Here is a 143,261-nt window from a genome sequence, read left to right on the forward strand (position 1 = left end):
TGGCTTAGTCTGTTTGGGATCAATGACCAGAGGGTTGAGGATAGATGTCACGGTAGGAAATGGAGAGAATTCCAAGTCTGATGAGTTCAATGATTTCTGGAAGCTCTGAAAAAAAGTGGTCCCAAATTCAGGGATTCTCCTGAGGCTGCCTCGGACAGCTACCTGATAATATATCAGGAGTGGCAGAGAGTGGGCCCCTGGGACCAAGGATCAGCCTCCATCCCAGGCCCTCGGCCCCCACCTCCCATCCCACCAAAATGCCAAGTTCCAATGGAAAACTCAGCCCCAGTGAAGGCTGCATGGCCTGAGCGGGCACTTGGCATCCAGGTACACTAATGTTCACTCCTTCTCATCCCTGCCTTATTCTGCTTTCCCTGAAACTCGCCAGCTTTCTGCCAGCAGCATGCAAGGGCACCCGCTGTTCTGCTGAGACCAGTCCTCCGTACCGTCCCCTGCACAGTAAAGGGCTCTGCACCCACAGCTGAAGTAAATGAATGGAAAAACAATGAGCAAGCGTGTCACACCCTTGACTGGTCTCTGCCCATGAGACCCTTTCAAAGAACAGGAGTGGGGATTGTGAGCTTGTGAGTTGGTTTCCAGAGCTGCTGCAGATCTTAGGATATTCCAGAGGCTCAGCTGATCTTGTAGACATCATTTGCAAGTCTCCGTTCTCCAGGGGGCCATTTTCTCCCTGGTTCTTGGGTGCCCTTTGCCACCTCCCATCCATGCCACACTCTCCCCACAGCTCTCCCCAGGAGGTGTCAGTCACCCTGTGGGTTTCTGGTGGGGGTGATCTTGAGTTTCCGGGAGCTCAGGATTAGTGACATGATATGGCCCAGTAGGCTTTGTCAGGCTCCTGGTGCCAATTGCATAAGAGCCTCACAGATAATGAGGCCAGTGTGACCTTCCAGGGACAGCCACCCCAGGGACACACTGCAGGTCCTTGCAGGTCCCACAATACTGGAAGGGATTGGGGGAATTTGCAGACGGTTGCAGCTTGGTTGATATTAGCACAATTCACATGAAAACTGGGGACAAAGGGCAACTTGTTGACCACTGTAGAAACAAAGGCTGTTTCTCAGAATGTGATTGCGAACTGGGGCAGCATTTATTGATCAACGCAATCCAAGTTAAATTGCTAAACAGTCTAAAACCCCATTAGCCAGCAACGCTCCATGGTGGGGCTGTCTCCTGCCCCCACACCCACACCCACATACCTCTCTGCCCTGCCTCTGCTCCCTCAGACCCGCCTTCCAGCCCTGCCGCCAAGGTCAGATGGCAACTCCTGGGTGTGCTCAGCTGTGCCCCATGTATCTCTGTCACTCACTCGGTGGGAGTCCCACCGCCCTGCCCTGCTGACAGCACTGAGGACCAGCACTCACACATACGCCCGTACTCACACACTCACACATGCACTCACACACTCACACATATACTGACATACTCACACACACTCCCATATAAATCACACTCTCACACACACACACTTTTGCACTCACTCTCGCACGTACACTCTCACTCTACCCATTCATCACACTCACACTCACACACTCCCCAAACAGGTCCAACTTGTTTCATCCATTCTTTCCCCCTCCTTCAGGTGCCAAAAGAAGCACTGTTGTCACCCCCTGTCCCCAATGCCACCTCCTCGTGGAGTTATCAATTAGTCTTAAACCTTTCCTTGTTCAGGGCTCTCACCTCACACTTACAATCAGCACCCCCAGGCCTACAAAACCAAATACGTAGGACACGGTATTCCCACCCCCAGGCCGCCTGGCCTTCCTGCGCAGGAGGAGCTGGGCAGCCCTGGGGGTGTGGGGGCTTCAGGCTGGGGTGCAGGGTGCTTGTGTCCTGCTGCGCCCTTCTTAAGATTGAGGGAATATTGACTTTCCACATCGGAGGCCGCACTCGGCTCTGAGCCCCTGCCCAGCCCTCCCCTGTCCACAGCCAGACGCTGGCCTGCTTTCCCTTCCTCACCTCTTCATGCCATGCCTTATCCACATCCTTCAATTTAACCAACCCAGTTTTCAAGGCCTTCTGACATCCCGTGCCATTATTCACTCTCTGACCATGAGGGAGTGTCCGATTCCATCCAGGTCCTGTGCTGGGAGGACAGTCCGCTCTGTCCATCCAAGGCCCTCCACCTGGGCTGCGGAGACAAGACACAAGCTCGCTGGTGGGTACCACGTCTTGATCTCCCAAGACTTGGATCATGTCTTGACTCTTGAGTTATCAAGACACCACCTAGCACTTGGCACCAAGATGCTCAGCCACGTTGGTTAAACAAACTGGACGTTACGATTTGGGGAGGTGGGGCTTTCACTAGGGAGAATTCTTAGAAAATGCTACAGAGGTTTCTGAGTTGAGATTCGTCCTGTCTGGATGGCCAGGATGCCATGTCTGTGTGCAGGGTTATGACATTCCTAGGAATTTTAATAGCTCTAGAGGGGTCCCGGAGCTGGGAAGGGCAAGCTTCCTTCTGAGGGAGAGAGAGCAGTCTGCCCGTGAGAGCAGCTGGAAAGGAAGCAGGGAGCTGATTTTAGAGGGTTCTGGAATCCAGGAAAAGAACTCTGGTCTTCGCCCACCATGATAGCAGCAAAATGATATGACGGTGGCTTTTTCAGATGAGTAGATGGGTGGCCTGGTGGAGGTGGGGAGAGACTGCATTAATGAAACTGGCCAAAACAGTGGTGAGGGTAGTCCAGGCACAAAATGTTTAAAAACCCTAGCTCAGGGCGGCTAGGGTGGGTTTAGGCAAAGCAATACAGATTCGGATTTTTTTTTTTTTTTTTTGAGTGACATTCTGCAATCTAAGTCACCTTGCTAGGCCTGAGTAGCACACGCCAGGTTTCTCTGATAATCTAATGAGACAAAGGGTGTGGAAGGGCTTTGGAAATGCTGAGGCTCAATGTAGACATGGGATCTAAAGTTGTTCATGCAAAGGAATGGGTCAAAGAGACACTGGACAGAATCACTCTGACATGCTGGCAGGATGTGAGAGGTGTGGAAGGAGAAGAATCAGAGACGCTGTCCTGAGGGGAATGGGGCAGGGGAGCACGTGAGAGCCAGATGGCTCAGTGGCCCAGTGTCTAGAGCCTGGAACCAAATCCCAGCCTGGTCTCTTGCCAGCTGCGTGGTCTGGGAGAGCTACTGTCTGTCCCCTGCTTGCAGCCCAGACCATGCATCTGGCCACTGGACTGTGTGCCGCCTGATCTGGCGCTCACCTGTGGAGTGGGCACCTGTGGAGTGGGCCCCTAGGACACATCAAAGGCTCTAGATGCCTTCAATATGTCCTAGGGCTGTGTTCAGTGACGAGGCATGCCAGGGCCACCCCAACAGTAACCTCAGGATTAAATGGGCTGTTGCACATCCATGCAGATGCTGAACAGCATCCCAGGCCTGTGCCCTGGGTGTTCTGCCAAATAAGGGGTCACCTTGAAATGGCTGAGACAGACATGTGAGCTGAAGGGCAAATGGATTCGTGTTACAAACCCACACCAAAGGGGCATTTTTGGAGGATAGTACTTATTTGTAGGTAATGACAATGTTATATGGCAGCTATTGCACCCTCCAGGAAGAGTCAGGAACCAGTTTAAAAAAAAAAAAAAAAGACTGCTGTGTTTATGTGATGTTGAGTATAAATACCTCCTCTCTTACCAAGGCTAACATAAAATTAATTAACTAAGGTTAAATAGCCTCTGAAAAGAAAAAAAAAGTGTGTAATGAAAATACAAAAATGATAGCCATAAAAATTGTTGTGCTGCATAATAAAATGCACTATTGGCAAATAGTTGGCATAACTTACCTGATTAAAGCAAGAGCTGTAGGACAAGAATCCTCCAAGGCGAGAGCTTAAGGTAAAGCAACAGCGGAACATGGGTTCCACACTTGGCCGTACAGACAACCTCTTGGATTGTTGAAAATTCAGATTTCCAGGCCCCGGTCTGCTGAGCCTGAGTGTCCGTGGGTTTGCAGCTGGCCAGGAAGCTGCTGTTGGGGCGGGCTGTGGTCAGCATCCCTGCTGGGTCTTAATGAGGCTGGTGCATCTCAGTTTGCTACAGGAGGGACACGAGAGGATCTGGAGGAAGGCTGGGGAAGGGACACCCTAAGGGAAGCCCCATCCAAGGCACGTCTGTGGAGCAGCAAGGTGAGTCCCAGCCAGACAGCCCCCTGGGCCTGCAGGAGGACAGAATGAGGGTGGGCAGGACCTTTAGGACAGATACTTTAAAAGCCTCTGGGGAGTGATGGTTCCTGCTCAGCAGAAATAAGAACAGCCCAGTTTTATTTCTGCTTAACAAGACAGGATGCTATCAGACCTTTATCTACCTTCATGATTTTAATAGGTCAAACCTGACTTATGGGTCTCTATTTCAAGTGTTCTTATATGAGGGAGGTGTGTGGGCATCACCCCCAGGTCTTACTGAACATGAAGAATCCTGGGCCCAGCTCTGAGATGTGGGCACCCTCCAGATTCTGCCTGTTTACAAGCCTCCCCAAGATGTGCACAACAGGGGCCATGTGAGGGTCACACGTTGAAAGCACTGTCCTGTGGCCACAGGAAAGAGGAGAGACAGCAGGGACCCAACCAGGGCTCTGTATCAGCGAGCGTTGGGAATTGGTAACTGTCCCTTGATGGATCTGATCACCAGTTTCTAGAATGGAAGTTAAAAAAATTGTCAGCTCCAAAGTGTTCCCTCAGCACCAGGCACTTTACTGTACTTGCCTCACAAATCCCCTGTGAGGCAGGGGCCCTTCTTATTTACAGATGGAGGAAAGAGCTCAGGTGGCCCACAAATCACATAGCTAGTTGCTGGCTGAGCTGATAAGCAAATTTGGATGCCTGTGACCACCACGTGGGAGCCCCACCCTTGGCACCTTGCTACCCACTGGCCCAGCAGGCCTTGCCTGCCCCCAAGGTCCCTGAGGACCTCAAAGTCCTCCGAGAGGTGAAATGCAGGTCCAGGCGGCAGGTGAGGGCAGCAGTGTCTTTGGGAATAATGCACGGCGCCCTTGATGTGAGGCTGAGGACAGCAAAGCCAGAGCGAGCCCAGATCCACGCGACAGGTCCCAGGCTAAACCATCCAGGGCCCAGAGCTGGTGTTCTTGTCAGGGCAGGCGGGAGGGTCCAGCATGAAGTGCTTCTGAAAAGAGCAGAGCAAGGCCCTGTGACATCTCACCAGGCCGTGGTCTCAAGTGGTCCATGGACAATGCCACCCAAACAGGGGGACCCTATGGAGCTCTCGTGGGGTCCCTTGCTGCCCCTCACTAACAGTGAGACTCCAGGAGGCTGATGCCATGGTCACCTTGTTTCTTCCCGTGGTAAAACGGGGACAATGATGCCCACAGGCAGTTATGAAATTTAAGAAGATGTCCGTTGTCCAGGGCGTGGTCTAGCCAGAGCCAGCGGTGACGGGGAAGGTGGTGGGGAAGATGACTTCATTCACAAACACTCAGGTGGGGGCGGGGACTACCTTTCTCCCCAAGACTGGCTTGTTGTGCAGCTCGTGGAAGGTTCTGGAAGGTGCTCTGGCCGAGTGGAGGTGTACTTTGAAGGCTTGTGGGGCACGGTGTGCGATGACCTGTGGGATGAGAAGGCAGCGCAGGTGGTGTGCCAGCAGCTGGGCTGCGGGACGGCCGTCTCCGCCCCTGGAGGGGCCTACTTTGGCCAGGGCTCTGGCCCCATTCTTCTGGACGATGTGCAGTGTTCTGGGACCGAGGCCCACCTGGGCCAGTGCTCCCATGCCGGCTGGTTTACCCACAACTGTGGGCACGGGGAGGACACTGGTGTCATCTGCTCCGGTAAATCGCTTTCCATCTTTCCTGAGAGTTGATTTTTTTCTCTTTGTCCAGTATCATCCCCTGAGTCTCCTCCTTTCTCCCCAACACAAGAGAATGCCTTTGTGCCTCACCACGTCAGCTTGAGACCTCAGCTAGCTTCCCAAGAAAGCCGCTCCCAGGAAGCTTCCCTCTGTGGTGTTCAGGAAGCAGCTGGCCACCTGTGTCACCCCAGTCCTCTTCTGTCTGCTTGAGAAGCCAACTTCAGTTACTCCAGAGAAAACGCTAGATTTGAAATGAAAAGACCCAGGTCTACACGACAGGCTACATAATCTGTGGGTCCCAGTGCAAGATGAAAACGAGGGTCCCCTTGTTCAAGAATTATGAAGAATCTCAGGACAGTGACAGGGGAGCATTAATGGCAGGGCCCTTCCAATCGCAGACTCGGTGGGGCCACCCCCATGGGTATCCCTCTGCGGCCCTCCCCTAACCCCTCTTTTCCTTGCCTTAATGTGGCTCTTTGCAAATCACTCAGCCCTTTTCTAACCAAAAGGGAATGATTGTCACAACCATAATCACGTTGCCTTCCCCGGGCTGCCATGAGGCTGAGTACTGCTAATTCTGGTCCATTAACCTGTCAGTCCACAGCCTGAGAGCAGGCTGCCAGTGACCCTGTACCTGCGCCTTCTGCTTTTTGAGGTCATCAACCTCCTAGAGATGGCACAGCTGTGTCTCTGATTAGCTGACTTTGGATGAAGGCGCGGGGGCAGAGGCAGGAGGAAGAGGAGGGGGTAAAGGAGGAAGGCCCCTCTTTGCTCCCCAGCTGCTGACTCCTGTTGACAGCCTTCTTCTTGAGCCTCCCGAATTCAACATATAGGGAAGCAGGATCTGAGGCTTCAGCCAGTGGCCGAGACCTAAGCACTCAACCACTATATATTGCAAAAGGCTTTGAGATCTAACAGTGAGCAAAATGACATGACCCTGCTCTGGGCTTATAGCTCCCTCCCCATGCCAGCTCCCATTCCAAGCAGCAGACTCCCATCTTGGTGACTTCAGGGTCAGGAGCCCTGCCTGGCTGGGCCCTTTCCTACTGCAGACAGCACAGTTGTAGGAGCAGGCCCAGGGGGTGGAGGAGCGCTGCAGTCCATGAACCCTGCCTTCCCAAGGCCTCTCACCATCTTGCACCTTCAGCCCCTCCAGCCTCCTGGACCCCAGGCCCTGCCTTAGAGTTTGACTGTGCCACATACATCCCAAAACCCCTCCTGGTGTCCTCAGCCTTGCCTCACCTGGCTAAAGGTGCCCCAAGCAGCCTGGGCAGGCTCCAGAAGGAGGATCTGCCACTCTCCCAGCATCTCCTTGGGCCAGGCTCCCTGGAAGGAAACAGTCCAGTTAGCAAATTACTAATACATGTCTAACTTCAGAGGACGTGAGAGTATGTTCTGAGTATATTTTTGCAGTTAATAGATTAATCAGTTCTGGTATTTCTCAAACAGATGCCCCAAACAGCAGAGCCCAAGTTTGCTTGCCCTAAGCAGAGACTGTCTTTGAAATCCCATTATCTATAAAAGTCCCTTCGGAGTTTCTCTTTCAAATTGTAATAAAACCACATTTATTTTCATATGAAAACAATGCTTTAGGTACTCCCATCAAGTAGCATTAGCCCTTTAGGAAAGCACCTGCTTAGCCTGTGGGGCTTTCAGAATTATTTTTCCTCATCGACTCAAGTTACATTCCACTTTTTTTTTTCTTTTTCGTAGAATATGAACATGAAACTTTGGAAGATTTTGGTAAGAGTCACACTTTAGTATGTCTTCAGCAGAGCACCCACACATGCCCCAGCGCTCTCTGTTAACCAACATAACCCACTGCAGGAGGCAGGGGAGGGGCAGGAGACAAACAATTGGATGTGATCAAAGGGACACGAGTCCTTTCGACCAATGAAAGGAAGAGCAGGGGATCCCCTGCCTTTAACCATGCAGTAGATATTTTCTCTCCCAACTGGTTTGTTCCTGTCCAACTGTATTTTAGAAAATTGCGAAGTGAGGATATGAATGTGGTTTAGTAAATTAACATTCAGAGATGTCATCGAACTCGGATTAGACTAAAGAAAATCCTGACTTCAGATAATGTGTTGGAAAGGCGGTGAGTGTGGCCTCGGGACACAACATTCCTCTCTGTCCCTTTGGCAGATTCAGAGATTAATGGAGCAAAGTGTGTTCTTTTGTTTCCAGAGTCCCAGGCCAGAGGCTTGATTCTGAGAGTCCCAACAGATTAGGTCTGGTCATTGGCCCCCAAAACCAAAAGGAAGAAGTCCGGTGAAGAGCAGGAAGGGAACTTTAATCAGTATGGCTGTCCTGGAAGGCAAATTCAGATCAAGCATCTCAGCCCTGTCTTCGTGGCACTGATATGAACTTCAGGTTTACATAGAGGAAGAATTGGGGTGGGGTAAGAGATCTGAAAACTGAGAAGTCTTAGTCTGTGTCAATATCCCAGTTCAGGTTCTGCAAGGTGGCTCCAGAGAAGTCCTCCTCTGCACCCCTGAGGATGTAATCTCCCTTTGCTGCTCAGTGTGTTGAGCTATGAGACCTATGATCCCGAAGGGGACAGTTTAGTTCCCATGAGATGACTGCTTCTGTTTTGGAGGACAGTCTTATCCTGAGATGAGCTGCCTGAAAGCCTGCGCTGTTCCTGGAAGGTGTAGGGCACTGACCAGGCACCACCCAGGAGTCTAGAAGAGAAGGCTAAAGAGCTGGCAGTTGAAGGTCCCTACAAATCTTGAAAATACCTCAGTTACTCTTATCTTGGTGTCCTCAGTCTTGAAGGGGCATGAGACAGGCTGGGTAAATTTAGGGCAATGGACCTTGTAACACCAGTGTTTACACGAACGCTCCTTAAACGAATAGCATGCCTGCGAGCAAAGTCAACAAGAATCCGGCTCCAGCACACAGCCAAGGGCCAGATACAGAACGCAGGCAGAGTTGCCAGGCCACCACCCTTCCTTGAGTTACCTACTGGCATCTGCAGGCCCCAACGAAGAGTCAGTACTTTAGCAGAAACAGCTTCCAATCCTCTCTTATGCTTTCTTACTAACCTGAGTCCTCCAGTATACTCCAAAATTCTCCTTTCTTGAAGGCCCTCTGTGAGCGCCACAGGAGTACAATTCCATTAGCACTGGACCCTTTTGCCTTTCTGGCAGAAGGGACATTTGCACAAACAACCCAGTTCTAAAAAGCAAGCTGTAAATGACTCCACACTGCTTAAGCATAATAAATTTCTCACCTGATCAAAACCTACTGAATATACTTCCCAAAGCACGTTGTTAGCCCAACATTGATTCCACCACACACATGCTGATACTCGCCCAGCAAACTTGTGTGCACTATTCTGCCGGGCAACGATACCTTATTTATTTCTCTTTGCTCTTAGATGCTGAAATCTTAACGCCGTTCCCTGGTGGTGAGTCAAGGTTTTCTCCCCCCATCCTTGTGTGATGTGGCTTGGTGGGTCACGTGCTTCTAAGTGGCGGTAGACTCCAACTGCGCAAATACTGCCAAACAGGATGATTTCACTGAGGGTCCCTGTGAATTCAGCTCCTCGTAAAACTCTGTGGGCTTTGATTTGTTTTGTGTAATGAACTGAGGAAGACTGTCCTCCCCTGTGTTTCTCTTTGTCCCCTTAACTCTTTCCTATCCCTCTCAAGGCCCTGGGCCCACAGTCACCTCTTAGAAAGGTATCCCCCACACCCCATTATGGACATCCTTAAAACACAATAGACATCCTCCCTCCTTCGCCTCCCAGACTTGGTGTAGTTGCAAATCTCCACTTAATTTTAGATTAACGTGACAACCACTGCAGACTGTCAAACTAGATTCCCATCTCTTTGACAGCGAGGATCAGGCTTGTTCTCTTAAACACAGGGTCCACAGTGCTAGGCACTGTGACTCAGCATAGGCACACTAAATGCACATGGGTTCATGCAGAATATGTTCCTTCTCCTAAAATGCAATATTTTTGCATCTTCAAAAGACTGGCCACAGTTGCGACTCATGAATGGATCAGGCAGATGCTCTGGGAGAGTGGAAGTTTTCTACCGTGGCCAGTGGGGCAGGGTCTGCGATGACCGGTGGGACCTCAATGAAGCCCAAGTGGTGTGCCAGCAGCTGAGCTGCGGACCCGCCCTTGCAGCCCCCATTGAGGCACAATTTGGTGAAGGCAAAGGCGAGTTTCTGCTGGATGATGTGGACTGTACTGGAAAAGAGAGTTTTCTGGGACAGTGTCCACATGCCGGCTGGCATCTGCATAACTGTGGCCCTGGAGAAGACGCCAGTGTCATCTGCACAGGTAATGGCACCGCTGCCTCCAAAGTGCACATCTCATTATCTGGCTGCACCTTCACTACCCCAGTGGTAATCGTGCACCCATGTGGCCATGGGCCAGCCAGGGACCAGCCTACCGTGTTGTGGGCCACCAGGAGATGGTGGTTATTTTGCACTTTGATGTGAGCTCAGAAAAATATTAGCCACAAGATGTTGAAATTGATTTTATGCAGAGAAAAATAATGAAAGCAATTGAGGATTCCATTATAAGGACTAGATGTGAAAACTTCTGGTGAAAAGACAGTCTACATCAACAGGGAGGTAAATCACTAGCCGAGTGTGTTCTCCCTTTTGCCAGGACACCACAGTGAGCAAGAGATAAGGGTTTTTGTTTGTTTGTTTGTTTGTTTGTTTGTTTTCTGGTTCTGGAGGTTGGATCCAGGACCCCACACATGCTGCCTGGGAGCTCCACCACTGAGCCACATCCCCAGCCCTGAGATAAAGGCTTTTCCTCCTAAAAGTTTTCAGTCTAATAAAGGTGATAAAGGTGAAGCCTATGTAAATTAGAATAGTTCTTAGTGTGTCCTGTTGATTGTGAGCTTACACCAGTTATTGTCAGTCATGAGTCTTTGACCAAAGAATAATCATCAAGTCTGTCTTGACCAGTCTCAGCCTCAGCACTATGCACACAGGGGCCAGGGCCTCCTCTGTGGTGGGTGGGCTTTCCTGTGCATTCCTCACCTCTACCCACCAAATGACATAGTGCTCTCGTTCCAGTGGGATACCCCAAAGTGTCTTCCTACATTTCCAAATGTTCCTTTGGGGAGCAATTGCCCCCAACCCAGAACTGCTGATCTAGAGGTAACAAACACATCTCCAACAGCATGTGGCTGATTTTCAGTACAATACCATTGCTCAAGACACGCATCTGTGTGCCAACGCAGGAGAGGAAGGCGATTATTGTGTCTAGAGCAGTGAATGCGGTCACTTGCCACCATTTCCAATTTCCAATTGCATTCAACCAGAAAGACTGCTCCTACATTGATACTCAAGTAATAAATTAGCTTCTGAGTCAATGCAAACACTGGTGTGTGTGTGTGTGTGTGTGTGTGTGTGTGTGTGTGTGTGTGTGTTCGTGCTGGTTTGTTTTTCATTTAGTTTTTGTCCCCTGCTTTGATTTTTAAAATTTTAGTTGGAGTGTTGTTTAGAATTCCATCAAGGGAGCATATTCTTCAAGGTCACCTGGTTCCACTGAACTGTTTTATAGGTGAATAGGGCATTTGCCTCTTTTGGGGGGCAATTGAGTTAGCCCAGCAGATATCGTGCAGCCACAATTGGTCCAACACACACCATTAGACACACTGTGCTAATAACCATTTTTGCATTCAATGTTTAATTAAAGTCACCTGAATTAAGGCAGAGAGAGTCAACAATTTTATTTTGGAGAGTTATATTTTTCATTTCAAAATCAATTTTTAATTGAAATATTTCTAAAAATAACTACCCTTTTCTAAAGTAGATCTGTTTTTTTTTTTTCCTACCTATCAACAGAGACTGACTATATAGAGCCTACCTCAGGTGAGTTCATGCGATTGCTTTATGGGCCCACAGTTTCCATTACGTTAGCCACCCCGGCAGGCAGGGAGAAGATAATAAAGGCGTATGTGGTGAGAAGGAGCAGATGGCCACACCAGGATGGTCATTGTTCACCATTTCTGATTTCCTGGGCCATTAAGATGATTCTACCATTAAGTCAAGAATGCTGTTGGTCATTTCCTCCCAAGTAATTAGCTTCACTTTTATTTCAGTCAGGAGAGTTCCAGCCATTCCCTAGTATTGCTATGACGCTGCTAAAAGCATAATTCCCACCACCATGTTAGGGGGAAATCGTGGTAAATTGTTCACATTTAGCCACGTTCTTTCTCGCTCTGTGGAACTCGGGTGGCAGGGGGAGGGATGTCACCTGACTCCGGGTAGCTCCTTGCTGTCCTAACCATGACGGAATTCTCAATGCCTCTTTCTTCAGAGCATGCCGAGGAACCACTGCCAATGCCCCAAGGTAGGAAGTGTTTTATGATGGATGGCCTTTTTACATCCTTTTTCTGTACAAATTTTCCCTTTGGTTTAAAACCAAAAGGGATGATGATGATGATGATGATGATGATGATGATGATTGAACCAAAATTGGAAGGGAGAATGTATTACATATTTTGTACATAATGACTTCGGTTTCCTGGTGTATTAGAAAGCCAGTGAGTCCTGCAGTTAGTAGCCCACTGGGGACATGTTCAAGACAGGCCTGAGTACCAGCCAAGGCCAAGCTTTGGGGTGAGGGAAAAATGAAAGACTTGGCAGTAAAAGGCCAGAATTTGAGTTTCATTTCTGCCACTTATTGAGTGTGACCACAGGCAAGTCATTATGCTCTTTTTTAAAGATGGAGGTAAAAACACCACTTCACAGAGGCCCATCTGGGTTGAATGAGATCACAGATGTGGAAGGATGACAAGAGTCAAACTTATTGATGTTTTTATCTTCCAGGTATTGACCTGAGAACTTTACTGCATAGATACTAGTTGTTTAATTCTCTAATTCAGGGTACAGGAAACCTCTTCCTTTAAAAGCCACATAATAAATAATATTTGGGCGCAGGGGTCAGCTGGTGCATGGCTTTGGGCAGACCCTTTGGGCATGATAGCAGCCGTAGCAATTCATAAACTCATGGGCTTGTCTGTGTCCCGTAAGATTTCCCTACAAAGATGGGCACTGAGTTACCCTTGAACCACAGGCCGTAATGTCCTGACCTCAACCCTTGTGAATTAATTCTAAACACTTGGCCTGCATGGCTTTTAAAATTTTCACAAGACCCTGGTGGAGTAGGCACTTTTATAATCCCCCTTTCACGGATGACAAAATGGAATCTCACACACACACAAAAATCCACCTGCTTGCCCCAAACCGTGCAGAGAGCCTGGATGCAGCTGGTCTGCTACATGCTGGGTACCCTCATGCTTACAGACCTGATGCTAAAGAAGAGCAGATTCCTCCTGTTCAGTCAGTGTCTCAAGCCAGAAGAAACGAGAGCCAGCCTGGTTCCTCCTCCTCCCTCACTCCACACCACCAATGCGTCAGGAAATTCTCTGTCCCTACTTTCTCAATAGACGCTAACCCCTTAGCATCTCCCCACCCCACGTCACTGCCATCACCCAAAGCCCGCTCATCCTTCATCTGGATGATGGCAACGATTTTCTAAATGGTCATTCTGTTCTAGACCTGGCTGGTGAACTGTAAATCAGATCATCCGCCCTCACTCAAACCCTGTCCATTGTGTTTAGAGCGGTGTCCAACCAGTGACACCGTCCTCCTGTGACCTGATCCTGTGCATGTACATCTCTGACCTCTGGGTCAGAGGTGTGACCTCGTCTTGCACAGGGCCTTCCTCTGATCTTCTTTCCAGCCTTTGAAAAAAAGCACTTTGCCTTGGGCCCGTGTAGGGGCTCTTCCCTCTGTTCAAAATGTGTATCTTCCCTCCCAGATTTTTTTCTTGCAGCGGGGGAGTGGGGTGGGGGGTGCTTCTCTTCATCAAGTCTCAGCTAAAATGCCCCTCCCTCAGAGAGGGTTCCCTGAGGGTGCAGCCAGCCCTTTCCCTGTCCGGTCACCGGCGGACTGGTCACCCTGCAGGTTTTCTCTTCCGCCTGCCCCTGGCTTTGTATTTTCCTTGGCTCCCTGGCTCATCCCGGATGCCCTTGGCCTTCTCTCCAGGGTGTGGGTTGAGTGAGAGCAGGAACCATGCAGAGCTTTTCAGCTCAGAGCCCAGGGCAGTGCTTGGTATTTAATGTGTTTGAAGTACATATTTACTGAATTTAAAAGTAGACATTTGTACAGTGTGGCTGTTGGAAACAATGTACTAGTCATCAAAGACTCAGTGGTCCTCCTTCACAAAGGCTGACGCTTCCTTCGGGAAGATGGTGCTCACCAGCAAGGAGGGTTCATTATACTGTAGGGTGTGTGTGTCGGGGGGTTCCCTCCCTTCAAATTCTAGTAGTTAGCAAAGGGTTTTGTTGGTCAGTTGGTCATTTTTCTGCTTATTTCCCTTTCATTTATGCACTCACTACTCTTATATAACTATCATATGTGATAACACATTATATGCAACATAATTATAATAATATACATACTTATGATGGTTCGACATGATCTTTTTACTTTGCTATTGTACAAAAGTAATATGCATTGGATAGAGACTGCTTTGAATTTTGAATTTGATCTTTCCCTGGTGAGCTGCAGCTCCCAGTCCCACTGGGATCACAAGGGGGAAGCACCGGGCACTTTCAATAAATCTTTAATATGACACGGTAGAGTGTACTGAGTGGCTAACTACGAAGCTCAATAGATTAGGTGTATTAAGGGCATTATATTTTGAACTTGATGTTTTCCATACTTCTTGCCCTTGTGATTGCACACAATGGTGGGATCTGTCTTTACATATCCACACCTGCACACCACAGAACCATATGATTTGGCCCCTACTGTTCCCCGGTATTTCCCCTTGCCTCCTCTTTCCCCTCCCTCTGGTTCCTTTTCTCTACTGTACCATCATCCTTTGATTTTCATGAGATACCCTCCCCAGACACATCTTTCTTTGCCATTTTCCTCTCTAGCCTCCACATGACCCTTGACCTGAGTTTGGCATATTTTGCTGAACATGATGGTCTCTAGTTCCATCCATTTTCCTGCAAATGACATGATTTCATTTTTCTCTATGGTTGACTAAAACTCCATGGGAATGTATACCTCATTTTCTTCAGCCGTTCTTTTGTTGGTGGACGTCTAGGCCGGTTCCACAGTCTGGTCATTGTGTTCCTATGGAGGGTAGCTTGTTCTCAGCTGCCTGCATTCCAGCTGCCTGCTGGTATCGTGTGTTCAGGTTTTATCCCTACAGTGTCTTCAAATCAATCAACTCAGCAAATATTTCTGAGAGCTTGTTAAGTTCAGAGCCGTGTTTCAGCAGGAATTGACTGTATTTTACATTTTGTATTTTAAACCTGTCATATTAAAGATTTATTGAAAGCCATTATGTAGATAAAGGAAAAGTTATTCAACTCCATTAAATAACTTATGTTTCAATTAATTTGCACCAATAGGTGATGGAAATTCAGCAACTGTATTATCAGGTAAGAGAAATATTTTTTTGTGCTGTTTTCCCTGTGGATGTGTCTGTTTCACCATCGAAATACAGAAAGGAGAAGAAAGAGTGGCTGTAGAACACTTTCACTGAATGACTCATCAGAACCTCCCTCTTATAATTAGGAATTATGTCCAGGGCATCATTCTGGTAGAGTCACTAATGTCCTTCAAAAACATAAAGATGATAGCTTTTAGGCAGGTGGATAGGTAAATCAGTAAAGCAATATGGGTTGAGTCCTTTCTTTCAATATAATTGCAGGAAAGATTTCCCACGACTCCTGGTTTAGGTTATTCTTAAAATGTTTCCATTCCATTAATTATATCCATCAGGAAGACTGCAGGATTAGAAAGATGAAGGGAATATTGGATTTATCACTTATTTACCATTCTTAGTATCTTTTCAAAGACATGATTTAAATTGTTGAACAGAATTAACTATCAACTGTAAAAAATAGAGATAACAATACTTGTTTAAAAAATACTGGAAATTATTCAGAACATAAGTTTTATGATTATCTTTAAGCATGCATGTAACCAACTGCTCTGAGAAACTCTCTCATTTTTTATAAATGACACATTTTAATTTGTCTCCAAAGGAACAATTATTTGATTGCATTTATGTTTGATTATTGGATGAGCTTTCCGTCACTGCTAGAACAAATTGCCAAAACTCCATAGTTAAACAACACATGCTTTATTGTCTTGTTCTAGATATCAGAAATCCAAAATGGGTCTTGCAATGAGCAAGTTGTCGCTGACTGTGCTCATTATGGAATCTCTGGAAAAGGAGGAGTCATTCCCTGACTTTTCCAGTTTTTACCAGCCCTTACATTCCTTGGCAAAATCTTTCATCATCAAAGCCAGAATCTTAGTGCCTTCTAATCTCTCTCTCCTGCCTCCCCCTTCTGAAGGGCCTTGTTACATTAAGCCCCCTGGGTAATCAGGATCATCTTCCCAATTTAAGGCACTGATGAGCAGCCTTATTTCATCTGTAACAGAAATGCCCTTTGTCCTGTAACCTGGTGTATTCACAGAATCTGGGATTAGGATGTGGACATGCTTGGGGGAGGGGTGACATTTTGCTTACCACATTTTTATATGGAAAATAGTCTCGTAGTTGGTATGGCTCAGAAATGGACACATCACTAAAGTCACACATTGAAATATGATGGCCCAAACAGCAAGCAGAGAGAAGAAAGGTGTGGGACAATACCGCCAGCTAACCGAGCTGGCGACCGGAGCTGGGTTCACAAGAGCTGGCTGCACCAATAACTTAAGAAAACAGTGAAGGAAGCACTCAACACACAGAAATACCTTTTGCTTATAGGAATCAGGGACGGCTCTCGACCTTGAGGGTCTGCTGGAAAGAAAGAGGAGCCACCTGAAAATCCTCTATTTATTGGGGAGAACGTTCAACCCAAATAAGGCAAGGGATTGGGTTTTGGGAGTGTAAGTAACTCCCATGGCCAGATATGACATGGGGACAGTCTGGAGCACAGGAGAGAAGGCGAGCGCCTGCCAACAGTGCACCACCTACAAACCCCGGGTTGCCTTCACACAGTGCCCTACCTACCAACTGTACTCCTCCCACAACTGTGCACCATGTACAAAATAGTGCAATAACCATAATCAGTTCGACACTTACAGACGGTGCCACATCCGTAAAAGAGTGAAACACCTACAACAATTCAACACTTAGAAACTGCAACACCTACAAACTGGAACAGCAATTGCAAATAGTACTACACCTACAAACAGAGCAACACCTACTAATCAGAAACGTCAGTGATGCAACAGGCGCAGAAGTCAAATAAGCAGAACAAGCAGATAGAAAGGTCAGGGGACCCTGAAGGCCAGGCCATCGGGCTGACAGTCAGGGAGAATACTAATACCCAAAGCACATGATCCTTACCACAAAGCACTGAACACCTGCCCTTGGATTCCATGTCTGGCAGAGAAGGGATGGAGAATACTGAGTCCAGTGGCTAAGAGGTGGCTTGGCATTTCCATTGCTTATGTGTGGTCACTTTGGAGTGGAGACAAACTACATCTAGTGAAGTCACCGGGAGCCCTGGGAGCCACACCTCCCTCCAGTGGCTGTAAGCAGTAACTTACTGTTAACAGGTGTTTCTTTCTTCCAGTTCTACCTGTTGCCCTCTCAACGCAGCTTCCTCCTCTAACTGCTGCAAGTCCAACATCACCAGGTAGGACCCTCCCACCCTGCCATTTCCATTTCTACCATAGCTCCTCAGTTGCAGGTAGTGGTTTTGCCACCGTCACTAGGTACCAGTAGTGCTTCATTCAAGATTGGGTGACTTGAGAAAAAAGGGATGAGATGATCTGCATTTCACTGTCCAGATTCACCTTATATTTGATTATCTATAATTTTACAGTCAAAGAACATGGTAACTCAAGGTTTCTCCTTTCACATGCTTTCTCAAATGCAAAGGGTAAGAAGAAAAGAGGTTGGTGTATATGTAGAAAAAGGGAATTGACTTAGTTATTTTGAACTTAAGAAATAAAGTAGAGCCTCCACCTAATGTCTAGGAAACGTCCAACAGGGTAAGATTTAGTTATTTTCCCAAACAGGTGAGTCACGTGGAGAAGGCACAGTCCTCCCTGGTCAGGGTGAGCAGTGGTCACCATTACAGTCCATGTTCACTTTATCCTTGTGCTAGTTAATGCTATCTCCACTCCTCCCCCATCTGTAACAGCTGACATTTCAATTAAACCATTGTATAATCCACGGTCTGACCACGCCAATGACAATCTTCAGTAAGCCTGCTGCCTGCAGCATTCATGTGGCTTCTGAGCACAAGTGGGAAAGGAGATGTGCTGCGTGGGTCAGATACACACGGTATCTTTCGAATTCTGAGGGCAATGGGCAGCTGCTACTCAATGGCGTGAAGCTTCAGCCATGCAAGATGCATAAGTGCTAGAAAACTGCGGTCAATAGTGCCCATAGCCTATCTATCTCCTGCACTTAGAGATTTGCTAAGGGGGTCTATCCCAGTAAGTGTTCTTACTACATAGACAGAAGAAATACATGGAAACCTGGAGAAGGGTATGTGTATTTCCTTGATTATGGTGACGGCACCACATTTATATACCTGTGTCCAGATCCAACAAATTGTGTACATTAAACATCTGTAGGGTTTTGGTATATCAATTACACCTCAGTATGGTTGTTTAAAAAAAAACTTAGAACTATAAAAAGAATGTGAAATTGTTCATTGACATTTTTATATCTATTACATATTGAAATGATAATTTTTTGGTATATTGAATTAAGATGTATTATCAAAACTAATTTCATTTGTTTTTTTCCCTTTTTAAAAGGTAGTTACCAAAAAAATTTAAGCTACATACAAAACTCTGGCTTAATTTCCATTAAAAACCTTCGTGTTATGCCACTATAATCACTGTGTTAAATGCAGTGTGTTGATTTCTTATCTAATTCTTCCAACAGCAGATGAGGGTAATCTCCATTTCCAAATAGACAGAATCCTGCTCAACTAGGTTGGGTATTGTCCCTAAGGTTGATGGACAATAACACAAACCATGGGACATGAGAGTCCTAGAGCCCAGTCGCTAAAGTTTCCTAAACTCCCTGAGCCACGTTAAAATCCTGTGACCCACTGAGCAGGTGACGAGGCGCGTTCCCTATTCAGAAACCAAGAGGACCCACGTGTGACCAGGAGAGCTGAGTGGGCGGTTGTGTGGCCGGAGCCTGCGTTTCCCTTTCTCACTCTTGCACTTCCTTCTCCCAGACGCTTGTGTGGTTGCATAGAAGGTGGCACAGCTCTGAGTTGCCCTCACTTTTAACTCTTGTTCCTGTCTCAGACAGTCACATAGGATCCGTCGTTTCCCCAAAGACCGTTGTCAGCTTCTTGCGGCAGAATCCAGATGTTTCTCACCTTTGACTTTGTCCTCAGCCCTAGACACACACACACACACACACACACACACACACACACACACACCAGGCACACGGCATCTCAAGAACAGTGTCTGTGTGTCTGCTCCCTGCGGGGCATTCAATGCTTATTAAATGAATAATCGCACAGATGCGAATCCACCTAGCACACATGGCGGAGAGCCTGCAGCGCCGTCTGCGCTAAGCAAGGGGTCTTCGGCCCCCTGGTGTGTCCTGTGCACTGGGCTTCTGCTCCCGGGCTGCAGAGTGCGTGAAGAGACGTGGCGCTGCTGCTCCTCCCACTGGTCCCCCAGACGAGCAGTCACCAGCCTGCTTTCTCCCTCTGTGTTTTTACCTATTCTGGATGTTTCATAAATCTGGAATCAATATGTGACGGTGCTTTGACACCTGGCACGTTTTCACAGCTGCTGGTTCCTTTTAAAGTTCTCCATTTTGCTTGTAAAGAGGGAATCGAACTCTCCTGGGGACGTGAGGCCCATGAAGAGGGCCCTCGTCTTTCTCTTCGATCCTGAATTCCAGGAGCCACTTTCCTCGTGTTCTTTCTCAACAGCTGTGTCAACCGCCACCGTCCCAGAAGATGTGGACCACCCAGCCACGTCATCAGGTAGGTCAGTGAGTTCCCCAAAGCTGGTGTGATGCATTGTCAATGCCACATGCAGCAGGTCAACCCCCTAAAAGGAAGAGCTGATTCTCACTGCCAAGGGATCAGGGAGAACGTGTGACACCCAGTGTCACCTGCAGCTCCAGACTTTGACCCAGGAGGCGAGCGTGCCACCTGTCCTGCTCATCACTGTATCCTTGGCACCTGCCACAGCACTGGGCACATTCTAGGCACTGAACAAATGACATGTGTGCACTGGGCATGTGACTCCTCTCAGAGCAGCTTTGCTCTTGGCCAAAGGTGTCGCAGATGCCTGCACTTGAGAGCCACAGGCTTCGCTCTGAGCAATGCCAATAGCCCCATCTGTACAACTCTGTCTCCTCAGAGGAAAGTGTGGGTATTTCACACATGAGCAAACTAACAAAGCCAGAAAGCCAGATGCCTCTGACAAATATATACTTTTTATGTTTCCCTCTGAGCAGACAATGGAAAGCTGCCAACTGTCTTATCAGGTGAGAGCAGCGACCCCATGGTGGGTCTTGTTGTGGCTCAGCCTCATCATCCAGGTGGATATGCAGGCAAATGGATCACTGGGCTGTACAACATCCTCTGGGGGCTCATCAAGGACAATCAGCTTCCTTGTGAATGTTATGAATTTTACAACTTCTGCCCAATTCCTTTTTTTTTTTTTTTTTTTTGGTACTGGAGATTGGACTCAGAGGCATTCAATCACTGAGCTGCATCCCCACCCTATTTTGTATTTTATTTTGAGACAGGGTCTCTCTGAGTTGCTTTGTGCCTCACCATTGCTGAGGCTGGCTTTGAACTCATGATAGTCCTGCCTCACCCTCCCGAGCTGTTGGGATTACAGAAGTGTGCCACCATGCCCGGCTACTTCTGCCAAATTCTTCAGTGACTTATCTTGCTACTGCCAAGCACCCTCTTGCAGAACCTATTGCTAATGCAGGGCTAACGGGGTGAAGGCATCGAGCAGCAGGTTCTGGCTTGGGAGCTCTCTGTCAGCTCCCTGACCTTAGCTCCAGCTCATCAGAAATCTGGCCAGTGCAGATATTTGGGTTAAGGTGTGGCCCAGGGGGCTCTTCCCCAGCTGCTAGTTGAGTCCTTTTCTGATGTGTCCTGTGTCTGTCTCAGGAAAGGGACTTTGGTCCTTACTAACCGCCATTTCCACATCATTCCAGTTCTACCTGTGGCCGACCCAGCCCCTGCCGATCGCAGAGCCTATATACCAGCGCTAGGTCCCCCAGGTAAGCAGCCTTCCCCAGGGACCAGCCACTGCTCTTGTGAACTACAGAGAGGGGTCATAACCAGGAAGGAGGCCACTGAGGGTGCAGGGAGAGCTCCGTAGGGAGGGGAGGAGGGCCACCAACCTCCAGACCTGGGCTGATGAGTTGGTCCTACCCACAGCTTTGGCATCTGCTCATCTCTGCATTCCTGCTACACCAGGGAAACATCAAAAAACACAAAAATAAGAGCAGGTAACCATAGCGCCCTTACCTAACAGGACCAAAGCTTACATTTTGTCCTGCTGGTTTTCCATTCGTATCAAGAAAGGAAACGATACAAACTCCCCCAGGGCTGGGGATGCATGTCATGGTAGGTGCTTGTCCAGCATGTTCAAGGCCCAGGTTCTATTCCAGCCCTGAAAACGTAACAATTTTTAAAGATTAAAAAAGGTACTTTGGATTAGGCAGAGGGGAGTGAAGGGAGGGGAGAGGGTATGGGGGTAGACGGGTTAGAGAATGAATCAGAGATTATTACCCTATGTGCATATATGATTACACAACCAGTGTGATTCACATCATGTACAACCAGATGAATGAGAAGTTCTACTCCATTTATGTATGATGTGTCAAAATGCATTCTGTTGTCATGTATAACTGATTGGAACAAATAAAACAATTTAAAAAAATATGGAACTCTCAATACCTCCAATCTGCCTCTCCTCTCTCCTTCCTCATAGACAAATGCTGTCTTGCATTTTGCATATATCCTTCTTTTTAAAATCTCACAAATATGAATTAATGCTTTCCATACACGTTATTTTGTGTTTTTTCTTTCACACAAATTATATTAGTCTCTCTATATCATGCATTATATTTTTTAGGTCAATCCTTTTTGTTGTGTGGTGTGTGTGTGTGTGTGTGTGTGTGTGTATGTGAGAGAGAGAGAGAGAGAGAGAGAGAGACTGCTTTTGACTGCTCCAGAATATTTCATTTTTTTGGAATATACCATTTAATTTAATTCATTGAATAGAAAAAACATTTTCCTAAATGTTCCTGTCCCCCCGGCTGACATCAAGTTGCGAAGCCCCATGCAGGAGAAAATGCTGTCTGCCACTTGATCTGCTTTGTTTAGTGACTGACAGCACCTTGTGTTGTGGCGAGATTGTCAAATCTTCTGTCTGGCCGTGGCCTGCTCACCTAGGATGACTGAAGGGCTCACCTTGATTTGTAAGCCAAGCAAACAGGGCGAGTTCAAAAGGTAAGTTTCCAACACTTCCTCTTATTTTCGTCTCCACAGAAGACTGGCCTAAGCTGAGGCTGGTTAACGGCACAGGAAGATGCTCTGGACGGGTAGAGGTTTCCTACCAGGGCACCTGGGGGACGGTCTGTGACGAAGGCTGGGGCTTGCCGGAAGCGCAGGTGGTGTGCAGACAGCTTGGGTGTGGCCAGGCCGTATCTGCCCCTCTCGGCTCCCATTTTGGCCCAGGCTTTGGAAAGATCCTGCTGGACAATGTGCGCTGCGTTGGCACGGAGAGCCGCCTGGCCCAGTGCGCCCACAACAGCTGGTTCACGCACGACTGTGGCCATGAGAAGGACGCCGGGGCCATCTGCTCTGGTGAGGACTTTTTCCTTCTAGATAGTTCGTGGGCAGAACGGGTTCGTGACTTTTTCTGGGAGGACCCCTCCCCTCTCCCCACACTAGCAGGTCTAGATCAAAGGGCAGGCCCCTCCCTCCAGGGCAGACTTTCCCCTGGGTCCTGTCCCACGTCTGTCTAGCACTGAGTATCTGTGTGGTGGAAAGTGGGGGGGGATGAGCCCGTGGGGTGGAGCTTGAAGCGGCTGCAGAGAAGATGGGTGGTCCACGCCCACCTGAAGCCTAGAGGTGAGTCCCCAACAGGTAGACTCAGAACCCAGCTCAGCACGGAGCTTGCTGTCTGCGGGGGCCTCCTTCTCAAGACACCTGTTAATCCTGGCCTGAATGCCCCTCCTGGGCAGCTGCCCCGGGTAGATCCTGGGCACAACTGGGGTGAGGCTCCTCAGAAAGCTCCACACTGAAGGTGACATCAGTGAAGAGGACGTGGGGGACTCTAGCTCTCAGTCCCCTGTCCCCAGGCACAGAACCTTCCCCAAGCAGAATGCGGTCACCAGGCAGCTGCCAGCAAGACTGGCCTGTGGTCATTCAGGGACTGTGACGGAGAGTCCTCGCTCAGGGTACACTCTGTGGTGACTAAGCCCATCACCCGTCACTAAGCACCTATTTGAGGGAAGGTGGCCATCTATTTTCCAGAGTGGTTAGGTCAGAAAGCCAGCCCTCTGGTGCCTGTAGAAGTGGACCCTTCCTAACTGACAAAGGAATGGCAGCAGGTGAAGAGTTCAGACGGGTGGCTGCAGAGGAGCTCTGCCCCTCGGGAATACCGTGGGTCATTTCAGCCCTTCTTTCGTATCCTGCAGCGGGTTTTGAACCTGTGTTTTGCACCAAAGTCACCTACAGGTTTATTGAAACAGACTGCCGGGCCCACCCCTCAGGGGTTGCAGTCAGTCCTTCTGGGATGGGGTACGGGAATTTGCACTTCTGACAAGTCTAAGATGCTTATGGGCTGGTCCAGGGACCACTCTGAGAATCGCTGTCATGAAGCATGATTTAAGAGGAACATTTTGATCCTAATAAATAGACGCAGAATTAGCACGGTCATCGTCTTCATCACCGCCCTCCTCCTCAGCTTCACCATCGCTGTCCTCACCGCCACGGTCATTGTCCTCAGCTTCACCATCGCTGTCCTCACCGCCACGGTCATTGTCCTCAGCTTCACCATCGCTGTCCTCACCGCCACGGTCATTGTCCTCAGCTTCACCATCGCTGTCCTCACCGCCACGGTCATTGTCCTCAGCTTCCCCTTCATCACCACCCTCCTCCTCAGCTTCACCATCATGGTCCTCACCACCACAGTCATCGACCTCAGCTTCACCATCGCTGTCCTCACCTCCATGGTCATCGTCCTCAGCTTCACCATCACTATCCTCACTGCCTCGGTCATCATCCTGGTCTTCACCTTCATCCTCGTCCTTCTCCTCATCTTCACCATCGCTGTCCTCTCCACCACAGTCACTGTCCTCAGCTTCCCCTTCATCCTCGTCCTCCTCCTCAGCTTCACCATCGCTGTCCTCACCGCCACGGTCATCATCCTCCTCTTCACCTTCATCCTCGCCCTCCTCATCTTCACTACTGGTGTCCTCACCTCCACGGTCATCGTCCTGGTCTTCACCTTCATCGTTGCCCTCCTTGTCTTCATTATCATTGTTCTCTCCTCCACGGTCATCGTCCTCAACTTCACGATTGTTGTCCTCACCACCATGGTCACCGTCCTCGTCTTCCCCTTCATCACCGCCCTCCTCCTCATCTTCACCATCATGGTCCTCACCTCCACAGTCATCATCCTCAGCTTCACCATCGCTGTCCTCACCTCCATGGTCATTGTCCTCAGCTTCACCATGGCTGTCCTCTCCACCACGGTCATCGTCCTCGTCTTCCCCTTCATCCTCGCCCTCCTCCTCAGCTTCACCATCGTTGTCCTCACCTCCACGGTCATCGTCCTCAGCTTCACCATCGCTGTCCTCACTGCCACAGTCCTGGTCCTTGTCTTCACCTTCATCATCACCTTCCTCCTCATCTTCACCATCATCGTCCTCAGCTTCACCATCGCTGTCCTCACCTCCACGGTCATCGTCCTCAGCTTCACCATGGCTGTCCTCTCCACCACGGTCATCGTCCTCGTCTTCCCCTTCATCCTCGCCCTCCTCCTCAGCTTCACCATCGTTGTCCTCACCTCCACGGTCATCGTCCTCAGCTTCACCATCGCTGTCCTCACTGCCACGGTCCTGGTCCTTGTCTTCACCTTCATCATCACCTTCCTCCTCATCTTCACCATCATCGTCCTCAGCTTCACCATCGCTGTCCTCACCGCCGCGGTCACCAGCCTCGTCTTCGCCTCCATCTTCGATGCCCTCGCTGTCCTCGTCACCATCACTGGCACCTTCACCAGCCCCGTTATCATCAAACTCCAGTCTCCATAGTAAGTCACACTTTGTGGGTCGCTTCCCTAGTGGTCTTCAGTTTATGTGTCTTACACACATGAACTTATTACGTTTTAGTTGTTTACATGTTTATTATTTATATACAGAGCTTCACGTCCAAACAGGGATATTTAAGTAAATTATTAAAATACCTTCAGGGGCTGGGGTTGTGGCTCGGTGGCAGAACGCTTGCCTCACATGTGTGAAGCACTGGGTTCAGTTCTCAGCACCTCACATAAATAAATGAATAAAATACAGATCCATCAACACTAAAGAATATTTTTAAAAAATAAAATACCTTCAACCCTCTGGATATCTAGTCCTATTCAAATAGGTCTCTGTGGAGGAATTTATTTTCCATTTACAGCTGGGGACCCGGGGTGCATTCCTGGCCTCCTCTTCCGCTGACAGTCACCCACCTGACCCAGGCTTTCATCTCCCCTTTCTTTCTGAATGACCACAGATGTCTACCTGGTTTCTGTGCCTGTGTGTCCCCAATGTTCTAAGCCTTTGTTTAGGTGCAGAGTTGACTTTTAATTGAAAGTCAGGCTTATTGAAGTACAATTTACCTACAGTAAAAACTACCATGTAGCTCAAAGCATCGTAGCGGTTACAACTGTGAAGCTGTTGCCCCATCAGGACACAGAGCCCTTCCACGGCCTTATAGAGTTCCCTTTGCTCCTTTGTAGTTAAACGTCGCCTGAGCCCCAACCCTGACAACACCAGTGTGACTTCTGGCTCTCTAGGTTTGCCTTTCCTGGAATCGTGCCTAGCACCCCCAGAACATTCTGCGCTGAAACTTTTTTTTCTTTCTTTTTTTTTAGTGGTCAATGGACCTTTAGTTTATTTATTTGTATGTGGTGCTGAGAATCCAACCCGGTGCCTCACACATGCTATGCAAATGCTCTCCCACTGAGCCACAGCCCCAGCCCTGCACTGGGATATTTTTATTTGGCCTAATGCTTATGAGAGTCATCCATGTAATTCCACCTATCAGACATTTGTTCTTTTTTTTTTTTTATTGCTAACTATGGATATATCAAAATTTGTTTCTCCATGCATCACCTGGTGGACATTGAAATTATTTCTAATTTTTACTATTAGGAATACAGCTATCGTAAATATTCACATACAGCCTGCAAGCTGTTTTCCAAAGTAGCTGTGCCATGTTGTACTTCCAATAGCAACATAAGAAAGTCACATTTTCTCTACATTTTTGTCAACATTTAGGATTATCTGTTTTTTAAGATGGGCTATTATGGTATCTCTACTATAATGAGCTAATAGTGATACACTTTTGTGATTTTTGGTTGTATTTCTCTAAAGATTAATGATATGGAGGATTTTTCCTTTGCCTATTCTTATCTCTTTGCTGAAGTGACCAGATCTTTCATCCTTAAAAAAAAATGCCAGGCATGATGGCACCCACCTGTAATCCCAGCTGTTGGGAGGCTGAGGCAGGAGGATCACAAGTTGGAGGGCAGCCTCAGCAATTTAGGGAGGCACTAAGCAACTCAGCAAGACCCTGTCTCAAAATAAAACATAAAAAGGGCTGGGGATGTGGCTCCGTGGTTAAGCTCCCCTGGGTTCAATCCCTGAAACCAAAAAAAAAGGGGGGGGGAGGGATACTTTTTCCAAAAATATTTTTTCCAAAAGTATTGCTTGAATTAGGGATATTAATTTTTGATTTATGAACCTCTTTCCTGTCCATTAGCTCATCTGATCCCCAGTTTTACAGATCAGGAAACTGAAGTCTGTCTATAGTATGGTGGAATAGGACTCAGACCTCAGGTTGAAAGTCATATCTTTGGACTTGAAGCTCCGTAGGCTCCTTAGAACCAGTTTCTCATGTTAGATTTCCACAAGGAAACCATGATGCTGGCCTGGGGCATCCATCCTTCCCTTTGCTCAGCCTCGGCCTGGTCTTGGGTGCGCTTCATTACTGATTGGTGTTCTCTGCTCTCTGTAGCTGTGGACATAGCAATCGAATCCATCACTTCTGCGGAAGAGCAAAGACCAACAGGTACATTAAAAATGTGTCTTTGGGGTTTACATTGAATCCTATATCCTGTGTATTTATTAAAAATCATAAGAGACTGTGTTTTTCTAGAAATATTCTTTGCCAAGTTCCTGAGATAGTGAAATAAAGGTGTTTCTGAGAAATGTGCTTCTAGTAACTCCAGCTCAGCAGGGAGTTCAGGCCAGTGGTGCACACACCCACACACACTCACCCTCACTCACACACATGGGTTCTCGGGTCCTTGTGAGTGTAGGGAACACTGCATTCACACAGGAAATTGGCTTCTTCCCTCCCAGATGTCAAGGAGTCTCTAACATACAATTAGCCCTTAGAAGTCCCCAGGAACATTCAGTCACAGGACGCCATGCTTGTGAAGACAGGTGACCCCAAACTCCATTGTCTTCCTGCGTCATCCCTCTGGAAGTCTTCTGCATGATGTAAGAAAAAAAAATGCTGGAATCCAGGTGTTTGGAGTTAATGCCTAGGCCACCGAGGTGTTCTCGTCATATTAAGTGCATACACCCTTAGCTTCTTAGTATCCAAAATCGGTGGCCGACCTGTGACTCCCAGCTGCCCGCAGGGAGGCCTTTCTTTCCCTTCCACCTGCTGAAGTCCTTCCATGGCCTCCGTGCCCATTTCTGCGTGTGGCTTCTTGCTCTGGTCTCCGTAAGGACACTCATCCTCTGCGTTTGGACCCTTCTCACTGACCCGCCTCGAAATCCACCTGACATTACAGGCCTTTGACGCCTGTTCTAGCTTCTGAGAGGCGTTCTAGCCTCCTCAGTGCAGGCTCTCTGTCTTGCCTTCAGTCAATGATGGCCTGCGGCTTACTGAGACAGCTTTGATTCTCTTGGGTTTTGTAAGTGTGAGAGCTTTAGATTCATCTTGTATTTTTCAAAGCTGACCATGAACACGTAATGGGTGAACAAAAAGTTAATCTTGTTCAGTGGGGACGATAGTGACTGACTTAGATGAGTCAAAAGAAGACAAAGCCACAAGTTGGAGACGGGATTGGGTCTTAGGTTGAGCCCGTTCTGCAGAGTGTTCACTTCATTCTCTGCATGCAACTGACAGTGGTTTACGCGAGCTGTGGCTTTTCCTTGACCTCCTCTCAGGGCCCTCAGTGACCACAGCCCCCGAGGCTTCAACTCCTCCACCTGTCGGGCTGGGAAGTAGGTCCTGAGAAATGAAGGGCTGAGGATGGTGTCGAGAGAGGGGGACCCACAAGTGGAAAACAACCCGCTCATAAGCTGTGGGATTGAGGGCAAATTTCTTAGCCCTGTCAAGTCTCAGTTTCTTTGTCTGCAAAATGGGAAGCCCATGCCTGTTGTAAAAATTAAGAGAGAAACATGTAAGTTAGTGGTTCTTGGGGACTCCTGCTTTTCACTCACAAACAACAAATGCCACAATATAGCCACACAAAAAGATTTCTATGAGACAAAGGGGCCTCTTTGCTCCAGGACAATGTAGTTGTGGCTGAGAAGGTGTCTATGTGACCTGCTGGTGGACGGGCTAGGTGATATTCCACTGGATATGTTGACATCTCTCATGAATATCCCCGTCCACAGCTGGGGAATCATATAGGAATGACATGTTTCTGTTAGGAATTCTAGAAGTTCCTTAAAGAGGCGTTCATCTTTTGGAAGAGAGGAAGTAGCAAAGCCCAATTTTCACATGAAGTTGGAGATGATTCTGGCTATTGCTCGTGTGTGGGTGCATGAGAACGATGGGATCTTACATGTATGTGAAAGGAGGACATGGCCACCTGGGAATTTAAAGGAAAAAACCTTCCAGAGACTGGAGGCATGACACCCAGTGTCCCTCCTCTTTGTGCTCCCCAGGAGGGGCTCAGGCTGCATGGAAGCCTCATTCAGGGCACATGGGGACAGTGTGTGGTGACCTCTAGGACCTGGTTGAGGCCACTGTCATGTGCCGCCAGCTGCAGTGTGGCCAGGTGGGGGCAGCTCCCACGGGGGCCCACTTTGGGGCAGGCTCTGGGAAGATCCAGCAGGATGGCATGCAGGATGTGGGCAGCAAGAGCCACCTGGGGCAGCATGGCACAGGGGCCAGGGTGGGCACAACTGTGGGCACCTGGAGGGTGCAGGTGAGGGGCTGGCTGTCAGCATTGGAGGGGACTCCTAGCTCCCCCTCCAGTCCTCCCCTCCTGCACCCCCCTCCACACACATGCACACACACACACTCACCTCCCCCCCCACACACACAGACACACACACGCCACAGGTCAGTCCAGGAACACAGCAGATCTAGGTAGGTCACCAAAGCTGCCTATGTTTCGTCCATGTTTGGCATCAGTCTAACCAGCCCCTTGACTGCCCAGAGGGCCAAGTCCAGCTCGCAGACTGATCCAGGCCCAGAAGTGGGCTGTCTAGTTTGAAAATTCAGGCTAAACTTGAATCTAAAAATCACAATATTCATCACAACAACAATAAAAATTCTTAATCTAGTGAAAGAAATGAAAGTAGCGAAGGCACAAAATAGCAAGTTCTTTATTATACCAACTGGCCAGATCCCAGACGGCTGCCCCTCTGGACCCAGAACCACTCTGCATTCACCTGGTCCCTTTACTCGGACCTCATACTTATCTGTATGGGCCCACAGACTTCACAGTTTGTGACCTCTGGGTGACAGGCCAAATTTGTCAGCTGATGCCCAAGGCCCTCCCCATTCTGAGCCTACTGACCTTCCCAAGGCCATCTGTCCCTCTAGCTGGCTCTCTACCTCACTGTGCTTCCCAGTCTTTCCTGGTTCTCTCCCACTTGCTCCTGCAGTAGCTTCTCTGCAAACTATCGGCTCCACAGGTTGCCCCCAATCAGTCCCAAGCGGCCTCTCTCCCTGGGACACAGGGCTTCCTCACGGTGAATTGTGATGGTGTGTGACCTCCATGGTAAAGACACTCAGTAAGATTTCCAGGGGCCATTTCAGAGCTGACCCCCTTCCCTGACAGATCTGCTGTGTGACTGACCATCCTTGCCTCCTTCAGGGAGGTCAGAGGGCAGCAGACGTGGGCAGAAGGCAGCAAAGGGAGACGTGGACAGCTGATGGCCTCTCCTACCGCAGGTCACGTGGAAACAGTTCCCATGAGTTTGCTCTCTCAGCAGCCGTGTGGCCAACAAGCAGCAGTGCCCTGGCCTACCCTCAGGAGAGACCTTGGGGCTATGGGGTCCCTGGCCTTGGAACCCTGTGGCATCTTTTTTCCTACTGAGTCCCGGCAGGAGGCAGGCACCCCCTTGGAGAAACCGTCTCTTCTCCCGTGATGCAACCCTGCTCTCACGACTGTCCTTCCTTCCCCATCCCTAGCCCATGAGAACCTGCTGCCCACCTCTTCAGGGATGCCAGCAACTCAGCAGCCACCTTCCTCTGCACTGGCAGGTAGGGCTGTGTGGTTCTGTGTCTCGGCTTTTGGACAACTCTGCTCCTTTGACAATGAAGGGATGAGTGGACGCATGTCACTGGGGACCTGGAGAGCTTTGAACGAAGGGGACCCTGGTGTGGGCTGAGGGGGTGGGGTGGTACCTTGGAGTCGTGGACGCTGTGATGGGGTGTTGGGGTGCCTGGAGAGGCTCACCATCCAGACCTGAGGGTCAGGCAGGACACGGTACCTCATGCGGGGCCTGGAGGGTGAGAGGGCAGTGGGACTGTGCCAAACAGGAAAGGCCCAGACGGAGTCCCCATGGGCCATGGAGCAGGAGACGGCTACTTTCCAGAGCAGGACTTAGAGCAGCCGATAACCACACAGTCACTGACAAGGGAGAGGGCTCAGGCCCTCTGAGATGTTTTTGTTTGTTTTTAATGTGGTCAGGGATAAGTAATATTTAGGGGAATTCAGATTGCATTGGACCTTGGATTTTTATAAGCTAGGTTCAGCCTGAGGCTAGATAAGACAGGAGTGAAATATTCAACCTGACTACTCCCTTGATCTGTTGGTACTGCCAAAAGATTTGGGAGGACTGAGAAGAGCCACCACCACCGTCCTGGACTGAAAGTATTCTGGGTGAGATAGTGCCCAGCAGGCCTACTGACCATGGCCTTGAGAAGATGGCAACGGCGCCATGGATGGTTTTGTGACTTTCAAGTCTTTGAATTCACATTCCATCTTTTCCCCCCTCATTCGTTTATTGACTTTCCACCCTGCGTGCCCACCATGCACTGAACCAGGTCCTGCTTTGGATAATGTGTGAGTGACTCCCACGGTCTCTGTTCTCCGGGAGCATGTCATTTAGTAAGGAGACAAGTCTTGTACACAGAAAACTATAGCTCAACTAACATGTGGAGGGAGGTGGTCTGTGAGAGACCCTGCCATGCTCCTCCTGCATCCTCAGACCATGGCTGGTGCTGTTCTGTGACCCCTGGGGAGTGCTTTCTGCACACACTTCTACAACACTCACGACCACACCCACTGTTTTCATACCCATCTCACCCCAGACATGTGAGATCTGGACACCTCTCGGCATCCCCAGCCACCTACCAAGCAAGAACAAGCCTTGACAAGCCCTCTTCCAAGTGCGCTTCCTCTCTTCTGCCTCATGACAGCTTGTAATCCCCCTTCTCCTCCAGGCCACAGAGCTAGTCAGGGATGCTGGGCTGACCCAACATCCACGTCCACTCAACCTCCCAGTTATCACCTGCTCAGGGAGAGAACACGTGTGCATTGTTGGCTCTACACATGACAGTGTGGCCAGTCCCAGGAGAACCACAGCAAGTGGCTGAGAATCAAAAATGTCAGTCCTGGTCTGGGTGATCACAGACCTCATCAAATGGAGCCACTGGGGATGGAATCCGAAGGACGGGGGGATTTCAGTGGGCAGGAATGGGTACTTTAAGCCAAGTAAATGGAAATGGGGGGCATTTGCTAATGGATGAGCATTTGGTTTCATGGTACAAATCCCCATTCAAGAAAGATTAATTGAAGGGAGTATATGGTGGGATATAGATGGGTCTTGGGAGCCGAGCCCAGGGGGTACAAACCGTAGAGTCATCCCCCCACTCTCTGGACCTCCCTTCTTCCTCTGTCCCCTCGTGAGTCATTTTGAGCAGTTTCTCTGTTCACTTATCTGCTCATGTATGACTATCATGGTTGCCCCCAACGGAAGTGTCATCCCCTGAGTCCTCCAGCTCTCTTCCCAATTCCAGATACCCAGCACAGAGACCCTGCACAGTCCAGCACCTGGACTGGTTTCCCTGGGGTCAGATGTGCACTCCACATTAGATCAGGCAGACTTCCCCTGGGGATTACGGCTTTGGCCCTGTCTCATCCTGACTATGGAAGGTGCAGGTTATCCAAAAAGAGAATATGGACAAAGATGTGTGTAAGTTATCTATTGCCACGTGAAACCATCCCAGAGCACTGTGGCTTAAAACCACCTCCATTGATAATTGCTCACAAGTAGTGAGCTGGGCAGTCTGTGGATTCAGGATAGGTTCAGGTGAACTTGGCTGGATTTGCTCATGCATCTGTGGTCAAAGACTATCTGTCCCAGGATGGCCTCCTTCACATGTCTGGGAATTCTATAGTTGTCACCTGAAGTGACAGAGGTGACAAACTTGCATGTCCTTCATCACTCAGCTCAAGCTTATTCATATGATGCTCCCGAGTGCCCAGAGGGTGAGCTGCAGCCTGGGAGGCCTCTCATGCCCTCAAAGAACAAGGGCACTTGTCCACACTCCCTTGGCCAAGGTGAGCCAAAGGCCCCCAGCCCAGTGTCAAGGAGTGAAGAAAGAGCCCAAATTCCAAATGGGAGAGGTCACGCGGCACATTGTAAAGAGTGAGGATACAGGGAAGAGAAGAACTGGACCCACTTCTAGAAATAATCCCCACAGGCAAGCGGTCCTAAAGTAGGGTGCAGATAAGGGATGTCACAGGCTGGAGCCCACGTGTCTGGTGAGTGGCATGGAGTCACTCAGAGCAGCCCAAGGAAGATTAGGACCGAGAGTCTGTCATGTAGACAATAGTCCTGTCACCAGTGAGCTGGGGGCAGCTCTCACGACTTGAGCCTTTGTCCTTCCCCAGGAGGCTGGGCACCTGTGCGGCTGGTAGGCACCCCTGAGAGGTGTGCCGGCCGTGTGGAGGTTTTCTACCAAGGAGTCTGGGGGACAGTGTGCGATGACCTCTGGGACCTTTCAGAAGCCAACATCGTCTGCAGGCAGCTCGAGTGTGGCCGGGCCATCGCAGCCCCGGGCGAGGCCCACTTTGGGGAAGGTTCTGGGAAGATCCTCCTTGACGATGTGCACTGCGGAGGAGCCGAGCGGCACCTGGGGGCATGTTCCCATGCCGGCTGGTCCTCCCACAACTGTGGTCACCAGGAAGACGCCAGCGTGATCTGTTCAGGTAACCCCGTGCCCCTCCAGGTGGGGCCCAGCCTGGCTCTTTCCCAGAGCGTGCTTTATACAGTTGGACTCGGTTCCGTGTCATTCGCTCACGGCAGATGTCGTCCTCTCCCCTGCCTGCAGATGCTGAACACTCAACTGTCTCACCACCAGGTAAGGGGGGTGCTGTTCAAGTGGGCAGCTCATCAGCACCTTGGAGAACAGGTTCCGCTGGAAACTGGAGGTCTTGTCCTCTAAGCCTGGGGAGGGGGTTGAGAGATGTGGAAGGACCTGACTGTCCAGGGGAGAGGTGGACATACCTCGCAGTCACCTAGCTGCGCCTCCCTGGCTACCTCTCTATTTACTCACCATGAATTTCACATTCAGGAGATGGATTTCTCAATATCTCCGACTTCTGTAGAGCACCGTGGGTGCTTCTGTTCTGAGGTTTTACATAGGTGCAATGAACTATGATTGGGTGGGAGGTGGTGAGGATACGGGTGATGGCTAAGGGAGCTTCCTGCCCAGGGGTGAATGGCCACCGGGACCCATCTGGGGAAAGCCAAGCTGAGCCAATCTCAGTTCCACCCCTCTTACCTCTGCCTTGTTCCTGGTGCATCTCTGTCCCCACCCCAGAGCCCCTGCTGTTGGCTCCCCACACACTCTCGGCCTCGACACCTAGTTTCCCATGCCCATTCTCTGTTCCTCACCCAGGGTTCTTCTACTGGCAGTCACCTCTCAGTCAGAGTTAAGTGAACATGGTTTGATAAGGTCTGGTAAGCACTCACACCCCTCCTGTGTAGTCAACGCTACCAGGTGGAAATAAAGTGATCCAGGAAGAGAATCCAGGGAGGTGTTGAGCTGAGTCTTTCTGGTGGGGAGATATTGGGGACCTGGAGGAGAGCCCACACTTTCTTTGGGCCTGACTCAGCACCTCTGAGAAGCACTGGGTCAAGGCATCCGCCTCTGTGCTCCTTCCTCTTCCCACAGCATAAGCTCATAACTCCCAGCCTTTGGATCACCAGAATAGGCCTAGGGGCCAGTATTTTAAGTCTTTAGTTTTCCTAAATCCTTCTACTATAAAACATCTCGTTTTCACGTTTGAGGAAAGAATTATGCATCAAAGTCTGGGAAGAATTCAGATCAGTGCCTCTTGCCTCTTGTACATTAAAGGTGCACACTCAGGCCTCCCCCAGAGACTCGTTCAGTGGTTCTGGGAGGTGCAGAGACAGTTGGTGTGTTACAGCTCCTCAGGATTGTCGTGTGCAGACAGTGTGTGGCTATCAGTTCCAGATGCTGGTTCACGTGTCCTTTTTGTGTTTCACAGGTCACCAGTTGGCTACGCTGGCAGAGACAGTGGCTACAGGTGAGAACGTGGGTCCCTGGAGCCCTGTTCAATGTCTTATAGCTCCATCTTTGAAATGATTCTTCAAGGAAAATGTGCCCAGATACTATCCAGGTGCCACTTCTGAACCTGTGTTCTAAGAGAACCTAATAATGATGGCCAGTGGAATGAGGGTTCACTCCATTTCAGTCAAAGAAGGAAATCCAAACAACCAAGTGATGCCAGCCCTGATGGCCGGCCTTCCAGCAAGCCTGCCATGAATGGAGGGAAAACCTGCAGCTGTTACCATAGTGATGCCACCAGGGTGCTGCCCAGGGCCATGCTTTTAGAGAGTGTCCACCAGGACGGGCAGTTTTCTTCTCCACCCCTTCCCTTTCTCTGAAGAACCTCTGTCCTCCTTTTCTATACTTTCTTTCTCATCTGTGTTTTGGGTTCCAGAAGCTTCACTGTACTTAGCACTACTTGGGGATAAAGAGTTAAAATACTCATGTTGGAGAAGTGGGTGTCCTTCTAGAGAAGAGCCACAGTTAGATGACCAGGGCACAATTAGGTGAGTGTCAGTCCAGAGAATCTGAAGGAGAAAAGCCAGCTGTTTCCATCCTCAGGGTGTCACCTTTAACTCTGAACTGAATGTTGGATGGCCAGATAAATAAGACAAGCAGACGAAGAACCCAACAGACGGGTGGACAGGGGGACAGAAAATGATATCGGCATTAGGGCTATTGCAGGGGTGGATAACTCAGGGCAACTTCTTTTATTAAATAATAGATTTTTAAGAATATAATTTTAAGAAATTACGGCTGACAGTAATGGGGTCCTGCCATCATCGGATCCACCGGGAGTCTACATTGCCTTGGCCTTAATTGACCAAACTGAAGGAGAACTTTACTCATAACCACAAGTGGGCTGACAAAATTCAAAGTTATAGCCCAGGACTAGGGAGTAACCAAGGGGAAGGGTTGGGCCGATGTAGGACACCAGCTCTTTCCAGCAAGCCCATGGCCATGGTAGGATTCCCAAAAGAGACAAAAGATGTTTCTAGCTTCAGACACATTCATGCTCTAGTTTCCCAAGTTTGCAAGCCTTTTTAGACTGGTTTACACCTCTACTCTATCCTAAGACACCACAAAATGATAACCCATGACAGCTTTTTTGGGAAAGTGTGTGGGAGAGTGTGAATTAGAAAATTTCTTGACTGAACAATGAAATAAACTGAAATTCTAAAATCTCTCTCTTTATTTAGAAAATTCTCAGTGTGGTGGCATTGTTAGTCACTCATCTGGAAGCATTAGAAATCCTCCAAAGTATGAAATGCATGACAACATAACCTGCACGTGGGAGATCACGGCAAACACGTCTCACCGTATACAGCTGGCATTTCCGTGTCTCGAGTGAGTGCCGAGTGCATTACCTCCGTTCACTGTGCAGTTTAAAAATCCCAATTACCTTTTTCCTTAATGGATATTTTAAGCAAAAGTGTCCTTTGTGCATTTTTTTTTCTTTTGAAATAGCCACAGATGCATAGGGAAGTAATGCTGAGTCCTGCAGACCCCTCACCAAACTTCCCCCATGGTGGCGTCACGTGCCCAACTGTAGAACAATGTCGAAGCCAGGAAGTTGGCATTGGTTGTGATACTGTGTGCTGGACTATAGATCTCATTCGATTCCCACTAATCTTACATGTACTTGTGAGTGTGTGTGTGTGTGTGTGTGTGTGTGTGTGGTTGCATGCATTTTTATCCCATGTCACATAACTAGCACCATATTCCAGATATAAAACTGCTCTGTTACCACAAGGGAACCATCTTTTCACCCTTTGCATTCACAAACTGCCCCTCTTTCTGCCCCCTAAAAACAATCTGTCACCTCTACAGTAGGTCACGTTGAGGATGTTATATGATGGAAGCCTACAGTAGCACTGGGGTTGGCTTTTTCATTCAGCACAGTTCCCTGAAGAGTTCCTGAAGATGCATCCAGGTTTCTTTAATCCTCTCTTCCCTGAAGGACATCTTCGTTGTTTCCATCTTTAGGTATTACACAGAAAGCTTCCATGGACATTCACATGCAGGTTTTTGTGAAAACATTAGTTATTTTTAGAGGAAATAACTAATGCCCAAGAGTGTGATTGCTGGACTGTGTAGTGTTACATGTTTAAATTCTTAGAACACATTAAACTGTTTTCTAGAGTAACTTCCGTGTCACATGTCACCAGCAACACCTGAGATCTTGTTTCTCCACATCCTAGGGAGCATCTGGTATTTTTTTTAATGTTAGCTGGGGTTGTTTGTTTGTTTGTTTGCTTAGGCAGATCTTTTATGAGTCTTGTTAGATCATATTTAGGCATTTCTATCTTTCTTTCTTGTTGTTGTTGGAGCAATTGTAAACAACACCGCTTTCAGTTTGGGTTTCCAGGCATTTGCTCATATGTAGAAATATGACTGATTTTTGTATATTTCCATGAATCTTTAATTAAAATAAAAATCATCTATGAGCTTTGGATAGATTGTGTGTGTGTGTGTGTGTGTGTGTGTGTGAAAGGGATGTAGGGATAAACAGAAAGACAGAAGAAAGATAGAGTATGTGTCTAACCAACTGGCTAAAGAGGCAGTCTAGGAAAACCTTACATCTATTAAGTCAGGAAATTCTGGGTTTTAAAATCATAAATATGCAAGATTGATGTCCTTCATAGATGAATGCCCCATGGAAATGAAGCCTAGGAACAATGTAAATTACTTATTACTCCTGGATTTTGCCTAATGGAAGGATGGCTTGGAATGATGGCTCTCAGGTGGTGACCTGGAAATGGTCTCTGGTGGTAGTTGGACTGAAGTTCACAGAGAACAGCTTTGGACAAGATCAGATAATTTCCAGACAGCAAGCTGGGTAGAACTGTGGCCTGCTCCTCTCTAAGCAGGTTGGCTGCCACAAGTTTGTAAATGGGTTGTTGGGAACTGGAGCTGCTCCCACTGCGGGCCCACATGGAGCCGAGCAGCCTGTGCACCTTGGGCTCTCCCTCCCCAGGTGGCTGTGTGGTGGGATGACCTTGGATAGCCTTGGCCTGCCCTTCCCGGCTGGGAGGTCCCGCAGCCTCAGCTGTCCCAGCCCTGAGCAGGGTAATCTAGAGCCAGCTCCTCCTTCTCTCCCAGCTACAATCCCCTTCCCTACAGGTAGTGGCACCAGGGAGAAGAAGCAGCCTAAAAAGACCCATTCCGTCTCTACACGACTTTGAACTTGTCCCCGGCCTCTGTAGCCACACACAAGGCTTGTCTCATATCCCACCTTCCAGACTTTCTGAGGAGGAGCCTGAGACACCCCGTGGCTGTTTCTCTCCCCAGCCTCGACTGCACCAATGAATATGTGGAGATCCTGGACGGTCCCCCGGCTTCAGCAAAGTCCCTGGGGAGGAGCTGCTCTGGCTCCCACCTCACCTACACGTCCTCCTCCAGCTCGGTGACCCTTGTGTACTTCCGAAGCTCCAACAACATAGGCAAACACTTCACTGCTTATTATTATTCTGCAAACAAAGGTAAGAATGGTGGCCTGGAGCCACAGCTCTGGACTGACTGCCTGGGGACCGTCACTTGCTCTGTGACTTTGGGCAGATGGCTCGGCACTCCTGCTCTGTTGTGGGGAAAGCAGGAGGATCTTACTCCTGAGTGAGGGCTGTTGTGAGCTACACATGTCTGACCTGGGTGCGTTCCCACCGTCAGGTCCTTGGGAAGTCATTTCCGACGTTACTCTGAATCTGGTTTGAGGTGGACACTTTAGGGCCTGTAGAAGATGTGATCTCAGCCTAAGGAAGGCTGAACACGACCTCAAGGAAGTAAGACAAATACACATGATGTAGCTGGACAGATAGAATACCCTGGACCAAGGCAAACCCATAGAACAGGGAGAACGTACTAGAACATACTAAAATCGACACATGCATGCATCTTGGAGAAAGATATTGGGAACAAGAACAGCACAGGCAGAGGCTATGCATAGTGATGAAAACCAGGGAACCAGCCTCCTTTGGATTCGGCTTTGAAACTGGCAAGGCTGCGAACAGGGAAGTGGGGAGAGGCACGCGAGGAGAGAGAACAGCGTGCACCCAGGGACGGGGCGTTCGAGGTGTGCGGGAAGGCGGGCAGAAGCCAAGCCAAGGGTTTCTCCTAAAGCACAGCCCAGTCCAGTCAGCAAAACAAATCAGTAACAACAACAAAGATCCAAATAGTCAAAGTAATAGCTAGTGCTTTTTGTCTATTATATTTATGCAGCACATTTTAAATTCCCTGCCACGTGTTACCCTTACATAAAACCATGGTTCATCCCCTTCTACATTTGGGGGAACCAAGGTTTCCAGGGTTCCGTAATTATCTGAGGTCCTGCACTACTTACTGCCAAGAGGAAACAGGCAAAGCCAATAGAACTGCAAGTGCCTCACGTCTACCTTGTCCAAGATGGGGCTCAGAACAGTCTCCAGTGGCACTCGCAAGTGCCGGGGTGACTCAGGAACCTCCTGGGGAAACACGCTGTAGAGCAGAGGAGATGTTCTGCAGCACAAAGTAGACCAGGGGAAATCACCATGATCGGCATCAAGCAGCCCTGATGATGTCTCTTGTATTTGCAGAGGCTGTGTTACAGACCCCACATCTAATCAGTGAGTGCTTCTTTGTTTTGTTACTAATCTACAGGCCTAGTTTGTGTTTCTTGCTTGTCCCCCCTCCCAAGGCTTTACAAACATGTTTTCCGGTTCCATGTATAAACCTACGGTGGTGGAGAGATTCTGTCTGCATGGTGTCTGCCTATTCACAAGTTATGCCTATCAGTAATCAGGTCCCTATATAAAGATAATTGTCTATTTGATTTCCTAGTCTCTTGTTTCTATCAAAGACGTTGAAACACGCCTAATTAGATACTCCATGTCGAGGGAAAGTTGACCAAGCAGAAGCAAGCAAGAAGGACAGCAGTTTTCCCAAGAAGGACATTGGGTGTGAATATTGGTATTTCAGCACAGAATGGCCCACTTGAAGTATTGTACATTTTCGGCGACTGGGTGGAAGGGAATATTGTTTCAATTGGCCCAAATGCAGATGAGAAATAAGACCCATGAGAAAAGAGTGATTCGGAAGGTCATTACCATACAGAAGGCAGAGAAAGAATCAGCCAGAAGCTGGGCACATAACTGCTCTCAGAATGTCACCTCTTGACTTGCCCCAGCCCTCCCTTTTGATTCAAGGGCGTCTCCTTGTATCCACAGCCATCCCCACATCAATACCCAAGTCAGGAACGGCAAGACCAGGTAAGCCCCGCACACCCCCTCCCCTGACCGTGTCCCCTCCTCTCGGAGTCTGCGTTGGTCTGTGCTTCTGTGTCTGCCCCATGTAGGGAAACGAAGCCAACTGCACACAGTTCATCCACCTGCAAATGAGCCAGCTGGCTCTGCACAGGCTGTAGGGCCATTCCAGACTTAAGATCTGGCTCTGGCACCCCACCATGAGCAGATTCCTTTTCTTCCCTCCTTCCTTCCCTCCTTCCCTCCCTCCCTCCCTCCTTCCCTCCCTCCTTCCCTCCCTCCTTCCCTCCTTCCTTTCTTCCTCCTTCCTTCCTTCCTCCTTCCTTCCTTCCTCCTTCTTTCCTTCCTCCTTCCTTCTTTCCTTCCTTTCTTTCTTGCCGCAGTCTGGCTGCAGCAAAATAACCGGGGGGTGATGAGCAATTTGTGAAGACTGATACAGCAGGAGTGGGAGCCCTTTATTGTAGGACAACAGAGGTATTTATACATTTTGCACAGCTTATCTTAATTAGCATAAACTAGATACATCAGTCAACCAATAAGGAATCTCCACACTTAATGGCTTGCTTTTGTTATTTCTCAAACCACTCCCTCTGGCATTTTGCCAGGCACCATCCAGACTTGTTTACAGACTCTAACACTTTCTTTCTTTCTTTCTTTCTTTCTTTCTTTCTTTCTTTCTTTCTTTCTTTCTTTCTTTCTTTCTTGTTTTGGGGGGCGGGGGCTCGTTGTCCTCAAAGCCTGATCAGTTTGCAAATACCTCCCAGCAGGATTGTCTTTTTGTCCTGGTGCCAGTCCTGATCAAGGTCAGCCTCGTGTTGGCACCACAAATGGGCTTTTCTGGAGTGAGTGGAGTGCCAGAGCCAATCCAGAGGCAGCAGATAGAGGGGCAGAGAAACCAAGGTGAACCCTGGAGGCGGGACCTCAGTATAGGTCTGCTCTTATGGATTCTCCAACGTCCAGCTTCCTCATGGTATCCCTGAGGTGCATCAGTACCCTTGTAGTGTCACCTGGAGTTATTATAAAGGTGAACACGCACATGAAAGTGCTTCACAAAATCACAAATCCTCATGCAAACTATTTGTGATGTTTTTCTGCATTTACCCAAAACCGATTGGCACATACCTCTGGCAAAATAGTTAGTTAACGGATTTTTTTAAAGCTAAAAGTTATTGGCAGTCCCATGACTAATCAAACTCCAGTTGTCGGCTCCCAGGTTCTCTGTCTCTAATGCGGGTGTGAGGGGCGGAGCACTCCCAGAGGACACCAGTCAGTGGGTCTTCATCTGCAGGGAACTGGCCAGAGCTGCGGCTGGTGGGCGGCTCCGGACGCTGCTCAGGACGCGTGGAGGTCTTCCACCAGGGGGCCTGGGGCACCGTGTGCGATGACCTGTGGGACCTGAACGAAGCCGAGGTCGTGTGCCGCCAGTTGGAGTGTGGGCAGGCCATGTCTGCCCTCGGGAAGGCCCACTTTGGCCCAGGCTCAGGAGACATCTTCCTGGACAACCTCCAATGTGCCGGGGTGGAGCGTCACCTGGGCCAGTGTGCCCACTCGGGCTGGCTGGAGCACAACTGCGGCCACCATGAAGACGCCAGTGTCATCTGCTCAGGTAACCTCTCTCTCTCAGGTGGGCACTGCCAGCACCAGACTGCTCCCAGACCTCGCCACCGGCCAGCACTCAGAGTCGGTCAGGGAGAAAGACAGGATCCTCAAAACTCACCGCATTTGACTTTTGCTCTTCCTCTTCCAACTTGGCTAATTATACAATGTTTTAACTACCAGGCTCCAGAATCACACATTTTGGTCTTCTCACTTGGTGGTGAGCATTAGCAAAGGAAAGTGTGCTTCGCTGGAAGGCACAGCATGTGTGCTGTGGAGATCCTTCCAGGGCTTCTGAAAAGGAGCTCAATCAGAGAGGCCACAGGAGGCAGTGGAGCTGGGGAGGCCGAGCTGGCTCTCAGAGCCGGAGTGAACACCCAGACTGTCTTTGGGTGGCCCTGAAACCCTCTGAGCCTCTGTTTCTTCATCTATAAAATTAGTTGCTTTTGAGGGGGCTGAGGTTGTGGCTCAGCGGTAGAGCGCTTGCCTCACACGTGTGAGACCCTGGGTTCGATCCTCAGCACCACATACAAAAATAAACAAGTGAAATAAAGGTGTTGTTGTGTCCAACTACAACTAAAAAATATGAATATTAAAAAAAAATAGTTGCTTTCTTGCAGGACTGCCAACAGGCACAGAGATGTCTTTGACAAAGCCCTGGCATAGCGGCTGGCAAAGAGGCTGCACATTTGACCCCTCTTCCTGCCATGTCCCCACTCAATTGTAACAGAGGAAATCTGTGTACTGAAGCAACCGATTTTAGTTTCTTTGTGACAGTTTTTTTTTTTTTTTTTTTGAAAACCCTGTATTTACTCATGTGCGAACCTTTAGTAGGAAGCAAATTAGTCACCTCTGGAGTGACTATTAATAGCCCTCTCTGCAATGGGACAAAATACAGCCATAATCCCTGATGTGACTTGAAAGAATCAGAATCACAACTTGAATCAGTGCTGGATCCATGGAGCGGCCCGTGTGAGCAGAAGCTCCACTGTGTGCCCAGCCCACGCCCCATGACTTTTAACCTAAGGCACACATTTAAAAGCATTGTCCTATGTGTTGTTTATTCACCTGTTTGTGGCATCTAACTGTGTGGAGCACCCTCTAACTTAGTTATAGACTTGTGGGCTGGCTCCTGTTATCCCCAAATTTCAATGTTCTAGAAGATGAGTGTCTAATCTGAGGTGCCCCCAGAGACCCCAAAAGCGAAACTCATCTGCTACAAAAGCAACAGCTTGTCAGTTTATCCTAAATGTACCTTTCACACTTGGTCATCTTCCCATAGCACTAGCAAAGCCACACAGAAACTTACATTTGTCTATAGATGAATCTGTTTCTTCTAATACTATGTTTTTTTACTGGGTCTAACTTTCTCATGTTGCATTAAGAAACAGGTAGAAGGATATGATTAAAGCTTCATCCTCAGTGATTGAAGTCAGGATTCCCCCCAAATGCTGATGTATTTATCTTTCCTCTCTACAGATGCTGCAGAGTCTCTGTTGAACAGTCCAGGTGAGTTGTCTTCGGAGCTGCAGAAGTGAAGCCACCTCTTGGTCTTTCTACACGTGCTCGTCCCACTGGCTCCGAGGACCTTCCCCAGCTCTTCCCCTGACTGGCTCCTTCTCACTTTTTAGGAGGTGCCTCCTAGCCACCACCTCTCTGTCACTCTTCCTAGCACCCCATTCTTTCCCCTGATGCCTGTCACAGGGTGGAACAGTGCATGGTGCTGGGGTCTGTGCTTCACTGGTAAACAGACTGTGGGATCCTTGAGGGCAGAAACCCTACCTCAGGTTTATGGCTGCACCACACCACCTCGCAGGGAAGACAGTCAGGAAATACTGTTGAAATGAAAGGAAATTTAATAGAGACCTCACGGCCTGCAGCTCAGGAACCCATGAGACGTGTGGGGAACAAAGCCCCAGGCTCGAGACTAGGGTGCCCCTCCCAGCCCATCTCTGGGCCTAGTGCTGCTGGACCCCAGGCAGAGCTTTGAGGGGACTTGCACACCACATTTCTGTCTGCAGGGGAATGGCCAGGGCTGCGGCTGGTGGGCGGCTCCGGACGGTGCTCAGGACGCGTGGAGGTCCTCCACCAGGGGACCTGGGGCACTGTGTGTGACGACCTGTGGGACCTGAATGAAGCCAAGGTCGTGTGCCGCCAGCTGGAGTGTGGACAGGCCATTTCTGGCCCTGGCGGGGCCTACTTTGGCCCAGGCTCAGGAGACATCTTCTTGGACAACCTGCAGTGCTCTGGAGTGGAGCGTCACCTGGGCCAGTGCGCCCACTTGGGCTGGTCCGAGCACAACTGTGACCACCACGAGGACGCCAGTGTCATCTGCTCAGGTACAAACTCTCCCTCTAAGAAAATGCTTCTGGTAGTGGATTGAAGACGTTCTAAAGCTATCTTCCTGGATGGAAGTTTCCGTCCCTCCATCTGCCCATTCCTTGAGCACCACTTGAGGCCAGCACTGGGCTCGGACAATGCCCCTGTGTGGGTGGCTCCAGGGTCGCACAGAGGAGGTCTTAGGTGACAGTGGGCAGCAGCCCCACCTGGGCAGTGCAGTACAGGTTCCAGTGCCCTGCCCCCAAGACAGTGACCAAGTTAATCCCAGCCTGGCCGCCATGGGGCAGAGTTGACCCAGCTGCTGAGCCCCAGTCCTCCGGCCAAAGACCTTGCCACATGAGGGCTGAAGGTGCCCGGGGACAGCTCTAGTATTCTGGGCTCATATTCCTTGAAAGGCCGTGGTCCTTCCTCCTCCATCCACTAAGGACACCCTTGTCACCCCACCTCCTCCACACTGTGGACTCATTCAAGAAGGTGACCTATTACCTTTCTTTGTGCAGCAGATTCAGCAGACCTGCCTCCGCCCACACCTCCAGGTATGTCCATATGTTTTCCTGATTCAGGCAACTTTCCAATAATAATAAAAACAGCAATAATAATAATAAGAGCAGCAAATACTTAAGGGCCAGGCGTTGTTCTGAGCCCTTCACATACAGACAGACGCTCCTCCACTTAGGATGCGGTTAAGTCCCGATAAACTCGTTGCAAGTTGGAAAACATCCTAAGTCGAAGGAGGCACTTCCTAGCCTAACCCGCCAAGCTCAGAGCTTAGCTACAGGGCTGAGCACTCCCCTGACTGCCTGGTGGACTAGGAGTGCAGCTTGCTGCAGAGGGCAAGTCACCCCCTGGTGACTGCTAGCCTGGGGAAAGATCGAAATTCACAATCTGAAGCACAGTCTCTACTGAGTGAGTACTGTTTTCACACTGCTGGAAAGTCTAAACACTGTAAGTTGAAACCTCATAATTCAGGGATTATCTGTAACTCATATCATGCTCCAAATAACCCCTTGAGGTAGGTACTTCAATTATTTACATTTTCAATATAAACTGAGACATGGTAAATTTTTTTTAAAGAGAGAGAGAGAGAATTTTTTTAATATTTATTTTTTAGTTTCCGGCAGACACAACATCTTTGTTTGTATGTGGTGCTGAGGATCGAACCAGGGCCGCACGCATGCCAGGCAAGCGCGCTACCGCTTGAGCCACATCCCCAGCCCAAGACATAGTAAATTAGCAAGGTTCACAGGGAAGGCCTGTGGGTAATCAGTGCCCTTGACCACCCATCTTAGTCTCCATACCATGCATTGGCCCTGGATACACAAAGACCAGGCAAAACTAGAGCCAAGATAGGGGATGTTTTGATCAGATTATTGCTAATCAGCAAAGCACTCCTGCAAAAAGGAACTATATGTTATTTTACAGATGAGAAATGTGAGACACAGAAAGGTTGAGTAACTTTCTCAAGATCACTCAGCAAGTAGAACCACATTTTGACACTGACCAATCTGACCCTAAAGTTGAAGCTCTTGGGGATCATGTGACTTTTTCCTGCTTTCACAGCTCTTATGACTTAATGATTGAATGATATCCATCTGTGATAAAACCAGAAATCAGAAAACAGCAGACCCACACACACACAGTGAATTCCGACATGACACTGGTGTTTCCTTTCATTGTGACAAGACTTCCCGGCACCTGTTCAACACAGGTGTGGTGCAAGGGTTTCCAGATAAATTACTTTATTTATTCTTAGGGTTGAGGATTAGGGAGAGCCCAAAGCCTGCCCAAGATAACTTGATTGAAAAGAGGCAGCACTGGGTGTTGGTAGGCCGTCCCTTGCCCTTCGAGGCACCTGGATGCACCTGGATGCACCCGCCCAGCTGCAGAGAAGCCACAGCCCTGGGAGAAGCTTCTCTCCTGCGTCTGCCTGGAGGGGCCCTGGATGTGCTCTGGGTGTGCTCCGTGGGGGGCTGTGAGTGAGAAGGAGGGCTGTCTAAAGCTCGAGGGCCAAGGCTAGGGGCGAGAGCCCTGGTATTCAAATGAGGCTCGTCTGTAGTTTTCTCATTCAGGTAAATTGCAGGGACAGCAGGGAAAGGAGAACAAGGCCAGTGAGAGGAGCCGTCTGGTTGCCAGTTGCTGCCCCAAAGCTTAGAGGCTGAAGCAGCCACCATTTAGATACGGGTCATGGGTTGTGGGTGGGGAATGTGGGCTGGGGTCAGCGGGGGGTCCTGCTCCACTGGGCCTCAAGCAGGGTCACTCCACGGTGTTCTCTGGTGGCTGACTCCCAGGCTGGGTGTACCTGGATGTGGGCTGCTGAAAGGATGGGCTCCTGTCCACATGGCTCAGGGGCTCCTCACAGGGTCCCTCCTGCAGGGCAGTCAGAGGTCTTAAAAGTTGGTGTCATGCTGGGTCCCATAGCACAGTGCTTGTCATCCCAGCAGCTCAGGAGGCTGAGGCAGGAGGATCTCGAGTTCAAAGCCAGCCTCAGCAACTTAGTGAGGCCCTGAGCAATCAGAGACCCCATCTCTAAAAAAAAAAAAAAAAGTATACACACACACACACACACAGAGACACACACACGGGCTGGAAATGTGGCTCAGTAGTTAAGCACCCCTAGATTCAATCCCCAGTGCCAAAAACAAAAAGATGGTGTGGGGCCACAGGAGCAAGCCAGTGTTCTGAGACAGGAAATAGAAGCCGCCAGTCCCTTAAAGGCACATCGCCACCCCTTCTGCCATGTTCTGTTGGTCAAAGCAGTCCCAGAGCCCAGGCAGTTCGAGGGAGGGAAACTAGACCCCATCTCTTGACAGGAGGCATGTGACCTGACCAAGAAAGTGTGGCCTGCTCTCACCGGCCACAGGCCCTGGAGGACATTCACTTGCGCCACCAACTCTTCTTGATTTACACTAAAGTCCTTGACATTTCCAGGAAAAGCTTTCTGCTTCTCCAACTTGTAGATGAGAATGAACATTTCCCCCAGATGTCATTATTTTCTCCTCTTTTTCTCTTCCAGGTCCTTCTGTACCTTCTCAGGATCACATAGCAGGTAATCACTTCTTTTAAGTGGAAATGATTCCCTGTCAAGAGACCCTCAGAGCAGACTGGAGGCTGTTGCTCAGGATGTAGCTCAAAGAGACACTGGCAAGGGGGCCAGCTTCTCTGCTGCAACTCTAAAAGCTGAACTTTTAAAAATTCCATTTGTTCTTTTTAGATATATACGACAATAGAACGTATTTTGACATGTTCATGCATATATGACACAGTATATCTTATTCTAATTAGGCTCCCATTCTTTTGGTTGAACATGACGTGGAGTTACACCAGTCTTGTATTCATATATGAACATAGGAAAGTTATATCCGACTCATTCTACTCTTTCCTATTCCCATCACCCCCTTCCCTTCATTCCCCTTTGTCTAATCCAAAGAACTTGTATTCCTCCCTCCATCTCTTATTGTGTGTTAGCATAAGCATATCAGAGACAACATTCACCCTTTGGTTTGGGGGATTGAATTATTTCACTTAGCATGATAGTCTCAAGTTCCATCCATTTACCAGCAAACGTCATACTTTCATTCTTTTTTATGGCTGCGGAAATATTTCATTGTGTATATACACCACATTTTCTTTATCAATTCATCTGTTGAAGGGCACCTAGGTTGGTTCCATAGCTTAGCTATTATGAATTGAGCTGCTACAAACATTGATGTGGCTGTGTCCCTGTGGTATGCTGATTTTAAGTTCTTTGGGTATAGACTGAGGAGTGGGATAGCTGGGTCAAATGGTGGTTCCCTTCCAAGTTTTCTGAGGAATCTCCATAATACTTTCCAGAGTGATTGCACCAATTTGCAGTCCCACCAGCAATGTATGAGTATTCTTGATAATTGCCATTCTGACTGGAGGGAAATAGAATTGTAGTGTAGTTTTAATTTGCATTTCTCCACTTGCTAGAGATGTTGAACATTTTCTTATATATTTGCTGACCATTTGTATTTCTTCTTCTATGAAGTGATTGTTCAGTTCCTTTGCCCATTTATCAATCAGGTTATTTCAGGGTTAAGTTTTTTGAGTTCTTTATATATCCTGGAGATTAATATTCTATCTGGGGTGCAGATGGTAAAGATTTTCTCCCATTCTGTGGGCTCTCTCTTTACATTCTTGATTGTCTCCTTTGCTGTGAAAAAGCTTTTTAGTTTGATATCATCCCATTTGATTCTTGATTTTACTTCTTGCACTTTAGGAATCTTATTGAGGAAGTTGGTTCCTAAGCCAACATGATGAAGATTGGGGCCTACATTTTCTTCTAGTAGGGGCAAACCCCTCTGGTCTAAACCTAGGTCCTTGATCCACTTTGAGTTGGACTTTGTGCAGGATGAGAGATAGAGGATCAAGTTCATTCTGCTACATATATATTTCCAGTATTCCCAGCATTATTTGATGAAAAGGCTGTTTTTCTAAAATGTATGTTTATGATGCCTTTGTCTAGTAGGAGACAAATGTACTTATGTGTGTTTGTCTCTGTGTCTTCTATCTTTTTCATTGGTCTTCATGTCTGTCTTGGTGTCAATACCATGTGGTTCTGTTATGATAGCTCTGTAGTATATTTAAGGTCAGGTATTGTGATGTCTGCTGCTTCACTTTTCTCACTAAGGATTGCTTTGGCTATTCTGGACCTCTTATTTTTCCAAATGAATTTTGTGACTGCTTTTTCTATTTATATGAAGAACATCACTGGAATTTTAATAGGAGTTGCATTACATCTGTATATAAATGCTGAACTTTTGATGAGAGGAGCAGGTCAGAGTAGGCAGGAGGCTGAGGAGAGATGTGAGAATATGGCTCCTGAGCCCGTCAGGCCTGGGCTCAGCCTGCCTTCTTTGGGAACAGTCCTGTAGAGAGGAGGCAGCAGCCCACCATCCCCTGCCACATGTGTGGAGAGAGTACAGAGAGTTCCGCTCTCAGGGGCTTCAGTGTCAGGCTGACCTGGCTCTGTCATTGTGACCTACAGATGTGATTAGTGATAAAACTCTAGGACAACCAGGAGCGCTACCACTTCCCAACATCCATCTCAGGAAGGACCAGCAATCTGCAGGACTGTGATAGGACTGCAAATTGGCCAGAGGAGCAGAAAGAAGAAAACTGAAGCAACTTTACAATATGTAGGGACAAGGTCAATAAAGCTGGTTCCAAGATCATTTGATATTCTAAGTCTCTGCTCCCTTACGTGTCATGCTGCTTTAAATGTACACGTGTGTGCATGTATCTAGTTGTACAAATTTGAAAACAAATATGAAAGAATCATATTTCACTGTTATCTCGTTTACCCTTATAAGTCCAAAAAACTACAAGTTCCAGTGTGAGTACAACTGAGTTACAGGAAACACAATCTACCAGGGAAAAGTTATGAAAAAGTACTCCGAGGGGGTCCCAGTCACAGCCTCCCCAAGCAGTGCTCCAAGTCCCTTTCCCTTCGTCTCGGACTCATCAGACCCCAAAGTTGTTCTAGTGGCTCTTGCTCCCCAGACCCCCCCCAATCTCTCCCCTACATGGGTGCACAACCTCTTTGTCTCTCCTTCCCAACCTCTCTGCTCCCAGCATGCATAAACCCCAGGGGAGGAGGCAGTAGGCAGAGAGGACAAAGGTCACACTTCTCTATCAGGTGGTAATGAGGAGGGAAAGACAAGGAACTTTCATGAATGGTTAACACTTTTGACCCATCAGAATCAGATTGAATGCTCTCTCCTTCCTAAGAGAAATGAAGGCTAACGACAGCTCAGATTGCTCTGTCCAGCCAGGCAAGGCCACTGGACCCCGCTGGACCACTGGGTGACACCATCCTGACATCTTTTTTTCCCTGTTGTTTCAGGAGGAAGTAACTCTTGTGGAGGGGTCATTTCTAGTCTCTCTGGCTCATTTTCTAGTCCACGATATCCAGAAAACTACCCAACAGACATCCAATGTGTTTGGGAAATTCATGTGGATAAAAAATTCCGCATAGAGCTCACGATTCCAAGTTTGAAGTAAGAAAACTTTTAAATATTCACATAACAATATCAGTTGTAAAATTATGATGAAGATATCTCTTTTAGTGGGAAACATTTAAGGATGAACCCAGAAGAACACAAAACTCTACCATCTTTCCAAGTCAAATTTGGCTTACATTCATAATGTTATGCACTGAGTCACTTCTAGCTTAAAAAACTCAGTAAGTAGCTTATTAACCCACTTTGCCCATTTGCCAGGTGTGAAACACCTGTAAAAATGTAAAATGAGCACCTTATGGTAACTTTGAAATAATTATCATGTTTTACAGGTCTAATCCTTTGAGAAAAATAATTGGTGAATGATTAGAGGTACATATCTACCTCCCATATGCATATAAAAATAGTTATGAGGGATACAAAGTCTATATTATGATTTTTAACCTATTTTAATGTGTCTTTATCAATCTCATTGAAATATTTACAGAATTGTAAGCTTGAGACTTCGTTGGTGAACATATTCACTTGACCTTCTCTGGATAGTTTCCCTTTTGATTTTTTTTCCCCTAAAATCATTACAAAATACTCAACACATTTTCCCTTGTAATACACTGAGTGCCAATAGTTTTCTTCTTAAACTTTATTTTTTAAATCTAAATTTTAAACAAACAGTAGGACACTTTCCGTATGCACACATTGGCCCACGACTCCAGCCCCGGGACGTGCATCTTCTGAGTGTTCCACAAAGTGAAAGGAGACGGAAAAGACATTGTCTCATCCTGACATGAAGAGAACAGGTGTCGTCCTTAGTCACTGCCATATTTTTGTCTCAGTGACATAATGGCTGACTTTTTAAAGGCTGACCGTGTGCCCACACTGTCCTGTACACCTTTATGCTTTGGGGGTTAATACAGCTCCCAAATAGATGTCGTTGTCATTCCCGTTAGAGGTGAGGAAACCGACTCCCAGGGGACAATACATTTCCAAGGCCAACCCACGTCGGTCTGTCAGACACGGAACCCAGCTCTTCACTGATCCGAGATCCCTCCAGCAGAGTCTGCCCAGGACCTTTCTTGTACACGACACCTGCGAGGCCACGCTGGTGAGGCTGTGGATCCCTGATAACCCAGCCTCAGCCAGGCTCTGAACTGTTGATCAGTCATGACTGCACCAAGCCATGGATGCAGACGGTCCAACAAAACAAACAAAATAAACTAATAAAGCCCTAAGCCACGTTATCTTTGTTGGCTGAAGCCACAGGCTCGTAATGATCCCACAGTAAGGAGGAGCCTGAACGTACACCACCCCGGCCTATCATGATGTGGGCTGTGTATTTCCTCAGCATCACTCTTCATCATATCCCCCATAAATAAATGGCCAAAGTGCAAATACCCTTCTATATGCTGCTATTGCTTTCATTTTAAAATCAAGTTTTTTCCTCCTAAGCATTTGGATGTTATGGAAGATACTGTGAATCGTAGAGGTAGGGAGATCTGGTTGTGACAGCCATTACATGCTGATCATCAGGTGATCTGACTGTTGATTTAGCTGCAGTATTATTACAGTCATAACAAATATTGTTTTTATTTGTTAATGTCTCATGCAGGTTGGGACTGGCCAAAACAATTAAGATTTTAAAACTTCTGTCATAAATAAGTTGCACACATTCCTCAGGGAAAGAAAAGGAGTTCTGAGAAAGCATCTGAAAAAATTGATCAATATTTCTATGTTAGTGTGAAATTTAAGCTCTGATCCACATATTCAAGCTCTATATTGTCACACTTGGAGCATTAACATCTAGGGAGCTTCTAACCTTCCACTACCTTCCACTTCTCTTCCCACAGGCTGGAAGATATCCTCGGCTGTCCCTATGACTCGGTGGAGATCTTCGATGGCCCCAGGATCGCCTCGCTCTCCATGGGGAAGTTCTGTGCCCCAGCAGCTGTGCTATTTTTCTCCTCGTCAGAAATCATGACGGTGGTGTTCCGCAGCGATTCCATGATAACCAACACCGGCTTTCATGCTCTGTTCAATGCGATTGCACAGGGCGAAAGGGAGTCAGGTGGGAAGCCTGACTGAGCAGTTTCTCACTTGAGAGGCTCCCCTATGACAGAGGTTTGGGGTTCTGTTTTCAAAGATCCTCACTCTCAGCTCCATCCGCCCTGATCAGGACCTGCTAGATTTTCCCACAGAGGGCCACGTGGCAAGCTACAGTAAAGTAGTGATGTGTACCCAGAGTGTAAAGGGCCAGGCAGCAACCATCCTGGGGACAGCTGTAAGTTATGCAGTGTCTTCCAGCTGAATCGGCTATTGTCAGCACCTCGGGAACTGTCCAGAGTGCTGAATCGTGGGACCCTTAGAGGTGGCGCTTTTCTCTACCAGCTGTCCATTTCATACTTCCACACACGGTGCCTGGTCTCAGCCAAGGAGAGGCTGAGGACCACTGTTCTCCATGGCCCTATAGGCAGCCATTCCAGCATTCGCCCAATTTTCAATCTGAAAGCACGCTGCCTTCCAGTTAGGGACTTTGGTGCTCAGGGTCCAGCAGGAGTCTTAGTAATTCTTTCAGGACTTCAGAAAGCCAAGTAGTAAGTCCCCAGCTGCAGTTTGAGTTTGTGTGATTTTTGTGAAGGGAATGTCTCTTATCTGACCTTCAAAGGCGTGTTGGAGACCCTGCCCTGGGGTAAGGAACCCCCAGCATTTGCAATCAAGACCACTCTGACTCATGACCCCAATTCACTCATTAAATAATAGCCAGGCAGGTTCTTCATGCTCCAGGCTTGTTGGAAGGGTGTGGCACAGAACAGAACCGGCTCCCTGCCCTGTGTTCCAGGGTGGGTGCCAGAAGGAGGAGAGGCTCAAGACAAGAGAAGCAAGTAAATAGACAGGAGGAGTTGGGGAGAGGGATGACAAAAGGTGCAGATAAGGGCTGGGAAGACAGGGCAGGTGGCCTAGTAGAGAGTACCTGAGGGAAGGGGTACCCCTGAGGAGGTGACATGTGAGGAATGACAGGCAGAGAGAGCAGCAGATGCAAAGGCCTCCAGGGGAGAGCTGGACATACTGGAGCAGACTGGAGGAGCCTTACTGTGGGCACAGTAAGAAGAGGCTGTCCTTAGGGTAGCTCCAGGAGGCAGCAGGTAATTCCAACTGGCCACCGCCCTTTGGCCCAGAAATTGCCATTGTCATTTGATTCAATGAGGCCGCAGCCATCTTGGTGGAACAATGCCTGTCAGGGGCTAAACCTATACTTATCCAAGACACACCAAAGAAGAGCAGCTGGGAATCTGCTTCCCCAGTAGCTAGGCATTTTGATACAGACAACCACATGGAAAGATCTGCTGCAACCGACCATGTTGCTGGGGCTGAGCTGTGTCCTTCATGTGGACACCCTGGTTGATTTATCCCTGCAGCCCTCTGAGGTAGGTGCTGCTGGAACTCCCATGTTACAGATGAGGAAACCGAAGCTCAGAGAGACAAAACAATCTGTCAAATTTTACACAACTAGAGAGCAGTAGAACTGGGATTCAAACCCGATTTCTGTCTCACTCTAAGCCCTTCTGCCTGTCATGGAACCAAGACAGCTTTAAGGTTTGGCTCTTGTGTTGTTTGGCCTTGGCCATGGCACGAGAGTTAGAAGCCACTTCCTACATTTAAACTTTCAAAATTCAAAAATAAAATCCTCCTCTGTTTAGAAGATGGACCAGTGCTGCGGCTGGTGGGTGGCTCCGGAAGGTGCTCAGGACGCGTGGAGGTCCTCCACCAGGGGTCCTGGGGCACTGTGTGTGACGACCTGTGGGACCTGAAGGAAGCTGAGGTTGTGTGCAGACAGCTGGAGTGCGGACAGGCCATTGCTGCTCCTGGAAAGGCCCACTTTGGCCCAGGCTCTGGAGACATCCTCCTGGACAACATCCAGTGTTCGGGAAGCGAGAGCCACCTTGGCCAATGCCCCAGCTCTGGCTGGTCAGACCACAACTGTGGCCATCATGAGGATGCTGGTGTTGTCTGCTCAGGTACCCTCCCCTCGCACAGTGGGCTCTTTTTATGAGGGGTCTTAGTGATAGATGGGGACCATGCATAGATAGAGTAGGGCCAGGGAATCTAAGGACAGTGGCCATCAGATGACCATCCCGTCAGCCAGGTAGCCAGAGATGACTGAGGGGCTCACTGTTCTGAGGATAAGCACACTAGACCACTCAACTGGCTGGTCCTCTTCTCTGTACATTTCCTAGGTGTCTTGCCTAAGAAAGCCGCATCCTTGTGCTTACTTAGGTAACGTGAGGCGTGCCTGCTTCAGACCTGCCCACCCTAGAAAGCCATTTCTTTGTCTTCATAGAATTTAAGTTAGATCTCTAAATTTGCTTATTTTCCATACATGCAGGTGCTGGGAACTGGGCTACAGCTGTGACTCCTACACCCAGAGGTAAGTCCAACACTGGGAATTTCCATCTCTGCAAAATTAAAGAGGAATCTGACCCGTGTCCTGAACAAGACCCTGGTGAACAGAGACCAGATCACTGAATTCCAATTATAGTTGCACACTGCCGCCATCCAAGGAGCTTCTGAAATTCCCTGTGTCCTGACTGAACCCAGGACCAGTCACATCCAGAACCTCTGGGGTGACTCCCACTCATCACTAATACTTAAATCTCCCCGTGTGATGCAATGTGCGGCTCAGGTTGAGAGCCAGTAGCTCAGACGAGGGACTAAGAGTCACGTTTCCCAAATGGAATTACTTTCAAAACTCGCCCTGTCTAGTGGCAGAGCAAGGAGGCACAGGAGAAGAGAGAAGAAGAATGGTTCAATCACTGTGACTGAGGAGAGGGTCAACCTGGAGAGGAGAAAAGGTAGAAAGGTTTGCATCTCAGGGACGAGGGTTAGAAAATGAAAGCATGCAGAGAAACAAACAGAAACAAAGATGCATTCAATGGCAAACTCTGTTCCTGATGCTCAATAACAGACCTCTGGTAAATAAACCATTTGGGCAGGTGCAGTGGTTCATACCTGTGATCCTAATTTGGGAGGTTGAGGCAAGAGGATCACAAGTTCAAAGTCAGGCTCAGCAACTTACTAAGACCCCGTCTCAAAATAAAAAATAAAAAGGACTGGGAATATAGCTCAGTGGTAGGGCATCCCTGAATTCAATATCCAGCACCAAAGAGAGAGAGGGGGCGGGGGGAGAGAGAGAGAAGGAAACAAACCATCTGGGGGCTCTGCCTTGGATTCCTTCGCTTATCCAACACAACAGAGTAGAACTTCTGGTAACCTGCTCAAAGTCACGAGCTGCAATGACCTTCTCCCAAACTCACAATTCCATCTAGACCAGCTCACGTGTGGCCCTGCCTCTTCCCTCTGCTTCTAAGACAGGTTCTCAGCTGCCTTCTTCCCTGACCCCAGCTCCCAGGGCCTGGCCTAGGTCCTCTCTGTCTCTGCCATTGACTGTTGCCACTGGGGGCTGGGCACTGGATGGTGCCAGGATTCCCGAAGGATGGCTGGAAGCTGTCCCTACCCGGCTGACAGCACCATGGCACATCTGTGGAACCTCAGTGGAGGTCTCTTACCCACTTCCATCCAGGGCCTGTGTGCACCCCAGGACAGACAGCACCATCCATTGAGGGCTTCACATTCACTGTGGCTGGAGCAGTGGTCCTGTGGAAAGAGGAGAGTGATTTCTCCATCCCTGACTGAGGCCCCACGTTTTCATTTCACAATGGGACCCACAATTTTATAGCAGCCCCGGAGGGAAGACAGAGCATACAGGATCCCTTCTTAGGGTCTAACGAATAGCTGGGCCCCTCTGATTCCTACTGGCTTTCCTCTTCTTCCCTGGCGAGGAATCTGTTGTAGCCTGGGTCAGGGAGGAAGAGGCCTGGACGGGAGAAGGGAGGGTGGGGCTTTCAGTGCTTCAGCTGATTCTGCACCTAAGTCCTCCTGGAGCCCAGGGTTTCAAACCTCAGGGGCCTTTCTTTCTTCCCTGTACTCCAAGATCCCTTTTTATGAAGCATAGAGGCCTCGCTGACTGGAGAAGAGAATGGGCCATGGGAAAAAAGAAACTGGGGGTGGGGGTGGGAATGGGACCATTTCTGTGTAAATAGTATCCATCTGTGAGCATTAATCCAGCAAACCACTTACTGATCGACCATGAGACCTCTATCTAGGCACAAAAATACAATACTTTGGCCATTTAATTTTCTGAGAGAAATACTGTGTATCAGGCATTTAACAAAAGAAAATTGCTTCTGAGATGCTGAAGGTTGGAAAAAAATCATTGTGTTGGTCCCCAACCCTGTCCTGGGCAAAGGACAGGAAAGTGGACAGCATCCCTCACTTCACTGCTCTGCCCCTTGCAGCAGAGCTGGCTGCAGAGCAAGATGACAGGGTAAAGGAATTCTCAACCCTCTGCCTGGGTGTTCAGACTCCCTCCCACCAAGCCTCCCTGTAAACTCAGGCAGGTGGCACATCCCAAAGAACATGCTTTCAAAAATTCCTTGCCCTCAGCCAGCCTTGTGGGGAGAGGACTGAGAATACGGAATATTGAATGTTGAGATATGTGCTACATAGAAATCAGAGCCAACAGGATGCATGAAAGGAGAAGGAAGGGACCTTAAACAAGCCCTGAAGCTCACCTTCCTTCACAGGACCCTCCGGCCTACCCCTCCCGCACCCGGCTCTAGGATTCTGGTTTTTCTCCTCTTGGATTCTGGCACTTGATCAATTTTTACAGACACAGTGGCATGGTCAACAAGCCCAGTGATGTTACTGTGGGTCATTCACAGTGACCAATCAGTCTCAGGACAGCCCTTGGGTTTGGTGGACCAAGCACAGAAGAGAAAAGATGTCTCGCCGCTGGACACTGTCTGTGATTATCTGGTGAATCCATTGAAAGAAATGGACCAGCTCCACCCTAGATCAGGGAGAAAAGAGAGAGAGTCCACACTACTTAGTAAAACCCAAGAGGAGTAACATGTTCATTCATTTGCCCTTAATTAAGTGTGATTTTTAAAATTTTTTTTTATTTTTTAAGTTTTTAGTTGCACATGACAGTAGAATGTATTTTGGCAGGATATACATACACACAGTATAACTTATTCTATTAGGTTCCCACTCTGTGGTCAAACACAATGAGGAGTTACCCTGGTCATGTGGACAAATACAAGGCTAGGAATGTTATTTCTCTGTCTTTCCTAGTCCCCTCCCTACTAGTCCAATCTATTTCCATCCTTCCCTCCCCAGCCTCCCTGGTTTTGCAAGTGTGATTTTATGATGCTCAGCTCTCTCCTGGTTTTCTCTGTATTTTGCAGCTGCTGTTGGTCAAGTGCCTACACCAAAAGGTAACCCTCTTCATTGAAATCATGGCCTATAAAGCATCAAGTGAGATCATTTGGATAATTCATAAAAGCAGAATGGACTTCTATCTGTCCAGGCTGCCATGAGGGGGAGCAATGGGTGGGATCGAGCCCTCACAGAGGGGTGGGCTGTCCACACCTGAGTTGAGCTGGTTTGTGTGACAGGACCCCGGGGAGAGCATTAAAGAAGTACAGCCTGGACACGCCCACGTGTCACCTGCACGTGTCCAGTCCTTTCCCAGTCTCACCCACAGTTGATTGTAAGGTCCCACTCTCATCCTCCCACATGGCCCCTGAGCAGTGTACCACCCGCCCCAGCCAAGCCACAGCCATGCCCAGACCAGCAGAGTCCCTCCTCTTTTTTCGATTCTGCTGTTGAGCTTGATGGAATTCTGGTTCCTGCATCTGGGAAAATGCAGGGTGCGTGCCCCTAGAGGCCAACCACGGTCTCTCTTCTGCTCTCACAGAGGGAAGTGACTCTTGCGGGGGAGTCCTTTCGAGCCTCTCGGGCTCCTTCTCCAGTCCTTGGTATCCTACGAACTACCCCACCGACGTGGAGTGCCTCTGGGTGATACATGTGGCTGAGAAGTTCCACATACAGCTGACCATCCCGAGCCTCAGGTGAGTGGCCTCGCCCCTCTCTACTTCTCAAGCCAGGTGGAATATGACCCGGGGTCTCCTCAAAGAGGCAGCCTTTCCGTGGCTCAAATCCTTTCACATTTGGGTGAGAACTGGTCTGATCACCTGGGCTGTGAGGGTCTTTCAGTCGTTTAGCTCAGCTTCCTTTGCAATGAGAGAATAACCCATGAACAGCGGGCCCTGGTGCCCCTGCGGGTGGCCACACCCACACACCTCACCCCTCCACCTCAGCCAGCTCACCAGAGACCCAGGCTGCTTCCCCTACTGAATCCAGATCTGCTTTGCTCTTCCCCACCGCCCCATCTTTGTTCCCTTTGATGCACCCAAGGCAAATCTGGTTTCTCTTCCCTCCATGAATTTCTACCATGTCTCTGCTGAGATTTTCTTCTACAAATTGAGCAGCTCATTTATTCCTCCATTGATGAACCTCACACTTCCTACTTCTTTCTCCAATCACTACCCATTTTAAAGGAATTTATCCTATTTTAATGTATATTTATATGTCCCTGTATACATTTGACCATCAGTATCCACAGGGGATTGGTTTCGGGTCCCCCACCTACCCTTAGCTACCAGGCCCACAGATGCTCAAATCCTCTAATAAATCAGAACCCACACATCCTCCTGTGTACCCCAAGTCACCTTGGATGACTGACCAACCTGATTCAAAGTCAATGCTATGCAAGCAGCTGGAACACTGTAATGTTAGGGAATCAAGATAAGAAAAAAGTCTGCAGTTTTAGGACTGATTTAGTACAGATGCAGTTTTTTTTCAAGTATTTGTGATCCACGGTTGATTGCATCCTCAGGTGCAGAACCCACAGGTGTGCAGGGCCAGTTGGAGATATATATTTATATATTCACTCATACACCATACACATGAGTAACTTTCTAAAAAAAATTACCTTCCCACCTGTCTACACTGGTTGTATCTGGGTTATTCTCTCTTCTTGACTTTGTCCTGCAGTATGTCTCAGATCTCTGCTGCTTCTTCCTGCCCGCGATCATCAGCCACAGCAGCACAGGGTCCGAATGGCTAACTGCTGTCTTCAGAAGCATAAAAAGTTCAGGCAGTAGAACAAAGGGTGGAGTCCACTGGTGTCTCCTGGCTGACAAATTCATTTTGGTTAGAGAGGACATAAATGAACATCAGGGGTCACACATTATGAGCAATCTGTGTTTATCATCCATTCATTCAATATGCATTTATCTGTAGAAAACAATGTGAGGAGATTTGGTATCACATATTTCTAATATATGAAATTTAAAGTTCTAATGGTTTATTAAGACACAGTATCTCATTTTTTCACTTCTGGAAAATAGTTATTCCAAAGAACCGTAATGGCTCCCATCCCCTCTAATGAAAAGGTCGCTATTACAACGTAGAGTTCCTACTACAGTTCTGAAGCACATAATCAAGAAAGCATTTAATGTGTTGCCTAGAACCAGGGCACAGTTGCTAATTTGGGAGGGTTCTCTGTTTTTAAGTCTAGATTTACCAACATTTGTTTTTTGTTTCTCAAGACATAAAATCAGTCATGATTTACAACGAGGTTCTGAACTTGAAGAGATTTTACCGCTTATAGGACTTGTGTGTATTGAGCCCCACTCTGTGGGGGCCCTGGTCTAGGAGTGGGCTTATCACACCAAACAAGACAGACAAGCCCTCTTCCATCCTGTTTGCATCCTAGAGGGAAAGACAGTGCTCAAATAAACCAAAAACTAAGTGGACAATCTCAGACAGCAATAAGTGGACAAGTGCTGTGAAGAAAAATGCACACGTCTACGGCTGTGGGCTAGAGGGTGAGGAGAAGAAGCAGTGGAGGGACGGTCAAGAAGCCTCTGGTCACCCAGGTGGGATGGAACCTGTGTGAAGGCATTTGGTTTGGACCAGGCAGTTTGGGGCACTGATGGGAAGAGTCCACCCCACGAGGCCTGGAGCTTTCCACAGCTCTCATTATTTCTCCACGCTCAGGAGTCTTCTTGACTATGACTCAATGAGCCCCTGTTGAACACTGACCACCACCCAGGGAGTGGCAGGATTTGAATTAAAGAGTCAGGGGACATTAAGGAGACACTCAAGGTAGAGAGAAAAGGGGTGGGGGAAGCTGAGAGCCAGGATTCCTGGTGGGAGGTCACTAAAATGGACCAGGTGAGAGATGGAGTCGGATAACTGGGTGGTCCCAGGAGGGAAGGATGGAGGCAGATTCAAGGTGCTCCTTCAGAGGTCACGTGGTTAGCAGGGGCCGGTTAGGAGAAGATGGCAGGATGCCTGCCCAGATCTCCTGGGAGTCTAACGCTGCCTTCCTGTCCTAGACTAGAGGACATCTATGGGTGTCCCTATGACTTTGTGGAGGTGTTTGATGGACGGCAAGCTGCCTCGCTCTCCATGGGCAGATTTTGTGCTGGGGAAGAGCTCACATTCCTCTCGTCTTCGAATATCATGACCGTGGAGTTCAGAAGTGACGCCATGATCACCAGCACGGGGTTTTATGCTCTGTACAGCACCATTCCGCAGGATGAAAGGGAGAGTGGTGGGTATCTTGACGTGAGCCTCATAGGAAGTTATGTCTAACTCGCATCCGGTCCCTTTAAGAGAGGAGGCACTTTCTGAATCTAATCTGAGGAATCACCCCCACTGCTGACAACCTTAGTGACATCCACACAAGCCCCAGACACAGTCCTCACCCCTGCTCTGCCACCCAGTGTCACCCCCACTGAAGAAACAGGTGGCCGAGGTCTCCTATCTTGCACTGGCTGTGTGTGTTGGCAAAGGTCCCAAATGAGAGCCTCCTTCTCCAAGGGAAGGACAATCAATCTGGACCAAAACTGTGGGAAACTGCAACTAGCAGCCCACCTGCTCCCAGCTGAATCCAGTACAAATCCATCCAGATCATTTCCGGTTCTTTGAGGTCCTCCCACTGCACTCGGGTGGCTCACGCCTGGGGTCTGTGTAAGCTGTTGTCCAGCTGAGATACTTTTATGAGTTTAAAAGAGGTTCTAAAATAATCAGCAGGCATTGATGGATCTTCCCCATCACAGCCAGGACGATTCCAGGTAAATCAGGACACAGGGACACACTTCCTAGGGGCTCAGAGTCCAGCAGGGGAACCCGTGCCCACGTGCCAGAAAACGCTTTCTACCTGCAGAAGGTCCTAGGGTTGTGGACAGCACCACAGCTCAGAAGCCCCCGTTTTCCTGTCCCCAGAGATGTCCCTGCGACTGGTGAACGGCAGCCACAGGTGTGAGGGCCGGGTGGAGGTCTTCTACAACGGCACCTGGGGCACGGTGTGCGATGACAGCTGGGACCTGAGCGACGCCAGGGTGGTGTGCCAGCAGCTCGGCTGTGGCCAGGCCCTGTCAGCCCCAGCTCAGAGCTACTTTGACGGGGGCACTGGTCACATCATGCTGGATGACGTGCGGTGCACAGGGACCGAGGCCAAGGTGTGGCAGTGCACACACAACGGGTGGCTCTCCCACAACTGTGGGCACCACGAGGACGCCAGCGCCGTCTGCTCCGGTGAGCACCCGTGAGCACACCGCACACCTCAGGGGGGACGTCACCCACCGGTAGCCTCTGGGAAGGGACATGTCAACGGCAGCAGGCAATGAGTCCCGGCAAGCGCTGGGCGTCAGGCCAGCTTCTTAAGTCAATTTGCTGAAGAGTTAGTTCCCTCTTCGACCGCGGCACCTGTAAAATGTTGACGGCTCCCCGAAGCAAGTTGAGGTGACTCAATAGAGGGTTAGTCTCCGCAGATGTCCTATTCCTGGAGGGACCTCCAGGGCATGGGTGACTACTGCTCTCCTGAGTAGGAAGAGGAGTTGGTGCCCATCGAGTGCTTAGCCATGCCAACCTCTTGTGGCAACCTGTGCCCTCCCACTCCCATTTAATCTTCCCAGCCTCTAATGGAGACGACAGGCACCTGCCCTTGACAAGGCAGCACAGGCCTGTCCAGGATCACACGCGGGTCTTATGGTCTCGCCAAGGACAGATCACCCCGTCAGGAAAGCCCAGTCAACCCAGAAACTTGCCAAAAGCAAACATGTAGCATCTGAGTCCCCAAGAGCAAAGTGTGCTCCCTCAGCAGGAGACACTGATCTTTTAACCAACTCTGATGAGTTTCGATACCATGTCACCAACTGCCCAGAATAGAATACGCTTGATCCTGAACAAAGTGCTCAATTTTTTTTTTCATGAATTGTGTGAACACCTTACTCAATCCTCTCTCATTCTCTCACCTACTTCTGAATAGGTATTGGTGGCAATCCAAAGGGAGGACCAACAGGTACTGTTTTTCCATATGGTTCGACCAGTTACCAGGTCCCTGGTGTATGTGAATCCTGGTTACTGTTTAATCCTGAGGTTGGGGCACAGTCCAGTGGAGTTCTCCGTGGCTAATTAACAAGAGCCATGCAGTCCATTAGGACTGACAAAATGGTGGGGCCGAGGGGCTGCAGAGGGTGGGAAGAAAGGCAAGAGGGAGGGAAGGAGCAGATTCACCAGAGATACGACCTGTCAGCCACGGGGACTCTGCGCCAGTACCTGCTGCGAAGACAAGGCTGACTGCTTGCAGCCATGGCCGTGTGTGAGATGCTGGAGGGAGCGAGACAATGAGAAACCCAGGCCAGCCCTGGACAAGCTGTATGGGTGACACCCATCTGCACACTTGGTGTTTGACGGTCCAGGCTCTTGACCACTGGGGGACAGAGAAATCCTAGTATTGGAGGCCAGTGCTCTGAGTATTTTAAAGGAGTGTTCTGGACAGAGACCCTCACTCATGGTGTTACTCTTGCTCTCTATTTTCACAGGTGTCACTGATGACAGTCCCTTTACAGGTACTTCAGCTCATGCAAGCTCCCCATGTGGTCCCGTGTGTGTTTCACTTCAATGTCAACTCTTCCTGTAACTGGACAGATGTCCTTTCTTCCTTTTGTATTTGAGAAGTAGCTGGACAGAGCCCTTTAACCACTTCCATACCAAGGCCGATATTGCAGCCATACACGGGATGCTTTATGTAACCTTGATCTTAATGTCAGCTAGGATTTGTGTATAATTATCAAAAGATAATTTGGGTATCTTAAAATTTTATAAGAATTTATTTGAACAGAGAGCCATTTTGAATTGAACATCTCCTCACCGAAGTGGTTCGGGGGCTCCACTGAGGGGAAGACTTTGATAGGGTGAACCCAGAAGCAGAGCAAAGAAAATATCGGATTGGGAATTGGGCAGTGGCCTTCTTTAGATCATTTCAGCAGGAAGTGCCCAGTTAGAGTTCAGTGAATAGTCATAATGAGCTAAGTTTTGGTGTGCCAGTAGGAATCCAGGGCACTTGATCAGTTTCGTGTCCTCCCAATTCAGTACTTTAACAAGTACCACTAGGGATCGTCTCATACAAGCTGTTGTATAACATGCTATACTGAGAAAGGCTACTCTGGCTTGCCCTGTCTGTGCACAAGGTCCGTAAAGCCCGTTCAACCCTGTGTACAATCATCCTCTCCTCACAAGAACACCGGAATGGTCTTCATCGGCCCAGGGGGACCGTGTTGGGAGCTTAGGGAGGGTCTGCAGAGCTGACTTTTCTGCAGAAGCAGCCCTAGACCATGTTTTCCTGCTTCTGTTCTCATGATGTCCCCCTTGAGTGGCTGAAAACTCCAGCAGAAGTCAGTGCCCCCCTCATGGGGCTTCTTCACTGTTTCTTACAGAGGGGAACTTCCACTGTGGTGGCGTGCTCACAAATAACTCAGGCTCCTTCTCCAGTCCTTGGTATCCTAAAAAATACCCCACGAATGTGGTATGTGCCTGGGAGATACAAGTGGACTCCAGGGCGCACATCAAACTTACATTTCAAGTGGTCAAGTAAGTAAATGTTCTCTATGCTCACTAGTGTTGTCGCACAGTTCTCCTCCGTCCATCCCTCTCAAAAATACACAAACAAAAACTCCCATATTTAATCCTCAAAGGGGAACTCCACCTGAATTTTTAACGTCAAAATTTTAAATGTACAGATCTTGTAACCCAGCAAGTCCAGCCCCAGGAATTAGATCTACAGAGAGTCTCGTGGGCACTGAAAATAATCATGGCAACTTGCACCTAGTAGCAATAGATTGGAAACAGTCTACTGTCCATCAGTAGGGGATCATTTAAATAGATGTCCATGTATCCCCATGTTGCTGTCATGCACATAGTGGATCTTGATATAAAATGGGCTGCAAGAAACCACAGACCATTAAATAGTCTGTGCATAGGCAGTCTCTGGGAGGAAATAAAAAGAAGCCATTCACTGGAACTGCTTCTGGGAAGGAGAAAGAAGTGAGGGGAGCCTAGTCAGGGGTGGGAGGAGATTCTCACTTTTCACCATAAGTCATCAACACCACTTAGATTCTGTTCCCTGTGCTTGTGATATATAAGGAACAAACACTATTGAATTATAACTTTAAAAATGTAAAGGTATTGGAAGCAGGAAGGTCCCTCTTGCCCTTGTCAGCAGGGTCAGTAAGGAAGGCTCCAACCTAGGTGAAGAGCTGTGGGTTTCAGGTAGCTTTCCCAACCCCTGAGCCGACCTGGGTCACTGCCAACTGGGTGAAAAGCCCCCGTGGGTGGAGTTTGAATGTCACTTTTCACTTCACAGAATGGAAAATTTCTACGGCTGTCCTTACGACTTCATCGAAGTCTTCGATGGCCCACAAAGTGAATCTTTTTCCCTGGGGAGGTTCTGCTCAGGGACAACCCCAGTATTTACCTCCTCCTCCAATCGCTTGACCGTGGTGTTCCACAGCGACGCAATCGTCACCAACATGGGCTTCTACGCATCTTACGAGTCCCTAGTTTACAACGAGAACGACACGGGTAAGTCCTTCTGTCATTTCAGCACCCGACCCTGCTTGACAATGACAGTGAAGTTGGATGCCCTCCTCGGGGGACTGGGCACCAGGGATTTAAAAGGGTTTCCCAAGGCCTCTGGGAGTCACATCTCCCAAGGGTGGCTTGAGAAACTGGCCAAGCACCCACAGTCCCCTGCACAAAGGCACTGCGTGTGTCTTCTGATGTCAGGGACAGCTGCTCAGCCCTGCTTGGAGTCTCCTTAGTCAAAACTGTGTCTGAGAACACGACTCTCCCTGGGAGCAGCCACAGTGCTGGTGGACCTGGTGATTTTCACTTTACAGAAGGACTTCCGGGGCCCTCTGTGACCTCTGTGAAGTAGGCAATCCAATCTGAGAAATAAAGCCTTTAAAAATACACACCCCACCCCTTGGGCTGGGGCTGTAGCTCAGTGGTAGAGCACTTGCCTCACATGTGGGAGGCACTGGGTTGTATCCTCAGCCCCACATAAAAATAAACTAATTAACAAAGATATTGTATCCATCTACAACTAAAAAAAAATATTCCCCCTGGAAAAAAGTCGACAGGAGAGATCAAACCTAAAGTGCTTTTGCAGCCAGCTTTAACCCACAAGTGTCCCCTCTCCATGCACGAGGACTAGAGGAACTGTCCTCATTACCCTCTGGCCCAGCATCCAAGGGCAGGCAGCCCCAGGTGGTGACTGAGCACATCTCCCTTTCCCAGATGTGGTGCTGAGGCTGACCGACGGCGGCCACCCGTGCGAGGGCCGGGTGGAGCTGCACTACAACGGCAGCTGGGGCACCGTGTGTGACGACAGCTGGGACCTGCTTGACGTCCAGGTGGTGTGCAAGCAGCTGGGCTGTGGCGAGGCCCTTGCAGCCCCTGGGCGGGCACATTTCAAGCGAGGTGTGGGCCCCATCGCCCTGGATGATGTGGAGTGCGTGGGGACAGAAGCCAGGCTGTGGCAGTGCCTGCACAGTGGCTGGTTCACCCACAACTGTGGCCACCATGAGGACGCTGGTGCCATCTGCTCAGGTGGGTTTTGGACTTGTGTGCATGGGTGGAGAGAGTGGCATTCCTGCTCCAGCCTTGTGCCCACCACTTACAGAGCAGCCAGGAATCCTGGACTGTCCCCGGGCCACTGTTCCCTGTGGCAGCCACTTGGATCTCCAGTGTACCCACTTGCCACCCACACTGTAGTTTTTAAAACCCTTTCCGTCTTGTATACAGAAACTTCATATCACCACCGTAAATTGAAGAGCTAAGATCTTTCCTGGCAGCCAGCAACCCAGGTCCTAATCCAGGGCTCTGATTCCTTTTCCAACCATTCAAATTTCTGCAGATTAATCCAGCAGCTGGAGTCAAAAGTCCCCACCCATCTCTTCATCCTTCTGGGTTTGGCTGGGGAAAGGCAAACTGGCCAATCAGCTACAGAGGGTAGGAGGAAGGGGGTGGTGTGCTGGACGGTGCTGTGGGGAGAGGAGAGAAGCCAAGGGATAGAGCAGAAGCTGAAGCCACACGCTGAGTGGGACATCAGAGGACAGGGCTGGGGGCTTGAGGAGCCGGGAGGTTTGGAGCCAGGCTTTTAGCTGCCTGGGGTGAGTCAGAGGTGCCTGAAGGAGCATCTTTCTCCTCCGCCCATACCCTGGAGCTCCTGGCCAGCTCCATGGTCCACACAGCCTTTCCTGTCCCTCCCTGCACTGAGGGTGCCCGTGTGCGTCCTGGAGACAAATGTGACGCCACTCTTTACAGCTGACATTCACTCTGGGAGGCAAGACAGCCCCCCTGCTCACACACACAGGAAGAATTACAACACCAAAGCAGCTGAAGAGGTGCTCCACACATGGTGACCGTGGCTGTGGCCAGCTTGCCAAAAGAAAGAAAAGAAAATGACAGTGCAGGGTCCAGCCGCGGGGCAGAAGTGAACCCAGAGATCCAGGACACCTGGGGTTTCAGGAGGGTGACGGAGGATGACCAACCTGCACTTCCTATGCCTTTCGTAGCCTCTCGGCCTAGCCCAACACCAGCAGCTGCTGTGCGCTACACAACTTCGGGTAATTTCAGTTGTTTTTAATGAATTGGCTGCCACTTGCCTTAGTATAGTCACCCTGGGTAGAATGGTAGTGGTTTAGGGGTCAAACGCCCTATCTTCATCATCAGCCAGCTGTGAGCCTCTAGCCAATCTCCAAACTGCTTCCTGCCTCCATTTCCTCCCCTGGATGAGGTTGAGAAGGACGGTAGCATTTGTCTGTGGGCTCTGCTGGAATTCACTGGCTTTCTCAGCACAGTGGTGAGGATAGTGCTGGCCAAGAGGCAGGGCCAACATAAGTCATCAGCCATGGTCTGCTCAGCTCTTCCAAGGCCAGGGCACTGCAAGGATTCGTCTTTGTACACTTCCTTCTGCTTGAGAGAAGTGTTAATAATGAAGAAGCTGAAAGCGTCACTTTTTAGTTTGCTCCTGGCTGTTTACATTTCAACTTTATTCAGCTGTTCTTCCCAGGCTGATCTTTAAGTGCAAAGTCCAATATAGGGAAGAGCTGGGGAAAAGAAATGACCCCAAACCTTCAGAGGAAGCTCTGGGGAGGTTATTTCTGGACACACACACCTGCTGGAGTACTGTCTGCAGAGAAAGGCCCAGCTGGGGAGTCTCTTTTAGAATCAGAAACTGCCCACAGATAATGCAGAAGGTGGAGAGCCCACTGGCAGCAGACTAAGTTAAATGTTTGACATTGGACTTTTGCTTTCTATCTGTCTTTTAGCATCTTTTCCAAAGCCAACAGAGGTGCCCATATCAACAGGTAACCAATCCTTTCTCCTCTCTTCAGTTGCTTTCCCTTCATAGAGTTTCAGCTCAGAAAGACTCCAGCAGTACTGTGGGAAGAAGGATCCCAGGTGGACACACTGTCCACTTCCAACTTCCTCCCTGGCCTCAGGCTGGGCCTATAAATGGCAGCTGCTGGAGGGTGGGCTGATCATGTCTGGGTTCACCTAGAAAATCTGTGATTAGAAGGGAGAGGGAGGAAACAGATGTGAGATGCAACACCGGCTTGTGAGATGGTCTGGAAGTTGCCAACTAGAAAGGCTCAGAGCATCTTGCTGACCCCAAATCTCCTCCCAGCCCCCACCCATGAACTCACCTTGGCTGTGTTCTGAACACACCCAGTTTTTTAATCCCTTTCGTAACACTGCCTTTTGAAAATGAGTGGCATCTGCAGTGGCTGCCCTTCACATTCCCTGGACTGACTTTACATATTGGTCACACTTGATCCTGGGGACAACATAGATGACAGCTATTGTCATTGTCACTTGGTCAACGTGTGCAAGGGTGCACATGCATACGTGCACACACACACACACACACACACACACACACACATACAACTTAGTGTGTGCCTGGTTACTTCTTGTGAAAAATCCAACAAACTCTTTGTCGGGAACCACAGCTCCACAACCCACAGTGAAAGGAGGGCTACAGAGGGGGGCAGCTCACGGTCCAGTTGGCCAGGGAGCAGCATGGAAGGCCCACGGTGTGGTCCCCAAGACAAAAGTAAAGGAGATGAAGGGGAGAAGGGATTCGTTATCCTTTGCTGTCAGCGTACACCCCAGGAAATGGCCCTTCTGGATGGGCCCCTATGAAGGGTGTTCTTTGGATTGTCCACCTAGGTCTGGGCCTACGGCTGGCAGATGGGTCAAGCAGGTGCGAGGGCCGCGTCGAGGTCTTCCACGGCAACACCTGGGGCACTGTGTGTGATGACAGCTGGTCCATCGAGGATGCCCATGTGGTCTGCAGACAACTTGGCTGTGGCCTGGCTTTATCTGCCCTCCCAGGGGCCAGCTTCAGCCCTGGGTCAGGCGGCATCCTCCTTGATGATGTCCACTGCACAGGAAGTGAGGCCTCCCTGGAACAGTGCCCCCACGGCAGCTGGTTCACCCACAACTGTGGGCACCATGAAGATGCTGGCGTCATCTGCTCAGGTGAGTGGTGGCTCAGAGTACCTTGCTGACCCCAAGTCTCCTCCCAGTGACGCCTCTTGGCCAGTGTCACAGATGCCCAGGCCAGGTAGAATATGCAAACGGCTTCATGCCTTCAGCCTACCCCATGTCCTTGACAGGGAATTTCTGTTCCAACTCTGAAAAATATATCAGCTGTTTAGCATATGGGGTGGCCTGGTCCACTTGAGCGTCTATGAAGGTGACTCAGTTGTAAAATAAAGACAACAATAGTACTCACGTCAGAGATTTGCTGGAAGGATTAAATGAGACAATCCACATAGAACATTTACTTGAGCATCTGACAAACCACTGATACACAAAAGTATTGCTACGTTGCAGATGCGTCATTTTAGTTACTGAGGGAAATTCTATCAGAATCACTGCTGCAGAGATTTTAGCCAGGTGAGAACCCACACCAGAGGGGACAGCCCTGATGCTCAAGGATTGGTTACACTCCGCTTCCTCCAGTCATGTTTAAACAGGGAAAATGACCTTCAAACCTCCGCACCATCTGGTTTCTAATGTCACACCGCCCGGTGTCTCCTTTATCTCTGCAGGTTCTGCAGCTGCTGAGCATCCAGGTATCTGTGAGTTGGTGTCTGTTATTTACTGACTGGTGACTCTTGTCTAATGCAGGGTCCTACAATGGGTTTCCCTTTGAAGCTTTAAGGGGCCTTGACAGTGCCCTGAGCACAGACTCTTCTGTAAGGACCGAGGGTTGTTTCCCATTCTCCTGGGACCCTGCTCTGTACCTAGAGGAAAAGGTGTTCTGGATCTTAACAGTCCAGTGTGTTGTCTGTTCTGCATTTGAGAGCTGCTTTTAACCCAAAAGCTCTTGACCTAAAATGGTAGTTCATGCAAAGGCCTTGGCAGACCAGGGAAGTCTGGAGGGCCTGGGGATGGGGGTGGGGGGCCTGGGAATAGGGAGGTTTGGGGAAGGAGAGCCTAAGGACAGGAGCTCTTTCTCCACCTGCAGCGCTACCTGGGACCTGAGATGCAGCGGCTGAACTCTGGTTCTGCTGAGGCAGCTCTGGATATGGGGTCATAGCTTCAAAATCCCAACATGAGTTTTAGTTTTTCTTTTTTTTTAATATTTACTTTTTAGTTTTAGTGGACACAATATCTTTATTTTACATTTATGTAGTGCTGAGGATGGAACCCATCCTCATGCATGCCAGGAGAGCACTCTACCACTGAGTCACAACCCCAGCCCCATAGTTTTTATTTTCTTAATAAAAATAATGTGCATATTCATTCATGAGCTGCCATTACATTTTAAATAGTAACTATGTGATCAGAGACTCAATGGGGTTCTTTAAAGGTAAAATGCCTATGACTTAGACGGTATTTGAAATGAATATGAAATTTCATTGTTTTTTTCTTAAATGTGCTTACGGAGGCTACTTTTCTTTTGTACCTGTTCAGTTTCTTCAGCTCCTCAGGATCATCCACACATTTTCCATCAAATAGGTACTGTTTCTATTCTTGCATTCCCCAAATAAGTACTTTACAGCTCTCTAAATTCAAGTAAAGTAAAACTAAATTTGCTCTAATAATCTCATCATGTTTGGGGAAACCTGGCTTAGAAATGCAAAACCTGAGCTCCAAGCATGCAGCTGCCTTGTTTGGAATTTTTAGAAACATAACACGATAAACAAGGGTGAAAGCAGAATGTCTTCCACAAAGCCGGGGCAGAGCCACTGTGGAGTCTGCTAAATTGTAGGTAGACAGCAGGCATCTCTGCTCCTCTGTTTTCTAAGGCTCCACATTAGCACATTCCCCACCTGCATGATAGATGCTCTTCCCCAGCAGGCTGCACCCCAGGGCCGGAGTCTCCAGCCAGATGTGCTGTCCTGTGGAGCACTGCAGGAGGCTCCTCATGCCCACTTGCTCTTGCTCCTGCAGATCTGCCAGGGGTGAGGCTGGCCAACGGGAAGCACCCATGCGAGGGCCGCGTGGAGATCTACCACAACGGCACCTGGGGGACCGTGTGCGATGACCTCTGGAGCCTGCCCGCTGCCCAGGTGGTGTGCCAGCAGTTGGGCTGTGGGGCAGCCCTGGCAGCTCCCAGGAGCAGTCTGTTTGGCGACGGTGCCGGCCCCATCTTCCTAGACGACGTGAGGTGTACAGGCAACGAGACCAACCTGGGACAGTGCCACCACCTCGGACTGTCTGTGCATAACTGTGGGCACCATGAGGACGCCGGGGCTGTCTGCTCAGGTACCTGAACTCTGCTGAGCCCGGCTTCCCTCCCAAGCAGGACAGCCATCTCTGACAGGCAGATACCTGAGTGGCCTGGGGTCCCAGGTGGGTCAAGAACTTGCCCTGCTTTGCTGGAATTGTCCTGGCTTTAGCACTGAGAAGTCACATGGCCTCTTTGAACTCCAACAAGCCAGGACCTTGGTCACTCTAATGTCAGGAGAGTAGTATCCCCTGCCACGCACCACAGCCAGTCCCCCTGGCCCTGAGAAGAAATCCCATGAGCCAAAACATACACAGAAACAGAAGTCGAGCCTCACCCTGGAGTGATTCTTAACTTCTGGGAATGGTTCTCCCAGGTGTGTCCAACTTGTGGGTTTCTCTGGAAGATATTTCTCAGAGAGAGAGCTGTGCTCTCTGAATACGCTCCTGATTGATTGCTGATTGCCTAAGTTGGGACTTACTTGCCATGAGGGGTCATTTTAGGCAACTTTTCAAAACAGCTGAATGAACATGCTAAATCCCTGTTTTGTTACTTTTTATTACTAATTAATTGCATGCAACAAATATCTGTGACTCCCTACTCCATTGTGGGGTCTCACCATAGCCCAGCACCACCCCAGTCTCCTCAGGACCGGGCAGAGATGAGGTCCCCAGATGGGCTGAAGATGAAGCAGAAGAGAGGGCATTTCTACTCCCCTCTGTTGGCTGGGTATTTTAATCTGAAGACTTAGTGTTTCATGGGGTCTAGGGATAAGTGCTCTGAGTTAAAACGGCATCAGATGTCCACCATCCTGTTCTCTAGCCTCACATCTCCAGAGCCACTGTACGTGACCTCCCTGGTTCAGAGAGATGCTTCCAGTGAAACAGGTTCCCGCCCAGGCCAGCCGAGATGGTTCACAGCCGCTGTCCCGATGAGCCAGACCTCTGGACACTGGCCTCCCCTCAGCACTGCTGCATTTGCTGGGAAGCTCTGACCGCACCCCACACACACACACACACTGGCACCCATGGGACTCACGTGCCCGCTTGGCTGGTGGCGTTTTGTCAGTCTTCACCTCCCTGATGTGAATGCCTCTTCTCTTTCAGCTGCTGAAGTGGCCCCAGCTCTGGCAAGCCCGACTCCTGCAGTTGGTAATCCTCTCATTGTTTCTCCCGCAACTTCCTGGTTATTGGGGTCCTTGGGGTCTAGGGGTCCCTGGGGTCACAGCCAGTGATGTCAGTGCCCTCCTGGATCCATGCCTCCCTGGGACTGGGAAAATACAGACCTGAAACAGAGGCACAGGCTACAAGCAGAGCCTCAGTGCATCTGCTCTCTGGTTCTACTGAGATGTTTTTAGCTTTGAACCTGAGCCAATGGGAAAGTTTGACTTAAAGAAAACCAGAAGTTGGGTGTGAGATCTATCCATGTCAATGTCAATGATAATGAGTTTGTCTATCAATCTGATGGCTTGATTCCAAAAATGATTTTTTTTTCTTGCAGTGGAGGGATACCTGGGATTGAACTCAGGGGCACTCAACCTCTGAGCCACATCCCTAACCCTATTTCATATTTTATTTAGAGACAGGGTCTCATTAGGTTGCTTAACACATACTTCTGCTGAGGCTGACTTTGAACTTGCCATCCTCCTGTCTCAGCCTCCCCAGCCACTGGGATTACAGACATGTACCACTGTCTCCAGCTCCAAAATAGATATTTATTTTTATCCTTTTGTACCTTTTTACCCAACCCAAAGGTGAGAATGATAGAGTAAAATAGTGGAAATCAGAAATAGCCCAGGAAAGCAGGCACTGCATTTGTAAGCACTACTCTTAGTCCTATGAGACCTAGAAGCAAGAAGCCAGGGCTTCGAAGGCTCTAGAATCCAGGGTATATGGTTTAGAACTAAGGAAAAGTCCTAGTAGAAGTCCCAGTAATAACCTCTGAGTCTTCCCCAGACCTGTCCATCATCAGGTTGGTGGGTGGGAGGAGCCGGTGTGAAGGCCGTGTTGAAGTCCACCACAATGGCACCTGGGGCACCGTGTGTGACGACCTGTGGAGCATCGACGCCGCCCACGTGGTGTGCCGGCAGCTGGGCTGCGGGGAGGGCATCAGCGCCCTGGGGAGCGGCTACTTCGGGAAGGGTGTGGGGAGCATCCTCTTGGACGACGTGCAGTGCCGGGGCACGGAGACCTCGCTAGGCCGATGCCAGCACCTGGGCTTGTCGGTCCACAACTGTGGCCATCACGAGGACGCCGGCGTCATCTGCTCAGGTACTCACCCTCCACTGTCTCCTGAAACCGGCAGAGCTGTGACTCTTGGCCAGGGATCTGGGAACTGACATGGGAATGTTTGGGTCCCCTTGGGAAGCTCCAAACACAATCGGAGGTCCATTCTCAGCACTGGGCAGCCAATAAATAATGGGGCATCGTTTAACCTGGATCATCCCAAGTCCCTCAGTCCCACAGCCCACCTGGCCTTGGTTCCGGGTGGCCTCTCTGTCGTTTATAACCTTCCTTCTAAGCTGCTTCAGCGTAGAGCCCTCCGTCTCTGCAGTCTTCAGGGACCCCTAGACTCCCTGTCATCCACCATGGGGTCAGGCACTTCCTAGTCTTTGTCCTCAAATTGTCTGTTTTGAGCTTTGAAGATGACACTGTGGCACTGCTGATGAGAATTCCATGACCCCAACCCGAGTTCTCGACAGTATTTCAACACTTCAACACTATTTCCTTCTCCCTCTGTGGTTGGAGTGGTCCCCTCTTGTTTGTTTGTTCTGCTTTGTTTAATTCAGCAGTTTGTGCATTATTTTTTTTCTTCTTTCTCTTGCCAAAAACCGTATAATAGAAAAGGAAATCAGATTAAATGAAAATACCTACTGCCCAGCTTATCTTAATTCTATAGCCCACAGGTTAGAATAATAATTTGAGTATCAACTAAGAAACTTTTCTTGGTTTCACACTTCAGAAGTTGTTTTGTACCTAACTTAATGTATCTGAGGTATCAAATTTTTAAACAAAAATGTATCTTCTAAGTTCCTGATTGTTTTGCCATTTCAGCATCAGCCACAGAATTGACCGCTTCACCGGGTAATTTTATTTTCTCTCTTGCTTTCTATACATCAGAGTGGTAGATTGTCTTACATATGATGAGGGTTGCAGTTTTTATCTCCTATGAAACTAAATATCAAGCTCTTATCAAGCTAATGTAAGCTGCTTACATATTCATTAACCAGAACAATAAAAGGAACAGATTGGGTGCCTTTTGTACCTAAGGTACAGGATTCCTGTTTCTTCCCTCTTTGGTGCCGCAGCTGGCCTCTGAGATCTAGTGACCCTGCTTCACTCCTATGTTGATTAGTGTCAGCACATGGGGTATTCAGTGATTTTTTTGTGTATTCTTTTAACTCACAGGACTTCAGACATCTCAGGCAAAACCTGAATCCATATTTTCAGAAAATAATGGAGCAACTCGTCTCCTGAGCATGTTTCAGAGTACAGTCCCTTCATCTGGTGTTATGCAAATTTCTGAGAATGATTTGCATAGCTACATAATTTGGGGAAATACCATATCTTCTCTTGATGATTCAGTCTATTAGCACTTTCAAGTCTCTGATGAGTCCTGCAGGGAGAGATCTCTTCTTAACTTGGTGTAACCTAGTGTTTCCCAAACTTCTCATCACTTTCAGGTGGTGATGCAGCGTGGCCCTATTTGGCACCAGAGCATCACCTTGGGTTCTCTGGCTCCAGTGTTAACCAGTTGGGTAATGGTGGGCAAGTCCCCAGACCTCTTAGGCTTCTGTTTCTTTACCTGTAGAACAGAAGGATGGACACAATCCTGAAAGCCTTATCCTGGGGACTCAGTGGTCTTCACAGGTGTAGGGCACCATGGTGGGAGCTTCCAGTCACCCTCCTAGGGAGGTGCATGCTGCTGCAGGCCAAGACTTGGCTTGGCTCTCCAAAGCAAGCGACCTAAGTGTCCTTTTGTAGAAGTCCTTCTTCTACACACCAGGGATTGTCCTAGGGCTTGAGATGGTCATTGTGCAGCTCTATAAGTTGGAGAAACACCACCTCAACACAAAGCAGCTCAACTCACATTTTCTTTGAACTGTAAACAGTTATGAGAGTGGCCCATAGTCTGCATTTCCAAAATCTCAAAAGCCTTCTGCCAGGCTTGGTATACTAATCTCTAAGGGAAATTATGATGAAACACAATTCCCTTTTGTGGCTACAGCTATGAGAATTGCCCACAAAGTCTTTTAGGCAAGGACAAGTTAGATATGGGACCATCACAATGTAACAATTCCTGAGAGTTGGAAGAACCCTTAGAGATCACTCAGATCAGAAGTCACAAATGGGCAGCCCTGGACAAGTTTTGACCCACAAATGAATTTAGATTCAGACAACCCAGCATTGCCAATGCATGTTTAAATTATTTTTAATCCCACATTTTGAAAACAAAAGTTGTTGTTGGTGGTAATGGTGTTGTGTTGTTGTTTTGTTGTTGTTTTAAGAATCTATATTTCAGGCTTTATTCCTTTTCTTTTTTCTTTTTGTGATGTTAGGGATTGAACCCAGGATCTCATGCATGCCGGGCAAGTGCCCTATCACTGAGCTGCATTTCCAGCCCAAGATTTCCAGCTTTAATTGGAAAATCTGAGAGTGAGAACTAGTATTACACACCTCATGAGCAATAATTGCCTGGGGCTAAGTAGGGCAGGGTGGCCCCTTCACATGGCACCTGACCTCTCATATTCTCCTGGCCTGCAGCATCTCCATTTGCAAGCTCAGTGCTTCTTAGAGTTGAATATGCACATAACTCACTTGGGAATTTTCTCAAAATGCAGATTTGGATTCAATGCATCCCAAGAGTCTGCATTTCTAACAACAGGATACTGATGCTATTAGTCCTTGGATTGGTCCTTCAGATGCTGCAGGACCTGAAGTTTAGAGATGCAAAAGGACTTGTACAAGGTCAATTGCTCCATTACACAACACTAGAGACCACAACCAGTCACTCAGGTCCTAGACTCATACACCACCACCCTGGTTGTTTGTTTCCTTTATCTTGATTACACAGGCTAGGAGAATCAAATAGGAACAAAGCATAATCAACTGTGCTGAGACACATTTATAAATAGGGGTAATTTTTGTGAAAATTTTTTACCAATGAACTTGATCAACAAAGATGTTATTTAAATACAATTTATCTTTTGCTTGTTTTGACAGTTCCTACTTCAACTTCAGCCACAGATTTCATCCTCACGACCGGTAACAAGTTTCCTGTGGCTAGTCCCCCTTCTGCCTATCTCAGGGATAGTTATTTGTTGAAATTCTACCAAGATAGTACAATTATCCCTCTATTTGCTGGGGAGTCACTTGGCTAAATTAATCCCTTAGAAAATAGTCTAGAATCCAGAAGCAGACAAAGAGGGCCTCTAGGCAGCCACATTGAGATCCCGACATTCAATCCTAAATAAAGTACTTGGGTGCTCATGGAGGGATGTGTATGTGCATGAGCTGCTCTCTCAGAGCCAGCCATCCTCCTTTCTACACAATCCAGTAGCTGGCTACCAGGCCTCCCTATTGGCTGCATGTTAGGAAAGAAAAATGTTTGGAGGTAGAGTACACAGAGTGGGAGGGGTAACCCTCATAGAAGAGCCACATTGACAATCCAGGAAATGCTAGCAGGTGCTCCCACAGCTACAGAAATGCTCAGAAAAGCCATTTAATGTCACCAGACTTTCTAACTACAACAATATGGAACCAAAACATCATTTACTTACCTTGATGTCCCTTTGAGATGCTTCTGTGTTCCATCCCTAAACAACAATGGCATTCTTCCCAAGGACTCTGAATCAGGCAGATGGGAACACCATCAGTGTCTTTTGTTCAAAAGGACTAAGATCTTATAAAGGGAATCAAAAAATCTGTATGTTCTTGTGCCTGACACAAATATACACTTGCCATATCAGAATTTATTTATACCATTATCGTGCATGTGTTTTAACTTGGATACTTCAATTCTTATTTGGGAAGACAGGAAATAATTAGTCCCCGTTTTTCCAAGAATGAAGATTAGTACCTGAGACCCCAGTAAAGGCAGACTTGGGCCTTTCTGCAAAACTTCCTGATGGAATGACGCCCATCTCCATGTTTCCCATCTAGGCACGACTGTCACTCCAGAGGAAGAGACTCCTTCGCCTGGTAATGCCTCTACCCCTGCACTGCACACGTCGGCAGCACGAGGGTCTGCCACTCCAGGCCTGGGAGTGGGCTAGTGTCAGGTTGTCACTGTCTTTGAGCACCTCATCTAAGACAGACCTGTGCCAGGCAGAAGGGCATGGGAGGGGAGCTCCCTGGCCAGGTCAGCTCACCTGTTAGAGGGTCTCGGGCCATCTGTGTTTCTCATTTCATGGCAAAAGTCATCCATTGGCTTGTGTGTCTTTTCCTCCTCTCTGTCTATCCATGAGTTGGTCCCCTTTTTGAGGGCAGCAACTATATGTAGTTTTATTGACTCTTTTGCTCCAGAACCAGCCCAGTGCCTGGCACCGGGGAATGGGCAATCAAGAAGTGTGAATCAATTAAATGAAAGTTAGGTGTTTTAGTCAGCTTTTTTGCTGCTGTGACTAAAGGATCTGACCAGCACAATTATAGAGCAGGAAACGTTTATTTGAGGGCTCAGAGTCCACAGAAGGCCAGCTCCATTCCTTGGGCCTCGAGGTGATGCTGAACATCATGGAGGCAGAGGGCGGCAGAGGGAAGCAGCTCACATCACGGTGATCAGAAAGCAGAGAGACGACTCTACAGATACAAAATATATACCCCAAAGCCACGCCCCAATTCCCACCTCCAGCCACACCCCACACTTCAGTTACCTCTCAATTCATCCCACCAGGGATTAATTCACTGATTGGGTTAAGACTCTCACAGCCCTATCAATTCTCCTCTGAACCTTCTTGCATTGTCTCACATGTGAGCTTTGGGGGACACCTCACATCCAAGCCATAATATCAGCTTTCTGTGCTCTAGGGACAAAGAGAAGAAAACAAGTTAACTATAAAGCAGTGTTTTCTTGCCCTTTGGTAGATTTTAACCAATTATTATTTCTTATTTCCAGGATCTTTGGATATTGCTATAACCACTCCAACAGGTAATTTAAATGTTATTTTGGATTTCATCTTATTTGCTGCAATTTTTTTTAATTTCCAGCGAATTCATTAAATAACCATTTATGTCTTGACCAAATTCTTGGATTCTTTAGTAATCTTTTGAGTTTTTAACATGCTTATATTGACCTGGCTCAATGTTCCTGTATCTTCTGGAACCACGGCCCCTGGCATGACTAATCACCTCCTTGCCATTTCTCTTTGTCTGCAGCTTCCATCCCAACTGCTGTGACCTCTTCACCAGGTACAATCTGCCTGTCGTCCCTTCAAGTGCCTCTTCTTAGAGCTCTGTTTATCACACTAGTTGGCTTCATGAAAACTTTGCCCCAATGCAACCTCGGTAAGAACAGAAGGCTGGTGTGCCCCCAAGGGTACTTAAGTCCCCCCTCCCCTTTATCTACAGATGTTTCTTCAGCCCTAGAAGATGCAACCTCTCTAACTGGTAAAGTCTTCCACTAGGCTTTTCAAATCCATGAGATTTGCTTCTTATTTGTTGCACTCTGTTTAGAAAATGAAGCAACCACAGGTGCACTAAGCTTAGGTGGAAATGGCTGTAACCACACAAATGAAGAGTTCATAGGGTCAGGGGATCCCAAGCAGGTCATGAAAACCCACAACACAGAAGTCACAGCACTGGCTGGGGCTGGGGCTGGGGCTGGGGCTGGGGCTCAGTGGTAGAGCACTTGCCTAGCATGTGTGAGGCACTGGGTTTGATCCTCAGCACCACATATAAACAAATAAATAAAATAAAGACATTGTGGGGAAAAAATCTAAAACAGAAGTCATGAGGCCACCTCCTGCTTGGGACAGCCCACTCCACATTCTCTGGAGTACCTGCATTTCTCTAAATAAACCCTCATGTGTATTCGAAAAAAGGAAAGAGAGAGAGGGAGATTAGGTGGGAGGGAGGAAAAGAGCGAGGGGCAGGGAGGGAGGGATGGAGAAAAAAGAAAAGGAAAGGAGCCTACTTATGACCACGTGGACCACAACGTGAAGCTCAAGGAAATGACACCCAGCATTGCCACACTCGGTTCCCAGTGTCCTGTTCTCTTGGTTTATACACAGAAGCAACTTCAGCCTCAACAGAAGTGGACGCTTTCTCTGGTAATGTTCCTCCCTGTCACATTTCCCGAGTTAAACGCGATCAACTTTTTCTCTGGCAATGAACACCTGCATCGATGCTCACTCCGTGGCCCAAGACCCGTGTGCATAGAGCCCAGTATCCTCCTCAGAGCGGGAGCGCCACGCCCCTTGGCTCAGCGGTAGACACAGAAGAGGCACCTCCAGCAGGAACACTCTGCCTGCTGCCCTGGTCTTGATCAGACATGCCCAAGGGAGGACAGGGCTGGGGTCCACACCTCGCCTGCTCGGCCGGGTGTGCTATGGTTGAGGCCATGCTGCCAGCCGGCCAGCACACCCCAGCACCTGCACAGAGAGCTGGGTTGTGAGGGTGTTGATTCTGCTCATTTGCTCTTCAATTTTCTGACTCTGAAGGTCAAACCAAAACATTCTTCTCCTCCATTCGCAGATACAATTCCCACTCCCCCGCCTTCAGGAGAAGCTCCTTCTTCACCAGGTACGCTCTCTGCTCTTTGCAGTCCCTGTGAGTGACTTTCTGAGCATCCTCAGCCCAGCAAGAATTAACACACCCAGAATAGACGCTTCCTGTTTCCTTAGGCAAGGTCAGGAGAGGCCAGGCATGTCCAGAGGGTTCCAGACCACTCCCCATCACTGGTTATGAAACTGAACATTGAAGGCAGGTGCTGGGCAGATTGAACAGGACAAAAGAACCTCAAATGCCGAGCCCAGAGGAGCCCTTAGAGCTGACCTAGACCAGCGATTCTCCAACGAGATGCTCATGTGCCTGTGAGCTCCTGCAGAACTTGTCCAAGCGCAGATCCAGTGGCTCCCGATAGACCTGGACTCTGCATTTCTAACAGGTTCCCCTGTGAAGCCAGTGCTGCTGGTTATGGACCCAGTTGGAGGAGTAAAGAACTGAACCACCACCTTCATTCTGAAGGAAAATGAGGCCCAGAGATGAAAGACATTTGCCTGAGGTCTCAGAGTTGGTCAGGCAAAGCCAGGTCCCAGCTCCCATCCAAAGTCCTTTCAGCTCCCAGGCTTTGCTGATGAATCCATTTGTGGGACCCCCCTCTGTCCCCGCACAGCGCCATCTTCAGTGATGAGGCTCTGCTGAGCTTGTTTCCTTTCTCTCTTCCCTCGTCAAGCCCTGGTTTCTCTGGCCATATGGGGGTAAAGCTCAGGGAAGCCCAGGGTTAGTCCTTCCTTTTCCCTAGCGTGTGACATGGCTTCCTTCACTCCTCCCCTCCCGCCCTCCATTTCGCATTCCCTCACCACCTTCCTTTCTGGCCTTCACCATTTACGTCTCCATTTACGTCAGAAGATCCCCTCCCTGGTGGTCCCCACTGGCTCTCAACCCCACAAGAGGCAGGTTTTCTTTGTGGCTGTCAACTGGGTGCAGATCAGGTGGCACTTCCACGCCATTAGGAAAGCGTGGCAGCCCAAATCACTTCCTGTTGCTACAGGAGACCTTCCTCAGGGTAAGGACAGGAGTGGTGGCTGCAAACCCTCCTCCTCCCTGAGTCACCACCCTGAGCCCAGGGTGAACAACTCCCAGATCCCAAGCTCAGGAAAAGCAGAGTGCTTAGAATCTGCCTGTGGCCCTACAGGTTTGAACTGTGCATGACCTTGTCATGTTGTACAGTCCCTCGGAGCCTCCTTTTCTAAAATCAGAAAAACACTCCTGGGTTGGTCATCATAAGCTTTAGAGACATAGATTACCTGACAGGTTGTGGATGCTGCAAATGAGAATCATTCTTGCTCCATCTTACAAAATGCCAACTTCTCATACACAATCATTTCATCCTGAAGGGGTAAATCCACAAAATAAGTGCATACCCCTCAGGAGAACAGGCTGGTTTTCATAAACTTGTAGTCTACAGTGTAAAAATCACAATGAGGCTAAATTTTAATACTTCATTTTCAACTAGAATTTTTTTTTTGGCAGCTACAGATTCAATTTCAACAAAAGTGACTCCATCATCTGGTAATGATCACATACCTGTTGCAAGATTATTCTTCTTTTCAAAAATTCAGTATATTTATATATCTTTTATGACCATTGAATAAATTATTTTTTTCTGAAGACTAAACAGTATGTAAGACCACTTATTATATTTTGACCCAAGAAAATAAAACTTACTGGACAGTATTTCTGCATTTAAACAAAAGTAGAAGCTTAAACAAAAGTATGGCTGTCCAGAATTAGAGAAAACATTTGATTCCTCTTCCACTTTGACTATAAATATGTGACTTTGAGGGGACTCATTTTAAGGATTTCATTTTTTTTTACAGTTACAATTTCATTTGAAGAAGAAATGGTCCCTTTACCCGGTAAGTTTTGTTTGTTTCAGAGCGCTAATAATACTGTTCGGATCATATTTCTTTTGCACTTAAATTTTGTTGATGAGCTAGTTCTTTGTATATGTACAGACACACGCACTGTGGTTCATGGGTCCACCCAAAACTCACCTCCCAAGACCTCACTCAAGATGTGTACTCACACTCATACCTCTGACCCCATGCTGGGAATCAAACCCAGGTCCCTAGCATGCCCAGCAAGTGCTCTACCGCTGAGCTACACCCCGCCTCCACAGTCCCAGTTCAAACAAGCCTGGGTATCATGCTTCCAGTATTGCAGCAGCCAGGTAGGCCAGGAGAGTGCAGTCATCCTGGATTGGTATACTGCCACCAGAAAAAGTGATGAGTGGGATTTATTAACACTCCCTAGGGGCTGGGCTGTAGCTCAGTGGTAATGTGCTTGCCTCATATGTGTGAGGCACTGGGTTCGATCCTCAGCACCACATAAAAATAAATAAAGATACTGTATGTTTATCTACAACACTCCCTAAGCTTCTTCCATATGGCAAACGGTGCAGAAAATTAAAAATACAGCCACTACACGCCAATTTGTGCCAAAAAAATTTAGACATCTGTGGGTATAGCACATGAACATAATACAGTCATGTGCCCCATAACAATATCTCAGTCAATGGTGATCCTATATGTGTCTGTGGTCCCATATGATTATATGGCCTTGAGATACCATAGCTATCTTCTTCTGTAAGTACATTCTATGATGTTATACGACAAAGTCACCTAACAACATGTTTCTCAGAAGGTATCCTCATTGTTAAGCAATACACAACTACAAGTTTTACTTTTGATTGTTTTTACTCTTTAAATCACTCTTTTAGAGTATCATATATACAATTACACACATCTACAAGTTTTGACTAATGTAACTGCCACCACGAGCAAAACAGAATATAAAAAAAAGACTAATAGAATATTTCCATCATCCCAGGAAATTCCCTCCTTCACTAGGTAACATCTGATCGGCTTTCTAGCTTTGTAGTTTGGGGTTTTTCCCTAGAACCTTATGGAATGAAACCAAATAATATGAGACCCTGTTGTGTCTTAATTTATTTAAATTGTTTCTGAGATTCATCCCATGTGTTGTAATGGATCCTTTTCTTTATTTGGTAATATTCCATAATGTGCATACACAATCTATTCATTCTCCTATGCCTGGGTACTTGGGTTGTTTCCAGTTTGAGGCTAATGTGCATGGAAAATTCTACTATGTATAAATCTTTTTGTGGGCACATGTTTTCATGCATCTCAAGGAAATATAGAGGAGTGGAATAGCTAGGTCATATGATATAGTTTTTATAGTTAAAATATAAGCTCTTACTCATCAACAGTAAAAGTAATTTCATAGGACATATTTTGTTGGATGAGTTAGGGCAGAGCTTTAATTTAGAACAATCATTTTGTAACGATTGGGAGGAGAGTTGTTTGACTTTTACCTGATAATACTTTTATTTTTGTTTTTGAGTTTTGTGTTTTTGTTACAAGATTAAATTATAAGTGTCTAGGAAACTAGGCTTGCCCATAAAGGACACTCCTTGAGGGCTTCGGGTAATTTAACTTGACTTTGAAGGAGAGAGAGAACTAGGAACAGCGAAACCATAAATAGAACTCGTTTCAGCCTCATATCTCCTGCTGCAAGTGACACCTGAGGGGTGTGCAGGGTGGACGCCCAGGTGCAGCTTCTGACTGTGTCTCTTGCCCGCAGACCGTGCGCTGCGCCTGGCGGGCGGACGGGGCCGCTGCGAGGGCCGCCTGGAGGTGCGGCACGAGGGCGTGTGGGGCACGGTGTGCGACGACCACTGGAACATCAGGAACGCCCGCGTCGTGTGCCGCCTTCTGGGCTGCGGCCGAGCGCTGGGCGCCCCGGGCCGCGGCCGATTCGGCCCTGGCATCGGGCCCATTCTGATGGACGATGTGCGCTGCACGGGCCACGAGGACGCCCTGGAGCGCTGCGCCCACGCGGGCTGGGCGCGACACAACTGCAGGCACAGCGAGGACGCGGGCGTGCTCTGCGCAGGTACGGCTCCTCGCGCGTCCTGGGCCTGGAAGTGTCCCACGGCTCTGCCCAGCACCACCCCTGAGCACGCCCAGGTCCAAACTCAGCGTCCCAGGAACGGCAGGATACCTAGGTGGTCAGTGTTTTCACCATCAGGCTCAGAAGTTGACTTATCAGTTTTATTTAATTCCAACTCAGTGCCATATTTGTTCTGAAATATAGCTAAAAGGTTGAGTTAAAGTCATAAAATGATGAAGGGCATAGATCCTGCTTCTGTCCGACTGCAGTTGGTCCCCTTCCTTTTTCAATCTCTGAGGAGGCCTCCAAGGGCGCAATTTTGGGGCCACACGGCATCCTGACCTAACCCTCAGAAGTCAAAAAGACACCCACAGTGTCCCAGATTCCCTTGTGTCCTTTTTATCTGAGATTTGGCTGATACCTTTGCTGGAATATATATTTATGTTGTGGTTGGACACAACACCTTTATTTTATTTATTTGTTTTTATGTGGTGCTGACGATTGAACCCAGCACCTCGAATGTGCTGAGCAAGCGCTCTACTGCTGAGCCACAACGCCTGCTCCTGGAATATATTTTATTGTCACTCCGCATCGTCCTTGGCATCCGACTTCCACAGGATGACTTCCTTCTGCATAGAGTAGGGGTCACTTGCATTTGTCCTCAGTTAGCCCTAAGTGGACCTGTAAGTCTCTCGCAGTTACGGAACTCTAAGATTTGCATGAGTCTGATCTCATGTTGTCTGTTCCATTCTTAGTTTTTTACACATGATCAAAGGAATTGCTGCCATTGCCTTTACCCTTATGTAGGTGCTACCTGGTTTTGCATACAGGTGGAGCCCAAGTAGGTAGGAAAGCTATCAGAGCCCCCTGGTGACAACACTAATTCTGCAGAGAACCAAGCAATTTGAGTCTGCACTCAGGTCATGGGGTCCTCATCTTTTAGATCATTTTCATTGTGCCTGTTTGCAGTTCCAGCCATTCCTAGTGCTGTCAGGAGGACCCACTCTCAACAACAATCCCTTTTTCCTTCTTGTGTTATATACCCAGTGGGTTTCCTTTCATGGACTACAATGTCCAAAGGACTAGTGGTCTGGGGCCCAGAGTGTCTGAAGGGGTTGAGTGAATCAGGCCAGCCATGCTTCCTGGGCTGATGGGGGCCCAGGGTACTGTCCTGTTTTGCTTCTCAGCCTGAAGTCCTAAGTGTGCCATGTTCATGAAATGGGACACCAGCCAGAGTTCCTGCCTATGGTGGTATTTATCAGCTTGGAAGTCCTGTGCTTATTGTCTCTTGCTCCAACAAGTCCTGCTGTTGATGAGACCCATAGTCTCAACTCTAGTCCACATGTGCCAAGATCCAGCTCCATCAGGAATGCCTGGGCCTTCCTCTCCCTTGCAGGCCCTGGACTATTCTCATGCCATTGTACTCCAGCTTTAGTAGCCAAATCAGATGAGACCACTTAGTACACTTCTTGTCTACGGCATCCTCTGCCCGTGTTTCAGCTCTGTTGACATTCGCCCTCATCATCTCTCCTTGCCAGGTCCAGCGGACTCTGCTGTGCCCAAGGACAATGGTAAAGTCATCTTCCTTCAAAGATCTGAGGCTACTAAAAGGGGGAGCTCAGAGGGAGATGAATGGAGAGGAAAATGCTGCTGTGAGGGGGACCCGCCTGTGTTTCCACTGAGACCTCTGAGGTCTCTGTCCGCTGTGGGCTGGAGGAGGTTGGCAGAGAGGCCCCTGAGCACCCAGGCTCTCACTGGTTGCCTCCAGCTTATCTCCACGCCAACACCCAGATAGACAGGTCCAGGCTCAGCTTTTCTCTTATACAAAACAAGCTGTCCTTTAAATTCTTAGATAAAGCTTCATCTCATGGCCCATGGGAAATGTGCTGTGGGCAGGATGCCCTGTGGATGTGATTTGACCTTAAAGCCTTTTTGGACAAGGGGGAATGTATTGGTCAGTTTTCATTGTTATGACAAATAGCCTGAGAAAAACAACTTAAAGAAGGAAACATTTATTTTTGGCTCATGGTTTCAGAAGTTTCAGTCTGTGGTCAGCAGGCTCCATTGCTCTGGGCCTGAGGTAAGGCAGAACATCATGGCAGAAAGGTGTGGTAGAGGAAGGCTGCTCAGCTCATAGCAGCCAGGAGGCAGAGAAGGAGAGAGATGGGGGTCAGGGGACTGAGGATGAGAAATAACTCTTCCAGAGCACTCCCAGTGACTTACTTCCTCCAACCACGCCCTGCTGCCTGGCGTGCCCACCACCTCTCAGTAGTTCATCCAGCTCTCAATGGGCCAATCCACTGATAAGGATCCCATCAGTTCCCCAAAGCCCCGAACAACTTTAAGCCTCTGAGGGGCATTCCAGATGCAAGCCATCACAGGGGATATAAATAAAGTCAATGAAAGTCAAGTCCTGGCTGGTGATGAAGAGAACTGAGCCAGCCCCTGCCCAGAGCACCACCCATGGTACTTTTAGAAATAAACAACCCACACCTCTGACCTACAAGTCCATTGCACCAGGTTCTCTTTGTCAAGATCTCCCCATTCTGCAGCCCAGCTCTTCTGCTTGCCCCACCTCTTCCAAGCTGTCATAGACCGAGGCTATCTCCGGAGACTGGGCTACTCCTCCTGGGACATCCACTTAAATGATAATCTGTGTCGCCCACGAGTCAGTGGGCGCTTCCTGATCTTCAACATTCCATACGGCCACTGCGGCACTGTCCGGCAGGTAAGAAATCGGTAAGGAGGTGGTACCCTTCTAAGGATGGAGACCAAGGAGAGGACCTTGGAAACCTGAACTACCTGTTGAACACTTGTGTCAGGACAGAGGAAAAACTCAGCCACGACTTCATTTCTCAGTTTTGGGAGACCTAGGGAAGCACGATAATTTGTCTGAAACTTTCCGTCCTCTGGGGAATTTAGGACACTGAACTTGGGATACGCTGCAACAGGTGTTGAGTGCTGATGTGTGACAGATATGTGAGTGGATGGACAAGTGGATCAATGTATTCTCTCAGCTCTGAAGCCAAAGCATTTTCCACAGCAGACTTCTAGACTGGGCATCAGGTCACACCTGCCATGTGCAGCTATTGTGCAGATGAGGGAGGACAGATTGTTTGTCTGACTGTTATGTTTCAAACCAAGTACCTGGCTATGTTCTGCAAACTGGAAAGCAGACATCTAGAATATTTGTGAATGGCAAGTTTATATGCCTATTTAATTTTCCTAAACTACCTGTTTATTTCACAAAACCATGACATTGAAATTAAGGAAACTAGCATACTAAAGGTGTAGGAAAAATGTACAACTGTGTCATCCTTTTTCTCAGTATAATTAACAATATAATATGTTCCAAAGCAAGATCCTTATGCTGTTCTTCTATTCTTCTGCATCCCCATTTAGACACCTACAAAAAGCCCACCTGACATTGTTGGAGGTCAGATTCAGTCAAGCGATTTACATGACCCAAAAGAGCCATGAATTCCATACTTCACATTTGATCTGTTATGACAGATCAATGGTGATTCAGTGACAGACCATGGTCATTCTTATCCTTTCATTTCTGTGGTCCACTTCAGAGGTTCCTGCCCCCAGGGCCATGCTGGAAGCCCCCACCTGTCTGGAAGATGGGCAGCCCCAGGCATTGCTGGTCTATGGGGAGGATCCGACGGATGTCCTGTCTGGCCCTGGCTGGTCCAGCTGGCCTAGAAAAGCCCATGTTCTGACCTCAGAGCACAGCAGTCAGCAACCACATAGGATGGAGGCCAGTCCAAGGGCACCCTGAGGAAAACATTGTCACAGGAAGGTTCTGGGTCTGATTTCAAAGTCAGTGGCTGAGCAGTCACCTAGGTGCTAAGGACATGGCAGCTGCAGAACTGACGGTTCCTGCCCTATGGCTTTTCTGTTCAAGGAAACAGAGCTGAGCCCTGAACGAGTCTTTTGAGTAGTGAAGAGGGGAAAGAGGGTCATCAAACAAGGACTGCCATTGGGGCATGGCATGGGGCGGAAGGGATACCACTTTAAACAGTGGTGGCTGAGGAGCCACGGCTGAGTGGCGAGGTGGAGCGGCCAGGTAGGTGCAGGAGAGGTGCGCCAGGCTCGGCTAGAGCAGGGTGGGGCAGCCGCAAGCTGGTTGTGGGTGGGTGAGGAAGAGACTCAGGGCCAGAGTCCAGGGGCAGATTAGAAGGGCACAGGGCCATGTGGCCAAGGAGTTTGGCTTTTGTTTTAAGCTGTACGTTCTCAAGGAGGGCAGTCCTACCCCTTGTGGGGGAGGAGAGCTAGATGTTGGTTCTTAGGAGCAAAAGCAATGAAATCTTCCTTTATGGATAAAACACGAGCATTACACAAATGACATATTTGTCATATTATGGGGGCCGGAAAGAGGGCAGGATGAGTAGAAAAGAAGGGGTCTAGAAAACTCCTTCCGAAGACCATAATGGAGAAAAGGTTGAGAAACACTGGCCTCAGCTGGCAGAGAGCGCAGAGAGGGAAGGGCCCCAAAGCAGTGAGTCCAGGATCTGAGTCCTGATGCTATAGCTCCCTAAGCCAGAGGCCCTGCACAAGCTGAGCCTCTAGACCTCCATGCAGGGAACAGGAAGGAGGCAGCAAGAGGCAGGGACCGCTGTCAGCATCCCCTCGTCCTCCGCAGGTCACAGTGGAGTTGAAGGAGCAAGGCTGGGGCCAACGGCCGCAGGGTCAGGCCTGAAGCTCACCTGAAGCCAGACTGGTCTGGGGCTCAAGGGTAGGCAGGAAACAGGAGCCACAGCATGGGGTGGCCTGGGGGTGGCTGAGAGAGTGGAGCATGTTCAGGGACTCAAGAGAGAGCAAGCTGTAGGCTGCCATCATGGGCTTGACAGCCAGCTCCTAGGGGCACAGCTTGGCCCTCAGAGAGAAGGGGTTCCCGCCCACCAGGAGCTCCCACAGCACCCACACACTGTGTTATCCCTTCCTGGCATTAAGCTCCCCAGAGGTCCAGGAGTGCCCTCCAGCACATCAATGAGCTGGTACCCATCAGGAGAGGGAGGAGAGGTCTCGGGGCAGGTGCTTGTCAGGGAGCCAGGAGCACTGGCCACCAGCTCCCCTCTTGTCCTCACAGGAACACCTCGGCTCCCTCAGCTACTCCAACTCCATCAGAGGCCGGATACGGGGCCACTCGGGCCGAGTGGTTGTGCGGCACAAGGTGCCCCAGGTGAAATTCACCTGCAAGGTGAACAGTCCATCCGCAGTTGAAATCGTTCATGGAGCTGATGACCAGACCGAGGGTGCCGGCTACGATGTGTCCATTTCATTTATCCAGTCTCCCGGGTCCCAGCCTATGGGGGGCATGGTGCCATACTCCGCCAGCCAGAGGAAAGAGGTCTTCCTCCAGGCCACCCTGCGTAGCTCCGATCCCAGCCTGAGGGTCTTGGTGGATACTTGTGTGGCTTCTCCAGATCCCCAAGATTTCACAACCATCAAGTATGAGTTGATCCAGAAGGGGTAAGGAAAATGGAAGCCCTTCCTGGTTGACTGTAATATCCACACGGCCTTCCTTTAGGAACCTGTGGCCTCTGATCTGGAGGTCCTAACCTGGAGCCTTGTGCCAGGGTCCTCACCAGAGGCTGAGTGGGGGGTCCTCCTAGCCCCGGATCCCAGTGGGGGATATAGTAATAGGCAGCCTGAACAACCTCCCTTGACACGCCAAGCACTCCTGGACAGACCCCTGCTGCTCTGCTCCACCCTTTCAGGCCTAAGCCTCCCTTCCTTTCTAGTTTTATGGTTAAGACTCCCACCCATGATCCCCTTTGAGGCATTTGACCAATACTGATGGGCTGATGGGTTTTCCAAACTAAGCTTAGTTATTCTGGTGAGATTGCTCTGGCTCCTTTGGCTAACCAAGTGACTTTCCAAATTAGAACTTAGGCAAATGGTCTGCCTTTCTAGCTCCCCTGTCCCCTAACAGGGACAAAATGTTAATGGATGGGCAGTTGCCACCCAAACCTTATCGCTGACTCAACAGCACCGTTAGCATGGTGAAAGCTGCAGCGGTCTAAAGCCCATGAGAAGCACTGCAGCTCCTCCAAAGGCCAAGGGAGGAGCAAGACAGCACCTGCCAAGGTGGTGTGAGCACAGGCCCAGGAGGTGCACGCAGTGGCACTAACCTGCCGAGTCCCAGAGTGAAGAATCCCTCCCCGTCAATCCTCCCTATGAATGTATTAGGGCAAGAGGTTCCATTTGGTGCCAGAATCTAACAACCAACACATTTTCTTTCTTCTTTATGTCTAATTTGCTCTTCTTTCTCTAGTGTTTTGAAACTGAGATGATTGATTTCTTCTTTTCTAATCTATGTATTTTGAATGTTGCGAACCGCCCTCTCAAGCACCATCTTAGCGATCTCCCACAAATTTTGATGTGGGGTATTCATTTTCACTTAGTTCAAAATATTTTTAAATATCGCTTGAGACCGCCCCATGGGTTGCTTAAAAGTGTGTGGTCTACTTTCTCTATATGGGGGAATTTTTTTCCAGCAATATTTCTGTCATTGATTTCTAGTGTAATTTTATTGTCATCTGAGAATGTATCTTGTGTGATCTCTATTCTTTTCAATTTGTTAAGATGCTTCTTATGGCCCAGAATGTGGTCTTTCTGGATGAAATTCCACGTGGGCTTGAGGAGAATGTGTGTTCTGCTTTTGTTGGACAGAGTGTTCTAGAAACGCCAGTTCGCTCTGGTGCATTAATAAGGTGCCCTAGGCCATCTACGTCCTTTCTGGTTTTGTGCCGGCTGGGCCTGCCAATTACTGATAGAAGGATATTGAAGTGTCCAGCTGTGGTGGCAAGTCTGTCAGTTTCTCTTTGCGGTTCTGTCAGTTTGCCTGTGTATTTTGATGTTCCACTGTAGGGAGGGTGTACGTTGAGGTTTGTGAATTGGATTAAGGACTAATCCTTATCTTGGTTATCTTCATTAAAGATTATCTTCTTGGAGGGTTGATTATGTTATATAATGTCCCTCTTTGTCCCTGATAATTATCCTGTCTCAGAAGTTTGTTCTATTGAAAATTGACCCAGCTGCCCCAGCTTTTGTTTGATTAGTGTTCACATGAAGTATCGTTCTCCATCCCTGTACTTTTGTCTGTGTCTTTGTATTTAAAGTGGGTTTCTTGGAGACAATGTGTAACTCTAGCTCAATCTTTGTTGTTGTTTTTTTTTTTAAATCTACTCTTTTTTATATACTCTGTCTTTAAATTGGCATATCTGGACCATTCCTGTTGCTGAGAGAGTTAAATTAAAATCAAACATCTATGCATTGTATTTGTTCTTTGTTTCTCTCCCCACCCTCCCTTTCGGTGCTTTCTCTGGTTTTAATTGAACATTTTCTGTGATTCCATTTTAGCTCCTTTTGATGTGTTGTCTATACTTCTTTCCTTCACTTTTCCAGTGGCTGCCCTAAGATTTGAATTTAAAATATAAAATTATTTAATTTTATATTAAATAATCTTCAAATAATTCAACCCACTTATAATCTTCCTTTTGGACAAAATAGACTAATCCTTCTGAAGGCAAGAGTTGTAGCTGGTATGTAATTACCTTGTTTTCACTGCGTTTATTTTGTGGCTAGGTACAGTGACTTTCCATTCATAGTAGTGTTAAAACACAGTGTAGTCATTTCTTTGGAGTGGGTAGTAGAAAGACTCCATCTGGATTTCAGAGGTCTGTGGTTTAGAGCAATTTCACACTATACTTGAGATTAATCTCTTGGCTTGGGGTTTTTCTTCCCACCAGGTGCATCAAAGACAAAAGCTTTGCCAACCTCCCATCCCACCAGAAGAACGTGGCCCAGTTCAAATTCAACGCCTTCAGCTTTCTTGACAGCTACGATGTGATCTATCTGAAGTGTGAGATTGCTGTGTGCAGAGACGGGGACTCTTCCTCTCGCTGCTCCCAGAGCTGTGCAGGGCGGAGTAGGAGGGGCACAGGCCTCGCTGAGGCCAAGGAAAAGCAGACTGAGCACTTCCCAGTGGTCGGGCCACTGGAGATCCACAGAGCAGCTGCTCAGGGCAAGACCCTGGTGTGATGTCTGCAGCTTTCATGTAAATCTGTTAGAAAGTAGGAAGGAAGGTCCATTCCCTTCAGCGAAGCAGTGTTTGACAAATCAGACATTATCTACGTAGAGACAGGTGAACGAAACAGAAGAAATTGCTTCTCTGAGGTGTGTCACTAAATAAACCTTCTCTGGTTACCGAACTTCTAAGGCAGTTACTCTTTGTAGGCCCAAAATGCTGATTTTCTAATTCTTCACTATCAAGAACTGTTGTCTTAAAGTGTACAAATTATTATCAAAAGCAGGGTTGTCTCCTACCCCATGGCCAATTTAAAGATTATGTCTTCAGTTTGGTTCCTTATTATTCAGATGCTAATAGGTGGATGGATCCCTGCTTCTATCCCACTTGGGGTGTGAGAATTATTTTCACAGCTCACCAAGAGTCTTATGAAAAAGAAACCCAGCACCTGTCAGGAAGCCACGGCTCATTTTTCTCATTTTCCTGTCTAATACAGGACAGTTGAATCACACATGCCATTGATTCACCAAACAAGCTTTAATTGTCCGGTTTCAAAGGGAACAAGGTGGAGCTTTGTGGGGTTTAGGTTGCAGCTTACAAAGATAGGCCAATGCATAAATCAAGAACTACAGCGTCCGCTCTCTGAGCTGCCAAGAGCCCACATGCTCGTGTTCTCAGTCTGGTTCTCAGATTGCAAAAGCATCTGGAAAATTTGAAAAGTACACAAGAAATTTAAAAGCAAACAAGGAAAGACAAGCATATCCCAGCATCCCCTGTTAAAGGAGACAGCACCCACTTTAATCTATTTCTCTTGACTGGAAGAGACCTGCCTAGACTCACTACCTTCAAAGTTGTATTGAAAGACACAGTCAGATGATTTTTTTTTCTTTCACTTCTCAAGAAATATTCAATTGTAATATTTAAAGTATGAGCCAGGTGCAGTGGTGCATGCCTATAATCCCAGCAGCTCAGGAGGCTGAGATAGGAGAATCACAAGTTCAAAGCCAGCCTCAGCAATAGCAAGGTGCTAAGCAACTCAGTGAGACCCTGTCTCTAAATAAAATATAAAATAGGGCTGGGGATGTGGCTCAGTGATTGAGTAACCCTGAGTTCACTCCCCAGTACCAAACAAAAAAGAAAAAAAGAGAAAATAAAGTCCCCACCTCCAAGAAATTATTTTGGTCTTTATGGCTAAACAGCTTGCCTGAGCTGAGACTGCAGTCGTCCGGTCCCTCAGGGAGACGGGCAGTTCCCAGTGGGACCTGGGAGCTAACCCCGAGGTCCTGAGAAATGAGAATCTGATAACTGACCCAAAGAGGTGTTGCCTCTAAAGGGAGCATCTCAGTTTTATTACAGACGTGTCCTCAGTCAGGAACTGCCTCAGAAAAATACGAGGCCAATATACATTTTGATGATGTTCTCACACATAGAAATTGATGGAATATAACTAGTGGCCAATTTGGTGAAAATGACATTTTTAAATTAAATTCATTATTTATCCCTGAGGAACTTCATCTTCAGTCATATAAAACAGTAATTTTCATACCTGTTTCATTCATGAACTTTAAAGGAATTGAGGGGTTTTCCTGGGTAAGTGGGGGCTGCTAGAGTTTCTACTCTCCACAGTTCATCTGCCCATTGACTGCCTATCCACAGTGTGCGGAGGAAGTAAAGACTAATAGCTAGGAATACCCAGCATCTTATGACTTTTAAAAAATTCCTAGTGTGGAAAGTACTGACAATGAAAGAACTAACATTTTTTAAAGTAACTAAGTAAAAGTCCAAACAAAGCTGAATATGAATTCCTCTGGGAAGCGGCTCTATCTAAAATACTTGAAGTGGTTTTTAGGAATAAAATAATAATAATAATAATAATAACAACACTTGAAGTGGTTCTTAGGTTCTTAATAATAATAATAATAATAATAATAACAATAATAATAAAGGTTTGAAAGCCAGCTATGCAACATTCCTGCCCCATGGATCAAAAGGCACAAAACAGGGGTGGCCTGTGATGGGGAGCACCAAGGGTGCAGACCAAGAGAAGCTCAAGGGAAGGCTGTCTTTTTCTATCCAAAGAACCAGCAAAGGGGCCAGCTAGCAAGACAGCAAACTGTTAGGCAGAAAGTGTCTTCCAGCCAAACATCATGGGAACACAGGGCCCAACTCCTCCCTAGCCTGCAAAGGTGGAGTGAGGATCCTTTGTCCCACCCTCCGCCAGCACTCCTGCCCTCCTTCCTCCCCTCACCAGGAGCATGTCAGAGAGGACAGGTGGGCACTGGGATGCTCATCAGCTCTGGACCACAGTGAGGCCTTCACCTGCACACCCATGTCAGGTGCAGACCAGGTAGAGAGCCTGGACCTCCATTTCTACCGCTATGTGGAAAAGACAAGCAGAAACTTTCATTCTGTGCTGGTCAGAGCAGGGCCCAGTGGCAAGCCAAGGCTCTCACCCCTGCCTAGCAGTGACAAGGTGACTCCACCCCCTTGGACAGCAGAGGCCATGCAGATGGCCTGGATTCTACTCCCTGGCCTTGCTGTTTGTCCGTGCCTGGTATTCCACTGCCGGTCCCTTTGTTTTTAGTCTTTCTGGAACACTTTAAGCAAGTCTCGTGGATTCAGCATAGAGGAGGCTTTGCCTAGCGAGACATTCTGAAAATCCTGCTCTTTGAGGAAGTAGGTGTAGTAGCTGCTCAGAGGTGACACCTAGATGCTCCTCAACCAGCCACTCCTTCTCCAGGCTGCTGGGAGTGTTGGTGGCTGATTTCCCTCAGCTCAAGACAACTGTCTTGTCTAAGTTCACAGCCCTGACTAGAGCAGCCCTCATCCAGACTGGCCAGGGTGGCACGCAAAGCTCTGAGCACCAGGCCTTGATGGGACCTCTGAGGGGCCAGGCCAGCTCCTGGGCTGCAGCTGTGTCACACCCTGTCGTCTCCTCGGTCCTGCTTCCCCCTCCCCTGCTGGTTCTGAGTACACATTCCAGGAAGCCCCCCCCCGCCCCCCCCGCCCCCCCCCCCCCCCCCCCCCCCGTCAGAGACTCTTTTCCTCTCTGACCCTCACCTATGACAGTGCTCCTGTGGCCCGAGGAAGCAGATTCCAAGTAGGACTCCCGGGTGGGGGACTGAGGACTCTGCTGGTGATGAGCGGGGCATGGAGGCCCCCAAGTGCTGGCACGTTCTCTCCGTTAATCCTCATCACACCCCAAAGTGGGGACGGGCAGCTGCTACCAACCCTGATTTTAAGTTGTGGTGACCAAGGCTGAAGGTGACCTGAACAGCATCCCTGACCAGAACTCAGGTCACCAACTTCACACCCAGGGCCTTGTATCACTCCCTATAGTGCTTACTAAAGAAAGAAATTCTAAACAGTAGCGTACATACTGAAAACGCACGAGTACAGCTCAAGGACCTTTCAGACTTGTGGTGACGTGATCTCACCCTCTAGTGAGACACAGTACTTGATAATTCTGATAAACCTGACCATTTTCTTAGAATTACACATTTGGGCCTGATATGCCTCTGCCTACCTGCCATGTTGGCCAGCAGAGAACCTCTGGTCAGTCCCTGATGAAGAGGTGGCTGAAGGGCAGCAGCTGCCAGACAGGTGTGCTTAATGTTTTAAGTACTGAATGTGATTTTCCCTCTCGAATTAAATATCTAAGTATTTAAAAGTTTGCAGTAGTTGGATTTAGGTTCTATGATGAACATAAGAGAGTCACTACACGGCTGCTTAAAATAACTACATGAAGATATTAAAAAGAAAAGGAGGAAGATCTGGAATGGAGCTGGAAAATTATCAGGCTGATAAAGACTGGCCCTGTGAGAGCAGACTGTCCCTCATATCCATTGTGTATTCCCTCCAGCATCCTGTGGGTACAACGCATGTGTCGGGCACTCGGGAAAATGGCTGGATTTACATTAGAAGCCAGAACTGTGTGTGTTGTGTTCCAGCAACCACCTAGAGACTATGATTATATAGAATCTAGAGTTAGGCTCCCTTCCTGAGACTTCTAGCCCACTGTGTTTTATATATAGTCAAAGTCATAAGCACCCTGATTCAGCATGTGGGCTCAAGGTCATGAATATCTGCTTGTGAGAATGTGCTCATATATGTAACCTATTGGCACTGTGCCTTCTTTGTTTGCCTGCACATTAAAAAAAAAAAAAAAAAAAAAAAGGCCTATGGAGAAGATTGGGGGCTGCTGCCATCTTCGAATAAAAAATGTCTACCATCCCAGCTGCACCTTGGTACATCTTCTTTCAACTGCCAGAATCCCAAACCTTTTTTCCAAATCTGAGCCCCTGCAGGACAGTAGCATATTGGCTGCTCCTTGTTTGCATTTTATATTTACATTTTTTTAGCATCTAAAAAATGAAAGTACCTAACTTTGAAGACTCCTTTTCTTGAATAAAAGTAACCTTTTTCTCTTCATTTAGTATTTGTTTAAATGTTTTATGTTGCTGTGTGCAGTGGCGCATGCCTGTAATCCCAGCAGCTCCGGAGGCTGAGACAGGAGCCTCGTGAGTTCAAAGGCAGCCTCAGCAAAACGCAAGGTGCTAAGCAACTCAGTAAGACTCTGTCTCTAAATTAAGTTCAAAATAGGGCTGGGGATGTGGCTCAGGGGCCAAGAGCCCCTGAGTTGAATCTCATGAACTTAAAAAAAATGTTTTATATTCATGAGAAGAGATGATTTTTCATTCATTAATGCCTTTCATTCCTAAGATGAGAGCTTACAGATGTGATATTTGGTGATTTCAGTCATCCTGCAACAAGACACACTGGCACAATGACATGAAGCCCTGTGCATCACTTTTAAGGGACCCTCCTGATTTATTCATAACCTATGTAGCCATGAGGTACCATTTCTTTCAGCATCAGGGAGAAAAATGTGTTTCATTTAGGGCTGAACCAGTTAGTCAGTGGTGCTGCAACCTCTGGTATTTGTATTCCGTCCGTTGATTTACAAAACGCTTTGCTGCAATTGTAGCCACAATCACTGCGTTCAGAGCAAGAACCACAAATGAAAACAGATGCAGACGGTCAAAAGGCTGGCTCTGAGTTTTGTCTGCATGTGTTTGATGCAGAAGTTCTGTAATTGGAAACAAATTTGTTTAAAAACTATTAGCATTACAAAAATTTGGTAACATTTATATCTCTACATAATGACTCTTATGCATGAATGGGTAACATTAATGTGTAACACATAATTCCAACACAATCTAGAGGGACCATTATCAAATATTTAAATTAATTATGTTGATGTTTAAATACATTCATTTCAAATGATTGACATAGTTTGATTCCTTGATGTAACATGAACACCATGTGGAATTCAAGCATAAATAGTCCAATGAAAATTCAGATTTGTTTATTAATAGTCACTCTGTCCCATGGTTGTCAAATATCTATTTGATTGACAGAAAACAGTCTTGTTTATTCCTTCATAACAGAATACTTTTCTAATATGCAGGGTATTTCTATAATGGCTTCCATTCATTAATGTATTTATAAAAGTTATTAAATTTAACTTGATTGTTCTCTTTTGTTTCTGCCACAGAAATATTTTACTACAAACCAGAATTGCTCCTATATTATCCAAACTAATAATAACAAATAAATATGCAAGTCACAGGATTTGTTGCCAGCATCACTTTCACGGGAGATAAAATCACAGAGAGTTTTTATTTCTTGTGGTTTCTCTTGTGCCATTTAATTTTGGACCATCCTCAAGTATTTTCCACTGTCTCTTTCCCATGCAATCTGGCAGATCTCAGTCTCAGTCCTTTCGAAGGAAGCTGGTTTGTTGTATATTAATATAATAGATTTTGTTTTTAAAAAATAACTACTGGGACTGGGGATGTGGCTCGAACAGTAACGCGCTTGCCTGGCATGCGCGGGGCACTGGGTTCGATCCTCAGAACCACATAAAATAAAATAAAGATGTTGTGTCCACCAAAAACTGAAAAATAAATATTAAAAAAATTCTCTCTCTCTCTCTCTCTCTCTCTCTCTCTCTCTCTCTCTCTGTCCTCTCTCTCTTCCCTCTCTCTCTCTCTTTAAATAAATAAATAAATAAAAATAACTACTTTTTTCAATAGGCTATTATGTGGGATGCTGGTTGATTTGTTTTACTCATTCAGGAGTTCACATACATTCTTTCTGATTCTTTATCTGCTGTGGCATCTATAATATGGAGTTGGTAAGCTAACTTATTTTTAGAATTGAGTCCAAAAGGCATATAAATGATGGTGAATCATCAGTATCAGGAGCTTATCCCGTTGTGGCATCCATATTACCAACAGATAGAAATAAGTACTAATTCCATGTGCTTAAGACTCATCACTTATTTGCTAAAATCTCTATTATAAATCTGTAATCTACATATTTTAAGAACAACTAGATTTGAGAAGCATTTGATGAGCCATGAGTTGTTCTTAGATCATGAACCAGCTTTGTTCTTACCTGAATTTCCACTCGCACTGCGATCCCTTTTCAGACGAATGGGTCCCAAGATGGAGTCGGCCTTCCACTTGTAGGAAGAAGTATCTCGCTTCCTTCTAGAGACACAGCCTTGACTGCAGCGAGACTGATGATCACTACGATCACATATCAAAACCGTACACTGCAGATACACAGAGCTCAGACTTCGCAAGAATTTAAAGGCACTAAACTGGAATCTTCCATAGTGTCTCAGTAAGGGATACACCTTGCAAGTCTCGTCTCGACTACATCTGGAACAGAGTTCATGAACACAGTCAGAGGACACCCAGCAGCTCAGTCTGTCCCATACTAAAAAGAGATGACACAAAGTTTTCTCTCGACCGTCTGATTTGTAAATCTAGAAATCACTATGAAAGATAGCATCTGTGGCTCAAACCCCAGATCTGATTTCTGGGTAAGATAAAAAGATTCCTCCGGACACTACGATTCCTGTCCATGTGAATTAACCAGAAAATCAATCCCTATGTACTGGGACTCAAGCACCCTTCCTAATAGGCTTGTTGTTAATGTAGATAAATGGCTGGTATAGTTAAAATCCACCCACTTTTAGGGAAAACCTTTCTTTTCAAAGAACTTTATACTTTTTCTCTTAAGAATGCTACATATATTTTCCTGATGACATTATGTTCTAGGCAGCACACGTTATCTTCTGGGTTTTTGAGGAAAAGAATCAAAATGTACAAAAAAGCAAAAATGTAAATGCAGTCTTCTTAATGAAAAACAAATTTGTTCTCCACCAGCAAATATTTCATAAATACATCTAAAATTCTAGAGGATACCAGTGCCTACATAAATATTTTAATTAAATTATTTGAGATTAGTAAACAGTTACTATGTTTTATAAATTGATTAAGATAAATGTAATAAAATTCCATGGGAGTAGCACCAGGAAAAATTTATATGTATCCACGTACAAAAATATTACTTCATTAAAATGATTATTACTCCTGGGAAGGAATATCATGCATCAATTACATTAATACCTACCCACTCTTGATTAAGTCATAGATTGGAGATGCAAAGTCGTATGTGGGAGATGCTCTACAGGTATCCAGAAACACCACCAAGTTTGGGTCTGAGGTGTGCAGACTGACTTGAACGAAAAGTGTTTGGTTCAGATCCACATAATACGGTGACTCAAGTATGGGATTTTCAAATAAATCAGACTCAAAAAGAGCCATGCTTGTGTTGTATTTGCCCAGTGCAATTTGATTTTGTATAACATCATCTTCTGTTATGTACATCATCTCCACGGTAGAATTATGTTCCATTTCACACTTTACAACAATCTGGAGGTGTTTCTGGCGGGTGATCACTGCCGAAGTCGGGGATGCAGTGAAAGTGATTATATTGGTGTAAGTAATTGAATGGTCTTCTACCTGCCGAAGAAGATGGAATTCAAATTTTATATTTTAAGCCCAGTAATAATTTACAGCATAGATGTGAATAACACTTGCAGGTAGAAACATAATGGGTTTTTGTTGTTGTTGTTGTTGTTTTTGGGGTGCTGGGGATTGTGCATTTGAGGCAAGCACTCTACCAACTGAGCTATATCCCCAGCCCTAACATAATGTTCTTAAACCATGAGATAATCATGACAAATATACTATAGCCCTTAAATGCAAATTTTATTGAAGAAATGTCCTGGGAAATGACGACACTGTGGAATGAGGGACATAGCTTATCTTAGAATGACTTGAAGATAGAATTGGATGGAGCTGCTTTCAGCTACATTAAAATTTATTTTGAATGCAAATTTGCAGCCCTATGATGCTTCAACCCCTACAACATACTGTCCTTAACTTAGTGCATAAAGAGCACTTAGTTAGTGTGGTTACCTGGGCAGTTTTCCAAATGTACACAGACAGAAGCTCTGAATAGGGGCTCCCTAGTCTGCCTTCCTCAGTTGAATAAAGCCTGTGTGTTCAGTTTTGGAAAAAAGAAAAATAAATATGTACACACACACACACACACACACACACACATATAGACACATATGTATGTGTATGCATGTGTATATATATGATATATAAATATATGTACTATATATATAAATCTCTCTATATATATGTATATATGTATGTGTGTATGTGTGTATAATTTTTAACATCCCAAGTGAAAAGCTCATAGTATGTATTTAAAAGGAATTACTGGTTGAAAAATCTTTGAGATCTTGAATGGGAGGTCTAGAATATGTAAAAAAAATCACAGATGTACAGTAAATTTCTTTTTTTTTTTTTAAGATGTCTCTACCGTCTGTCTTTACAAGGGAAGGGAAAAGACCTTAAAAATCCAGCCCAATTTTTGTTAAAGTGTAAGATGTAAGCATTTTTTAAAATACTTTTTTAGTTGTCAATGGACCTTTACTTTTTATTTATTTTTATGTGGTGCCTAGAATTGAACCCATGGCCTCACACATGCTCGGCAAGTGCTCTACCACTGAGCCACAACCCCAGCCCAGATGTAAGCATTTTATGCACAAGTGTTGCCGGTAGACTGTTAAAGCCACAGCACATAGATGTTCAAACTCTCCCTAGTGAGTTTTCAGTTCTTCACCTTCTGAGCAAGACAACCACCCTGCAATCCCCTTGAAGATGAAGGCAGCGATCTGACATCTGTGTGTGAATGAGTGTGCGCCTTGTGTATCCACACATGCCCATCATGGCTGTGCTCCGTGACAAAAGCTCCCAGGCATCACACAAGCCCACCAGCAGCATTTGACAGAACCCAGGTGTCAGAGTTTCACTTTACCCTTTTGATTGTACCACATTCATCCAGAGGAATAGCAAATTCCACAACGTTTGATACTTTGGGTCTGCAAGTTGGGTCATTTAGTTGTAAGTTATTCTCACTATAGCCAAATGACTCCAGGTAGGATTTGTTTATGATGACTCTCATCTTGTCAGAGGCACAAGTTAAAGATGCTATCGGGAAGAAAAGGAAGGAGGAGAGAGGATGATCACATTGGGGCCAGGTAGGAATTTTAGAAATTGAGACTTTCATGTGCAGTTGAACCCATAAAAAGCCAAAACCCATATTGCCCTAATGGGTAGTTCAAAGCCCGAGATACTGGAGCAGTTATATGTACACTTTTTACAATGTTCATTGTCACCTAGTTTGGGGCTAGAATTCATAAATCTAATATTTTTAGTTGTCTTTGCAGAAAGCATTGAGGAAACCAGTCCGTGTTTCTAAGGAAGCCTTCCTTCTAAGGAAGTTAATAAAGTTATGTATTTCCCCTTGGATCAAGTAATGCACAGAACTGTCTCAGGTTACAGCTACCCCCCAGTAGGTATGACAGCCCCACATAGGAGCAGCCAGAGGAAGGCTGAGAATTTAGGAACAGTTTCTACGTATGCAAAATATCCAAGAAACATAAAACATGACTTACTAGTGTTGACATTTTCTGCATAAATTGAAGTGTAGGAAGCAGAAAAGCCCCGGTAGGAGTTGGCATAATCCGTAGAGAGCACAACCGTCAAAGAGTCTGAGGAAGACTCAAAAGTGGGTGTCCCGCGACCACAGACTTGTCCCATTAGGCCAGAGTTGGTGGAGGAGCCATCATAGACAGCGATAAAATCAAACCTGCAGTGCTGATCCACTTCCAGGCTAGGAATAAGGCCTCCCATGAAAAGGCTTTTCAAACAACAATCCCGTGCTATTTTCTATCATCCCATTCTTAAGCGATTAGAGATTCGTCCTTACAGTGGCCTCATGGGCTTACGATGATAACCCTGGGTCTATGTCAGTCCCTAGCCTCGAAAAATACTTCACTTAGTTCAACACAAGAGTATTGCTAAGTATTTTCCTTTCTAGGTCAATTCTTTGAAAAGTGCCCACAGCGGGGAGGATGCCTGTGATTATTTCCCGTCCCCAGGTTCCCCCAGTAGCCAGGTGGGTTGACTGCTTTGCTCCGGTGGAAGTCGACAGAAGTACTTACAAAATCTCTTTGAAGCTGAGTTTTATCTTATAACCTTTCTCTACGTGTATGTGCCACACACAGTAAGCCAGCTCTGGGTGCGGCTTTGGGTAATTGGGGCTGGTGAAGGATCCTTCCATAGCCTCCAGGTAACCACCACAGTTGGGAATAGCTGTAAGGAAGAGGGAGGTTATCAAGAATGTTAATCAGATGCAGACTTCTTTTAATTTCTGTTTGGGGCATGAAGTTAACCTGCCTCCCCTGGGTGTCATTCCATTTTTGTCTTTCCTGTGGAAGGCATACTGAGGTTTTCATTCTTCTTTATCACTGGACTTTCTGCCCCTGAGTACAGTGGACAGAGGGAATTTTTATACTGTTGCCAAATGGATCATTCTAAAGCGATCTATTGTCCCTCCTGGAGAAACCTTCCATTACCTGGCCTGAGCCATAGACAATACAGAAACACTCCCAGGGCCAGCATCAGAGGTTCTTCCTCACTGGGCTCCAGCCCAGCTGACCAGTCTCACTGGCCACTTGCACACGACCTGCTATTCCAGCCTGCCCTGTCCTCCCAGATCTGCTCAACGCTAGTCAGCCACAGCCCTCTGCCTCTGCCCTTCCCTATTCCTGCTTTATTAAGCTCAGCTCAGACATAGCCTTCATGAAAACTCCCTTGTCTCTCCCCGTCCTACTAAGTACACAGGCAAGAACAGGGATGAACCAAACAAAGAGGCAACATGGAAGACTCCTTTGGGGGAGATATAAAATGGCTTTGATGGTCTGAATCAGATAGGGGCTGGACATCTCAGTTACCTGGGCCTGGGTCCAGCTTGGAAAAGCCTGACTGCTCCATTCCAGATATTTGATGACACTGAGAAATCAGTGGAGTAAGCAGAAGAGTGTCACATTTAGTTCTGGGCTTTTCAAAGAAAACCAGAGTGGAGCCTTCCCCTGTGAATCCACTTGCTCAAGTCCCCAGCATTCCACTCTGGGTAAAATGGAATTAAGGTGCTATGACTGTGGAACCACCTAACATCTGACATCTGAAACTTCGGCCAGCTTTTCTCAACACCTGCTTCCCAGTCTCTGTGGGCAGACTTACCTGAGGGACTTGATAAACATCGAAGCCATATCTAACAAATCAGACCAAGGGAGGCACCCTCCCACCACAGGCTCGGCCGATGGCCTCAGGGTCCTGATTAAACAGGCTGAACGTGGAATCTCTGCTTTGAGCTTTAACACAGCACCTCTCAGGCTGGAGTCATCTGGTCAGCCACAGCCCTCTGCCTCCCAGGGGAGCTAGTTAGAAGGAAGAGTTCACAGGCTCCCCTAGAACCAAGGATTAAGAATCTCAGAGGTAGAGCCCGAGTCTGTGGCTCAACAAGCTCTCCACTTAACACCCCACACACTTGAGAAAGAACAGCTGCTCTCCCAAGTGGAGAGATCTCCAGGGAACACACTCAGATTCAGCATTACAACTCAGGCAGGCAGGGGTGAAACCTGTTTGTGGGAGGGCTGGGGAAAGGATGTGGAGGTCGACTTACAGGAGCCAGAAGAAAAGAAGTAGTAGAAAATAAAGACAGATCTTTGGATTCTTGTGGAGTCTGTGAGTATTTGAAATGTCAGTGTATTGTATAATGATTCAAAGACAGGAACAAAGTCGTTTTTACTGCAGATTTTCCCTAGCAGAGGCCCATTGGTAGAGTTTCCATCAAAGACTTGAATGTTTTCACTTTCGCACATTCCATCTGGATCCAGCCTGTGGGCAGAATGTACTTGTGGCTAGTGAAGAGACACTTCAAAAGGGGTTTCACAGAGCAGTCAACTGCTCAGACTGGCACGATGATTTATAAAGCAGGGACACATCTACTTTCATTCAAACCTCCCCACCATCTTCAAAATCAAACCACACACCATCAGCCTTGATGGGCTCAGAAGATGAGCTGATTTATCTATACCTTACATCAACTAACATTAAATATGGGCCTAGAAGCCAGGACTTTTCTCCCTCTCCCATCTCCATCACTCCTGTCACCCATGTGACTATTTTGGGGTAGAACCTTCTTAGTTAGAACTGGTCCCATGGATAGCCAAGGCTGTTGAGAAGCAAATATTCTTCCATAGCCAGCTCTCAAGGTAAAGGGAACCTTAGCATCTCCCAACTGCCCCTTCCTCCCCTCATATCACCACTTCCCCCTTCACACAGAGTCCCATGTTCCCACTGGACAGGGCAGTCCAGATTTCAGTTTTCCATCCATTCTGATAGGGTCTCCTCAAATGTCCACAAGGGCATATGTCCAAGACAGCTTAGAGCAAACAATCCTAGGGTAGAGAAACCAAGTTCCCTTTGCACTTTAATCACCCATGGGTGACTTTGGACAAATGATGTAAACTTTTGTGTGTGTGTGTGTGTGTGTGTGTGTGTGTGTGTTGTGCTGGGGATTGAACCCAGGGGCTTGTGCATGTGAGGGAAGCACTCTACCAACTGAGCTATATCTCCAGCTCAATTTAAACTTTCTTGACCTCAGTTTTATCTTCTGTAAAATAGGAATATCACAACACTGTTTATTCTTGCAGGAGATTTAGTCTATTGTGAACATGAAGCATCTTCCATAGGCTTGGCACACAAGAAGTGATCAATAAATGCTAAATATTTATTTCTGCCTTCCCTTTCTTCTCATGCTTTTGTTCTCTTTCTCTCCCTTTACAAATCAGGAATAACATCTATGTTTCTTAATAATTTTATCATCCCAGGAAGTAAAGTTTCTTCTTTCCCCTTTCCTCCGGGGCAGTCAACTGACTTCAGTGGTACATGGCCACAGTTCTCAGTGTGGTACCTGGACAAGGAGCATCGGCATCTCTTGGGAAATTGGTTCCTATGCAAATTCTCAGGCCCCACAAACCCCACAGTAGAGGCTCTGGGGGAGGGGTTAGCAAATGTGCCTCAATGAGCCCTTCAGGTGCTTCTTATGTATATCAACGTTTGGAATCACAGGTTTAGTGCTTTAAGGCCTAAAATCTGGAATTGGTCTAGCAAAGTCATTTCATTCACTATTTGTGTGATCTTGACAAGTTTTTAACCTCCCTATGTTTGTAATCCTAGTATTGACTTTGAAGGACCTCTGTAAGCCAGTGCCAGCATGTGGTCTCCATGGGTAACTATCAGCCATCATCACCATCATCATTAGAATTACTACCACCTCCAGTGATGGCTGAATTCTTTCCACAGAGAGACTTCCCCCATACTCCATTGAGCCAAAGGTCAAGCACACTTGATAGGAAACTGAAGGCTCTACTTACTGGACGTGGGAGAAGATGATTCTGATGCTCTTGTTTTCTGGTCTCTCTATGGTCCAAGTGCAGTTCTCATCAGCATTGAGTTTCAGGATCAGGGCTTTGTGGGTCTCTGCCAGATTGGCTCCTCCCAGACTGGCAGTGCAGGTTGATCTGCCTGGTAGAGACCACACCTCGTGTTGAGGAATGTCCTCAGGCCCTGACCCTCTAGTAGCGACTAGTACCTACCTCCTACATTAAATATTCATACAAGCATGCTGCTGACTGTAAAGGGCTTTTTGCTCCCTCCAGACTAAGCTGTAAGCAATTGATTTTTCCACCTTGGAGGACTAGGGAGAAATTGTAATTTCCCTTCAAATGGTCCATAAAAGCAACTATAGTAACATTTGAAGAAAGACAGTTTTAAATGGAATCTTTATATCCAGAATGTGTAAAGGATTCTTACAATTCAATAAGAATCTAATTAAAAAGACAAAGGACCAGAATAGACATTTTCCCAAAGATCAAAACCTCCACTTATAAAACAACAAACTTCTTGTTTTCTTTTCCATCTCAGATGAGTTGAAACGTCCTCACAACAATAGTCTTTATTTTGTTTTACCTAACAGTAATTATTAATAGTATGTTCATTAGGAAAAATCAAAAAGAAAAGACAATCAAGAAAAAAAAGTCTGATCCCACAATCCCATCCACCAGAACCAATCATCATTAAATCCTTTCTGGGAACACATCTAGACTCTTTCCTCTTCTCTTTCCAAATTTCTGAAGTGCTTGAATGCATGTGTAACATAACATCATATTGTACAAATTTAAAATAATTCCTTTCCCTCTTATAATAAATGCTTTCTTGTAGATCCTTTCCTCATAGATTTTTAAAAATTTGCCAGTGTTATTTGTTGGATTCACCATAACAAAATTAATGTTGGAAATTTATATTGTTTTTTAGTTATATAAATACACATACACACCGTATATATATCATGTACTCTGATTCTTTTCTGAAGATAAACTCTCTTACTAGCAAACTTGCCCAGTGTAATTCTATGTGTTTTATATCTTTCCATGTACACTGTCATATAAGCCTGAGTAAAATTAGTACTAACTCTGAATCCCACCTACAATATTAAATTAGATTTTTTTTCTGCATTGGAGCCAATGGCAGATAGGAAAACGTGACATTCTGGAAGAAGCCTGGTAATAGAAGTTCTTCCTGCTTGCACTGAGAAATCTGGTTCAATTTTCTTACCTTGAGCCTCAGTTGAATTCAACTCTGCCAAACTGGAGGCAATTAAAAGAGCCGAAACGACGAGCCTTCCTGCAACCTCCATGTTTATAAGGGGCCAGGCAGCCCCTGAGGCTAGCAGGCTTTTATATCTCTCTGTTTCGCAACCATCTGGTTTCATAAGCTATCAGGCCACCTCTAGGGAAACGTGTCAGTTTGGCAGCACAAGGGGCAATGTAGGTGAGAACACAGCAGCTGTGTGATTGTATTATTGCCAGCGGTCCCCAGCAGTGAGTGTCTGCTCCCAGGCTCATTCCTGGAAGGGCTGCAGGCAGCGCCCAGCCTGAGCTCTTTATAGGCCTCAGCATCTGGCAGGGTTGGCACTGGAGTAATTCCTCAGGGAAATGACCTGGTCTTGAGCCTTGGCCTGTTTGTAAGGATCACCAGTGGGGTGGCACAGGTGACAGTTTAGGCCTCCGCTGCTCTTCCCCAGTAATGAAAGTCTTAGGGGGTCCAAAACTCAGTGGGACCAAGGGGTTATATGGCACCTGAGAGGACTCTGGGCCACTCAATACCTACTAGGGTAGGTGAGAGGAGAGGACAGAAGACAGGGAGGAAAAGAAAGTGCAGGAGCTTCTAAATGGTTTTGTCTGCAGAAGCTGAAGCAGGTGGGTCAGAGCCCCTCTGGCACTGGTCCTTTGCTGCTCAAAGAAAGGAATCCTGGTGGCTAGATTGAGTCTAGGAAGAGCAAGTGTCTGTGTGAAGAGGGCTGTCCTCTTTCTACCCATTCATTCTGCAAATGTCCATTGCCTGCTGTTCTAGGGCTTGGGAACACACAATTGAACACAAGAGATACAGCGCCTTCCTTCCTGAAACTTGCACTCTAAATGGGGAGACAGACAACACACACACACAAATATAAATTAAAATTCAGAGAGGGAGAGGTGTTTTGGATACAGCTTTAGAAGGAATGGATTCTTACAATTCAATAACTTAAAGATAAAGGATCCAATTAAAAATGCAAAGGACCAGAATAGACATCTTTCCAAAGATCAAAACCTTCCACTTATATAGCAACAAATTTTCATTTTCTTTTCCATCTTTTCCACAAGGTGATTGGATAGAGTGGCTGCCGTAAGTGGGGAGGGCACAATGTCTGGTGGGCAGAAGGCATCGTGAGAAGATGGGATCTGAGCACAGAGACAGGAGGGAGGCCTTCCCGTTCCATCTGGCTTGAAGGTTGCATTGTAGGCAAGGAGCAGGAGCAAAGGCCCTGCACAGGAACAAGCTGGGCAATTCCGTAGCACTCGGGAAGGAAGGAGACAGTGTGGCTGGACCTGAGTGATGGGGAAGGAACTCAGAGGGGAGGGAGGGAAAGCAGGGGATGGTCCACGGGAAAGACCTGTGTGGCAGGGGAGCTGTTTGGATTTTGTTCTAAACTGCATGGAACTTTTTGGTGGAGTGAGACTAATTCTTAAGGAATCTCCTGAGGCTAAATCTTAAGGAATCTCTGTGGAGCTTTGAGATGGGTAGAGCCTGGGTTTCCTAGGTGGGAACCTTCCTAGCCACCCTGCACCCTTCTGTGTTGCTCTTATGGCTCTGCAGCCCAGGAACCCTCACTAGGACCCAGGACAGGGGCTTTCTGGGGGAAGGCAGGTCCTAGACAGTGCCCCAGGGCATCTACTCCTTGTTGGGTCCCTAGGTCAGAGGTCGGGGGCCATACCTGGTGCTGAAGCACCAAGGCAGTCCCCTGTAAGGCTAGATAGTGATGCCCACAAGGAGCTGGGCATCCCTCATGATCTTTGCACAGATTTGCTGGGTTCCTCTCTTCTCAGGGTGGGTGGCCACAGAAGAGACAGGGATTGTGTGTCCTAATGTGAGAGTGAGTAGGGGACAGGCCTCTAGGGAGGGGACTATTCAAATTACTAATAAGGGCTCCCCCTCTCCTATGGTCAGGATCTCCTCACTCCCTGCTCACCACTGAGTGAGTGGCCTGTGATCTTTCACAGATCCTCCTGGTCCCCACTTCACATCAAGGAAAGTGAGAGATCAAGGGACTGGGGGACATCAAAGGAATGCCCCAAGCGAAGGCAGAGGTGGGACAGAAACTATCGATGGGCCTCTAAAGACCTTGTATGCATGCTCTGTCCTCCTGCCCACATGGTGGGACTCTAAAGACCACTTGTTTCACTGCCTCGTGGTGCCTGGAATGCCTGGAACAGGCCTAGTACCTCCATAGGGACATACCACCACCAGCTTCCAGGTCCAGAGACGTGGCTGTCACAGGGTAGTTCAGAGGAGACTCAGATATCTGTGTTCCATCTGCTAAGAAGTTATTGGGGACAAAATTGAAGCGAGGTGAGGGATGAGCTGTGGTGCTCTTGAAATTTAAGAAGGACAGGTCATTTCAGATGGAGGATCTCAGGGTACCATCCAGGAGAGACGCAGCCTGGACTCAGCCTCTTCAAAGAACCCAGAGGCTGGGGAGCACAGGGAGCTGCTTGACTACCTAAGGGCAGCTTCTGCAGAGTGGAGAAATGCCCACCCACCTCTCACCTGTTTCTCCAACACAAATGTCCTGAGTGTTCCTGAGACAGCCAGACCCCCGCCAAGGACTAAAGCCCAGGCAGCAGGTGGCCCTCGTCTGGCACCTTGTTCCAGTTCTAGCCCCTCATGACCTAGAGGAAGCACCAGCTCCTCCCTTCAGCCCATTCCAGGAGGCAGTCCCTGCCACTAGTGAATGGTTCTTTATCTTACGTACAGCTGCAACACCCACAGAGTTTTCTTAACGAGGGAGTACAACATGGTTACAGATGGACGTGGACGTCCATGCTCAGGAAGAGATTCCAGAGGCTCAGTAGAAGCAGCAAAAGCAGTGAGAGGGTGTATCCTGCTGCCCGTGCTGTGGTCAAGGAAATCTGGACTTTGGCCTTGGCTGGAGGCTCCAGTTAGAGTTGAAGATGCTAATGGCTGAATGGGCACTGATGGGTCTGAAAAGTGGTCTGAAAAGGAGGACCCTGCTTCTGAAAGTATCAGGAGGTCAGAAGGATGAACCCCGGGCTTTCTACATGCCCTTTTGAGGCCATTGGGTCACCCCATCATTACAGTTCAGACAACTTAAACCCAGATCTGTCCAGTATGACTGTTCTCACTCTTTCTCAATGAATGGCATCCCCTTCAGGACTTGTGACATAACTATCCCTGGTGGAAGAGCTGGGAACAAGCAAGCCCTTGGAAGGAGAATTGAAAACATTGCTCTCGCTTGGCATGTTTAGTTGTGGCTCAAACTGGAAATACCCTGAGGTTGGTGTGCACTTTCCTTTTGGGGTCGTAAAAGTATGGGCCACTTTTATTTTCTACTCTGTCTCTCTCTCTCTCCTTTCACCATATAATATTACATGCTTGTTTACCCAAGTCTCACAGTAAGTAATGAATATATTTAAATAAGAGACAGGTGTAACTAAGAAAAAATGCTGAAAGAGAGGAATATTTTCAACATTGTACATTTATTTAAAATAACATAAAATAACATTTTATAGTATGTAGTATAATGTAAACACTATAGAACTTGACTTGAATAATAAAACATTCCACTAAGAAAGAAATATTGCTCAAGATTTTTATGTCCACCATTCCCATGTCAGAGTCCCTCATTTTTGCCACAAAGGCAAGGTGGCAGGGAATCATAATCTGTATACATGCTACATTCATCACAGCACTGGAGGGCAGGAGAAGTCTCGGTGATGCCTTTAGGTGGGTTTCCCTTACTCTGGAACTTGTTTGAACAGCATTCCTTTGCAGCTCTTAAGAAAAAACACACACAAAACATGGCCTTAGAATTTTCCTTTACAGTGTATTTCTTACAATTATCAGGAGTATCTGGGAGGTTCAGAGTTGGAGCCAGTCACATACATGACACCAGCCCTAGATGAACACTCTCTGGGCCCTGTGCCGAGTGCCTATCTCATCCTTTCCTCTCCTACAACTACTATACATGTAAAATGTAGCTCTTAACCTCACACAGGAAGAGACCAGGGCAGCAAGGAATGATCAGTCAAGCAGAGCCCCGGGTGTCCCATCTGAGGGGCGCTTACTCAACCCATGGGACTCACTTCAGTGCCTTGGAGAGTTTGACGTGAAGACAGAGGACCAGTCCTATCAGCATGAGCATGGCCGCCAGGATCCCGCTACCAATGGCGAACATAATTATCGTGCGGAGGTCAAAAGACTTAAACATACCTGGGCAGAGAAGTGTAGGCAAGCAGTGAGGGTGGCTTCCCTCCCACATGCCCTCAGCAACCTCCACACCTTCGCCCAGGGGAGGAGGAATGGACCCAAACACAGATCCTCTGTGTGTAAACCTTGAGGCTGAGCCTGGCCAGGGGTGGGTAAGAGGGTTTACTTCTGTATGAAAAGAGCTGAGATGCAAAACCCAGACAGAAGGAGTGAGTAGAAGGACAGCCAGCCAGTGGACAGACTCTTTGCCTCTCATAGGTTATGGTGGCCCTTAATTAACAATCAGGCCTGCAGTGGAGCTAATGGCTTTGTGCCCCGGCCTCTGAACTGTTCTCCTTCACAGCCAGAACTAACCTCTCATTGAACATTGGATCTAGAGGTCTCCCATGGGAATGACTGTTTCACAATATTATTGTTCTGACAGTACTGAGAATCTGCAAATCCATTTTGTAAATAATGCATGTTTGAGGGGAAAAGTTTTTCCATTCTTCTACTGAAAACTGCCTTTATTCCTTCTAAATTCTAAATTGTAAATCCTCCCAAAAAAATCTAATTTGTAATAATCAATGTGTTTAATCTGTCTTTCTGAAACTGTGAAAAAGTAATCCCTAAGATAGAAAAACAATCTGACTACCAAAGCATACTCACTACCTTCTGAGTCTTCTTGGCTGGATAAAGTCTGGCAGTAAAAACAAAATTACAATTAAAATACATTTTATGAAACAGGACATCTTTATCAGGAACTTCAGAAACCTTTAATTTAATAAAGCAGACTCTAATTATTAAGATCCAGGATTGAAGAACTCACTTTGAGAAGTGTAATCTTCCACCAGAGTTGGCAGAATGGATAGCCACTGTCAGTGAGGACACAGGCTATGTGACATCAACCCTCTAGACAGCAGTTCTTCTTTCATGAAGTTCTGAATTCCATTCTATGCTCAGATATAGCTTAGTACCAATGGAAACGGAATCACCCAAACACTGTCTTACATCATGGGACTCGCAATCTTCTCTTTTCAGATTTTGTTTCCATCAGATAAACTTAAGTTCTGATTGCTAATCCAAAGCAAATCTGGATAAAATAAAAGGGAAGTAATGTGGAGAGAATAATATCTAAAAATTCTCATGAATCTAAAAGGTCAATTACAGAAAACTGTTTAGACTTTATATTTTAGCCACCCTGTGAAATAGTATGTAGCCATTTAACAGGATTCAGATATAGGTTCATTGGTATCATACCGAGCTTTATAGACAAGATAAAAAGGCTCAAAGTAATTTGAGTAGGCTACCCACTTTATTCAGGATTCTATAATTTCAAGGTACTTTGATCCAGCAAAGGCACGGAATTATTCTAACTACAACTTCCTTACTGTTCTATCTACAAACTGGATGAGATCAAGAACAGCACAGTAGATGTCAACAAAAATGGTGGCATAAGAATTTCCACAACGTCATTCCATAAAACAAATACAAGTCGAGCAATATTTTTTAAGAACAATTTTTTTCTTAACTCTTGAAATCAACTAAAGCCTTGCAGCATTCCAAAAAGCATTAATTTAAGAGAAACGACCAAAGATCAGTATAAATAGCAAACTCTGTGGCATTGTCCCATCACTTGCTCTTTAGCTCCATAGTAACCTTGAAATAACAGCCTGTTCCAGAGCAGCTATCAGAGAAACAGAACAAAGGTGGAGCTCTTTCAAGTCCTCATTAACAAATAACTCTCTCATTGTTTGAACTTTTTGCTGGTTACCTTTAAGACCACATTTGCAAAGCTGACCTGACCTGAAGATCACCCAGTGTAATAATCCTTCTCCCAACAGAACCCCAGCAAAAACTATTCCAGGCAATTTTCTTTTAACTTCCTGCCTAAGGTAGTGGATAACATTTGGGGCAAATGATAGATTGGCCAAAAAAGCTTACAGGAAAACCTGGGGAAACATTATGTTCCCAAATCCCAAAACTGCAGGAATTTTGAAAAGCTCTAACATGTTCCCAGAAGTCTAGGAGATCATGCACATGTGTAAGGCTTTATGCATGTCTAGGACTGTGAGAGGCTCAAGGTTAAGTCCAAAGCTATATCCTTGAGCTGACCTTGAGGCTCTTCCCAAGCAGGAAGAAAAGGCCAAGGAAGAGTTTTCAACTGTTTGGCTGAGCTTTGAAGGCATGCCTCACATGCAAACAAAGCCACTCACAATGACCAGGGTATTCCATTTTTCCAGACATTTAAAGAAATATTTGCCCATTTTGTTAGGAGACCACTAAGCTAATCAGTAGATTTTTCAGTGTCCACATATGACAAAGAATACAGACTTTACAGAAATAGATGAAAGGAAAAAAAACAGTAAACAACAACTACACAACTATACTAAGCAACAGAAACAGCAAACCCTAGAGAGAGGAAAGAATCTGATTTCCAAAGATGCCATGAAATATAAATATAAATATATATTTTTTGGCAGGGGGGTACCAGGGATTTTGCATTTTATTTAGATAGGGTCTCACTGAGTTGCTTAGCACCTCACTTTTGCTGAAGCTAGCTTTGAACTCACAATTCTACTGCCTCAGCCTCCCGAGTCGCTGGGATTATAGGCATGAGATACTGCACCCGGCTCCATGATATATTATTTTAAATGTCCAAATTTTAGAAAGACGTAAGATATATAAAGAAACAAGAAAGTGTGGCCCACAAGAAAGGGATAAACAATGAAAACTTCAGTGAATTGAAAGATATATTGAGATTACCCAAACTGAAGAACAAATCTAAATAAATAAAATAATGGATAAAAATTAACACAGGACTTTCAGTTTCTGTTCCCACATGTAAAGAGCTTGGGAATTGTTACTGTCATCCTCACAACAAGAGAAATGCTGAACAAACTGAAAAATCAGCAACTCTGCAGAAGTCAACCAGAGAATTCAAGCAGGGCAAAAGGCATCACAAATAATAATAATAATAATGATAATAATGATAATAATAATAATAATAATAAATAAAAAGAAATAAAATGGGTAGGCAGATGAATAAAAAGCACTACAGCTTACCAGGAACAGAATCCACCATCAGAGCCAGCAACTGGTAGGAATATTTAAATGATAATTAATGTCTTACCGGAGGCTGAATGAGAACTATTTTGAGAGATTAAAACTCTCTGAGGCCCAATTTTTGTTTTGGTTGGGACGGGGGTACATTTTCATGAGATTTGCCTCTAGGACTTCAACCAGGTTCTTATAGAGAAGATTACAGAAAAATCTCCTTGTGGCTTTGGTTTCCAGACAGTGCAGTTTCTAATAGGCCTCCTTCTGATGCTACCCCAGCAGTTGGGTAGGAGGGTATCTCATTACCAATAGGGTAAGGATGGAAATCTCAATTCCCCAAGGGTCTCTACTGATACCACATGGATGGAGAATTATTACCACCCAGGGTTGAGTCTCAGCTCTACTGAGACTTCTCTGACACCATCCAGGCATGGAAGAATAGTTTGAGACACCATTTTACAGTCTGGTGAGAATACAGTCTGGTGAAGTCTACACCCTACATTCATTCATAAAAGTTTTCTGTCTTGCTAGGCTGCCCATTTCCTGGTCCTTTGGTTAAACAGAGTATGGTTTGTTGGAGACTTTTGCCTGAACTCACTGGTGTTTCCAAGTTCACCACCATGACATTCCTTGGATTCTCAAAGTCTCTATTAGTCAGAATTCTTCTACTTGTCTGAAACATATGCTCTTTTATATATAATGTCCAAGGTTTTAGTTTCACATAGAATAAGGAAAAGTACATCTTCTCAAAATGGAAATCACCCATATAAGAGATTTTGAAGTCAATTCTTTGCTTATTGGCCACAACCACTATACTAACCCTACTCTTGCCTAAGCCTGAGAGTGAGTGCCTCCTTAAAATTTGCCCCCTGGATCCTTCACATATCATCCTGTCTACAACTCAACACAACTTACCTTTCAGCCTCATGGCCTGCATTTCCCCACACCCCATCCTTGGCTAAAAGGCCCTCCAGGTGTCCTCTCCTTTATCTGTTTCAACAAACACCAACTTTGTGAGACTTCTTTCAAATGCCACCTCCCCTGTGAAGCTTCACTGATTCCTACCTCTCCCCCTCTGGCATTAATTGCTCCTTCCTTCCTTCCTTCCTCCCTTTCTTTTCATTTAGAGACACTGTCTGGGTTGCTTAGCTCCTTGTTTTTGCTGAGACTGGCTTTGAACTCACAATCCTCCTGCCTCAGCCTCCCAAGCCACTGGGATTACAGGTGTGCACCACTATGCCCAGCTGAAAAAACTTAATTTCTTTTGTCTTAAGGATTTCCAGTTCCTGCTTTATCTAGCTGACTAGACATTTGTCCTGAGTACAAGAATCTACTGAACCTGAGTTGAAATAGATGTGACTTTTGTTATTCTTTTTTCCCATTCAAAAATGTTTCATTTTTCTAAGTTTCTCTAAATTCCTTCCCACTGAGGCAGGGAGATAGCCTTGAATGGGCCTGGATATCACTAAGGAGCCAGGCTTGCTACTATGCAATTGACCATTTCATCTCCCAAAGTCCCTCTATTCCTGAGGTTACTTGGTTGCTCTGTGAGTTACCTGTAAGTTTCCAGTGGTTACTTGGCTGCATTGGAAGTTTGCTTACTCAAAGTGTTTGTGAGTGCCATTAGGGCAGGAACTCTGGATCCCTATGTATCAAACATAGGTCATTAGATGCTGGCACATATGAGCAATTACTCAAACCTCAATTTTTTAAATCTGGAACGACTTTCTCCACCTGAACCTCTAAATTCAGACAGAGCAATAAACTCAGACATGGCAGTAAACCTTGACTAATATTATTTCATTTATACCCTGCTTATAAGTAACCAGCATTAAACTATCCATCTTTCTGAGTTGAAATTGAGACAAACAGAAGGCAATAGCTCACAACCAATTCTAATAGAACACAATGTTTTGAAATTGTGAGTTTTGTGGTTTACAGTCTATCTCTTGAACCAGACTAACTGAAACCAATTCCTGACCCTTTTTCTTACTGTGTGGCTTTGGACAGGTTTTTAACCTCCCTATGCTGGTGTTTCCTGCTTACAATTGCTTTCACTAATAAAATGGGGATGCTAACAGAATTAGCTACCCCACAGGGTCTCTCTGTAACGGTTAAATATCTGTAAGATCCAGTGCTGTACACAAAAATCATCACTCAACAAATACTAGCCATTATCACCATCATTGTGATGTGGTAGTTCCTACCACCTACAGAACAGCTGAATTATTTTCCTAAATGTTTCCTCACACTGGGAAATTTTTTCTTCCCCTGTAGATGGAAACCTCTATTCACTCAAAGTGAGAGGTGATCTGATGCTTTAATTTCTTATCCAGGCATAGTTCTCGTTGGGACTGAATTGCAGGGTTAGGGTTTTGTGGTTCTCTCCCAGCTCATGCCTCCTAGGCTGGCCTTATAGCTTGATTTGCCAGTTTTGGACCACAATTAGCACTGAGTTGACCTTTCCAATGAGTGGGGCCCCACCTCCCAGGTGGAACCCCATACAGTCATTTGGCTACACAAACTGTATTTAACTCAACAAAAAATAGTCCACCACCGATTAAGTTCTCCTTGGAATCTTTGGGAAGAAAAGCACTTATGATTTCTCTAAATAGAATCCATAGAAGAGAAGAGAATATATCAGGGGCTGAGGAAAGATGAGTTTAGTAAAAGAATTTTTAACTGCATTTTTAAAAACACTTGGTAATAACACATGTAATTTGTAATAACATTATTGTTCCTATAAAGGAACAATAATTTTTGTTTTTATGTCTTGTTTTTGGCCAAAAAGAATACAGTGACTAAAGAAAAGGATCTTTTATTATTATTTTGTTTGTTTGTTTTTGAGCTGCAGATTGAACCCAGGGCCTTATGCATACAAGGCAAGTACTCTGTCAACTGAGCTATATATCCCAGCCCCCTTTTATTATTTTTTTACTCAAAAATAATTTTTTGTTTTTTTAGGTACTGAGTATTTAACCCAGGGGCACTCAGTCACTCAGCCACAACCCTACCACATCCCCAGTTCCCCCTACACACACACACACACACACACACACACACACACACACACATTTTTTGAGGAAGGGTCTTGCTAAGCTTCTAGGGTTTTGCGAAATTGCTGAGGCTGGCTTTGAACTTGCAAACCTCCTGCCTCAGCCTCCCAAGTTTCTGGGACTACAGAATGCACCACCATGCCCAGCTACTTAAAAATAATAGTTATCATAAGAACAATACATGTGATAGAATAAATAGGAAGCAAAGACAATTTTTTTAAAATTCTATAAAGCTATCCACTCATAGACAATGTTATTTTCCTTTCTCCTTCCAGATTTTAAAAATACTTCCATATTTTTTTAATGTAAGTCAGATTATACTTCACATTCTTCAAATAGATTTTCTTCATATATACATCACAGGTATCTTTCCTATAGCTATCTATGCCTCAGTTGAAAAAGTAACTGCAGAGCAATTCTTTGCAAATGTTTACCATAATTTGCATAATCTGCAAAAATGTCTCTAATACTTTTATAAGCATGCCATAATTAACATTCTTATATAGATGTTTATGCATATATTTTATTATTTTATAAAGATAAATTCCTAGACTAGAGTAGCCAGATAAAATGCCATATTTGCATATACTGCCTTACTATCCTAAAGAGATATGATATTTGCATTACATCATCTTCCACTAAGAGTCTATGAGAGGGGCTGCGGTGGTGGCTCAGTGGTAAAGCGTTTGCCTAGTAAGGCTGGATTCAATCCTCAGTACCACATAAAAATAAATAAATGAAACAAAAGGTATTGTGTCCATCTATAACTAAAACAAAATAATTTTTAAAAAAAGAGTGTATAAGAGCAAATATTTCTCCAGTGTCCAGCACTGATTTTTTATTTTTGTTTTGTGGTGCTGGGGATCAAACCTAGGGCTTCACACATGCTAGGGAAGTGCTTCTACCACTGAACTATATCCCAACCCTAAAATGTTAGCTTTTTTATGTGGTGGTAGTAGGGATCAAACCCAGGGCCTCACACATGCTAAGCTAGACACCCCAGCCAGGTTATTAAAAAAAAAAACTTTGAAATAAGGACTTAATTGATCTCATTGAAAACTCTGGTTATTTTTCTTCCTATCAAATTTATTTGCAGAACATGGCAAAATTAAAAGGGGCTCTGGGTGAGATGGTGCATTCCTGTAATCCCAATGGCTTGTGAGGCTGAGACAGGAGGATGATGAGTTCAAAGCCAGCCTCAGCAAAAACAAAGTGCTAAGCAGATCAGTGAGACCCTGTCTCTAAATAAAATACAAAATAGGGCTGTGGATGTGGCTCAGTGGTCAAGTGCCCCTGAGTTCAATCGCCAGAATAAAAAAAAAAATGAAAAGGGGCAACTCATTGACAAGGCTTCGTTTGACCTCTATCTTGACAAATGGATAGGCAGCTTTGGGTGTGGTTGTTTTTATAATGCTGGTCTCTCACAATAATTTGGTTAGGTTCCAGCTGACTTCCAGGGAAACTTGTCAATTCCAGCTACAAATAGATCTATGTGGGAACACAGCAGCTGCATGACTGATCTACATCAGTAGTTCCAGGAGAGCAAGCATTCCTTTTTTTATGCACTCACTCACATGTTAATCAGCATTAGATTTAGAGCTAGAGCATTTTTTTTTCTGCACTTACTCACATGTTAATCAGCACTGATCTAGAGCTCGTTGCTAGGGCATCTCAGCACTAGTACATGGTAGGCACTGTGTACCTGTGGAATTTATAATAGCAGGGTTTGCCCTGCTGTTTATTCAGATTATAAATACATTTAAAATCTTCTCTGCTCCTCTCCAAGATTGCATATACAAGAAGATATGTGTATATAAGAGGTTGCAGGTCAAAAGGCTGATGTGAGTGAAGGTAGGGTAGCGTAGCACTGTTAAGCACACATAATTAATTCAAGGCCCAGTTATTCTACCAGCTAAGGCACAACAATCCACTACTAGGTGCATATGTTACTTACATAGACAGTGAAAGGGAGATTAGGCAAAGGTGCCAAAATCCTTATTTCACACTCAAAAACAAAATGGGTGACAGATGGCAACATGAGTTGTGGGACATTTCGTTGCTAAGCAGCCAAAAGACTGAAGCTGAGTAGTTTAATATTCTGAAGTTCTATTCTGAGGGTGGGGGCAGGGCAGGGAGCTCATACCTCCTCAGAACCACAGAGGCCATGGGGACGTATGATATGGTAACTCAAGGGGAGAAAGGTACTGGATAAGAAATGGCCTTGTAGCAGCTCCTTACAAGCTTCTCCTCCTGCCTTGATCCTGGAGGATCATCAAGCCTCCGGTTAGTTATAATTCAGCCTTTACTTAGCATGGCTTATGTGGAAAGATGCAAGCTTAGTGGGATTCAGTGGTGGGCCCATTCCCAACACACTCTTGGTTCTGGCCGTCATGGGTGGGGATTCTGGTAGACATATTCTGACCTCAGGGGCTTGTACACAAGAATTTTCCTGGGGCGTGCTTTCACCCTTGTGAAGGGTGAAGGAAGGAGGACTGGTGAACCCATGAACTACAAAGCAGCTGCAGTAAAGGACCCATCAATTACCTGAGAGTCCTGGAGCAAGGTAGAGCCTTCGGAGATACCCCACTGAAACGCTTCTTTTGCTGTATCAGAGGTATTGGCTTTGCTACGTAGCACCGGCTGTAGACCCAACTGGGAATGCATTCTCCAGTTCAACCCAGCAGGGTTACTGGGCATTAGAAAGGGCTTTCACCTAGAGATCCCATCTACACCTGCTTCTAAGATCCAAAGAGCCAATGAGAGATTCTTCGGTCTTTTTCTTCTGCTCTAAAAGTACTTACTGACTTGAGAGTAAAATCCAGACTCATTATCTGATCTACAGAGATCCTCAGAATCTGACCCTTTGCCACCCCTTTTCCACCATCACCTCCCACGTCGCTTCCTCTCACCAACATCCATCTTCCCTATTGTGCAGACACACTCAGCTGCTTCTTGCCTCAGGCCTTAGCCCCTTGCCCATTTCTTTGCCTAAAATGCACCCCCCCATACAAGTGCCTTACTCTTATGTTTTTGCTAAAATTTGTCAAGATGCACTCTTTGCCCACATGGAGCATTCACCTACAAGGCAGTCCCTATCTATCCTATCACCTTTTTAAAATTATATTTTAAAAAGCTATTGTGAGCTTCTTCCAACATGGCGGTGGGCGCGGAGAGATGAAGTCTCTGACCTCTTCAGCTGTGCGGGCATAGGGTGTCGTAAACAGTCTAAATGCTGTTTGCTCAGGATCACTAGGCAATGCTGAGCTGACGTGGATCTGGGGCGAACAGTCTGGACCTCTCAGAACACACACTGAGCCCGGATTGGCTGAATTCAAGCTCCCGTTCGCCTGCTTCCCGCAGACAAACAGCTGTGACTCAGCACTAATCCATCCGGCTGAAACAACTGGTCAGCCCTTCTGATCCTACGGAGGTAAATGCCTACCGAGCCTTCATAGGTAGTGGCCACAGGTTTGAAACGGGGCTTGGGAGAGACAGTAAGGACCCACCCATTGCATTGGTCACCCGGCAAAGGGAAAAGAACTGTCGCCATTTGCAAGAGATACCACCATGGCAGAGGACTGACGTCATCAGACTGCGGCGGAGGAGATAACTTCATTGAAACCTGCGGCTACAGGTGTGTAATTCCCTAGCCTTCCCTCTCCACACATCGGGGAAACCTTAAGGGCCCCTCCCAGCTCTCCCGTGAGCGCGATAGCCAGACAGAGGGAATCAGAAGTGGTGCGGGACCCGCGGCACGGAACTCCCGGCTACCGCTCCCACCAGTGCTGACAACTGAGGTCTCTTGCACCAGCTACCAGGGGCGTGGCTACCGGAGGGTAAGTAAAATTCGTGCAGCCAGTATTGTGGTGAGCGTCACCGGTGAGAGGGGCCTGGCTAGAGGAAAAGTGGGGAAGTGACTAGACAAAAGAGGAGGCCCTAGGCACTCAGGATTGGAGACTCGCCCAGTCTGGGAGGAGGAGCTGCTGCACAGTGATTGGTTCCTGCGTATTAACAGGAGAAGCTTGGCTTGGTGGGCACAGCGCCACCTACTGGAAGAGAAGTTAATCAAACTCTAAGACTGCATTTATTAGTTTTTGGTTTGGGTTTTTCTTTTTTTTTTGATTTGGGTTTTTTTTTTCATTTTCATTTTTCGTTCTTGTTGTTTTTTAAATTTTTTTTCAAATTTTGAAAAATTTTTTTCTTCTAATTTTAATTTTTATTTTTTTTATTATTTTTTTAATTTTTTTATTTCCTATTTTTTTTCTTCTTTTGTCTTCTCATTTCTTTTCAATTTTATTATTCCCCCTTCCTTGAATTCTACCTGCTTAATCTCATTCTCTTTAGTGACTTCTTCCCTTCCCTTCTAATACCTTTCCTCCCAAGCATCAAATAAAATTATAGGAGTAAACAGTAACTCAGCAGTCAAACAGAACAAGAAGTAACATGAGCAGCATGAAAAAGCAAGGAATAAAAGGAGTACAAACAATGCAGGACAGCCTAAATATTCAGGAGGACCTAGAGTCATCAGGAAAATGGTCATATAAAGAACTCAAGGAACACCTTAGACAGGATGGAATGGAACCTTAAAGAGGATATGAGACAGCAAATTCAAACAGTGAAAGAACACATTGAAAACGAATTACATAAACAGATAAAAGAAGAAGTTAAGCATCTTTATCAGGAGATAGAGATTATTAAAAAAATTAATAATTCTAGAAATGAAGGAAACTATAAATCAAATTAAAAACTCAAATGAGAGTATCACTAACAGAGTGGAGCAAGTAGAAGCCAGAACATCAGATAATGAAGACAAAATATATCATCTTGAAAAGAGTCTAGCCAACTCAGAAAGGCAGGTAAAAAATCAGGAGAAAACATCCAAGAGATATGGGATAACATAAAAAAAAACAAACTTAAGAGTCATCGGGATAGAGAAGGTATAGAGATTCAAACCAAGGGAATGAGTAACCTGCTGAATGAAATAATTACAGAAAACTTTCCAGAAATAAAAAAGGAAACGGATACACAAATTGTAGATGCATACAGGACACCGAGGATACAAAATCACAGTAGACCAACGCCAAGACACATTGTTATGAAGATATCCAATATACAGAACAAAGAGAAAATATTAAAAGCTACAAGAGAAAGGAAGCAGATGACATTCAGGGGTAAACCAATAAGGTTAACAACGGATTTTTCATCACAGACGTTGAGAGCAAGAAGGTCATGGAACAATGCATTTCAAACACTGAAAGAAAATGGATGCCAACCAAGAATTCTGTATCCAGCAAAATTAAGCTTCAGGTATGACAACGAAATAAAAATCTTTGATGATAAACAAAAGTTAAAAGAATTTGCAGTCAGAAAACCAACATTGCAAAGCATCTTGAGCAAAACACTACATGAGGAAGAAATGAAAAACAATAACCAAAACCATCAGTGGGAAGTGCCTCGGTAAAGACAGGGGGCGGGGGGAAAGATAATCATGGAGAAACAAACTAAATTTAAAAAAAGGATAAATAATCAAACATGGATGGAAGTACAAACCATATATCAATAGTAACTCGAAATGTTAATGGCTTAGACTCTACAATAAAGCGACATAGGCTGGTATCATGGATTAAAAAAACAAATCCAACAATATGCTGCCTCCAGGAGACACATCTGATTGGAAAAGACATACACAGGCTGAAGGTGAAAGGTAGGGAAAAAATATACCACGCACACGGTCCTCGTAAGCAAGCAGGGGTGGCGATCCTCATACCGAATAAAATCGACTTCAAGACTAAGTTAATCAAAAGGGATAAGGAAGGACATTATATACTGTTAAAAGGAACCATTCACCAACAAGACATAACAATTATCAATATTTATGCACCAAATAATGGTGCTGCGACATTCATACAACAAATTCTCCTCAAGTTCAAGAATCAAATAGACCACAACACAATAATTATGGGTGACTTCAACACACCTCTCTCACCATTGGACAGATCCTCCAAACAAAAGTTGAATAAATAAACTATAGAACTCAATACCACAATCAATAACCTAGACTTAACTGACATATATAGAATGTATCAACCATCATCAAATGGATATACTTTTTTCCTCAGCAGCACATGGATCCTTCTCAAAAATAGACCATATATTATGCCATAGGGCAACCCTCAGTAAATATAAAGGGGTGGAGATAATACCATGCATTTTATCTGATCATAATGGAATGAAACTGGAAATCAATGATAAAAGAAGGAAGGAAAAATCCTACATCAATGGAAAATGAACAATATGTTACTGAATGATCAATGGGTTACAGAAGACATAAAGGAGGAAATCAAAAAATTCTTAGAGATAAATGAAAATACAGACACAACATATCGGAATCTATGGGACACAATGAAAGCAGTTTTAAGAGGAAAATTCATCGCCTGGTGGTCATTCCTCAAAAAAAGAAAAAACCAACAAATAAATGAGCTCACACTTCATCTCAAAGCCCTAGAAAAGGAAGAGCAAAACAACAGCAAATATAGCAGAAGGCAAGAAATAATTAAAATTAGAGCAGAAATCAATGAAATTGAAACAAAAGAAACTATTGGAAAAATTAACAAAACTAAAAGTTGGTTCTTCGAAAAAATAAATAAGATCAACAGACCTTTAGCCATGCTAACGAAGAGAAGAAGAGAGAGAACTCAAATTACTAACATACGAGATGAAAAAGGCAATATCACAACAGATGCTACAAAAATACAGAAGACAATTAGAAATTATTTTGAAAACCTATATTCCAATAAAATAGAAGATAGTGAAGACATCGATAAATTTCTTAAGTCATATGATTTGCCCAGACTGAGTCAGGAGGATACACACAATTTGAACAGACCAATATCAATGGATGAAATTGAAGAAGCAATCAAAAGACTACCAACCAAGAAAAGCCCAGGACCGGATGGGTATACAGCTGAGTTTTACAAAACCTTTAAAGAAGAATTAATACCAATACTTTTCAAGTTATTTCAGGAAATAGAAAAAGAGGGAGCTCTTCCGAATTCATTCTATGAGGCCAACATCACCCTGATTCCGAAACCAGACAAAGACACCTCAAAGAAAGAAAACTACAGACCAATATCTCTAATGAACCTAGATGCAAAAATCCTCAATAAAATTCCGGCGAATCGAATACAAAAACACATCAAAAGAATTGTGCACCATGATCAAGTAGGATTCATCCCTGGGATGCAAGGATGGTTCAATATATGGAAATCAATAAATGTTATTCACCACATCAATAGACTTAAAGATAAGAACCATATGATCATCTCAATAGACGCAGAAAAAGCATTCGACAAAGTACAGCATCCCTTTATGTTCAAAACATTAGAAAAACTAGGGAAAACAGGAACTTACCTTGACATTGTAAAAGCTATCTATGCTAAGCCTCAGGCTAGCATCATTCTGAATGGAGAAAAATTGAAGGCATTCCTTCTAAAATCTGGAACAAGACAGGGATGCCCTCTATCACCACTTCTATTCAATATAGTTCTCGAAACAATGGCCAGAGCAATTAGATGAAAGAAATTAAAGGCATAAAAATAGGAAAAGAAGAACTTAAATTATCATTATTTGCAGATGATATGATTCTATACCTAGAAGACCCAAAAGGGTCTACAAAGAAACTACTAGAACTAATAAATGAATTCAGCAAAGTGGCAAGATATAAAATCAACACGCATAAATCAAAGGCATTTTTGTATATCAGCGACAAAACTTCTGAAACGGAAATGAGGAAAAACACTCCATTCACAATATCCTCAAAAAAAAAAAAATTTGGGAATCAACCTAACAAAAGAGGTGAAAGATTTATACAATGAAAACTACAGAACCCTAAGGAGAGAAATAGAAGAAGATCTTAGAAGATGGAAAAATATACCCTGTTCATGGATAGGCAGAACTAACATTATCAAAATGGCAATATTACCAAAAGTTCTCTATAGGTTTAATGCAATGCCAATCAAAATCCCAACGGCATTTCTTATAGAAATAGATAAAGAAATCATGAAATTCATATGGAAAAATAAAAGACCCAGAATAGCAAAAGCAATTCTAAGCAGGAAGTGTGAATCAGGCGGTATAGTGATACCAGATTTCAAACTATATTACAGAGCAATAGTGACAAAAACAGCATGGTACTGGTACCAAAACAGGCGGGGGGACCAATGGTATAGAATAGAGGACACAGAGACTAATCCACAAAGTTACAGCTATCTTATATTTGATAAAGGGGATAAAAGCATGCAATGGAGGAAGGATAGCATCTTCAATAAATGGTGTTGGGAAAACTGGAAATCCATATGCAACAAAATGAAACTGAATCCCTTTCTCTTGCCATGCACAAAAGTTAACTCAAAATGGATCAAGGAGCTTGATATCAAATCAGAGACTCTGCGTCTGATAGAAGAAAAAGTTGGCTCCGATCTACATATTGTGGGATCGGGCTACAAATTCCTTAATAGGACACCCATAGCCCAAGAGTTAATAACAAGAATCAACAAATGGGACTTACTTAAGCTAAAAAGTTTTTTTTTCTCAGCAAGAGAAACAATAAGAGAAGTAAATAGGGAGCCTACATCATGGGAACAAATTTTTACTCCTCACACTTCAGATAGAGCCCTAATATCCAGAGTATACAAAGAACTCAAAAAATTAGACAATAAGATAACAAATAACCCAATCAACAAATGGGCCAAGGACCTGAACAGACACTTCTCAGAGGAGGATATACAATCAATCAACAAGTACATGAAAAAATGCTCACCATCTCTAGCAGTCAGAGAAATGCAAATCAAAACCACCCTAAGATACCATCTCACTCCAGTAAGATTGGCAGCCACTATGAAGTCAAACACAACAAGTGCTGGCGAGGATGTGGAGAAAAGGGTACACTTGTACATTGCTGGTGGGACTGCAAATTGGTGCAGCCAATTTGGAAAGCAGTATAGAGATTCCTGGGAAAGCTGGGAATGGAACCACCATTTGACCCAGCTATAGCCCTTCTCAGACTATTCCCTGAAGACCTTAAAAGAGCATACTACAGGGATGCTGCCACATCGATGTTCATAGCAGCACAATTCACAATACCTAGACTGTGGAACCAACCCAGATGCCCTTCAATAGATGAATGGATAAAAAAAAAATGGCATTTATACACCATGGAGTATTATGCAGCACTAAAAAATGACAAAATCATGGAATTTGCAGGTAAATGGATGGCACTAGAGCAGATTATGCTTAGTGAAGCTAGCCAATCCCTAAAAAACAAATACCAAATATCTTCTTTGATATAATGAGAGCAACTATGAAAAGAGTAGGGAGAAAGAGCAGGAAGAAAAGATTAACATTGAACAGAGACATGAGGTGGGAGGGAAAAGGAGAGAAAAGGGAAATTGCATGGAAATGAAGGGAGACCCTCATTGCTATACAAAATTACATATAAGAGGTTGTGAGGGGAATGGGAAAATAAACAAGGAGAGAAATGAATTACAGTAGATGGGGTAGAGAGAGAAGATGGGAGGGAAGGGGAGGGGGGATAGTAGGGGATAGGAAAGGTAGCAGAATACAACAATTACTAATTGGGAATTATGTAAAATTGTGGATGTGTAACCGACGTGATTCTGCAATCTGCATTTGGGGTAAAAATTGGGAGTTCATAACCCACTTCAATCTAATGTATGAAATATGATATGTCAAGAGCTTTGTAATGTTGTGACCAACCAATAAATAAAAAAATAAAAAAAATTAAATAAAAAGCTATTGTGTTTTTTAGTGCTTACTATGCCTCCACCTAGAATGTAAATATCATGAGTAGACACTGTCTCTCTTATTCATTTTGATATTCCCATTCCCTAGAACATTTTAGAAATTTGATGGGAAAGCATATACATTGTTAACAATTATGAAGTTTTTTTCTCATTATGTTTATTTTCTGATTTTCCTACAATAAACGTGTCTTTCTTAAAATGAGTTAGTTTCAGGTAAAAATAAAAAGCTTTTGTTCCATTTATATGAAAAGATTACAAATCAGAAATCATGTTTTATTATGAACTACGGGGTTTTTGTTGTTGTTTTTATTTGTTGTTGTTTTATTGTCGTTTTGCATTTAAATGCTTCTAGTACAATCATCTTCCTTCAGTCTCAATACACTGCTCTTCAGTGGACTACAGAGAAATCATAACTGCTATTCTCCCCAGGTCTCCAAATGAGGGGAAACATTGCTGGTGAAATTGACTTACATGACTTGGTGAGGACTATATGAAAGGCATACTCCTATTCACTGTGGGAGCTCTTATATGATGGATTATATTAATTGGCTTTTGTTGAAGCAGGAACATAATATCTCACATACCTTGAATAAATCCCACTTGATCCTTATGTATAGTATTTTGTATACATTTTTTACTTCAACTTGATATTCTGTTGAATTTTTCCATCTGTGTTCACGAGATATATTGGCCTGAATGCTTTCATTCTTCTAATGTCTTTACCTTGTTTTGGAACTAGCATAATGTTGGCTCATGAAATGAATTAGGAAGTGTTCCCTCTACATCTAATTTCTGGAAGGGATTATATAAAATTATATTATCATTTCTTTCTTACATGTTTGGAAAAACACTATGTTGAGAGCCACAGCTGAAGGGGCCCCAGCAAACTTCCAGCTGCCAGCAAACTTCCAGCTGCCAGCTGATGATTGGCTCACAGCGGCCCCAGCAAACTTCTAGCTGCCAACTGATTGGCTCCTCTGCGGTGATGCTCATTGGGCTGTTTCCCTGCCCTTTCAGACCATGGAGCTGCTCATTGGGGGACTTTTTTTGGGCTCTGCCCACTCGACCCAGCCAATTGGCCTCAAGAGCAGGAGGGTAGGGGAGATTGAGAGGCTTGTGGGAAGCTGGTGGTGGCAGTTGGGCTCTGAGGGAATTCCTGAAGAGCTCGCGTGGTGTGGCGTGTGTGTTCTAAAAATAAAGTTCGTTTCTGCTTGACAAGTGGCTCGTGAATTGTGCCCAGCCAGACTTCGGCATTTGGTGGCCCATACGGGGAACGACTGAGGGTAAGCGATAAGGTAAACTGCTCACCCCTGAGGGCAGGGTGAGGGGATGGGTAGATTCTTCTTTTGTTTTGCTTCAATTTTGTTTTAAGTTACACCTGATCAAACTTTTACATTTTTAGTACCCAATCAGCTCAAAAGGTAGAGCTTAATGCAGTATTACAAGCTTTTGTGATGTTTAAAGATTCTGTATTTAATTTATTTTCCGACAGTCAGTATATAGTTAATGCTATAGTATCCCTTGAAGATGCTGGTAGGATTTCCCCTTCCTCTACTGTTTTCTGTTTTCCACTATACAAAGTCTAATCTGGGACAGAAAAAATCCATTCTTTATATGACATATCAGGGTATATACAGGATTGCCTGGAGCTCTTAGTTTGGGCAATGATTTAGTAGATAAAACTACACATGACATACATATTTTCTCTACACAAAAGAAGCTACAAATTTTCATAAAAAAGTTCCATGTCAATGCTAATACTTTGCAAAAGCATTTTAAAATAACTAAAATTCTGTGACCTTTTTACCACAAGTTAATCTTGGAGTCGATCATAGAGGACTGATACCTAACCATATTTGGCAGATGGACGTCACACAGTTGCCAGAATTTGGAAAATTAAAATATTTGCATGTTACAGTTGATACTTCTTCCAGATTTTTGATGGGCTCCCTTCATACCGGAGAAAAAAACTAAAGATATTATAGCTCATTGCTTACAAAATTTTGCCACTGTGGGCATTCCAAAACAGTTAAAAACAGATAATGCCCGTGGTTATACTTCTACCTCTTTTAAACAATTTTGCTCATCATTTGGCATTACTCATATAACAGGAATTCCATACAATCCACAGGGACAAGGCATAGTTGAAAGAACTCATCAAACTATTAAAATGTACTTATTAAAGCAAAAAGAGGGAATTGGGAAGGGGTATATATTCCCCAAAGATAAACTTAAAATAACCCTTTTTACTCTAAACTTTTTAAATTTGGATTCATCAGGACTTAGTGCTGCGGAAAGGCATATTGTGTCCAAAAATTGTACATAAGCCCAAGGGACTTTGGAAGGATATTCTAACAGGACAATGGAAAGGTCCTGACCCTAATTATCTGGAGTAGGGGGTCTGTTTGTGTGTTTCCACAGGGAGAACAGCAGCTGATTTGGATTCCAGAGAGATTAACTAAAGCGATTTCTACAGACCAAAAAAAAGATGATTTGGCTCAAATCCATAACAGCTGATATCCAAAACTCCAGTTTGGCTATCCTTACATCTGCAACAGAACCAGAATGCTCTTTTCAATATCTATTTTATTATTACCCTTTCCCACATCATGAAGTTCTATTTTGTTTTTTGAGCTCATACAGACCTAGGTTAATGTTTTGCTGATCAGTTCTATTTTTTGACTATAGAGTTTTTAAACATTGCAATGGAGATTTCACCTGTAAAAAGTTATAAGGCCTTTACTATTATGTGTTGTATTATATTATGTGTGCACACTTGTGTTTTATGTTGTATGTTTGTATGTACGTATGTCCACATATCATATATGATGAGCGCTCATGAAAAATTGGATCCAAATATATTTTTTTATTCACATGATTTAAATGGTTTAATTTAAATTGGGTAAACAGCTGTTGAGGATTGTTTTAATATGTGAACAAAAAAGGAGGTTAACAGATCTGTTTACTTTCACCTTTCCTTTTCATTATATTTAATAATTCTCTTCAAGATAATGTAAATTGTTCAGAGAATTGTTTTCTTTTAGTGCCTTCTGGAATGTTACATAATTTTTTCTTTAGCCATTATTGCCAGAATTCCTATCTTCATCCCAGTGTCAGTGAAGACAAAGATAAAAACCAATCTACAGCTTCTACAATAGCTATCACTGAACTGCTTACAGAACTTGCCTGGACTATGTATCACTTGTATGCATTGTGAAACTCACTTGTATGCATTGTGAACTATCTGTTGGTAAAGTGACTTGTGGTAGTGTTGGGGTATTTTTGCTGATGGTATCATCGGTGGTACAATTTTTCCAAAAGGAGCCATCACTGAACTGCTTGCAGAACTTGCCTGGACTATGTATCACTTGTATGCATTGTGAACTGTCTGTTGGTACAGCAACTTGTGGTAGTGTTGGGGTATTTTTGCTGATGGTGTCATTGGTGGTACAATTTTTCCAAAAGGAGCCGTCAATTGGCTTGGTGTATCTTCCTCCCTTCTGCTTGTGATGGTCGTTCAGCTAAAATTTGGGGGCCAACAGAGGTGAGGCAAAGAACCTCACCCCGCCGCTGGTACAAAGACCTATCCACAGGTGTGGCTGTATGTTGGACTGGTAGTCAATGACAGGTAAGATCCAATTGCAATGGTACCAACCTAAGACAGGAGGCTGACGCCTAGAGGTCAGTTCATCCGATGACAGGTAAGGACCATATGTAGTATTGGACAACCTAAGGCAGGCACGGTCCCTAAGCCACATGCTTGTTGTTTAAATAGAGAGGGGGGAGATGTTGAGAGCCACAGCTGAAGGGGCCCCAGCAAACTTCCAGCTGCCAGCTGATGATTGGCTCACAGCAGCCCCAGCAAACTTCTAGCTTCCAACTGATTGGCTCCTCTGCGATGATGCTCATTGGGCTTTTTCCCCACCCTTTCAGACCACGGAGCTGCTCATTGGGGGACTTTTTTTGGGCTCCGCCCATGCAACCCAGGCAATTGGCCTCAAGAGCAGGAGGGTGGGGGAGGTTGAGAGGCTTGTGGGAAGCCTGTGGTGGCAATTGGGCTGAGGGAATTCCTGAAGAGCTCATGTGGTGTGGCATGTGTGTTCTAAAAATAAAGTTCGTTTCTGCTTGACAAGTGGCTCGTGAATTGTGCCCAGCCAGACTACGGCACCACCGGGTCTTTTTTGAAAGGTTATTGATTTGGTTTAATGGATATACATCAGGCATAGTGGCATGTGCCTATAATCCCAGCTACTCAGGAGGCTAAGGCAAGAGAATCTCAGGTTCAAGGCCAGCCTAGGCAACATAAGATCATGTCTCAAAACTGTGTGTGTGTGTGTTTATATAGCTTATTTATTTCTCCTAAGTTTTAGTATACTATATCCTTGAATTAGTCAATTTCATCTCTCAAATTTTGTGTACATAGTTGTTCATTAATATTACTTTGCTAACTTTTTTGATATTCATGAAATCAGTACTATTAGTCCCTCTTTTAAGAGTTTTTAATACTAATTTGTCTTTTTTTCTTAGCCAGACTACAGGCTTATCAATTTTTATTCTTTTCAAAGAACCATCTTTTGTATTTCTATTGATTTCCTAATTTTACTCTTCTGCTTGCCTTAGGTCTATATTGCTCTTCTTTCTCTAGCTTCCTATGCTAGAAGCTTAACTGATTTTAGGTCTGATTTTCTGTTCATTTAATGCTATCAGTTTTCTTCCAAGTAATGTCATTACTGCATCATGCAAACCTCAAGTTGTACTTTTTAGTTCAAAATATTAATTTTCTCTTGAAACTTCTTTGAACCATGTGTTATTTACAAGTATGTTGTTTAACCTTTTATGTAGCTTAAGCCAGCCATCTTTCTGTTATTGAATTCTAATTTACTGTCATTGGAATCTGAGAACCCAGTTAGTATAATTACTTCTAAAATTGTTGAGGTGTTTCATGGCCTGGAATATGTTCCACCTTGGCAAACGTTCCATGTGAGTTTGAGAAAGCATTCTATAAATGTTCATTAGGTCCAGTGGACAGTAGTACTGTTCAGTTCAATTATATCCTGATTTTCTGATAGACCTGTCAATTACTGATACAAGTAATTATTGTAACCATAATAATGCATTTGTCAACCTTTTTTTTACAATTCTCCATATATTTTTTGCTTCACATTATGATGGGCCACTATGTGCATAGAAATTATGAATTTTATTTTGCCTTCATTTATTCCTTCTCTGATGCTATTCCTGTGTGTTGATTTCAGTTCCTGATATCAAGTTCCTTCTCTCTAAGAAATTTATTTTCCCCTTTCTTATGAGGAAGCTCTACCAGTGACAAATTCTCTCAGATTTGGAGAGATCTTATTTCTCCTTCACTTTTGAGGGATAATCCGAAATTCTAGACAGATTCCAGACTTGATGTTCTTTCAACACTATAAATATTTCATTCTGTTCTCTTATTGTTTGCAGTTTCTAATGAGAAATCTGTAATTCTTATTCTTTTTCCTCTCTGTATTTCTTCTTGAGGCCTCTTTCAATGACCTCTGGACTTTGATTGTCTGAAACTTGTTATATGTGTAAACATAGATATTTTTTAGTTATATTGCTTGATATTCTGACATTCCTGCATCTGTGGCTTGGTGACCATCATTATTTTTGGAAAATTCCTAGCCAGTATTATTTAACATTTCTTTTTCTTCTGATAGTCTTACCTCCATGTTACAAGTTTCCTAACTATCCCAAAGTTCCTAGGTGTTGCTTTCATTCTCTATTTTCTTTGCTTTCCAGCTGAGGAAGTCTATATTGACCTATCTTCAAGCTCACTGATTGTCCCCCTTAGCTTATCCAGTCTCTTGATAAATTCACCAAAGGCATTCTTCACTTCTGTCACAGTACTTTTGACATCACTTCTCTTTAAATTATCTGTAGAGTTATCATTCTTTGCTTGCATTACCCATCTGTTCTTGCATGCAACCTACTTTCCCCATTAGATCCATTCTTACTTATATTCCCTATTTGATAATTGCTATGGTTTGGATGAGACAATACAAAAAAGGTTCAGAGGAGAAATGACCGGTTTGTGAGAGTGTTAACCTAATCAGTAAATTAATCCTGATAGGGATTAACTGATTTGTAACTTGAGTGGTAGGGTGTGGCTGAAGGAGGTGGGTATTGGGGCATGGCTTTGAGATTTATATTTGTATCTGACCTGTCTCTCTCTGCTTCCTAATCATGATTTGAGCGGCTATCCTCCACCATGATGTTCTGCCTCACCTTGAGCCCTGAGGAATGGAGCCTGCTGTCTATGAATTGAGACCTCTGAAACCATAAGCCTTCAAATAAGCTTTGCTCCCCTATAATTAATTATTCTGGTCAGGTCCTTTTAGTCACAGCAGCAAAAACGCTAAAACAATGATTCAAAAATCAATGTCATACTCTACAAATTATTCTAATGCTTTTTTTGCCTTTTTAGCCTTCCTTAAGATACCTGGGATCACGCTTTATTTTTTGATGAAAAATATGATTTGGTGGAATGTATAGGACCTAAGGTCATCAGGCTTCTCATGTGAAGTTTATGTTGACCTGATAAGAAGTTAAACTGTGTTTAATGCTTTTGTAGCTGAAGGCATCAAAAGCTTCAGCTCCCTTTAGTATTATTACTTTGGTCTCCCCTATTCCCTAGAAACTCCTAGTAACATGAGGCCTTGCAACTCTCAATTGTAATCCACTGGAGACCTACCAATGTGGTGGTAAGGAACTGGGTAGAGGGGGTATTTCTATCAACTTACGAAAACCTGTTTATTCAGTAAGCAAAATCCCTGGTCTGTCACCCTAAAAAAGCACTTCTTTAGCTTTCCCTACCCTCCTATGAGACTGAAGGCTAGAAAGACCCTGAGTTGTCTAATTGCCCTTCCTCCAAATCACATAAGGTTCTAGTAGCTTCTCTTGAGGCCCTTGTTAAGAAGAAAGCTGTGGATAGTACTTCAAAGTGGTTACTTCTTCCCTGCCGCTGAACAAAGCAAAAGGGGATGTGTCTCCTTTTCTGAAAACCTGGTGGAGCTCCTGGATATAAAACCCTGTAAAGTACACAGGCTTCCTACAAATGAGGTCCTAGGAATTTTTCTCACAAGAATTTTACTTGCCTCCAGCAATTCATAAATGATCTACCTTAAATGCTCCTACCACTCACTGCCTCAAAAAGAATTTTATTCCTGATAAGCTGATCTCAACTGTTATTTTCTGCATTTCCCTACATCTCTAGTTTTAGGGTGACCATTTTTCCCTTAATTATCTGCTAGATTTTTTTAAAAAGATATTGATTTTCTGTTTTTCAGCAAAATTTTTCTTTTTGTGAAGATAATTGTGATAACTTTTAAGATGTTCCATGTCAGAGCTAAAAGAGAAGTGTTCAGGTTTCCAAAAATTAGAAATACAGGCCACCCAATCAAAAGTATTTAGAATTTTAAATACAGTAAGAATGTATTATTACTATGGTCTCCCCTATTCCCTAGAAACTCCTAGTAACATGAGACCAAAGAGTTTAAGAACCACTGTGCACAGGCACACTGTTAACAAACATATGATCCCTACCCACATTCTGTATTAACATGTTATAATAAACTGCTCCTTAAAATGGTCAAAAAAAAAAAAAAACAGTTTGTGATGCCAGTGGTGAGGTTCCATTTAAGTTGTTTATCCTTCATGTGGGAAAAATATTTTTTAAACCATTTACAGTGCATGACAGAAATAATATGGTACATTAAAAATGAAGTGTAGGGCTGGAGATGTAGCTCACTGGGAGAGTATTTGCCTAGCATACAGCAGGCCTTGGGTTCCATCCCAAGCACCACACACATACACATACACACACACACACACACACACACACACACACACACACACACATTGTAAAGCTAAGGCCACCTGGGCATCAGCACAATGACTCTGACAGTAAAAATACTATAAGATACAATTTCCTAGTTTCTCCTTTTTCTAGTCTTCTTACATTGTGATGTCCAAGTAACCTCTACCTCTGAAACCTTAACAATTTCATAAAAAAAATCTGTACTTAACACTTCAGCAAGGCATAAAACACTTCCCTGAGCTGGGAATGTGGCTCAAGCGGTAGCTCGCGCGCTTGGCATGAGTGCAGCCCAGGTTCGATCCTCAGCACCACATACAAACAAAGATGTGTGTTCGCAGAAACCGAAAAAAAATATTAAAAAAATTCTCTCTCTTTAAAAAAAAAAAACCCACTTCCCTAATGTCAATGATTGTTTCAGACGATTGAGAAAACAAAAGTAAGCATTATTTAATAAATTCCCAGACAAGAAAATTATAGTGTTTAAATAGTCTGAGTGCAGCACAGAGGAATTGGTGATTAATTTTTGCAAAGTGAAGCACTATGCTTGGTACTGACTGATAAACAGGATTTTTCCTACTACCCAAAAGAGCATTCTAGGACTGGGGATATAGCTCAGCTGGTAGAGAGCTTGCCTCACATGCACAAGTCCCTGGGGGTCAATTCCCAGCATCACCCCCAAAAAAGCAACCTACATAGAAGAAAATTCATATGCAAATACAGAAGAGATGAACAGGCAGGGTAAAAAGAGTTCTGTATGCCATGTGCCATGCTAAAAAGTAAAGGTCATGGTAATTCAATCAGGAGCATCAAGCACAAGGGTCAGTTGGCAAAGCAAAGGGTGAAATGAAGGTGATGGGAATAAAGGGTAACTATGGGTGAAGAAAACTCCTGAAACTGCTCAGATGAAAGTAGAACTTCAAAACAAAGAGATTAAAAAATTTTTCTGTAGGAACTAAAAAAAAAAAAAAAAAACACATGGAAATGAAAGGAAATAAACATAAGGATATGAAAGAATATAAACATAAAAATGAAAATGGAGACTATAGTAGTCATTAATTTTCTCACTTGCAGTCTTCCAATCTTATTTAAGAAAGTTAAAACCCAGATTATATTGACCTTTGCTCATGAAATGAAAATTGGTGTTTCAGAGGCAGAGACTATTTTCCTTTCAATAATCAATACTTGTTAACATGGATCAAAGACTTCTTATGATCCTAAGAAGACATATAGGACAAAAACAGTGATGTACACAACCTGAAATGAATGTAGAATATCAATCTTTGCCACCATTAACCATGGAATATTAATAATCAAGACCATCTAATTCCTTATATTATACATTTATCAGACATTTGGTATTGTTTCTCTCCTTCAATCCAAGCAAATCTGTTAAGTGACTAAATGTAGAAAATACATTCATTCATAATTTTTCTGGCACCATTCTACAAGTAAATAAAGGACAACAGTGCGATCTCTTATCGTTATACATATACTGATATGTGAATCCAAAAACTTAAGAACAAAAGACTAGAATGATTTTCTATCAAATCATGAGGCCAAAATACTTAGAAAAATTAATGTGACCCAGAACAGAAATTCGATTTTCTACCAGAGTAACATAAACACAAGGGCGATACCAGCATTCAAATTAAGAACCCTGGCATTCAAATTGTCTTTGAATCTCGTTTCCATTTTGTCCAAAATGAGCTCTGCAAAGAAAGGACAAGGAGGTCGTATTTACTTCGCATTCCAAGTATCAGGAAAAAACTAAATTCGCACATTTCTCCAACCAAACCCTCTGGACCTTCTGGACCCTCGGATTTCTGCCACCGAGGGCGTCCCGTCGGGGCTACCGCAAACCCGCGGCCCGGTAAGCCCCTTCTCAGCCACACATTAACAGCGGCGTCTACAAGCCCCGACCTCCCACCTCCGCGACCCTCTCCACCGCGAGTGCGTGCCAGGCGCGGAGGCGCGGGGAGAACCAACGCCGGAATCCGTCCCCGCCGCTCCCCCGCCCGGGTGCCTGGGCGCCATGCACGCAGCTCAGGCCGCAGGGGAAAGGCAATGGCGTCCACTCCAGCGGCCACTAGGCCCGCGGCGCCCGCAGATCGCGGGGTGCGAGGAGCACACATCCGCTATCCCACTACACACATCCTCCACACTGAAGGTACTTCTCCCCGCCAACGTCGGAAAAATAACCCTGTACCCCACCCTGCACCTCTTCGCCTGAACGCGCATCCGGAAGTCGCACGGCGAGGTGTTTCCGTGGCCCCGCACGCCAGGTCTCCAGCCACTGGCAAGAGAAGCGAAGGCTCCGGATTTGAAGACAGACAGCCGGAAGTCGCTGCGCGTCCGCACTCCACTCTGCACCGACTGAAACTCGAGCTGGACAAGAGAGGTTCCGGGGCTGGTTGCGGCCAGAGGCGGAGGGATGGAGACCCGGCCTGAAGACTCGGGAATGACCGGCCGCCCGACGCTGGCCTCTTCCTGGGATATCGCGAACGGGGACCTGTCCCAGAGCCTCCTCCTCACCCGGGATGGCCTCGGCTTCCAGGACTTCGACTGGGAGGAGCTGCTGGCGCCGCCGGCTTCGGGGTGCGCCGTGCCTCGGGGGAGCCGGGTCGTGGCGCTCGGCGACAGCCACGCTCCGAGGGAGACGAGCGGGGGACGCGGGGCGGGAGACCTGGGAGCGCTCGCAGGCGCATCCGCCTCGCCCGCTTGGAAACGAGGGGCAGCTCCTGGCCGCCCGAACGGCCCAGAAGTCGCCTAGAGCCCCGCGTGTGCGGGCGGGGAAGGGCGCGCGTGCGTCTGGCTGCGCAGAGCCGGCGGGTGCTGGACCGGCTGCGGCCAGCAGCAGTCGGGGTCAGGGAGGGGCGCGGCCTGCGGGGCTGCGGGGCGGCGGCCCAGCCGCGTCCCTGGGCGGCGCGTCCCGAGGCCGCGGGGGTCCGGGGAGGGGCGCGGGCGGGTGCGAGCGCGACCGCGGAAACCGGGCGTCACCTGTGCCCCGACCTCCTCCTCAGCCAGCCTCTGGTGAGCCTGAGCGCCGCGCCGGGCCCCCGGGGCAGGACGCCGTGCTTCCTCGACCTGCGGTGCGACCCCGGGGCCGGGGAAGAGATCCTCGCGGTGGGCGTCCTGAGCTCGGCGAGGAACATGGAGGTGTACGTGGGCGAGGAGTACTGTGGCACCGGCCGGGGCCAGGGCGCCCGCACCGTCCCGGAGGGCAGGTCGGTGACCCCGCGCCGCGGCCCCTCGGCCCCTTTCCCGGGCTCGGGACGGTTCAGATAGCCTGACGTCGTGCCAGTCACCCGGGGAGGGAACCTAAAAGTGCACCGGTGGCAGAGACGGGGTCGCCTTGCCGCCTCTTCCAGGCAGCGCAGATCAGCCCAGTTGTTTTCATACCTGGAAACTTGGGGCTGGTTAGTGGAAGTGAATGGTGGGTCACAGCTGGTTAGTGGAAGAGTTTTGTTAGGAGAAGCCCTGACAAGTGCTCCTTGTCTCTCTCCTTCGCTCACAGGGTTGGCTTCCAGAGTTTCCCCCAAATTAATGACTCAGTCAGTCTGGAACACTGAGCTCATCTTCTAGGAAGCCCCTTACTAAGGGTGTGGGGATCTAAGACTGCCACCGCCGCCTAGTTGTTAACCGGTTATAAACGTGATCATTTGGGCGCCCCCACCCCCACCCCGTTTCCCCCCCTTACAAAGATTCTGCCGCATCTTTTTTAATGTAACCGAAATTTAGAGCTTTCCTATGTCCAGTGCAAGTTGAAAACAATAGGTGTGTTCACTGAACTTTACAATATGGTCTGTGCTCCATGACTGTGTTATCTCCTTCAGTTCTCTTGGCTAGTCTGAGAGGGCCCTGTGGTCCTTAAGGCAGTGCAATGCATTCGGGAGCCCCAGCTCCTTGTGCCTCACCACGAAAACAGTCCCAGGAAGGAGTATTGTCCTAGAAACGTTTATTTTTAATCATAACTGTTAATCATAACTAAAAAAATATTTTTTGTTTTTAGTGAACAGGAAAATGTTATTTTCTACAAAAAACATCTAAAATTGGAAACTTCCACATATGCTTGTAAAATAAAGGTAAGCCATCATCAGATTTTAACTAATTTAAATTTTCATCAAATTTGATTTTGTTCTATATATAATTAATTTTCTTTCCTTGAATACAACTAATCCTATATTGTCCCTAGGTTTATTAAGACATAGTAAACATATAAAAGGTGATTACTTTCCTAAAAAATCATCAATCCTCTTGAAGATTTAATTCTTTTAGTCTATCACCAGTTATGGAAATATATTTTGTTAATAAGAGCTATATTTTGAGGTTTTGGGAAATTTATCTAAAACATTTTTTAATCTTTCTGTAAAACTGTGTTGCCAAAAAATTACAAACAAAACTTTGGTCCTATGAATTAAACAAGAAGGTAGTGAAAGGAGTTTCAGACAAGAGAACCAAGAAGTTAAAGGGTTTTGGACTGTTGGCTGCAGCATGAAGATTGTTAAGGTTTGCATTAGTGGTGATGTCAAAGTCTAGGAATCATGAGAAATACAGAGCCAGAATATTAACTCAGCTTTGTTGCTGTCACACTAGTCTGAGCAAGCTGCTTCACTTGTTTGGACGTATTTCGGGAGTAAAATTAGAGAACTGAAGAAAGAAAATTCTTGGGTTCTTTTTGACTCTGAAAAATCTATACTTATTATCATCACTTATGGGAAATTGTGAGACTTAGTTTTAGAATAAGGTAAAATTAGTGATTTTTCTTTCATTGAAGAACAAAGTAAATGTTCTTCAATCACAGAACTGATTAAAGTGATTCATTCATTCTGTGAATATTTGATGCCAGATACTATATGAGGCATTTAGGAATTACCAGTAGTAAAATAAATTGAAATACTGCCCTCATGTTGCTTATATTTTACTGGGGCAAGACTGGTAATAAGCATGATCAATGAGTGAAACAGATCCTATATTTGATGTTGAGAAAGTGTTTGGGTATTACAAAGCAGAAGGGGGAGAACAGGTTGGGATGTAAGATGAATGTAATGGGTGTTTCCCTGATTGTTGAAGACTGTCACGTATTTGGTTACACACTTAAAAGAGTTTTTAGAGCATAGGTGTACATTTACCTATTGATAACGTGGGTCTGTGTGTGTCACTCTGGTGAACATTTTTTGTAACTGTTGTATAGAAACGAAGGGTTGGTTCATTCATGGAACCCCTGGGTTTCATACATATATGAAAGTGTTCTGGGACAACAGCATATGGAAAGTTAAGATAAAAATAAAGTGTTCCTGATACAGACTTTTGAGCACTTCCTCAGGGATAGATACTGGATATTTTGACACATAAGCCATCTCTCATTTTACTGACTTGATTTTAGTTTTACCCTGTGCGAGCATTTGCCCAGGGTCACCCAGGCTGTTGAGCAGCAGAGTCATAATTTAAACCCAGATGTGCCTGGTCCAAATCTCTTCCCTTTCATTTTACTACTCTGTTTTATGGACCACACATGGAGTACAGCTCAGGGGTAGAGCCCTTGCCCCACATGCTTGAAGCCCTGGGTTCCATGCCCAACACTGCAAAAAAAGAGAAAAACTACAGGGATAGAACCAGAGGATTTAGACTGTAAGCTCTGATTTTTAACATTTCCTTACAGTTCTAAATCCTGAAAGACTGAATTGTGTCTATAATTTCAGTAAGTACTGCTTGGGCCTCTAGACAGTTACATTTTGTATTAAATAATATTATACCAAACTGTGGCCTGTTAAGATCTCAGACTGTTTATTTTTAATGCCTTAAGTTAAGTAAAACTATATTTAATCTACTCAGACTTATTTTCTGAATATTAGTTTGAGAAGGATTTCTTGATTTAAATAGTTGATCTGAGCCTTATGTTAAAATAGAAATTTTTCTATCTATGACTGTTCTAAAGATAACTTAAAAACATGCTTGAGATTAAAACTGTTAGATCCTTGAATATTTCACTCTTGATTTGGTAATACTAGGAAGTGACTTTAAATTATTGGTTTTAATACCTATATTTCCTGGACTTTTTTATTTCATAATAGTTGCTGTCCTTTGGTGAAAAACAGTGTGTGTTCATCAGTAAGGTTGTGGTACACATGAAACCAGTTTCAGGAAATTCTTCACCAAGCTCTCCTGCTCTAGGATCAAGGATAGACCTTGACAAGGTCCAAACCATAATGGAGTCCATGGGATCAAAGTTATCACCTGGAGCTCAGCAGCTAATGAACATGGTTAGGTTTCAACAGCAGGTAAGTAGAAATGTTTTTCTTTCCACATAGCAGTAAAAAATCATTTCAAAATGATGGCCTTTGATGAGGAAATGCAGTATTTTTTTTTTTTAAAGCGTTTTTCTGTGATACTAGGGATTGAACCCAGGGACTTGGGCATACTAGGCAAGCACTCTAGTGCTGGACTACCTCCCCGGCTCTTCTTATTGTATTTTAGATGGGGTTTTGCTTAGTTGTTTAGGCTGTACTTGAACTTGCAATCTTTCTGTCTCAGCCTCCAAAATAGCTGGGATTACAGGTATGCACCACTGCACCCAGCTAAATTTTTAATTTTTATTATTGATTTAACTGTCATCTGTTCATAGTTTGCAAAAGGCATATTTTGTAGACTTACCCTCATATAAAAAGTTTTGACTGGACAGCTTCACAATTTTTCATTAATTCATTCACCCATCATTCAGCAAGTAGCAACTTTGATGAATTATGGGCTGATTTGAGCACTCTCTAGGATGCAAAAATGATCAATTGGTGTATAGCCTGTTTTTAAGGGTTTTTGCAGGCTAGATCATATGAGTGGTCTCATACAGAAATAAATTTTCTCTGCTGACTGAGTAAAGCTCCTTTGAGCTAAAAGAATGTTGTCTAATGTTAAAATATTAGAAATATAACCCATCTTATTCCAGGAATATTTTAAGACTTATTCAAAACTTGGAATAGAACAAGAAAAAATGACAATAGGCTAGCATTTCTCTATATAGAGCCTTTTCCCAAGTGCATTTCTGTAAAAATGTTGGATGGGAACCTGCTATCACAGGTGCCTCTGCCTCCACTTCCCTGGCCCTCATTAGCCCCTTTCCTGCCTTTTTTTCCCCTGAAGTATCTGTCACCACCTACGTGCCATGATGTGTTTCCTCCTCCTCTCTCCTCATCCCTCCCGTCTTTCCCTCCGTCCTTTCAGGCAGTCTCTCCCTACTATCTTAAGACTCCAAGAGGTCAGAGATTTTAATTTGTTTGATTCACTGCCATATTTCTCATACCTCAAGTGGAGCCTAACACATAAATTTCTGGTAAACATTTTTTGAATAAATGAATGTAGATCTAGCTTGATCTCAGAATAATTTTTAGACTATCTAGATGAATGTATAAACTGAACTTCTTTAGCTAATCTTGATAATTACTTTTCAGCCCATCTTTCAAAAACTGAATAGCAGTAAGTGTGGGATGATAAACCCTGATGAAAACCTGTAGTAGGCTTCTACGTTTTGAATTTAAGAGCTCCATATGCCTTCACACAAACAATTCAGTTAGAGGTCATTTGGTTTTGCTTTAGTGGAAAAATTGAGAACCTGAAGAAGAAGATAGCATACTTTCTCTTCAACATAAAATCTCAAGAAACAAAGGAAAGAATAACACACAAGCAATTTAGTCATGGTACCAATATGGAATTTTGGGTTTTTTAAATTTTGGTGTAGGGATTGAACCCAGGACCTCACACACTTCAGGCAAGTGTTCTACCACTAAGCCACATCCCTAGGTCTTTAATTCTTATTAAGGTGGAAATTCTTAAACACAGACAAGTGGTAGCTCATTTTAGTTATTGAAAATGTCACAGTGCTAAGTGAAATAACCCAATCCCCAAAAACCAAAGGCCAAATGTTTTCTCTGATAAGTGGATGCTGATCCATAATGGGGGGTGGGAGAGGGCATATGAAAAATGGAGGAACTTTGGATTGGGCATAGGGGAGGGAGGAGAGAGGAAGGGGCCTGGAGTGTAGGAAAGACTGTGGAATGAGGTGGACATCATTACTCTAAGCCCATGTACATATGGTGCTGCACATATGTGTAACGCCATATCGTGTACAACCAGAGAAATGAAAAGTTGTGCTGCAATTGTATGCGATGAATCAAAGTGCATTCTGCTGTCATATGTACCTAATTAGAATAGTAAGTTAATTAATTAATTAAAAAAAGAAAATATCACAAGTATATACATAGAATACCTAGCTTTAAATAGTGTATAACCTCCATTAAAAACTCATGGCAAAAGCTATGGCCAGGTGAAAACGAAAAGCTTTTCAACCATATGTTGAAAGTTGGGGAATGACATAATTGAGTTCTAAGAAAATGATCAATCATTGTAACTCAGTTGAAAGTATCACATTTTTATTGTCACAAATTAAGGAGGACTTTGTAGGTAAAATACTAAGATATGTCACTGCAAATTTACTATGCAATTTTAGTATTTATTTTCTTTAGTCTTCCCTATGGAGTTAGGTTGCTTGGATTTATGTCCTGGTTCTGCCACTTACCAGCTGGTTACCTTGGCCAGGGACTTTCTGACTGGGTCACTTAATATTGAATAGTAATAGCCTACTTCCTGG

General features: G+C 45.9%; 4 protein-coding genes across 5 annotated transcripts in view; 2 read left to right on the forward strand and 2 right to left on the reverse strand.

Moving 5' to 3' along the window:
• The first annotated feature begins 3,875 nt into the window (after positions 1-3,875).
• On the forward strand, positions 3,876-91,694 carry LOC113179549 (scavenger receptor cysteine-rich domain-containing protein DMBT1). Its single transcript, XM_077799130.1, has 43 exons — positions 3,876-3,894; positions 4,052-4,147; positions 5,383-5,799; positions 9,961-10,116; positions 15,233-15,262; positions 17,417-17,479; positions 19,763-19,816; positions 21,013-21,078; positions 22,544-22,672; positions 23,509-23,611; positions 23,778-25,127; positions 27,098-27,151; positions 28,264-28,320; positions 28,795-28,888; positions 29,055-29,252; positions 30,150-30,153; positions 30,467-30,538; positions 33,177-33,494; positions 34,800-34,838; positions 36,061-36,208; positions 38,153-38,343; positions 41,384-41,701; positions 43,171-43,200; positions 43,713-44,030; positions 49,898-50,051; positions 51,857-52,074; positions 53,705-54,022; positions 57,790-57,976; positions 60,311-60,528; positions 61,203-61,514; positions 62,804-62,830; positions 63,698-63,851; positions 64,624-64,841; positions 65,559-65,870; positions 66,839-66,889; positions 68,499-68,814; positions 70,690-71,048; positions 72,966-73,280; positions 83,334-83,645; positions 85,181-85,213; positions 86,195-86,370; positions 88,738-89,120; positions 91,403-91,694. Exons 1-43 carry the CDS (start codon positions 3,876-3,878, stop codon positions 91,692-91,694), a joined length of 8,679 nt encoding a protein of 2,892 aa, XP_077655256.1.
• Positions 91,695-96,567: 4,873 nt separating this feature from the next.
• On the reverse strand, positions 96,568-106,722 carry LOC113179601 (CUB and zona pellucida-like domain-containing protein 1). Its single transcript, XM_026384306.2, has 9 exons — positions 106,641-106,722; positions 105,401-105,551; positions 103,645-103,859; positions 102,122-102,272; positions 101,573-101,790; positions 100,933-101,105; positions 99,169-99,560; positions 98,143-98,411; positions 96,568-96,769 (listed from the first exon to the last, which is right to left on the reverse strand). Exons 1-9 carry the CDS (start codon positions 106,720-106,722, stop codon positions 96,597-96,599), a joined length of 1,824 nt encoding a protein of 607 aa, XP_026240091.2. The 3' UTR covers positions 96,568-96,596.
• A 3,524-nt stretch (positions 106,723-110,246) lies between these two features.
• On the reverse strand, positions 110,247-136,930 carry LOC113179599 (protein FAM24A-like). 2 transcript variants are annotated; one of them, XM_077799173.1, is made up of 5 exons: positions 136,842-136,905; positions 111,661-111,924; positions 111,501-111,531; positions 110,729-110,855; positions 110,247-110,419 (listed from the first exon to the last, which is right to left on the reverse strand). In XM_077799173.1, the coding sequence occupies exons 4-5, from the start codon at positions 110,851-110,853 to the stop codon at positions 110,257-110,259; spliced, it is 288 nt and encodes a 95-aa protein (XP_077655299.1). In that variant the 5' UTR covers positions 110,854-110,855; positions 111,501-111,531; positions 111,661-111,924; positions 136,842-136,905; the 3' UTR covers positions 110,247-110,256. The 2 variants fall into 2 exon arrangements, 1 of the variants encoding a protein (XP_077655299.1); XR_013343652.1 differs by lacking the exons at positions 110,247-110,419; positions 110,729-110,855; positions 111,501-111,531; positions 111,661-111,924 and adding an exon at positions 135,087-136,332 and having other exon boundaries at positions 136,842-136,930.
• Positions 136,931-136,950: 20 nt separating this feature from the next.
• The window catches only part of LOC113179547 (ATPase PAAT), a 12,769-nt gene continuing 6,458 nt past the window's right edge, over positions 136,951-143,261 (forward strand). The window contains exons 1-4 of the mRNA XM_077799172.1: positions 136,951-137,218; positions 137,644-137,847; positions 138,633-138,705; positions 140,695-140,901. Of these exons, the coding sequence (XP_077655298.1) occupies positions 137,055-137,218; positions 137,644-137,847; positions 138,633-138,705; positions 140,695-140,901 (648 nt within the window). The 5' untranslated portion in view covers positions 136,951-137,054. The remainder of the gene's footprint in view (positions 137,219-137,643; positions 137,848-138,632; positions 138,706-140,694; positions 140,902-143,261) is intronic.

Source organism: Urocitellus parryii, chromosome 5, assembly GCF_045843805.1.
Source record: "Urocitellus parryii isolate mUroPar1 chromosome 5, mUroPar1.hap1, whole genome shotgun sequence".
Classification (NCBI taxonomy): domain Eukaryota; kingdom Metazoa; phylum Chordata; class Mammalia; order Rodentia; family Sciuridae; genus Urocitellus; species Urocitellus parryii.

Bases quoted from the DNA above. Each gene is read 5' to 3' on its own strand.
- LOC113179549 (XM_077799130.1), top strand. The intron at 27,152-28,263 runs GTACATTAAAAA...ACCTCCTCTCAG, and splicing joins GGAAGAGCAAAGACCAACAG to GGCCCTCAGTGACCACAGCC. The intron at 73,281-83,333 runs GTACTCACCCTC...TCTTGCCCGCAG, and splicing joins CGCCGGCGTCATCTGCTCAG to ACCGTGCGCTGCGCCTGGCG.
- LOC113179601 (XM_026384306.2), bottom strand. From the start codon at position 106,722: ATGGAGGTTGCAGGAAGGCTCGTCGTTTCGGCTCTTTTAATTGCCTCC. The intron at 102,273-103,644 runs GTAAGTCGACCT...TCTTCCTTACAG, and splicing joins CTTCTTTTCTTCTGGCTCCT to CTATTCCCAACTGTGGTGGT. The intron at 101,106-101,572 runs GTAAGTCATGTT...TCTTCCCGATAG, and splicing joins TGCAGAAAATGTCAACACTA to CATCTTTAACTTGTGCCTCT.
- LOC113179599 (XM_077799173.1), bottom strand. From the start codon at position 110,853: ATGTTTAAGTCTTTTGACCTCCGCACGATAATTATGTTCGCCATTGGT. The intron at 110,420-110,728 runs GTGAGTCCCATG...TTTTTTCTTAAG, and splicing joins AAACTCTCCAAGGCACTGAA to AGCTGCAAAGGAATGCTGTT.